Below are 144,179 nucleotides of genomic sequence, written 5' to 3' on the forward strand. Positions count from 1 at the left end.
TTTGGGGTGAATAACCACACACTGATTGGCGCTGATAGGCCAACTCTTGGGTATCACAGAAGGCTGTGGACGTTGCACTACCCTGGTCCAAAATGATGGGCTGATCGTGTGAAGTCACTTCATATCCAGAGAGACTATCATCACGGAAGCCCACCACCTGCTGCTGAGAATTGACATCTTCATACTGACTATACACCACCAGTGATTCTGACCCTTCTACATGGTCACCAGAGGAATTGCTAAGTGAAGGGATACCACCTTCCTGATGAAAAATAAGTGGTTGACAATTAACTGAACTAGGGCTAGTTGCTGACTTGCTCATAGGATTTGTGTTCTGCTGAAAACCTAATTCTCTTGAATTGACTTCCTCAGCGTCCTTCTTGCCACCCTTATCCTGGTACATTTTAAGAAATTTTCGGATTGTGCGCTCACGCACAGGGAACAAGAGTAACTCTGAATAATGCTGCATTGCAGCACAAACTCCATTTTCGGCCGCATACTTTCCTATTTCTTCACGCAACAACGCTCCATAACGTCTTTTTCTCTGACTGCTTACCTCCCCCTTCTTATCTTTCTTACAGACTGCATCCGAAGAGTTGTGCTTCTCTATGTAAGTACGACGAAGTTGACTAACTGTGCCCCGCTTCAACTCAACACCCAATCTTGAGGAATAGTATCGTATAGCTGCCTCAGTCCCAGCGCATGCTGAGAATCTCCCTATCTCTTCACCGAGGGCCTTGCTCCGCAGACAGCTAGCCAAGTGGTTCTTGGCTGGAGAGCAATATGACCTCACAAAGTTACGGACAGTAGATTCTGAGATTGGCTTTCCACCCAATGTGCTTGAGAAGTGCTTCATGGTTTGGCTCACGCCGTGGCATAGGGCATACTTTGCAATTTCCTCTCGAAGCTCTGGGGAGTACCGCTGGTAATTTCCACGGAGGATGCGCTTGCTCCTCTTAGCTTCGAGAGATTCCCTGACAGAAGCCACGGTCCGTGCGGTAAAGTTTGCACGCTGACCATCCCTGGGAATTCCTTCGCAAGACACTTTTGCAGATGTGCCTGCCTGAGCCATTGTCAACAATCTGCTGATACCTAAGAGACGAAAAAACCATCAGATTAGTACTAGGCAGTGGAATTTTTTCCACTGACTCTCATTACACCAAATTTTAAATGGTCCCGTCTAATTAAAATAGTATATGAAAATAGAATCACTTTTCAAGTTAAATGTGGAGGTAAATTATATGAACAACAACATTAACAAAATACATATAACAACATTAAAAATAATAAAAATCAAGCTGAAAATGTTCTACAATCCTGCATTGACTGATAGTCTTTAGCAAGCAATTAAAGAGCCTAAATCACATTCTTAGAAATTGCAATACAGTAAAACTTTGATTTTACGCAGTTGGAGGGACCGAAATATGGGCACTGTAAAATCAAAGTGTGTAAAATCATGGGTTGGTATTGAGGTGAAGTATAGTTATCAGGATAACTCTTGCTTATTATTTTTAGAACGCTTAGTCATACACTATTGTATAGTTCTGATTTGAGCCAGAACCGGATCCAGAAAAAGTCTCATATGTGAGGCTTTACAGTACGAGTATGAAATCCATTTCAATCGCATCAGAAATATGTTTCCCGGATTCAATTACTCATTTGGAGGCAAGAAAATGAAGCCTAATAATCTTATTTACTCACAAGCAACACCACAGATGAAGTGTTACCTTAAGGGAAACAAGGTTGCATTCCTGAATAATGTCTAACATGGTTGAACTGCTAGCATTTCTGGCACTAAGATTACTTCTGTTACCCAGGAGAAATTTCGGAATGGTGATACTAAATGCTCGTAGAGAAGCTAATTTTCGAAAATATCATCATTAAAAGCAGTTTTCAGGAAATCCGTTTAACCACCTGCGAACAAACAAAGATTGGGGATTGAAGAAATGAGATATCTGAGGATAGTCATCCAAATTAATCCCATTAACAGGGAGCAAAATTTTGCTAATACATCACAAAGGCTTTACACCCTGTGGGCCTGGGTTCAAGTCCTGGCAGTAGCAGAAACTTATCAGAGATGGCTCTATCCCTACCTGAGAGTAATGTGGAGGGCACTTCCAGTGCACCACTCTATCCAGCAGATGGGACGTCAAGTCCTCGTCCCTTAAAGGCCTATCATTACAACCTGGCTAATGCCAACATAGGGTTCTTATCCCCCCAGCCCTTACTTCATGGCACTAATGACCCCAGCTGTCAGTTACCTCCTTCCAAATAGCATACCATACGGAGCACACAGGACCCGGGATATTCGGAAATTCAGATATTCCCGGTGTTTAGATCACTTTTTTAAAGTGAGCTATTTAAATAACCGCTCAACTACCGTCATGCCGCCAGTGATGAATAAAAAAAATCATTAATAGTCCGGAACAATTTTCCTTCTTTATAATTTTTACGCATTAAAAAAGCATTTTCCCATGAAATTTTAGCATTAGTAGATAGAATCTACCGGGTATAGCTTCTCTGTCGGCATTCTTCCGCGAATTCAGCGCCGGGACCTTCGACTCACAAGCCGTGTGACTCATCTTAACGTAATATTTTGCTTCTCCATATCTGATAACAACACCGGACACTTTTTGTATTTCGATTTAATGGTACTAAGCCATTCATGAGTTTAAAGGGACTGCCTTATCACTCACGTCTTGAATTTGACTTCAATGACGACGCGAGTTATTCTCTGAGGGCATTAGCTCCCGTTCCGTTAAAAATAAATGCTTGTCACCTAGCGGAGTTAAGCTAATAACTATTCAAGTTCCAACCATGTTTCATTTAAACCTATTGACAATGAGATACAAGTTGAATCAGCTCTAATAAGCACGCCGCGCAATCAACTTTCCCTCGCCTCCATTCATCCCGCAGATGTGGGGTTGGCCCGTGGAATGAGACAACGTATGCTGCTTTTACCATCGTGTTGAATCACCATCGACTTTCGTCCATATTAGAAGTACGACTGTCTCTTTTGGATCACCTTGGAAGCCAAAATTTTGTCACGGGAGGATTTTTAACGGCTCATTTCGCCGTTATATTTCGCTGGGGCGAAGGAAAACATAGCGCTGGCAAAATTCTAGAAAACCTTACGTTAAGGATAGATATTCCGTGGTTCATAATTCCGGATTAACAACCATCTACTGTAACAACAATAAATATGTTATAAAAGCGTGGATCAATAAGTCAAATAATAAACGGAAGGTGATAATGTTAATATCTCCGGCGATCATCTGTCTCAATCACGCGTACCGTATCACGATTGCCGTATATTTTAGGTTTCGATATCCTTCTACGGCAAATTTTAACTAAGAGCGATATTTGCGTTCGTAAAGGAGCCTGAAATATTACTGAGAGGGTGTAGGGGGAAGCAATAATTAGATTCGCGATGTTTTTAGGTTCACTCTCAACAGCGCGACGTCATTTCAACCGTTCTTGTATTCATTTTTGCAACTCATTTAGATGAATAAATAACCTAACTTCATATTGCTCCAGTCGGGATTTTCAAAACAAGTCGAAAGACAACTGCGTAAAATCAAGATTAGCGGCCTCTGTGGGACTGGGGATATGCTGTGCAAAATCGAAAAACTGTGTAAAATCAGGAAAAGATGTAAAATCGAAGTTTCACCATTGGAATTCCCTATGCTTTCCGGCCGGACTTGAGTCGCTGCGTAAGAAAAAGACTTGATGTAAAATCAAAGTGCGTAAAATCGAAGTTTTACTATACAAACAAAGGTCATTTATACTGATATCAAACTTAAGATAGAGCTCACATTACAACAGCAATCCATCACAAATAAAATTCATTTCAACATAGTATCATTTAAGAGTTGATAACACATCTATTATATTTTTAAAAGTGCATTAAGGAGAAAAAACAATCATACATTTTCCTATTTTGTATTAAAAATTAAATTTCAGAACCCTTGGCTTGGTATAAAAAATATATCAGGGCAAAAAAAATTCACTCCTGTTCAAAAAGGTAAACATCCTGGAGACAAAAATTTAGTCCAGAGAAAAAAAGGCCAAGGTTGACACAAAGGCAAAGATGGCAACACTGCCAGACCATGTGCCATAAACGTTCACATGCCCAGCGATCTCTCCGGCAAAACTCTCGCTATGGCGAGTGCCAACACCAAAAGGGCCACGTAAAAATGATTTTTTTACATGCTTATTATAGGGTCAATTGACGGTGCATCGGCTATCTCTTGTAATGGCGGGGGTCTTGCAATAGCCCGTACTCCCTTTAACGAGGTTCCACTGTATATAAAAAAAGGTCACTTAAGGAAATAAACTTTCACATAGGTGCGATAAAAGAACTGGCATCATTCTTTTTATTTTATTATATATATTTAAAAAATATTTTTAATCAACTAAATGTATTGCCACATTGAGTCTTAGCAACCAAAAATTAAATAAATCAACATTCTGCCCTGATGATGAGTACCGAGATGGAGCTTGCAATGCTGGCCGTTATGAAATAATTAACTGGTGGGAATCCCGAGAACAGTTTACTCACAAGAAATGTCACTATAAAAAGGTTAGCGGATAGGAGAGAGAAATGAATAGCTGCATCAAACCAATCTTAGGATTGTTGATTAATGATGATGATGAACTCGAATGAAAATTAGACAATAGCTTATGAATGAAGAGCCCCTGAAATAGTCACTTTCCAGAGGATACTTTCAACATCATTAAATTACACACATTTCACTGGCTATAAGGTGACACAATCAATTTGACTACTACACTAGAAGAGTGACAGCAGAGTTAATTATTGAAGACAAAATATTGTTTTCTATTCTAGACAAACCTCTCTGGCACTGCCTCCTCATTCTGTCATGAGATAGAAAATGTGATGCTCTCCAACTAGATGACTTTGACTTAGAACAGTTTACACTCGTAGCTTTCTCCTCAGAACTCGTACCCATCCCTTCAATTTCTGACACATGGAAACCGTTAGCTTGTTTTTTCACACGAGAAGCCAACACTCTTGATGCAGTGGAAGACTTAGAGTGAAGAGGAGGAGTAGAGACTACGGGAGCTGGTTCATTAGATGAGTCATCCTCACTCTCCTCCCTTGGTGATAGTCGAGTCTCTTCTAATTGATCAACCATCTCACGGCACTTCATCTGCTATAGTAGAAAAGAAAATGGAATGAATAACAAATTGAAGAATGATGTTAAATCCTATAATTAAATCAATTTTAAAACAGTGATCATACATATTATGCATTCGGTATTGACATATTGGGATGACTAGGTACAATCTGAAACATATAAGTGCAGTATGAAATATAATAAATAACCAAGCATTGTTCACACTTATCGTTGAAGGTCTAATTGGTTTGGCATATTATGCAACAAGTTTTCTATAGCATGACCCACTGGTGGGCCACTTCTAACATCCTACACAAGCACACCCTTTATATCACATGTTCCTTGGAAAATGATACAGTTTACATTGGGTTGAGGGAGGGATCAAGCTTGGTGTTTTCAGAAAATGTGTAAAGAAACATTTGAACTGTATAATTATACTGATTTTAGATTTATAAATACTGGGTATTACACAAACAGTTTAAAATATGGAAGATTTAAAAAAAAACCATCATTTGAAATATGTGGGTTGCAAGTTGCCTACACCCTATGCAAGCTGCTGAGCTATGGACATGCATTTAAAATATCAGCGTAACTTTCAGTATTGCATGCAGATTTGGGATATTTCTTTAGATATACCTTGAAAACACTTAAAACTAAACCATGTAAAGTTACCAAAACCCAGTGGCGGCACGTGCGTAAACGCATGCTAGCAAGTGCACACCCAAAGATGAATGAATTATAAAACTATTCCTATGCAACGAGAAGGATAAAAATCCTGTCTGCATATCCAAGAAACATGAAGCACCGAACGCTACAGCTATCTCCTTTTCGAATTCACCGCTCTACAAGTGTGCAATCCTGTGGCATCGTGCTGGTCGCATTTTCGGTCTATGCGATCACTTGAGGGTGCTCTGGCGGGATGAAGTAAGTGGGTATGTACAGTTCAAATGGGTGATGGGAGCAGACTCAAAACGATGCGAGTGCGCACGGGCATATTTTTGGTGAGTGACTCGCAGGTAGTGAGTGTAGTGGTGTAGCCGTCACCTACACTACCTGCGCCCAGGGTCCTAGTCCATCTACAGAGTCATCTGTATGGCCGTTTTCTACACTACTTCCTCATAGGGTGTAAGGAAAGGAGAATGAATTTCACCTACCATCACTTGTAAAGGTGTGTTTAGAATAATTATTTTCATGCTTGCTAATATTATTTCTGTACATGCAATTTTAAGGGTAGAATATACCAGTGATATGTTTTGCTTGCTATGCATTCTATTACGACGAAATATGATGCTCATAGACCAGTATTAACATAATATAATTAAATCATCCTATATCTGCTCTAATGCACATAAGATAAATTACCACCAGCCCCCACTGCCGAAACCCAAGTCACCGAACGATATACTTTAAAAATATCCTGCATAACTGACAGAGTCACCCCACAGTGAATACAAACTCCTGACCTTTTCCGGAAGAACTGGAGAGCTGAAATTTGGCACAGTGGTGGGGAACCAAAAACAACTTGAAGGAAAATTCTGAACACCCCCACTTTCCACACCCTTCTCCTGAAAATATTCAAAATACTAGAGCAAATTCCAGGGTTTTCCCATGCATGCCTCTAGTCAATGACGTAACTGGGAATATGCTATGAGGAGGGGGGGGGAGGCCTGGGTTGGTGGCCACCCGCAAGCACTGGGTCGGGGAAAATTTTTGAAAAATGAAATGCCTGGAAATACTTTATACACCATTGTGACACTAAAAATTTAACTTTCAGTAGATGCAGTTATTAAATATCAAAACGAGACCATAGTTTTAAACAACTTTTATTTCTCCGAGGCTCAGGGGGGAGGGGGGGGGATCTATCCCCTCATCCTCCTCATAGGTACGCCACTGCCTTCAGGCAATGCTCTCCAACACCTCAGGAATGAGGAGGACCATTGAAAATATACCCAACCAGATGTGCTACCTGTAAAAATATTGACCACCCAGAGAATCGCCCTCCTTCCTCTCATGAGTATTCAAAGTGCATTTATTGCAGTGCACACCTCTGCCTGATAGCCGCCTCTAACACCGAAAATATGCACATTACTGGGCATAGGATATTCCTTCAGATTCAGTTGTCTTCAAGCAAAAATACTTCTTCACATTTTGGCATCTTCCCATTAAGCATTATCAGCTATTAAATTATGAATTTTGAAGGAGAAAGAATGAATAAATGCCTGATAACACAGTCAGCCCCATGCCAGATTCACTGATATGGCAAAAATGCCTAAAAAGTGGACAGATGATGAATTAGAAAGGATTGTTGGCCATGGTGGCATTCCTGCTACATACTGATCAGCTAAACAGCTTGAAATTAGGCCAACTCAGACATGTGACAACTGCAGTGCAGGTTAGAAGAGAGGGAAATGCTGATGATGAGGGGTTTTTAATTGAAATCGCACATACAGACATGTTAATAATTTCTAAATAAAAAGTTTTAAGATATAGAGGCACCATTTTTGTATCTGGAGCCCACATTTAGGCTCCATTACAGGGAGGTTTCATAATTATAGAGGTTCCTTATGGGAGGTTTTTCTGAAAGCATTATACATAAAAAGGGTCGTAGAATGGGACTTTGACTTCATTATTAGGAGTTTTTCATAAAATTTCTTTGCATGGAGATTCACTATAGGTGGGGTGGGTTTTACTGTAGTTTCAAAAAAGTAGGATAATACTAACCTCAGGTAAATCAGTCTGAGATGTTGATCTGCCAAATCTGACACCACTCTTCCCATTGACCTTCACATTGTGGAAAGGAGATCTACGAAACATCAATGAAAATGCACATCTTGGAGACACAAGTGATATCCTTTTCCTCCTCTCCTCAAAAAGGTACGCATCCAGTCCAGCAGGCCATGAATCCACATCCCTGAGCATGTAACTCTTAGCACTCTCCCAAGCCCATTTGCATGATGAGAAAGCACATGGAGATAAGTGCAGAGAGAAAACTGGCAACGATGATGGAGTCTCACTTTGCCAATTGACTGAGATTCCTGAAATAAATGTAAACATCCAACTTCATGAGTCCAATATTCAACTTGACTATAATTATGGACTGATTGAACTCATTGCATATAGATATTTTATTTTATTCCTAACTGTACACATTAAGGATTTTCAATTCAAATGGAACCAAAATGAGTCATATTAACATTTCAGATCATAGAACTTCTCCCATCAATCTTCAAGCAAATCATCTTAAAATGAAAAGATTCATTCCCTCATTAACGATGGAGCTAAAAAATATGCCACTAATTTAGACTATGTAGTAAAAAGTGAGCTGCTGTTAATGCAACTACTTATCATGGAATAAAAGTTTTCCACAAAGGATTTTTGCCCAAATTGATTATTAAGTATAGGTGTGTAAATATGGCTGTAAGTAAATATAGGATTGAATGGTTAAAATGAGATGTTGGGCTTCAAAAATAGATGCTGTATATTTCATTACTTAAGATTTTTCAATATTGCAGCATTTAATTTTTTCTTGAGAAGAGAAAGAATTACACCACATTCCCGATTGTGAAATAAACACAAAAACAGTCATTTCTGTTCATTCAAATATAGCCATAATGTTTCCATATCTATATATATTATATATATTCCTTCCTAGTTAGAGGTTTTCAAAAACTAACATACATACATATTATAAAGTAGTGTACTTCAAATAGGGTATCATAAAATTTACACACAATTAAATTGGTTACAACGTCGTAAGTACTACATGTATTCTAAATGCTCTCAAACTTTTTATACATAACCTCCACCATACTTTAAAAAAATGCATTGCAAGTCCAAATTAAAAATGTAAATACAAAGGAAAAACTGGTAAACTAACAATACCTGGATTCATTTTGCGGCCAGGAATATTTTTTAAATTCCCCTATCCACTTCATCGTCAAGTATAATGCAACATGAGAAATTCTAATTTTCACTCGTAAACAAAGTTCTTTTTAATAATGCTGAATAGGGCCTGGGATTTTCACCTTCATTAGCCTCCTGCAACATCATTTTAGCTTGAAACATGAAAAACAACTCCCAGGTTCTGATATCCATCATATTTTCACATTATTTTTGTAAAGGAAACTTCATTCAAAGAGTCACTACGGAATGCATACCACTAATTTCAACTAAATAGAATTTGAATGCCAACTCTAGCACAAAACTGGAAGAGCAAGTAAGAAACTATTAAGTCTTGCAGCTAATATTAAAAATATAATAATAATTACTAAACCTAGTTATTTTAATTCGTGCAACAAATACTATTACACACCAGAATCAGCAGAGGGAATGATATTGATATGAATTGATTTATCCTTCTGTTTCCTCAATAATCTGGTAGCCTGCTTTTTTCCTGTTTCGGCCATTTTTTGCATCAAAGGTTTCATCAAGTCATCAAATTTTTCCTGCATAACACCTATCTTGATGCCAGATTCACTAATCACAGTACAATTGCTGGGGAATCCAAAAGTGCAGAAGGTTCTGAAAGCAAATGCAGCTGCTGCCACAGAAACATCCACGGAGTCAGTATGGACAGCTTGTGCTGACATCCAATGGGACACAGGATCCACCAAAACAAGCATAGAGGGTTCACCCCCCAAAGGTCCATGTAATACATTCACTTCAACCTGGAACAGGTAAGAATATAAATCACCTATGTCTCCAACTCTCACTACGTACTCGGTAGTGAATAGACCAATACATTCTTATATCATTCCACAGCTTTCTTTTTTTCACCGAAGTTAGGTGACTATCAATTAGTAGTTAATGAGGTAATGGTAGATTTATTCTACCATACAACTCCAACTATGAATTTCATAAGCTTTAGGTCTTCTGAAAGTGCTTTTCACAAGACCGGGGGTGGGTCAGTTTCACTATTTTGTCCAACCTGAATCATTTCCAGGCATTTGTTCTCAGTCCTGGTTCATGGTTCCCAATGATTTGTTGCATCATTTTCATTGCTTTAAATTCAAATTCTTACAATGATTTTCATTAGGGTATAATGAAAATTGACAAAAATAATCTACAATATATCTAAAAATAACCTAGGGAAAAATAGTACGATTATTCTTCCTCATAGGATAATCTTTCATTTCTGTAAGAATATCAAATCTAGTTTTCTTGGAGGTAGCTCTCATCGCTTTAGTGACGCCATCACGATTCTATCTTCCCACACCCTTCAAACCCTATCCCTACCCTAGTGGCATCATCACTCTCATTGCCGAGGTGCCTCCTTACTCTTTATCCTTCCTCTCCATTCCCCTCCTGAGGTGACAGGACATATAAGTCTTCAGAACTTGGTTCTGGCCCTGATGGATGTATCCTCAAGGGGCCCATCCTGATCTCCCAACCATTGCCAAAAATAACACCTTCAGTTTATACAGCAACACACAACATTGGATCCATGGCATATCGAAATTTAATGTATGTCATGTAAAATTCAACACAATGCTTGGTTAGGATAGGTGGGGCAGAGGTCACACCAAGCTTAGCCACAGGCATGTAAATGTCACACATTCAGGGTGGGAACCAGTTCCTTTCCCTGGGCCACCTCTGACTTGAGTACCTAATAAATGTGTGTAAGAGACCAACCCCTATTTTGAACATTGGAGCTAAAAAAAAAAAAAATTAGCGGCATTTTTCTTTCTCGTGGCCATGCAGACTTATGTCTGAACTTTCGACATTTAGCAAAATTTCCACTTTCAATACTAAAAATGTGCGTGGCATTTTACAGCTACATTTACACAGTATGCATGGTGCTCGGAGATAAGTAGGTATTCACTAGTAGTCTTAACCTTATGATGCGTACAAGGGATGGTCGTATCGGATACCTCGGATCCAAATATCCATGGATAATGCCCCTCACCTTATACTTCGCCATTGAAGAAATTGAATCTGAATCCGAAATTTTAAATCAATGCGTTCATGAATGCAACATCTCATACGAAGGAGTAGAAAGAATTCCGATCCTCTCTTCGCATACGATGTTGCACTGCAATGCTTTTCCTGCTCGTGAACAATTTTATTTAATCAGCCCATGCCTCTAACGTTTTCTTCCGCCCCGAGACCACTCAGACCATAAATCACTACCTTCGACGGAAAATATCAAGTTACATGGGAACAATGAAAACGTGTTTCATTCTTACCCTGTCTCACCGACTGACCCTTTTTGGTCTACCAGCTTCAATTCTCCCAGTTTCTGGAGGCCAACTGCTAGGTGAGTCAGCTACTAAGCCCAAAGATATCTCAATAGCTTTCAGCAATTCTATGATGCGCATGTTCAAAAATGAGTGAGACCTAATGTGATGCATATCTGACAGCATTTAAGTTTTTTAAGCTCTACTTGATTGGCACAAAGCTTTATAGTAATAACAAGGCTACTAATATTTAACATAGTCCAAACAGTTATGAGAGGGTAACCATGATTCCACAAAAATGAAGCTTATAATTGAAGTTGCGTTTACACTGAAGAAAGAACCATATCGGACACTCCCGGGCATGGTACACGAGGAGAACTTAAATGTGGCGCAATCATTAAAACCTAGCATAGTGTATATCCACCTAAATGCCATTGCTTGTGCGCGGAGCTCTGTAATAAAGTTCATTTTGTAACCCCTGGGACCAGGACTGAGGTTCGTAATTTCGAAGAAACGAAAATTTCATCATAAAGTTTCTTTTACTGTAGATTGTATAAGCCTTTTTGTCAGGACCAACAATTTGTTTTGTAGTAACGAGAACTTCGTTATAATGTTGTTCATATTAACGAGAGTCTACTGTAAGAAAGAGTTCCATGAGCACAACTGAAAGGAATTGACCTCTGCCACGGCTGATGAAAAGGTATTTGGCACCCACGTTGACTACAATAGTTTTCTATAGTGGTTGACTACTACATATACAGCAAAATGAAACCCCCAGACCAAGGTATTAGAATGACTCATCGACTTTTGAAACAATTTTATTATACGAGTTTCGTGAATAGCACTTCCTGACTGGAGATTTCAGAACTTACTGGCCTCGACTGCTCTGTAGCCAAAACTATTCGACTCGACATTCGTAATGCAACTCGAAGTACTCGAGTCAAGTACCAACAACTCGACTTGAATTTTTGAATACTCACACATTCCAACATTTCAGGTTTATTTCTTTATGCTTAGAAGATCCAGAGTTTAGGATGTGGCTTTCAAGTAAAAGTCATTGACGCATGTGTTTTTGCTGACTGGTATGCCAAAAATTCTTATCCTAATTACTTGTGTTGAGAAGTATGCTAGCGAATGGTTATACATGCTTGATGGAGAGTAACTTCTGCAACACTAGAATAGACAACTATAATTGTTGATCTCTGCCAGAGGCACCGCTCTAAATATAGTAAGCTCTCAATTATATGAAGCAGAATATTACTAAGTTTTTGATATAACGTAGTGATATTGAGGTCAGGACGAAAAGTCTAAGGTAAATACAAGGCGCTATTTGAAAATACAAAATGTTTTGAAATTACAAACATCGGGCTCAGTCCCCTGGAGCAAATGGACTTATGCAAACAATGGTGAATAACTTGTCGACATAACTAATTATGCCGACGTATGTAGCTAAAAAATCAGCGCTTCAGACTGAGGTCCACCAAAAGTTTGAAACCGTAAATGATAGTGAAACGGAAAGGGTTCCCCTAAAAGCTAATGGTGCGAATCGATGGGAAGTAGAAGTAAAATTATTGTGGCTGACACAATTTCCCTATTTACATGCCTACTCGTAATACTTCTTAGTTTAACATGTGAAGAAGGTCATGCGAGGTATTTCTCACACTCCTACTTATCCCCTACCTAACTGAATCATACCAAGAAAATGTTGCGAGTCCATCAAATTGCTCTAATTTCAATGTCCTTGTGGGTCAATATGCGACCTCGTGACAACACTTTTCAAATCAACAGTTGGAAATATGAGTAAGGAAGAGATTTAAGTCACTCAATAATAGTGGACATATTTTTCAATGTAAAGTTTCATTTTATAGACAGACTTACATTTCGGAGGAGAAATGTTGAGGAAAATACTGCAGTTGACAATGACAAGAGGTGGGGAGAGGAATTATGGATATCACAAATGATATCATAGTTTATACACAAGCCATATTGAGGGTGAAATGGCTCCTCTATTATCAATTTGAACGGAGATTTGATGACTCTGTGCATTAAGTTTTCGCGTAAGCAACTTGCTATCTATCCACAAGAGAGGCTGCATCAGTCTGTCTTTCGTTCTGGAAGTGCTGAATCGTAGTTTGGGATTAAATAATTAAATTCGTGAGAGAGTGCGCGAAGGCCTTCAGTCGGTGACTGGTGAGTGTCTAAGCAACAAACAGTTGAGAAGAAGCAGGAGCCGAGACTATAGTGATGATAGCAGTGATGACGAAGATGAAAGTGAGGAAATAATTCTACCACATGAAAATGAAGTTTATGCAGCCCTCCAAACATTAAGAATTTTAGATTTAGATTCCCAATTTAGTTCTCATTCATGCAAGTTGTAAGCCATGGTGGAAACAGCGATGGAGGAGATAACAGATTTTTTGGCTAATATCTTTTAATGTTGATCATTGTTTACCAGAATAAACAGGTTAAATATCTTAAATACTGGGCTCTATCTACCACCAATATATTTTTCAGGCTACTCATAATGAAGAGGCACTTCCAACTCTAACCATGAACTTTCTTCAAGCACTCCTCCCCATTCCCCCATTCTGAGACATCTTTCTTTCCAAAACCTTTGTTTAATCTCTCCGACCACCTTTTGCTGATCTTCCTGACACCTAACTTACGCATCCCAAACCCTTCTCCGTGAGCATTTTCCCCCATCTCTACGGTGACAACGTAGCTTTAGAGCGTCATAAAAAAACACCCCCCAAACGTAGTCTCAGGCAAGACTGGAGGTCCTTCACCCACCCCTCTTCTCCCACCCTCTGCAACTCTCTTTACCCTGCCCCCACTTCCTCAATGAGGCAATACCCATCCCACTCTTACTTACCCCACCCCCTTTTAACGTTTTACGGCTGTGGAGAAGGACATGGTTCATCTCACCCAGGAACAGGGACAAGTTACCAACTGGAGAGAGGCAGGAGAATTATTTTCCATTATCGGGGAAATGAATAGGAAAAGATTGTTATCCACATTTTATCGGCTATGACACGGGTTTTGTCATTTCTCTAGACATTTTTAGCCTGTCCTGGCTCCCGTGATACTTGGCAGATTAGCATCTCTTCCCACTCTGTTCACCCAAAAATACGGCTGGGCTATCTGCCTTGCAAATCCTGTAGTTGACCCTAATCATTAGGCCAAATGTAGCCAAGTTAGAAAGCCTGTCACATATGGGATTAACTAAACGAAACAACAACTTTTTGAAATTAATTATTTTATCTCTATGAGATTAAAAAATTAGCAATCTGCTTAACATTTGAAAAAGGCTAAGCCAAAACATGATATTAGTCTGAAATTAAGAGCTTATTATTTGGTTTTATGAAACTATAATTAACATCATAAAAAACTTAAATAATGCCAGAAATACATCACGTTTGGGCTCATTATTTTCTACATATTGTGCTGATTAATAATTTTGAATTGTTGGTTTACTTTCCCGAACTCTTGAAAATTATACCTCAATACATTGGCCCTTTTTGGTTTCCAGTTCAATTCTTCACCATATTTAAAATGATGCCAAGAAATGCTGATATGGAAAACAGATTTTTTAGTTTTATCACTAGGAATAGGTGCGCCATAAATGGAAATCAAATATTAAAGCAGAAGGGGGAGAGAAAATACTAATTAATGATGAAATTAAATTATTCACTGATTTCTGTCTGGCCAAGGCACTCCATCTATCTCTCTGATGACGTTTCAATTGAAGACTTTTCCATCGTCATCAAGGCCATTGATGCCCACCATGCGTGATTTGCCATGTTTATAAAATTATCTCTCTTCTTCCTTGCAGACTTTTAAAGTGAAATAAATTATTTACCTTGCCCTTTCCACGCTACTATTTATTTAGGATCACAGCGCGACTAATTTTTAGCGATAAAAATAGGAAAATATTTTCTCTACATCAATGATGCTTAGCATTATTTTCAATATGCAGGAGAAAGAAACATGAAAACTAAATATATCTTGAGAGATGATAAAACGTGTGTTGTAAGAAGAAAATGAATGTGGATAATGAAGATTCTCTCTTTATTTCTCTAATATCGGAAGATGCTTCTCCAGCCTTTCTCTGGTAGAAACCTTGCTCCTGTCAACATAGAATAAGAGAGACATACTATATAACCATGGTACCTCACATCCGGCATCAATGGCTCTGTAGAAAATAATATCCTATGTAACTAATGATCGTAACTGAATCATAGTGAAAATTAACTAATTAAAAAGATCACACATTCACCTGACATTACATAAGAAACTACAAATAATTACCTATAAAGGTTATTTTGGAATTGGGCTAGGACCCTAGTTCTTCTTTTTTTTCTAGTTACTGAGCCAATGAGGGCAATATAAATGGCGGTAAAGCCCGCTGCCGTGATAGTTCTGTAGGTGTTGGAAACAAATATCTATCTTATACGTAGATAATAGTTGCTATTCGCTACTGACCGCTAATTTCCAAGATTCAATTCTTATAAAAGATTCTTAATTCAACATTTGAATATATTTTTCTGAAGTGGTCGGGAAATTCTATAGCACTACGATCATTGATACAGTGGAACCTCGTTAAAGCGAGTACGGGCTATAGCGACACCCCCGATATTACGAGAGATAGCCGATGCACCATCCATTGACCCTATAATAAGCGTGTTAAAAAATTCGTTTTGACGAGACCCTTTCGGCGTTGGCTCTCGCCATAGCGAGGGATTCACCGCCGGAAGACTTTCATCAAGACTCCTTAACCTCTGTAACTGCTGACGATCTGTTAGAAATGAAGTTAATGGAGTGCTCAGTCTCAAATTTATGTGGTAAACTGTCGTTCGATAAATATAATGATTGACAAAACAATGCTTTCCATAATTTTCATTCAGTGCGGCGCTTATAAATTGTTTGAATAGTTAGTCGTAATTTGAGTAAGGAAATTTAGTGATGCAAAAAAACATCGCCTTTCGTCCGGATTTATGCTTACGTTTATCGGATAGATGTTTATCTGTTGCCGCACATTTCCTGTTCCTGTATATCTGTTCGCAACAGCTATATTGGCTATTATATGCTCCACCTCCGAAAAAGCGACAATTCGCTATAGCGAGTGTTTATTAGTGCACCGTGGGGTGTCGTTATATCGAGGTTGCACTGTATTTAATTATAAAGAATCGGAAGTTTAGGGTGGTTTAACTATATAACGATATTTCACAGCATAAAACTAATGACAAAAAGCAATTTCTAAGAATTCTAGCACAAATGACCACCAAAAGCGTTTAAAAAGGTCACTAAAGAAAAAAGAACGGTGGAAACAAAGAAAACTTTTTTGGCAAACCATTAAAAAGGTTTGAAATTATTAAATATGATATTACGAAGAGCCAAATTTCCACTGACTTTGTATAATTGAGTTTACCGTACAACAATGAGAAAAATGTCAGAGGACAATGTACCATCCACACAACAGATTTCACTCCTCTTTACAAATTAAAAAAAAATCAAAGAGAGCAGATGCACTACAGTATAAAAGAGGCATTTATATGACCAGTATATGGTCACTCTTGGTGCATTAATTTCCAGCAGCCAGCTCTGGTCTTCACAGAAGTTGTTCTCCCACAAATTTACTGTTTTGGTGTCGAGATTTTTCCTTACATCCCATTGGTAGATTCGGATCACATGATGCTGACCTTGCAAAATGCTTTGAAATTCACTCCTTTCCATCTCTTTTCTAGGAACAGTAGCCCTACCGACTTATAAGTAATAGTTTGCCACACAGAATCTCATGCTTGTTCATGTGAGGTGGTTGTCAATACGAAAGGCTGCCAATTGGTTAGTAAAAAAACCCGTGCCCAGATCAGTGTGAACCGACAAGACACAGAATATGGCCCCAGGTCAGCTCTGAAACTTGTGGGCAAAAGAAAAGAGCTGGTATTTTTTTCCACACCATTTCCAGATTTTTTCAATGGAAATAATGGGCTACATTGTCCAATTTCAAATTTGAAATTTCTTTTTGATTGGGTGCAAACCACTACATTCTATAATTAATTACCTGATTTTAATGTTTTACTGGCAAAAACTCAATATACATTTGACACTCTTATGCAGAGTATTCACTAAACACTAGTTCATGAAATCATGCATCATACTTGCACCGGAGTTACCGCACAAAGTTAAATGGCCGTGAAGATGGCATAAAATGAATAGAAGTTGTAACTGATGAAAATTGGTATAATAACAGAATGTTACACAAGGACTCACCATGTTACCACCTAATTAAACAATTAACTTCATAACAAGTAAAACTTGAAGAAATTAAGTCAAAAAGTAAGAGACACTATTTTTGCACATATTCTACGGACATTTTTGCTCACCTCAGCCCAAATGTGTGCCCCCAACTGCTTGCTTGCTTCCTGCAACCCACCCACACGTTCACATAGTGAGTCATGCTGAGCTCGACGACCAGAATCACAAGCCTGGAGAACTGTAGCTTTGGCACTGTTCCTTAGGAAGGTATTGGTTACTGCAATTCCACTAACAGGAATCTCCATACAATTACCACAGTTCATCACATGCTCCTTAACATCCCTGTAGAGCCCCTGCCAGAAATAGGTGGTGCAAAGCTCAGCATACATTTTGCTGACACCAACATGGACTCCTAGAAATAGATTTGAAGATTACCTGATTCACAATTTATTTTATGGCTAATATTTGCATCAATAATTCACAGCAGTACTGCAGATGCCTAAACCAGCATTAGCGACTACAAGGAAACATATCATAAATATATCATCCAATTGACCCCAACCATTTCATATTCCAGGTTTAACTCAGCCCAGAACATACAATACCACATGCATTCCTCAAAGAAGTACAGTAAGTACGTACCAGTGTCCTGGTGGATATGCGCCCTCTCCAGAATTGCATGACGCTCCTTCAGTCCAACCACTACTTGACGTCTTATGCCATTTACACGGCGCCCATGGCATAGTTGATCTCCATCAAGGTAGTAGTTGCGCACTCTCCTCTTCATCAGCCTAAGCCACTTGGCTGGATCCCCAGATTTTCTCGCAGCCCACTCCTCCAGCTGCAGGGCTAGTAAATGATGAATGCATGTTATAATTAGTATACAACTGAAGAATTACAAAATGGAAAGAAACAAATAGTTACATCCTTAAGTACACAAATGAATTCAAGGTAATCGAAAATGTTACCATGGTCGCTCCTTAAATTTCCTCAGTGCTACATTTCCTGGAAATAACTTTATTTAAGCATTCGAGTAACATTTTCAGACAAAGAATTAACTATCTGTCAATCGCCAACTACAGAATTTTGCTAAAGAAGCACTGAATATTACATTGGCGACGAGCATAACATTTTTGGTGAGAACAAAACAAATTATATAAACGTAAATGAATATAAAATTGGTATTGCGTATTTTTCGTAAAATTAAAATCTTGTAATTTTGGGGCATTTTCGATTCCAGCAGTTTATCAACAACACAGTCCTTAACTCTTGGTTCGTTATCACAGAGAGCTGATAAAATACTGCGTATAGAGAAATCATGAACATACATTTCAGCAAAAGTTGATAGCGAAGCATTTTCAAGCTGAAGTCCAAATACCTTCAAGGAAACTTAACACGTGGGTTCTCACCATTTCCCGCCGATTCCTGACGAAGATACTCCACAATTTCTGAATAAAAACAGCTGCCATCACTATCCTTCGCCTCAATACTTCTTGTGCCTTAAATGAAACATTCGAATATTAAATTATTCATACAATGAATCAAAAATATCAACACTATGTATTGAATAGCATAGGACATTATACCATTATCACATTCTGCAGATTTCGACATACTGGCCACTGAACCATGGAGGAATTCACGTAAAACTTTCGTAAGTCCACGAATTCAGGAAGCATTCATTAAGTTTCCAAAATCACCCACAAATTCGAACTGATCTTGGTTTGCAGGAGGAACCATTATTTGAAAAAACATTTCACGACACTTCTCGCCTGCTCTTTCGATCGTGTTGGCATAACTAAGGCCTTCTCTACGAGATAGCTTTCACTCTCCACATCCTATTGGATTATGAGACCACGAACTTATGATCAAACAGCAAATACAAAACAAAATTAAATTTACACTCATAAGGCGGGCTAATGTAAAATCGCAAGATAATCATGACATAAAAGCTGGCCTAATACAATTAATAAACTTGAAAAAATTTTCGGCTATAGCTGGCCAAATCTTCATGGTTTACTCTCACGATAAAATACTTTTTGAGGTATAATGCTCCTTACTATCAATCGTAAAATCGTATCTGGTGGTATCACACGCTTCTATTGGTAAACATGCTTGTGAACTCGCATCGCGCATGATTGCATGCGCATGACGCGCATGACCAACGGCATGACAGGTGCGCATGATGATCGTCAATCGGTCAACGGCGGGAAAACAGTCGGAATTTATTTTTCATGATTCTTCTGTGGCAAGGAGGATGTGAATATTTTTCATGTATATAATATATTTACAACCTCCTTGTTTTGTGGTTACAATGGTGCAGGCTTTAAAACAAAAATGCTTCTCGCCATACGAGGAAATTTTTGATGCTGAATTAGCTGCTCTTCTTGAAATTCAGTATGAAGAAGTGAAGTCTATTTTTTCAGCTTCTAAGTTGAATAATTGAGGGCAGGCCCTCCAATGGGCCCCGCCCCTCACTCCAATGGGTGTACAAATGCTTATTCCTCATTGACAACGAAGGGGGCTTATGGTTTCTTGTAGGCTATATTTGACTTCACGAAGGCGAAAGCTAAAGGGTTGCCCTCTTCATAACGTAGAGGCAAGTGCTGTAATGACAATTCCTGTAATTTTTTCAATGAGTTCGCATTGAGTACTCTGCTGATAAAGACATTTATTTCTTGCCGGGTACTTTGCTCTTGGATGAAATTCGGCTCTCAGAGGTTGGCTTTTGGTAAGCACCAGTTGAAATTTGAAGGGTTTACTGATTTGGGGGATTACACTCCATCCCAAACGAATGAGATGGGGACCATACCTTGGTATTCACCTTCTAGCCTTTCCGAGGGAAATGTGCACAGGTTTTGGCATATTTTCTGTGCAAGAGATGTGGTGGTAGTACGGTTCTGCACCACCTCATTTTGCTGGAGAGGGCTTGCTCCTTTGTGAATTCAGAATTTCATAGTTTTTTTAAAGGAATGGAAGGCAAAGGTTAACTCCTATCAATCCTTCATGTCTAAAAATTTCTGAGTCCTTGGGTGGAATAACATATGTGTGACATATAACATACAATTGTGAAGAGCACTGTCATAAATTGACAGCTTTTGGTTAATTTCTTTGTTACAGCAAGAATGTTCATCTCCTGCAAGGTGGCAAAAGAAAGAGACAATACCTCACATGAGGTATTACGTTTAAATGGGAAGCGAGAAAAACCAAATATTCCTCCAATTGTGCCCTCCCAAGGGGTGTCTTACCATCCCTTTCTTTGGACACTAAATTAAAATTAATTAAGTGAAGTGTTTATTGCGAGTAGTGCTTTTTATTTCAAGATGCCTTTATGCTTGCCAAGCAGGGGAGGATTTACCGTAAGGCAAAATAGGCACGTGCCTAGGGACATCACAGCCCAAGGGGTAGTGGTGCAGCGAGGGGGGTTTTGGGTGATAAAACCCCCCCAGAGCTCAGAGAAATTTATAAGTTTAATAATTTTACTTAATTGGATTGGTATTACTAATAGAATAGCTTAATAAGGATTAATAAAATATCACTCAGAAAGCCGTAAAACTCACCATTTTGAACCATTAATCTTAAAATTCCGCAATTTATTAATCTTGCACCTATCGCTTATCCTGGTGGGTATTCCATACCCCCACATACCCCGGTATTAGTTGCACCTAAACCCTTCCCCCCCCCCCCCGGCCTTAATTCCTAGTTGTGCCCCTGCCAAGGGGCACATTCTGTTACCTTGTGCTCCCCAAGCAGGGCCAGATTTACCGTAAGGCAAAATAGGCACGTGCCTCGGGGCAACGCAGTCCAAGGGGCACCTTCTGTTACCTCATACGAGTGGCTATGCTTTATCAAAAAAATCGGGGAGGGGGTGGGACTCAAGTGAGGAGGGGTGCTCAATGGAGTGGTGCCTATAGTGTAACTTTGGGTAAATCCGGCCCTGTTCCCAAGGGGTGTCTCATTACTAATTATTCTCTCAACTTCAGTTGGGACTGATGCAAGATGTAACTTGAAGAAATTTGGAATAAGTTCTTTCAAATCAATGCGAAGAAAGTGAATAATAATAATATTCCCAGGCATGACAGAAACAAAAGAATAAGGTGAATTATCTCACACAGAGGTGTAAAAATTAATTATTTTTGTAATGGGATATAAATGACCTAAGAAATATTGAGGTGTATTTTAATGCTACCAATGTACCTCATCATTTTTTTAACTTCATTTACAAAACAGGCATCCACAAAACCACTTCCTTTTCTAATTAGTTGGATACCTAGCTGTGTAGATGTGCATTTGCCTTTTGCCCATGATATTTATGACTATGTAATTCACTAACTATTTTTAGCTTTCAGACTTCCACAGTGGATTGGAAAAATTCAAGAACATGTTCCATCATTTGGGTAATTAAATCAACCTCAAGTGATCATTTCAAGGGGGAAAATGTGATCCTAATCCTAAAGGCCTCATAGATTAATACATATGAGTTTATGAGTAGTAATGCAAGGTTGAACATGAAAATTCCCATTGTAGGTAACAAAAACTTGCTCAAATGCACAAACAGAAAATTTAACTATGGTGCCACTTTGGGTCATGAATTTGAACATGTTCTGTTCTGTATTAGACTTCCACATTATAGTCTAATGCTAATGAAAATGTAGATGAACTGTTACAAGTTAATGCAAAATGTAACCAGGCCTTCAGGAGTGTGATGTATGCTTTAAAAATAACTATGACAAATATCTGCTGGAATTGAAGAGAAAAAGTACTTACTAGCTTAATGGGACACGTCAATATTTTCACATGATTCTGCAGGACAAAAAGTAAATCCTATGGTTATATCACAATGTCTCAGTTAACTAATATTAAGAACTACCGCCATATCATGCAACATATGATACAAAAAGTACTTGCTAGACTTTTCGTCATTTTAATTTGACCATTTATTATTTTTATGGCTTTTTCATTCATACTCAGAAATGAAAATAATTCATTTATTGCCTTTATAAAATATTACTGTACAAAAATATACAAAAATTGTACAAAAATGTTTTTACAAAATACGTTGCAGCAGCTGAAAGATCTGGGCTGATGAAACATTCAGAATACTTTATCAGGATTTAAGTACCGAGTGTTGATGTAAGACCTCAGCAATCAAGGCATGCCCTTCATTGTTCAAGGTCAAAAAATCCAAAACAATCAAATAGAAATGGCAGTGGCGATAGATCTGGAATATTATGTATATAGTGGGGCCATCTGAAGGCCACCACTTTTGGCAAGCCTCATCTTGCAAGGCATGCACAAGCATACACACTTGAGCTCAGAGCCTTAATCACTTCACACTCCCATGATTACAAATTTGAAGCACTTTTTACAAACCACAAACGATTTCTCATGAGGACTTCACAGAAGTATTGGAAAGAAAATATGGCACACACTATCATGACCACATGCTGCATACTCAATAATTGGAAGACGATTTATTAAATGAATATGAATTGACATATAAACTTTGCAATATATAACAACAAATGGCTCAGTAAATGCACTATGAAGTTATAAAAATAAAATTGATAGAGGCCTAAAACAAAGGGGTAGATTGCTTATCCAAAATATAATTATTCAGCGATTAAGAATTTTTTACATCCACTATAGGCTCATCCTTAAAAGAAAGAAGGGCTGTCACCTTATTGAAGGCTAGTTAACATTTTTCTCTGGTTGATTTCCACCATATATAGTTTGAATACCAGAGTGATTAACAGGGTATTGAAGTACGTATCTGTTAAAAATATTATGTCTACAAGTCACTTATTAGCAGACAAAAAAAATAATACACTTATCCAAAGGGAGCCATACACCAAATACAGCCCAAATATTAAGATTCCATGAAGATAACTGATTAAATGGGCAATTTCCAGAAATTATTTTTTCAAATCCATAAAAAAATAATTGAGATGTATAATTCAGCTCCAATTATGCCAAGAGGCATTGAACCGAAGAAGAAAAACATGAACATTTAATACCGCACTTAGCAAAAATAGGCATGAGATAGAAAGAAATAGACTGAAAATATGGGCAAAGATTACCGAAATATTTACCTGTAAAGCAGAGGAACAATAATCACTCACTGTATGATTTAATCATAACATAGTACACAAATTCAGGTAAGCCTGAACTAATGCAAAAGTATTATGTCGAAAGCTTAAAAAGAATCTATTAAGATAAATAAAAATGGAATGAAAATACCAAAGATACAATCCACACCAAATGGAAAAAAAGAAAATACAAGATATTAATTTGTTCAGGATAAACAATCACCCATGTAATCACAAAATATCTATGCAATAATTTGACACAACTTGCATAGTTTTGTATCAATTCTGAAAATGCATCTTTCATTGGCCAAAGAGTAGTGAATTCGTACAAGAAATAGAAGCCCTTCAGTGGAGACTAGAATTGATCAAACCTTTCTGATAGGAAGGCTCGATTGCGGTTACATTCCTCCATAAATTGCAAGAAAAAGAAAGATTACTGAAAGCTAATTGCATGGATCAATAAATAATTAAAGAAGTTCTCTCCTTTGTAAGTCATTAAAATTGACCAATGTTACTCGCAAGCTAGAAAAAAGACACGATTAAAATGTATTCAGTTTGGAATAGACTAAAAAATAAATAAATAGTGACATGTCACACTCTTAAATTAAAAGGCTCATACATGGACCAAACACAAAATTTACACCAAAAAGAATATTTGTTGGTCAATATATATCTATACATAAAGCACCTCCAATGTCATGCAGCAAAATATTATGGCAACAGAATATTAACAGAAACATATACACTGGTATGAATAAAAACTCCTAGCCTTGCAACAAATATAAGGTGATTCATCGATTTTTAATACACGATTATAAACTTCCACAACTTTTAACTTACACTGCAACATTCAATCACTTCTCCCATAGCTATCATATAGTAAGAGGATATGGAATAAGTCAAAGATATACCCACCCACCTTTGGATTATAAGTCTTTTTTTCGATTACCCTTCCAAAGTTTCCAAGATCACCCAATGGTATACCATTTCAGCATTGCCCAATGAAGTATTATAATGGGGAAGTCGAGAATTGACCAAAAACTAGTCCATTGATAAATCAGTACAAAGTCTATTGAATACGATGCATAGGAAAAGTGACTGTAAACCCTGTAATCATGAAATTTCTTCATAATAAGATAGGAGTATTCTGAGCATAATAATAATTATAAATTAACTTCTTGTCACATACACAATACACCGCTAATACCTCCAGTCATTTTTCCACTACATACACTGCATGAAATGTGCATTCCCTGGATTCAAAATTACACACATATGTATATTTATTAAGGCCCCACAACCTAATGAAGATGCAAATTTTTGACAGCAATCAAATTTGTGCATCAATCAGTCTTGAATTGTTTTCCCTACATCCTATCTTCATTGGAAATCAAGTTATTTATTACTTTAAATACTTATTACAATATGAGTAGTAAAAATGATTATTCATATAAACGCTAAAAATTATCATTAGCACCACAAAATGAATTTCATATCACTCCTGGAAAAATCAACTATTGCAGTAATTCTCTCAGATGGTGGTGAGCAGACTAGTTATATTGGGCAGCAGAGCTGAGCAAGTAAAAACTTTAGAGCAAATACAGAACATACACCCAGCAATCCGTACTTCTTGAGAAATAAGGGATAGGGGTTAAAAAGTTGCTAGATAGATAGAGGAAAATAATTCTCCCCGAAAGACTGAAAATCCACTTTCTCCATAATATGATGCTATCTGTAAGTATTTCCTACAAGGAAGAAGGTTGGAATTATAAAAAAATGAAAAAAATCTCATGAAAGTCTGTCCGTCGATCCGGGGGAGAAAAAATTGAACTAGGTATGTACATATTTCCCATTATAAGTAGTATCTCAAGAGAAGGAAATGAAAAAAATGCACCAGCTGTAGTTTCATTTGTAACACACCTCAATGGGGCAGATGTTAAGAATGTATGAATTTCAACCAAATTTGGAAACAGAATCTGCTCCTAAGTAGATAAGACTGTCTACTATGCCAATGTCAACAATTAAACTTGTGATTTTCATTTGAAGTCAACAAAAATACGATAATAAGACACTGGGGAAAAAGGAATGCCGAGATAATGCATCCATATGAGGAATGCAATGAGGTTCAAAAGTTCCTGAGGAATAAATAATTAGCACTATAGCTACCAAGCTCTTACATTAAGGGATAAATGAGCCATCTCCTGAGAAGCAATCAATTTCCCAAGCGTCAAAAAATGACAATGCAGGAAAGATGTATATAACCCAGGCCTTTGCAGACATACTTAAAATATTCTTTGTGCTGAAATAGATTGAAGAGCAACATAAATTCTTAACTATGTTCAATGTATTTTGTTTGGTTTTTACAGCAAGTTTATACGATTATTCCTGTATTTTTAAGAGCTTAAAAATATTTCAATCTTATGATAATTGTACATTTTTGTAATTGGGTAATTTTCCCGTCAATAAACTATTATTATTATTATTATTATTAATATTAAGGTAAAATCCTGGTTTCCGATTAAGGAGTAAAAAAGAAGTTTTGATTTTTACGCCCAAAATTAAAGCACAATAGTTATATGCTAATTTTTCCTGGATAATAAATTCCTGCTTAATAAGTTTTCATGGCTAAGAAGTCTTAATTGGAGATACCGGAACAACATATTTCTATTACATTTCATCTGCATATTAAGTTTTTGAAGATTTTAAGACATGATTTTAAGTTTCATGAAGTCGATGAGCAACTAAAAAATTAAGAGCAAATATAGATATTCACATAAAATGTCCATACTTCTCAAGATATAAGGGATAGAGATAAAAAAAATTCTAGATGGGTAGTGGAAAATGATTTTTTCCAAAATACCGAAGACTTCTATTAAGTAGTTGGAGAAAGTAATTGGCCATGTAACATGGTGCTATTTAGTTAAAGAATACTTAATCGCAGAATATAATTGATACTCCTAAATATTTTGAAAAATGAAAATACCAGGAATTGTTTCCCAAATTTTTGAGGAGGGCTGAATTGAGTAACTTTTCAACACCTTTTCATTGATGAATTCTTCTCAGGTTCTTAGCCAGGTTAATTCCATCGTATAAGCTGACATTTCGAGAGACGACTTGTCTCTCATCCTCAAGACCATGTTACTCTTTGAAAGTCTTTGAACGTCGGCTTACACGACAGAATTAACCTGGCTGAGAACCCGAGAATAATTCATCAATAGTATTCACCAGGAGAAATTAAAATCGTTTATTTTCAACACCTAGTTTTGTAGAATTTTGAAGTAATTTTTGGTGTTTTTTTTTCAAAATTCAATAGGAAGAAAATAGATAAAATTTCTTGTTGAGATCATATGATATGATATGCGACCCACTTACATCAGCAGATCCCTTAAGATTATTTTGGTTTTTTTGATTTTAGTTTCTCAGTAAGTTAACAGTTTAAAAAAAATGTAAAATGGCAAAAGCTTGAGGCCCATAAAAGTTTACATACTTTGCCTCTTAAGAAGTTTTCATGTCAAAGAGGTTCTCAAACCTCAGTCTATTGAAAAAATTTTCATCAAGGTTCCACTGTTAATGAAAGTGGGCCACTCTCAAATTAAATGTGGATGTATTTACACCATTGAAATGCAAAGGCCTCATAATGATGTACATACATGGGAATTTTATGAATTCTGATGAAGTGATTGAGCCACTTTTGAAAGTTGATGCCATCACAGAACACCAACTGTTATAGCATTCCACCTTTTACTCAATTGAAAATTTAGTAAATCATTGTACTTTGAAAGTCTAGCTAATTATCCTCAATATGCATACCTATGAGATGACCTTTGGGATTAACAAGACTACTTATACTATAGACCACTGGAAAAATATTGCTTTCCAGACATGCACTGCAAGCAATGCATTCATAGAATTCATAAACAATCCCTAGCTTGCAAATTCTGATGACTTTCAGCAGGAAATAGATGACTACAGCAAAATATAGTCAGAAATGTTTGAGCAATTTTGTTAAAACATGAATTATTTCTACCTTCATGAAAAAACAAGCAACAATACTAAAATATGAGGAAAATTAAGAATAGCTATGATTATGAGTTATTATGTACTTGTACACTTACAACAACAATTTTGCATACTAACCCCATAGTGGCTGTATGTAAATAAATAATGAAAATTACGACGAAGGAGAGAATCTAGTTTAAGTGATGGATTTTAAAAGAGTCCAATACAAAAGGCAAAGAGTGTTACCTATTGAGTATTATCAAAGAAAATAATGAATATGCAATAGAAGGAATATCAAATCTTGAATATTTTATAAACCTGATTGAATCTTCACTCGAAGGATACTTAAATAATGGCTAATGGCAGCTATATCAAATGATTTACAAATCCTCAAAGCAAATAACAGAGATTTTTGCAGTTTTGACGACTGTTCATGTTTTCTGCATATCCTGAAATTCCTGCATGCCTAAGGTTTTCCGTTTATCTTGCTCTGCGTACCTTTTAAATTCCCTGCTCAATATTTTTTCTCAACGCATTACTTTTACGTTGAAATGGAAACTTTCTTTCATAGATCATTGACAGTTGCATTTACCAGTCAAGCTAAAAAATTACATCACTGATCCTGCAAACAAAACACTATTAAAATTAAAAAAACATTATTTCCGACAGGCTGATTTCATGATTTGCATCAGTACTTCAAGACGCTGGTATTCTATACTATGAAATGAAAGCTTAGCAGTAGATGGAAACAGTATTTTAAGAGTGATTATATAGCTACTTAAAATGGCTATTTATCACAGTGATACTCAGTTTTAGTCAGAGAATACTTGGCTGCAGAATTAATACTCCTAAATACTTTGAAAAATAAAAAAAATACCAGGATTTGCTCTCCACATTTTTGAGAAAAGCTTAATTGAGAAACTTTTAAACAAAACAGCATCTAAATTTCCTAAAGACAATAATGGATAAGAGAACATAGAACGATGCCGAGATATTAGACAAATAAACAGTCATGGTTTAAGTACATTACAACAGAAATTGGATAATAATTACCCTGTTTTAAGAATGACTAAAATCTCATTAAGATACCAAATTCGAAGGTCGGACTTCCAACACTGCACCTCAGCACAATCGTGATCAAAATATGGCTCATAAATAAATGATGCATAGAGCAATACTGAGGAACAAACAATATCAGACCCAGTAGCAGTTCTTCAGTCGGACAAATGGACGACAACATTTAACAAGAGATTAAATAAAAACAAGCACCTAATGTAATCTTTGTCACACTTCCCTGGGAGTGGGAGTAGCAAAACATCAATACAAGGCGGAGAGTCATTGGTGAAGCCAATGCCATGAATCATGGATCTTTATAACCAAATGGCACCATTAAGGAGGGAACAACCAAATGATAGATGGGAATGAGTGGCAAGATTTCCTCTGCGATTATTTAGGGAAAGGAACATGGTGCACCATCACAATTTAGTCTCATGAAGGTTCCTAGCACCACCCCTGGCACTTTGGTGTGGCCTTGGCCTCACTGCCCGGCTAACCTGCTGCACGTTCGAACTTGGTTGCTGCGTTGTGGGATGGTGATGGTGGTGGTGCATGTGGTGTCCGTGAGGCAGCACCACTTCACTGCTCGCAGCACCCAGGGTGCCTAGGCCGTTGGTACCATCAGCACCTGCACTGCTGCCTGAAGTGCAGAGGACAGTGCTGGGTGTGGACGGGTGGTGGTGGTGATGGTGGTGATGATGGTGGTGATGGTGGTGCTGGTGCCCTTGGTGCTGCATTTGGTGGTGCTGGTGCAGATGATGCATCATTGTCTGCCCACCACCTCCACCACTAGACTCCTGCTCATCACCAGAATCAACATCACCTGCAAGAGGCACAAGCATTACACTAATTAGCACATTTGACCAGCCTAAATGGGAGCAGGGTAAAGCCCTCACCTGCTAATCTAGGTGTTGTGGGTTTCAATCTCACCTGGATGGATTTTCCCCATCCATGGTTTGATTCTATGAGAATAATGAAAAGTGTAAGGGAGACTTTTTAGACCTAAATGCTCTTGACTAATAAAGACCAGACTATTATCATTATTTTGAGCATTAAACAGTTCGAAACAACAACATCATTTCAAAATTTCAACATCTGTCATTTTCATGAGCATGGAAAAAGATTTTTTCCTCAAATTAAATAAATGACCCACACTTTCATCCAAACCGATTTTTGATAAGTCCTACAACAACAAAACAATTAAAAAATCGTTATTTTCACAATACTAGAATGGCAGTAATGAGCAGGAATGCAATCTAGAATGAAAAGTTTTTCAAAGAATGAAATGCAATTGTTTCCAATAGCATTTATAAAACTGTATCAGCCAGCAAAATTGGAGGGAAAAAGAACACTAAGAAAAGGTAGATAACTAAATACAAGACAACTGCAAATCAGAAAATGGTACCATGCTCTTGGACCTTCTTCTACTTCTCTTATGCTGACAAGCCATTTTATTTTAGCTGGTACTAAAACCAAACAATATTAAGGTTGGCTGGATAGAAATTTAGTTCCCAAAGTTTTCACTTTAAAAACATCCTCTCTGTATGCACTCCTTGATGTGGTATGTGGATCAGTGTCATTTTCATTTCCTCAAGCATGACCCACTGAAATAATGGCCTTAGTATTTATTTGTAAGAAGAACCTATTCCATTTTTTTCAATTACTCCAATAGATAAACCCTAAGCTTTCTAGTTGGAACAAGGCAAGACCAATATTCAATTCTGTCCAAATATTACTATCTTCAAAGAAAAAAGCATTCTATGAGTATACTCAATTAAGACACGATAGTCTGGTAATCCAAATTGAATAAGCCACATTGCTAGGCCGACTTTGCCTTAAAAGCAAAGATATCACAAAAATAACACCACCCCCCGCACTTTCGCTATCCACACCTTCCATAAATAGGTCCACGATCCACAGGTGTTAGCAAAAGTTTCACGCCAATAGTTTTAACCACATTGCTACAGGTTATGAAACCGTACACGGGGCAAACACCTTTTGCCTTTCATAGTGGAAGTAATCAAACATTTGAATTTAAATTACATTCCTACATTTTAATACATGGGCCAAGTGACAATTGAATGAGAAAAACTCCTTTAAGACTCAAGGTAAATAAATTGTACCAGTGTTATATAAAGTTCAAAAGGACCATAATTGTTTGATGGGTGAAATAGAAGTCGAGCAGGCCCATATATGAAATGAAAATTACTGGTATCATATGGAGTCAATCATGAAATCAATTTTTCCATGGGAAGTGAAAAACGGGGTTTGTGAAACTGAACTTATAAGTTATGGAAATAACTAAAATAAACTCATTAAGAATTGAAAATGAAAGTTGGATATAAGAAAGAACAATTAGGGTAGATAGTATGCTAAATGCAGGGAAAATCAGTAGGTCAATGGGTAGGTTCGGTGGACAAAGAAGCAAATTTCATTAGATAAAGATTTGCTTGAAGGTATCCTTTGGATGTTAAGGACTGGGCTAAATATGCATGAGTACTCCTAATTGCGTTGGCTGTTTCTATAGAATGAGTAATGGACCTACATCTACATACTATCCCACAAGCTGCCTCAATGGGCGTGTGGCTGTGGACACCAGCCGTAAAGAAATAAAAAGGAAATGCTCTAAATTCCAACTAGTTTTTACTTAAGTCCTTTATTGTTTAGGGAAAAAAGAATTCCCTTATCTAACTGTTCAACAAAATATTTCTCTTATTTTATTGCTTCAGTTAGACGTGGAAATATAGTGCAGTTCTAATATGATGAACTCTGTGGCACTCTTAAAGATTCTCAATTACTCAAGCAATCTATGCCAAGCATGCAGCTTGCAAATCCCTAGTGGCTCCCAGCCTAATTCGCTTAACACCTAGGTAACGCTTTCAGTATGCCCATAGCAATTTTTGGTGAATCTCGCAGCTTTTCTTTGTATTTTATTAAGCTCACGTATTAAGTCTTTCTACATCGGAAACCACATGCTCACCACATATTCAAGGTGAGGCAGCACAAGAGTGAAATAGTACCTTTTTTTACTTTTACATCCAAAAATCTTGCTCAACGGACTTGCATGCCTTCCCTGGTTCAACAACATTGCTTCACACAAACTGGCAGCTGCCAGGCATAGCCCCATTTGGCAACATGGCATTTATAGAATTTATTTACATTCACAAATAACAATATTTTTTATACATTATGGATCATAAGAAAATGAATTAAAATGTGTTTCTGTCAGTAAAATTTTTTCTTTTGGGGTAAACTGAGGGACTAGATAAAGTTTAACCATTTCCTTTAATTAACAAAAACTAGTATGCATTATAAAAATATGATAAAACCATTTTATGTATCTCCATTAAGGTTTGCAACTTATTGTGGAAGATAAATGCTGTAGACACTGTAGTTTTCCCGTGGTTGAGCTGTGAAGTTCATGAAGTTGACAAAACAGCTAATTTTTTGGTGCACTGAGTCATTTATTACACTAACACGCCAATATTAGTGATTTTGCCATAAAACAAAAAAAAATAAGAATTTAAAATGATGTGTTATTCATTATTTTAGAAAAAACACAAGCCCAGATATACATTTTCAAAGTACAGCGGAACATCATGTTGATGCCAGCGTATTCGCGATGCGACGGACGCCATCTATGAATTAAGTAATGCTTTTCCTTTCCTTTCATCAAAATGAGTCTTATATCAAAGAAAAGATTTCTGAAGAGTGAGTTCTAGCAGTTATCACTAGCAAGCTACTTTTTGCAGACAACAAAACTTTCATAGCACTAAAAACAAGGTAAATGGGTCATTCCACGTCAAATCACCCAGAAATTTTCAAAATGACACCCACCGACTCGGATTTTTATGAAATTTTTATCACTAGCTACTATCACCTATCTAATGACCCATGTAAAATATTTCCTCTCTCACTTTCATAGTTTGCTAGATATGAGGAGTCAAAGTTTGAGATGTTTGCTCAGAAGTGGCGCTAGTGGGAGTCAAATTCCAGAGTGCAGGGCACAGGGTAAAAATTCATAACTCAGAAACCACATAATATATTTGAATGAAATTTTGACCCCTTGTCTATCCAAGTGCATAGCTTCCATAGTAATGTCTTTTATTCCCCTTGCATTGTTATGTTAGCCAAAATGATGTCAACAGTTGTTAATTAACCGATTTTTTTAGCTCAAAAACATTACTTCATATTTTCAGAATTATCACCATAAGGCAGAGCAGTTAACTCATCCAATTTTTTTTTAAATTGAAGGTTAATATGTGCTCCAATATACTGTGAAATAAAAATGGTGGTGTTTTGACTGCCACTATGAGTATTTCAGGTTTTACTTTTTTTTCTGCCCCCGTGAGAGGGATTTTGGACACGTACTGTAAGACAATAAGTATAAGTGTATCCATACCTTCATGAGGATATATTTGGAATATTGGTCAGTAAATCTAAGACCAAACATGTGGTCTAGTGAATGTGGCTCTTGTTCATACAATTTTTTTATAACAATACTTGGCTTGTGGCAGCTGAGGGGAAAAGAGTCCAAATGGCTCAGAAATGTGAAATGATGCTTTTTCCTGGAATTTACCCATTTTTCAAGTGTTTAGCATAGGGACAAATTGGTATCAACATACATTAGACTCTTACTGTGCATTAAGAGGATAAATGGAAATACTAATTTAAATAAAATTATTTAAATAATACACTTCAATGTGTTTAAGGCATCTCCCTAACATCTCTGGAGGCTCTCTTGGGCAACTAAATGCTTTACAATACCACCAATTCCATCACATGGGGATTTTACATGGCTTGTAGCAAAGAATGTCCATGATGCCATTAATGAGAAATACTGGTAATGCTTGCAAAGATTGAGAAATTTTTTGCAGTTCTTGTACCGTCCTGCACAACCATCACTAAAGTAACTCAATTTTTTTACTAAAGTAAAATTTTCCTTCACAAAGCAAAATATTATTCTTTGGGTTTCATAAACAAAAGCTACATCATGCTCCAAATCATCTGACAAGATGCATAAACTGGAAATAATAAGCTGTTTAGTCAGGTGATCTCGAGTTTAAATCACAACAGGGTGTACCGTACAACTATCACTTGTCCAGTGATACCCTTGTGCCTCATCTTCGATAACATATGAGTAGTTCTCATTAAGTCAAGGAGAACAACTGCTTCATGGGGTCCAAGATTTTCTTTCATTTGCTTAAGGTAGTTTGCCTGTACCTTCGTAATAAATGAATGGGGCACCAGTTTTTCCACTCTTTCAATTAAAGTTAATCGGTACTCATCAAATGTCGCAGTGAAGTTCACCAGTTGAGATCTGTCACGGGAAACCCACTGACTGTATGAAACTTCATCTCCGGGGTCACATTCTTCAAACTTTTTCAGCAGTAAGCTTTTCAATTTTTCACGTGAAGGACACTGAGAGCAATGTCGCAGTATACAGTCACTATTTTTTCTAGAGCACACTAAATAACCAATTAGGCCCTGGCTTGTTTCCTCTATATTACAGGCATTACACTGTAAGTTGACATTTTAATGAATTGTGCAAACACACACTGAATGCGTTCCAGGAGATCCTGCTACCACAAACCATTTTGGACCTAGGTTGCAGAATTTAGAAAAGCCAATTTTAATTCTGGGGAAGTCAAATTTAAAAGTGGAATACAATTCCTTCAAGTTAGCAAGTAATAATCTCTTCTGAACATGTACATTTTTGGAGATACTAATGGAATCTTTCTTTCCAGGCATCATTCTGGAGTACTCATCACTTTTATAGAAAGTCCTCACAAATTGTAATGTTTTATATTTTCCTTCCCTTTTCTCAATTCAGGTGCAGCCAATTTTCCATTGTCTCTGAAAAGTTCTCTTGCTTGGCGGGCAGTGTACTCACTCACATGAAACTCTTCCATTACTTTCTTCCTGCTCCATGAAGTTGGTACCAATGATAACAGATGTACCTTTCCTTGATGAGTGCTTGATGTGTCAACTTTTTGTTTCATTAAGTCTACGAGCACATCCATATCAAGAACTCTTTTAACTTTCCTTTTAAAATTACTGCATGCTGCCTCTACTTTCCTTTTAGCGTAGGTTGACCTTCTGTGAGATGATATGCCATGAAATTTTAAAGGTGACTCCTCTCTATCTTGCAGCGTTCTGTTAAGTAGCTCAGTTGATTTTTCTTGGGATACTGTTGTTTCAAAATTCAAAATACTATCATTGCTGTCACTATCTACTTCTTCAATATCAGAAAGCTCATTTCCAAACCTGGAAAGTTTCTGTACTTCCTCCCTACATGGCTGGCATATTTTCATTCCTGGCACTAATTTCCGTAGAGTTGGGATTTTACAGGCATTTTCTGCAAATTCAAGACTTACATTTCTCAGTGATTTTGATATTTTCTTCTTGTGGCTCTTAAAAGGATCAAGACAATATATTTGGTAGGTTTCATACTTTTTCAAATAGTATATTCTGTGATGTTCGCAAACATTGGATAGGACTTCCCCAGGTACACCACTTCTGAGAGATAACAGCTGTTTTTCAAGTATACTCATGATCTCAATTTCGTTCAGTTGCACCACTGGTGTGTAGGTTTTTTTGAGGCAATCAGATGCAGTTACTTTTCCAATGCTGCACAGTTAAAAAATTTGCTCATTTTGAAGCATAGTGGAGACACTAACCTTTTTTAATGTTGAAGTTCACAATGAGCAGCTTCGCCTAACTCATAGCACACACAATTAATGTACAGGTAAAAATACACGGATCGTACACACAGAATAAACTTGGACACCCATGGAGCATCTTCACACAAGAAGATTTGGTAGAAGACTAAAAGTGGTACCCTAGAATCTATTTTGATTTATCATGCCCTCACTGTGATATATTGTAACATTTTATTCTTCCGAATGTAGAGGTTGCACTTAATACTCTTTTTCCTTGGGGAGATGGAATAACACTGAAAAGTGAGGCTGAATAGGTGGGATTGTATTACCTTCTCAAGTTTGTCATGTAATACAATCATATGTGAGGCAGGGGAGAAAACAATGTGGCACATAATGTCAGCATTATCTCTCCCAGTGAAATAGAAATTTAATACTCCAGTTGCCATCAAGGAATGTGGATATTGGTGACAACCTGCTGCATATCTATAAGTAATACCATTAGCTCTGCCAGCTCTTCCATCACCAAGGGTTTGGAAGACCGTACTTCTTCTGTGAAAGTGAGGCTAACTTTGTACAACTCCAGTTCAGCGGGACTATTTTAATCACTTTTTCACAGATCTTAACAAACTTGAACATTGCATGTGCTTATGATGACCACTGGTTTTTTTGACTAGTTATTTCTAAACACGAGGAAGAACATGATGTGAAAGTGAAATTTATGCACCCATATGGAAAATCCCCATGTGATAGAATTGGTGGTATTGTAAAGCGTTTAGTTGCCCAAGAGAGCCTCCAGAGATGTTAGGGAGATGCCTTAAACACATTGAAGTGTATTATTTAAATAATTTTATTTAAATTAGTATTTCCATTTATCCTCTTAATGCACAGTAAGAGTCTAATGTATGTTGATACCAATTTGTCCCTATGCTAAACACTTGAAAATGGGTTAATTCCAGGAAAAAGCATCATTTCACATTTCTGAGCCATTTGGACTCTTTTCCCCTCAGCTGCCACAAGCCAAGTATTGTTATAAAAAAATTGTATGAACAAGAGCCACATTCACTAGACCACATGTTTGGTCTTAGATTTACTGACCAATATTCCAAATATATCCTCATGAAGGTATGGATACACTTATACTTATTGTCTTACAGTACGTGTCCAAAATCCCTCTCACGGGGGCAGAAAAAAAAGTAAAACCTGAAATACTCATAGTGGCAGTCAAAACACCACCATTTTTATTCCACAGTATATTGGAGCACATATTAACCTTCAATTTAAAAAAAAATTGGATGAGTTAACTGCTCTGCCTTTTGGTGATAATTCTGAAAATATGAAGTAATGTTTTTGAGCTAAAAAAATCGGTTAATTAACAACTGTTGACATCATTTTGGCTAGCATAACAATGCAAGGGGAATAAAAGACATTACTATGGAAGCTATGCACTTGGATAGACAAGGGGTCAAAATTTCATTCAAATATATTATGTGGTTTCTGAGTTATGAATTTTTACCCTGTGCCCTGCACTCTGGAATTTGACTCCCACTAGTGCCACTTCTGAGCAAACATCTCAAACTTTGACTCCTCATATCTTGCAAACTATGAGAGTGAGAGTGGAAATATTTTACATGGGTTATTAGATAGGTGATAGTAGCTGGTGACAAAAATTTCATTAAAATCCGAGTTGGTGGGTGTCATTTTGAAAATTTCTGGGTGATTTGACGTGGAATTACCCATTGGCGGAGAATTTTTTTTCACTGCATTCACTTTGTTTTTCGAAAATATGAAAACAATTTCAATAAAAAAGGGATTTATATATTAAAAATAATAAAAATATAATAAAAAAGGGATAGTAGCTAGTGATAAAAATTTCATTAAAATCCGAGTCGGTGGGTGCCATGCCTGGGTGAACTGACATGGAATGACCCAAATAGGAGATGCTTAACAACCAAGAAAGGATCATTAAGATGTTAATGTATGAGAACAAAAGCAAGAGTTCTTGGAAAGGAACATGCAGCTTACATAACAACACAAAGTGGACATCTCATTCAGTGAATGCTGAAGAGTGGACTGGTCAAACAAGGCATACAGAATGATTGCGGTACACATGGGGGCCTAGTGAAATCAAGTTGAGAGAGGACTAAAGGCAACCACAAATTGGGTCAATAGGAGAATATGGAATACGGATAGAAAGAGAAAAAAATGTATACATGAAGAAGCACTTCAAATGGTTTGCAAGGAGAGAATAATCTTCGAAGAAAGAATGACCAAATACAGAAATTGGTGGAAGCAATATTTAAGGGTGAGAGATTGTCTCATTCCATACCAAAGCATGAAAACTGGTTACAAGACAAGAAAAAGAACACTCTTGAGTAATGAATGGGGAGAAGTTTTATCATCAATAGAAAGAGTGGTAGGATATTTTCCGTAACAAAGAAATAATGTATGGGCATAGTTATGTAGGAAGCAAAAAATTTAGTGAAAAAAATTAACAATTGATTTAATAAAAAAATGGCAGTTAAATTAACCCATTAGTGCATAGCGTTCGATGTATCGGATGTGTGTATTTTATATTGTTATGGGCTCCAGTTGACTTGCGCTACATTTTAATACTGTATCAAGTTCAAATGGATGTCTGTCTTCACCCCCCCACTAATATTTTAGTTGACTCATTGAATTTATCAACTAGAGAAGTATTTATGTGAGACTGGCACACGTCCGATATATTAGATGCTATGCACTAATGGATTAATAATATAATTGCCCACTTAAGGGAGAGGGACTGAATGGGAATTTTGAGAGAGACTCATATCAGATTTTATCAGAAAATACGGAACTTACCATCACTTGAGTTAGTTGATGCAACAAAATGCTCTGACCGGATTGCCTTCCGTGACTTTGGTCTCCGGTAGTACTTAAACTCCCTAGGCAGTGTATAAGATCTTGGCAATGATATTTGGCTGTCAATGTCTGAGGGGATGCGGTACGACTTGTACATTGCCTTGTCCCTGCACTCCTCTCCCTGGCCCCGACCCCTCCTCTTGCCCTCCTTGCCCCCCATACCTCCCTCCCCACTCACTCCGCCACTGCTCGCCCTCACGGCCACAGCACCAGAGTGGTTGCTTCCACTGAATTCATCCGAGTGTGCACACACCCAGCCCAGGGGGGCGCCACCACCCTCGTCTTCATCCTCTTCCTCTTCATCATCTTCCTCATCATCCTCCTCTCCTCCACCTTCATCCTCATCGTCATGCAACCCCTGCGAATATAAAAAAACAAAGTACAAAATTAGAAAGACTTGCCAGTTCAGAGGCTAAGAAGATAATTTTTATTTTATTTATTTACTTATCTCAGTTACCCCCGAAAACAGCACAGAGAGGCCTTTATATCGGGAGTTTAAACAATAAGAAATAGACGATCACATACACCCATGTCCTGGTACGGGCAACCTATCTAGGACGGACTCGACCCTGTGACCTTTGGTGTGGTAGGCGAGGACTAATCCTGGCCACCACCGAAGCCGACAATTAGGCAGTACAAGACACAGAGGTGTAAAAAATCTGGTCATCAAAACTAACAATGACCCAGCTCTGTGACAAACGAACAATAACTGTGTTCCCACCATTTGAAACTTTGAATATTTCTGTCGCCACGATAGATGGTTTCTCATGTGATATTGATTCATGTGCCTTCTGAATAAACTATGTTACCATAAAATTTGATTTCACCTTTACGTACGACAAAAACAGGTGGCTTGGATCAATTTTACAAAAAAAATTAAGAACTACATGAAGAGAAAGTGATTTGGAAGTGAAGACACCAGCCTTGATAGCAGAGGGGTGAAGTCCTAGCCTGCCAGAAAAGAGGTCACGGGTTCAAGTCTCGCCTGCATAGGTTGCTCCAACCCAGGGCAAGGCTGTTCATGCACATAAAATTTTTAAATTTACAGAAAATATTACTGTAAATGGCCAATAAGTGCTGTTTTCTGTGGTGTAGGAATAAATAAAAAAATAGAAATAAATAATTTCTCTTCATGCACATGGACCAGCTCCATCATTCTCCTATTCAGCACTTGCAGATGTCTTATGGATGTAATAACTAAAGCAAATTAGTTTACTTTGACTGACAGAACTTCACTCTTGTTGAAAGTGATGTAAGCCAAACCCAACTCGTGTTTTCAAAATTTTATCGATAAAAATCAGAGGATCGTGGGATACCGAGTTCAAATCAGAACTTAATTATTCTTTAAATTGGTTGCTATTCATTAATGTTTAGTAAATAGTGGCTGAAAAACGATTACTAGTACCTTTTGTTCTACAATTAACTGTATTTGAATAGCTAGTATTAAAAAACATGCATTGTTTTTTTTATTTGATAGTTCAGGTCCAAGTATCGCCTTTTTGTACCTTCTTTTTTTTGTAGTTCGAGGCCCCATGCTAAATATTATTAATTAAATTTGATAATTATACATTTCTGTTTATCTATTACCTGCCAGATTTTAAATTCTTATTTGTAAAACTTAGATGTGATCAAAACAGGTCAGCATATTAGTTAAAAACATCGTGGGTTAGACAGAACTTAATTAAACAATTAAGCCACCATCCTATATTTATATTTTACCATACGATTAACAACAATACCAATTTAAAATGTCTAAAAATGTGAAGTTCTGTCAGCCAAAGTAAACTAAATTTCTTTAGTTATTACATCCAATTTCACGGAAAAAATTAAAACTTTAAATTATGTAATTTTTGCAAAAATATAATATCCAATTTTCAATTTGCATTTTGGAAAACACTTTTAGTTAGAACCTATATTGGGTTGCACACCTATGGAGAGAGTGCACAAAACAAAGCAAATATATACCTTTTTCAACTGCCTAGTTCAATTAGGACAGCTCCTAAAACGCTTTGATAAGTTCCACCTACTTTTTCCAGTTTTTGACAATTTTACATAGCTATGATTCAGAAATATAAATACAAATTGAAATTAATGGTCTGAATAATATTGTTGAATACCAATGACGAGAGCTAAAAAAACGATGCAAAAACATATCTTTTTCAGCTCACTAAGGATAGCACCTAGAGTGATCTGAAAAAATGCCATTCACCCATTTCTGCCTGCTTTTGACAACTTTATAAAGCCATATTTCAGAAACGGTTAGATATAATAATTGAAGTTTGCCTTATTTCTTCGCCCAAGCACCCATTATCACTATGCCTAATTTTAGAAAAATCTAAAATGGTGAGGTCTTATTTGTATTGATAGTGTGTTGAATTGATGTGGAATGACCCCTTAAGTCCTACAAATGGACACAGGCTATTCCTAATGACTATCAATGAGTCACAGGTTGAAATGTTGAAAGTAATGTAGGGATTCACAAAGTGGAAAACCCAGAAGCATATCGTTCGACTAATGTGCCGAGAAAGCACAAGACATTGTTATAATGCAATTACTTAATGCTGTGATAAATGTTTCTTTAAAGCCTCACCATTTCCTCCTCTTCGTCATCATCCTCACTGCGGCAGTGGTAGTAGATCCTAGATGAGGGTGGCGGTTGCTGCAGAGGGGCCCCACCACTGTCCAGGTACCGTGGTGCCAATAGGATCTCGGGTGTGTTGGAGCGTCTCTGCTTGCGGGGTGGTGGGACAACGTATGGGAGATGTGGGGGACAAGGAGGGCGTGGAGGCCAAGGCTGCCGCTTCGCACGAGGTATTGGCTGCCTCGGGGGCACCGGCCCCTCGCCAGGAGGACAGCCCCCAGCTGGAGGACGGCGCTGCAGCTTGCCCTGCTCCATCTCTTCTTCGATAAGCCGAAGCTCAGCCAGCTGTTGCTCTCGCTTCTCCCGCAGCTTCTGGCGGATATCCACTCGCGACCCCACACTTCCCTCGTTCTCGCTCGAGCCCCCTGCCACGCTGGAGCAGTTTCCAGCCGGCGCCGCCGTCACGAGCGGCAAGGGCGTCTTCCAGAAGGGCGGAGGCAGCGGGGCCGCAGCCGCGCTACCCGAGGACGGCTGGGCCGACGCCACCGCGGGGGCTGGCGGCGGGACGAACGTCGTGGGCTTCTTCTTCTTCCGCTTGGTGGCCGGGTTGAAGCGGCAGTTGAACACGCCCGGGGCCGCGTGGGGCAGAACCCCGTTGGAGCAGCCCCCGGTTACGCCCCCGCAGTGGCCGTTCATGTGCCCTCCCTCCCCCTGCTTACCGAAGGCTCTGATGCCGTTGGGCCGGAGACCACCCCGATTGCCTGCAGCAGGGGATGACCCGTCCCCCGCGACCTCGCCGCCGGCAGCGAAGCCGTCTTGCCTCTGGTGGTGGTCGTAGGCGTAGTGGAGGCGCCTCACATGGAAGAACCGGTAGTAGAGGAACAGGAAGAGCATGCCCGAAGCAAATAGGGCTAGAGATATGACAGGCACCGTGGTGCGGATGGAGGAGTCTTCAGCCGCGTCGTCGCCTTCGGAGGCCGTCGACCGAGAGCCGACGAGCCACGCCGTGACCAGCAGGGCGTTCTCCAGGAACATAATAACGTAGAAGGCGGCCATTCGACGTCGGGGACTCTCCTCCCGTAAGTTGACGTAGCACAGCACGTGAACAAGGGCTAAAAGAGCAGAGAGGGCGGCCCTCCGCGGGCGAGAGAAGCCCTCGCCATGGAAGGCGCTCCTAGGCGACACAAGCCACAGGAACATGGACACCCAATGCAGGCCGAGGACGAGAAGGACCCATCGGCCGTAGGCGGCGGCGTAAGCCGCCAGGCACACCGCTCTACTCCCCACGGTTCCTAGGCGCCAGAGGAATTGAGATACTACCCCTGGCCACGTAAGAACCAAACGACCGATGTAGCGGGGACGAGCCGCATTCTTGCCGAAGGACGCCAGCGCCCAGCAGACACTGAAGAGGGAGAGGGCAGTAGATACCAGGGTCAGGTCGCTCAGTTCCTTGGGAGCAACCTCAGTCCATATGAGGTGTAGCTGCAACAGAAGCATAGGAGCAGCTTCGGCGAAGGCGTGGACAAGTCGCAGTACGCAGAGTTCTCGAACCTCGTGCTTTACCCGCCTCGGGTCGACGGGCATGAATAATTTAAAGTAGCGCCAAAGAACCCCACAGAGGATTGCATGAGTGGCAAGGATAGGAAGGCTCTGTTTCCTGCACTTCATCTGCCAGGAATATTCGCTTTTGTGGCTCGACTCCTCTTTACTTTTCTCAGAGTCGGCTTGGGTGTCGTCAACACCCTCGCCTTCCGGTGGACAAGGAGTCTTGCCTAAATACCACCTCAACGACACCACCTGGCATATGATCAGTGATGAAATTATGAACACAAGACATACAACCACCCAAGAAAACTGCTGCTGCTCGAATAAGGCATACACCATCACCACATCGAAAACAACGTCACAAAAGTAAGATGCAAGGGAGATGATATTAAACAAGACATCACATAACGGCAGGAATTCATGTGCCATTTTTCCCTTTGAATTGGCGATGTATTCACTCCAGTGCGCCTTCGGATGGCTCCAAATTTGTCAGGGTGCATAACAGCGAATTGGTCATATTTCTGCGTGCTAGGGGATACATGCCTTCAACCTCAAGACCAGCTTGCCTGTGAACAACAAGGTAGAATGTAATTTAAAGGGCATTTCTGAGGGAAAAGATACCTAAATATCAGCTGCATATGCACACAACACACCTCACTTTCATAAATTATTCGGTGTTTTTCAGATGAATATCATAAACAATTCTGACATTCCATAAACACGAAGTAAACCAAATAGAACAAATGTTTTTGTTGAACACACAAGTTGATGCCATGAGCTACAACGCCAACAAATACGCTAAATTACCACATTAAACAGAACCACATAGTAAATAAATGAAGGAAGGTGATTTTGAGAGTGACAGTTTGATGGTAATAACTCACAATTCTAATAAAAATATATTTATCCAACGTTGACGCCATAGACCTTAAAAATTATCCTGTCACTTGTACACTGGTGCCATCTCATGGTGTTATTTGTGTTAGTGAAATATAAGAAAAGCGTTATTTATGTTTGAATGGTTTACAGTTGAATGATTCGGTCAGTTATTGGACCATTCACGGGAATAACCGGCTATGATTTTTGTGAGAAGAAAATTAGTTTTTTCGGCCAAGTTTGATGCAAAAATTCTGGATCTTCTTAATGAAACATAAACGTCCCATAGACTGTTCTTGTAGCAATGCAAATTTCAAGTGAATTGTCGTTTTTTCGATACCACTGCCGGTACTTGAGGCGGTAAGTACCTTCTTTCATGCGTTCTTCGGTATCTAATTTAACCGTTACCCCTGCCAGAAAAATTGGTCAAAGAATTTTAAGTTGCCATTATTAGTGAACGAGCCAATCTTCAAACTTTTGGAGTTTTACTTGTTCCCGATAAGTCCAACAATTTCGAGCGTACATTTGAGACGGATCACGTGCGCATGGGGATTTTAGTTATTTGTAAGTTTAAGGAATAATGGTATTTGTTTGGAATATGCAATGTAAAATTACTCTTTGTTCTTATATTTATCTCCACGACTCTGTAAATCAAGGGCTCTAAAACCTAAAAAAATGAATGTTCATGTATAGGGTATGAAAAGAGTAGCGTAAGAAATGAACGACGTTTCTTGTTTCTTGCAGAAACATTTGCCTGTTGAACATGGCGTTCGATCGTAGTGGTCGCAGGATCTTATGACTTGTGGTTGTAGGCGTGGTATTCAGTGCTCTTTGTGGCTGCGGTCTGGGCTCAATGTATGCCGAAAAGAAAGGAACAGGAAGTATGTGTCGCAATCACTCGGTGGGACGGTGTGATTCTTGTCATATCGTTGATATCATATGTGTAATTTTCATGATTCGCAGCTTTATGCTGCTGTTTAATATTCTAATTAGATGTATCTGTATTTCTTTGCTCTAGCTGTGACTAGTGAAAACATTTGGCAGTTGCTTATGGCGATGCGTAAAACGTGATGGCGAGGTCTCTCAGCATGGGTCAGTATTCATCCAAGTATTCTGCTGTAAGATGTCTCATCTTGTATGTTTAATATTAACAAAGATCTGCTGTCTACTAAATCGCTAACAGTGGAACCGAAATGGGTCGGGTGCATAGCCGGTAGGTATAGTTTTTTCGTGCGGTATTGTGCATCTTGAAATAATCAGAAACACCCTTCAAACTATTATTACTGGAATTACTACTATAATTTGTGACGATAGTGGACTAACGTAAAATACACATCAGACAGGCATCAACTTCTATAATAATAATAATAGTTAATAGTTCTCAGTAGGGGGATCGCCATCTTTAATGTAGATGCTTACTAACACAGGTTCCGGTATCTCCTGTTTTCTAAAAATTCGTATTTTGTGTGAATTTATCAAATTTTATTCCTTGATTGCGTTTTCTATTCACTTGTCCTTCCACTCTTGAACTTAAGGGGCAGTCATAGCTCATGACATTCCCCAACCAGTTTGCTTTACTCCCTCTTATGGCAAACATTATTGATCAATACTTTCTAAAATTGTTCATTCGTCACCTTGTCTGTCCACCTCATTCTCACCATCCATCTCCATAACCACATTTCGAAACTTCCCAGGTAATTCACTTCCTTTTTCCTACAGATCCTAGTCTCCAATTCATGGAGGGTTATGCTTCTCACTAAGCATTTAGAAAATCTCTTCCTTAGGGTGAGAGGTATTTAATTGACACTTGGTCGAGCTTTTATTTTTTCTTTGGCTTTATTTCCCATGAATTTTCTACTATCGATTTCCTGAGTTGAATTTCCACCTATATACATCTATTTATCAGGCTACCAAGATTCATAAAAGATTCTTCTTATTCTTGTCTCTGACTCACATGGAAAATGTGGAAAAATTCCCCTGGATCAGGAGTCAAACCACTGACTGGGCCCTGGATAGGGCCTGGAAAGCCAAATGGTCATGGTTTCATTCCAGGTCCGGTGGAATTTTTTCATGCAGCAATTCATGTGAATTTATATGCTGTTCATGTGGCAGGGTTGAAATATAACACGCTAGTCTCTGACCTTTCACTATGATATTTATGTTGCCTTCTTTCTAAACCTTCTGTCTTGTCAACACTTATTTTCATTTAATACAATTATCCAAACATCTTTTCTGTAGCTCTTTTTCTATCTCCGGTACATTTGGTTGATTGTAAGCATATTTAATAATTTTTATTTTTACTATTCCAACCTTCACCCCTCTTGGCTTCTTCAGAGCTATTTCCATTTACTTATCTGCTTAGAGGGTGAGCAAGACTGGTGACAAGCTACAGCTTTGCCTAACTCCCTTTTCAATACTCTTATGTATCTTGTTTCCGCCTCCTCTAATTTCATTGTAACTTCAGTTCCATTTTTTTTAAGTGTACCGGGACTAGCCACGGTGATAACTTTACGGGAGTCACCCGCAATGCACAATTGTGCGCAAAATCCACAGAGAAAAAATCATTCGCCTTGACCGGGATTCGAACCCGGATCCCTCGATTTCCGGCCGAGTGCTTTAGCCAGTTAAGCTACCGAGGCGTCATTCTTCCCTGTGGAAATTTGTGGACTATACCGGACATGGTGGTATGGACTGCCGAGCATATTATGCGACGAGCAGTCCAAATCGTGCGCATGGCGCCACAGCCGGAGAGTAAAGCCCGAACTTTGAACACAAGGGGTGTTCTCTCTTGACGAATTTAAGTGTACCGGGACTAGCCACGGTGATAACTTTACGGGAGTCACCCGCAATGCACAATTGTGCGCAAAATCCACAGAGATAAAATCATTCGCCTTGACCGGGATTCGAACCCGGATCCCTCGATTTCCGGCCGAGTGCTTTAGCCAGTTAAGCTACCGAGGCGTCATTCTTCCCTGTGGAAATTTGTGGACTATACCGGACATGGTGGTATGGACTGCCGAGCATATTATGCGACGAGCAGTCCAAATCGTGCGCATGGCGCCACAGCCGGAGAGTAAAGCCCGAACTTTGAACACAAGGGGTGTTCTCTCTTGACGAATTTAAGTGTACCGGGACTAGCCACGGTGATAACTTTACGGGAGTCACCCGCAATGCACAATTGTGCGCAAAATCCACAGAGATAAAATCATTCGCCTTGACCGGGATTCGAACCCGGATCCCTCGATTTCCGGCCGAGTGCTTTAGCCAGTTAAGCTACCGAGGCGTCATTCTTCCCTGTGGAAATTTGTGGACTATACCGGACATGGTGGTATGGACTGCCGAGCATATTATGCGACGAGCAGTCCAAAGTTCGACGCGTCGCGTCAAAATGCGACGAGTGTTCAAAGTTCGGGCTTTACTCTCCGGCTGTGGCGCCATGCGCACGATTTGGACTGCTCGTCGCATAATATGCTCGGCAGTCCATACCACCATGTCCGGTATAGTCCACAAATTTCCACAGGGAAGAATGACGCCTCGGTAGCTTAACTGGCTAAAGCACTCGGCCGGAAATCGAGGGATCCGGGTTCGAATCCCGGTCAAGGCGAATGATTTTATCTCTGTGGATTTTGCGCACAATTGTGCATTGCGGGTGACTCCCGTAAAGTTATCACCGTGGCTAGTCCCGGTACACTTAAATTCGTCAAGAGAGAACACCCCTTGTGTTCAAAGTTCGGGCTTTACTCTCCGGCTGTGGCGCCATGCGCACGATTTGGACTGCTCGTCGCATAATATGCTCGGCAGTCCATACCACCATGTCCGGTATAGTCCACAAATTTCCACAGGGAAGAATGACGCCTCGGTAGCTTAACTGGCTAAAGCACTCGGCCGGAAATCGAGGGATCCGGGTTCGAATCCCGGTCAAGGCGAATGATTTTTTCTCTGTGGATTTTGCGCACTTCAGTTCCAATTCAGATGTCTTTTATGAACGGTCTATCTTCCAAATAAATTTTTATGTTTTTCAATATTTTCGTCAACTTGCTCCATTGATCATAGTCAAGACCTCTATTACAATCTGTAAAACAAAAGTACAATGATCTGTTCACTTCCATAGATTTTTCTGCTAAAATTGTAAGTCATGTATTGAATCTCTGATTCCCTTCCTTCATCTAAAACCAAACTGTTCATTTCCTAAATTCTCTTTAATCTTCTTCTCATCCCTTCTTTATGCAATTAGTGAAATTGTTTTGGTAGTATGGTATAGCAAACTAATAGTTAAAATCTTTACATTGTTTTCATTTAGTACATATTGGGATTAGTAGTTCTTTGGGCTAATTCACTGTTTCGTAACTGTTATTTATTAAATTAGGCAGAGGGATAGCAGCTTTTACAACAGAATAATTTTTGAACATTGCAGTTTGCCTTTCTTTTGATCATGACAGTGTGTGGGAAATCTTGTTTTCAGGTTCTTTTACTATAAGAAGATTTATTGACGGTACTCAATGGAAATGCTTATTTTGAAAATAATTTGTGTGTTGATACTTGAAGTGATATCAACTATGTGCCTGTGGAAATGTACTTGAAATTTAGGACTTATAACACTTAAGTTTCACAAGTTAGTTTTAGTAGAGTGAGGCTGGAGTCTAGGTGATTGCAGCCCCTTTGGTATTGGGGTTGTTAACACATTCAATGCGGGTCCGATTTTCGTTAAAGCCGTCAAAATCTGCCGTTAAAATAAGAAAGAAAAATAGAGGAAGGTTTCTGCATCATAACTTTCATTCAAATACTGCTTTTTACAAATGGTGCACACGGTTCAAAAGAGGGAAGCTTGCTGAAGGCCATGCACTTGATCAGAAGACTCGGAAGTGGATATTAATCACATTCGGAGGCAGAGGAAGACTGGCAGAGCACGTCAATTGACATGCTCCGTATCTCAACTTGGATGGGACCACGTCAATTGACGTGCTCCGCAGTGAATGTGTTGATTTTCAGTAGTTCTAGATGTATCTAGTTACCGATATTTGTGTCGTGGTATTAATGGTATATTAGAAATTAAATTTGTTATTTATACTCGTCCTGAAACATCCTTCATCAAATTATAAACAATACAATAAAGGCCAATAACATCAGTCACACACAAAAGAAATGTAAACAACAGCAAAAGGTCTCTTAATAACGTCTGCCATAGAGTGTACGTTAAGTCACTCTCTTGCATCCACATTTAGAACAAGAGAGTTCATCCAATCTCAAGACAATTTTGATGCAGATCCTTTACCGGGTTGTCACTGTTTTGGAAAAAAAGCCCTGTGAAGTGGGTTCCGTAGAGAGTACAGGCGCACTTGAGCTGGGCTGAGGGCAAAATCGAATGTCACAGTACCAAATAAGGGCCAAGTGACATGACTGCTCATTAGTGCCATAGGCCATGGTCAGCTGCCAATTAAGAACGTATTTGGCATCTGTTAGTTACCTGGAGCTGAGTGACTTAGCTTCATACAGTTTCTTTTGTTTTACTATAGTGAAATTTTCTAAGATTAAATATTATTATGAATATTGCAAAGTGAGAGTATATATATTCAGTGTGGCATCTTAGTCTTTTGTCATGTAATTATTTGGATGTCTAGAAATTTTGCATTTTCTTCCTCTTTGATCTCTTTGAAACTTTTTGAATAAGGATACCCGTGTACCATTACAATGGACCCTGAATGACTCGGGGACTGGGTTTTTGTGGTGGCTAGAGTGTTGGTTTCCCACCCGGCGGGCCCGGGTTCATAATGCCGGCAGCCATAGAGAATTTTCAGAGACTGGCGGATCCCAGCTTGACTGTTGTGTGGAGGACATTTCGAGCGTCCTTCGGATGGGACGTAAAGCCATTTATTCCCTTGGCGCCTTTTGTTAAGAGCAAGCTAATGCTGACGTAGGGTTTCTCTCCACCCTTCCTTACCCTCCCTTCCCTCATGGCAAAAATGACCTCAGCTGTCGGTAGCCTCCTCCAAATACCATACCTTGAATGAGTCTTAGAAAATTTGATTGTTTCATTCGAAGGATAATGATAGCTATGCCGTTTATAGCAAACATTTATCTATTGAGATGTGGAAGAACTAACCTCCCCCCACCACATGAATGTTCAGTGATGTACTGTTAATTAAATCATATTACAGTAGATTCCAGTTAATTGGGACATATCGGGACTTGTGCACTTTGCCCCAATTAAGCAGCTGCCCCGATTAGGCGAACTCTCTTGTATATGGGCATAAAAAACTTTGAAATGGTAGAAAGAAGACTAAAGACTGTTTATAATGCAGCATAAGTTTTTTAAACTATTAATTTGATTAATAAATCAGCGAGTTTAGTTAATTTATTATAATTTTTAAGAATTATAACATTTTTATTAAAAATATTTTTCACAGCCACGGGCGACGCTGAATGAATGTCTTTTACTAAGTCCTATTAAAGAAAAGTCTGATCCTCTTGCGGATAGTATAACAACAAGAGCTTTCAAAATAGGGCAAGAATAGGGGCATTTGTGAAAAATAAGATTAAATCAAAGGAGGAAAACATAAAAAAATAGTAGTCTGAAAAAAAAATTAATTTCGTCGCGAGTATAGAGTCTATGTCGCCGACTCATGGCCCAATAAAGCGGCATGCTGTCCCAATTAAGCGGAGAATACTCTGGGATATTCCTCTATTGGGTTCTGTTCTTCAAGATCTGCCCCAGTTAAGCGGCTGCCCCAAGTAACCGGTGGACCCATTAAACGGAATCTACTGTACAACCTTCCTGTTTCGAATTTTTTACTTAGTATTACTACCACGCTAAAATGACAAAATGCCGTCGCATCGATCCAAGTTACAGGAACTGCTATCCATAGTATTTTCACACCGCGATGCTGTAACTCTACGAAAGTATGAGTGGATTGTAATTGCCATTACTCAGTTATGCATCCATTTGTATGGCTCAATTTTGCATATACAGCAGAATAAACATTAGTAATTGGAACTACGTTTACCTATTCCGCGAATTGTTCCGTATATCTGCAATTCGTAGTATTTTCATACCACGACGTTGTCACTCTACGGAAGGTATGAGTGGATTGTAATTGCCATCACTCAGGTATGCATCCATTCATATCACAGATTCTTGCATATATAACAGATTAAACATTAGTAATTTGAACTGCGTTAATATATTCCATGAATTGTACCTAATATCCGAGCTACAGAAGCTGCAATCCTTAGTAAATTCACACCGCCACGCTGTCACTATACAGAAGGTATGAGTGGACATTAATATACCATTACTCAGTTATGCGTCCATTCGTATCGCTGATTCTTGCATCTATAACAGATTAAACATTAGCATGTCACAGGCTCAGTGCTCGACGCTCATAAAATTCTTCCTTCTTGAGCCGACTATGTGACATCCGTACGTGTCTCGGAAGAGGGAGGTGGGTGGCAGTGCTCGTTCCACTCTTCCATTCTCGTCTTCAAAGCCGGAGAAATTCACCTTCGCCCCGACTACATTAAACTGTCGACGTTGATGACTAATAACACAGTAGTATGCCTTTTGGAAGTGGACGGCACGGAACCAGTATTGACAATCTTCAATAGATCGTGGGGAATAATTATGCTTTATGTAGTATCCCCGTCTGGCTGACTTTCTACCCGGAGGTATTTATTCCCTAATCAAGCCGTGGGGACTCTTTGCTATTCAAAAGCTTTGGAATTCATATTGTGCTCCTATGGGCTCATTTTAAGATGAAGATTTCTTATGAGGAGGGGAGGTTGGAAATAATTGGTGCACTGGTGGGAGGGGGTGGGGCTCTGCGAAAGTTCGACTGGCGATATCGTAATTATTGATTCCTTTAATGGTTAATTGATCTAAATTGTGCTGATCCCCCTTTTCTTCCCCTACTACTACTTGGTAGTCTCCCTAGGAACAGGATGATAAAATATTAAAGCTACATGTATTTATATGGAAGAAGAAAAATCAGCCTAAGCTTATAGCAAAGATAATTTTCGTAACTAAACCAGTTTAACGTAGTCGGGGCGAAGGTGTATTTCTCCGGCTTTGAAGACAAGAATGGAAGAGTGGAATGACCACCATGGCCCACCTCCCTCTCTCGCCTTTCCTTACCTCCCACCCACATCCCTCTTCCGAGACACGTATGGATGTCACAGAGTCAGCTCATTAAGTTTCTCACATGTGTACATGTAAAACCTACAAATAATCAGAAATATCTTCACTTTAGCAATTGTCATCCTCCCCATTCTAAATGCTCCCTTCCCTATTCCCTTTCCATTTGAGGCCACCACATTTGTAATAACTCTGGTTCCCTGAACAGCCTTCTCCTTAGTCTTCATCGTTCCCTCCCTCAGAGAGGCTACCCAGAGTCCCTCCTGTATGAAAAAATTATCAAGCACAGATGCCCCCTAAAACCTTTCAATAGAAACAAAATACATGACCTCTCCCTTTGCACGACTTACCTGTTAGGAATAAAATTCCTGCAATCTATTCTTAAAGACATATTCCCAATCTTAAGAAATAATAAGCCTACAGCCAATCTTTATTTCAAACCCCCTAGTATTACCTTCAGATGACCAGCAACTCTTTCAGATTTATTCTGCTCGACAAACCTCTTACATAGGTCACCTACCATTTCCAGCAGTACACTTGCACCCTGTGGTCCTCCCAGATGTAAGACCTGACCAATTTTCACCCCACCTTCTATCCCCAGTCATCTTCTCTCCTGTCTAACGCTGGTGGCCTCATGTATATCCAGGAATGTAATCTACCTTATTCAATGCAAATACTGTCATTCCTTCTATTTAGGTAACTCTTCAACCCCCTTTCAACCTTATTAACAACCATAGAGCACCATGCACTTCTTACTTTGCATCCCTCCCCTTGGTAAAACATCTCAGCAGCATCAATTTAATGCTTACTATGTTACTGTTTTGGCCTCCCTTCTCCCCACAGACCACCCACTTCAACTATTCAATTGAATCAACTTACATTTGGCTGTTCAAAGCATTTCATCCTCCCAGAATAAACATCAACAGATAACCACTTTAATTGCCTCAGCTCACTCTTTCTCCCCCCCCTCCTTTCGACCCCACCACCTCCCTCCCTCAGCTCTCCTTCATCCTTTTCCAACACTCTTAATTCCTAACTCCAGGGAAGGTGGACGTGCCTCCGAAAATTTACTTGTTCGAGTCTTTTGTCTTTAATTGTGCTCCGTACTTTGTGTACCCTTCTGGGTTATATTTGTATTAAATGTCTCTTGAAGGAACATCTTGAAAAACAAGTTATGTGGGGTGGAGTTTGCTTTCCCCTAGCGTAATACAAAGACAACTTCCTGCTGTTCCCTGCTTAAAAGGCACAGCATTTTCTTCCTTTCATGGCTTCAGGATGCCTAGGGATGGAATCGTGACTCCCCCCTTTTTTGGCTTCTGCATGACATGTCATTTGAAGTGCAGGGATATATGCTTTGGTTAGCCTTTCGATGTGGGTGTCTGATATAGCTGAATTCCACATATTTGTTTAAAATATTTGAGGTATGTGTAGCAGTGATGAGAGAGGGGGGGGGGGGGTCCGGACCCTCTCCAAAATATTTTAATGCAATTACTTTACTTCATAAAAGAAAAAAATATTGAAATATCATGAATAAAAAGATTTCTTTATAAACGGAATTTTTTCCACTATGAAAAGTGTTCAAATTAGTTTAAAACCCTCTTTTTGTACCATGTTTTTTTTTTTAATTTCCACCCCAGGTTTTGGGCCCCCCCAAGCCCCCGAACGAAATCCCTGGTTACGCTACTGGTGTGTAGTTTGAAACGACCTTAACAGGATAAAAATAAAACAAAGCTACATCGTTTTTGAAAAGGTATTATTGGGTAGGTATGAGGAGAACTCTAATTTTTATCCTTCAAATGGAGGAGATTGCACATTGCTGCCCTCATTACTTCAAGATAGATAAACAGCGATCGGATTTTTAATTAGTTGGTCCCGTGTAACGTAACTTACTACTCATATTTGGTACGTGTTCCATTCATTGAAAGGTTTTATTTCTCGTCATAATCAAGTATCTATCCTTGTTTGGCTTCGATTAAGATTTACTTGTCTGTGAACAAGGTGCCCGATTTAAAGTAAGGTACTCCTAAAAAAAAGTTTGAGCCTAGTGGCGTTTTCGTGTGCTATGATGTTGGTACGGTCATATGATTTCTAGGAATGAATGTGTGTCGTCAGAGAGATTAAAAAAGCGTTCGATATGGCGGAAAATGAAATTTGGCTCGTTAGATGTCATATGTAGAATATGTACATCTGGACTTTAAAGAGCTGCAGTTAATAATTAAAGTAAGATTTGATAGCGACTCGATTACTTACCGAAGGATGGGACGGCGTAGGCGGGGTCCGCGCACCTTTTCAGCGGCGTCCTTCTCTTCTCTTCCAACGACCTCTTCTCCTCGTCACCTTTTTTCTTCCAGGACTTCTTTCGTCTTGCAGCATGGTGCAATCCATCGCAAAGGTCGGTGACATATTTGCGGGTCAAATCTTTTTCGTGCTGATTTGGAGGATGTGTTCCGCCCTGTCCGATCGCTGGTGCTTGTTGTCGACAATTGTGCGCGCCGCGTCCGCCGTGAGATGCACGGCGCCACTGGCGGATCGTTACGAGCCCACCCCTACACATATATTTCTCCTCCCCCACCGAGCAGCATCACCGGAATTTGTTTAGTATCGATCGCACTTCGCCCCCTATTTTATTTTCTCACGCGTAATAACGAGGAAATCTCGGATCAGTCGTCTCCTCCACCCACGCAAGTCCCTATCCGACATTTCTCGACCTTTTTCGCCTCCTAAGCGCCACACCGCTGCGACCCTTAACGCGACCATTCCATCGAATTTTCTCCCCTCCCACCCTCGGCATTCGCCCACCCCGCTTCCCCATTTTCCCCTGCCCGCAGCGCCGGCGGTTCAGTCGGGTACGTGCTCTTATCCCCGACGGCTGCGCTTCCACGCTCCTCCATCGGCGCCGTCCCCCGCCACAACAAACGGCATTTCCCATCTGCATCGAGAGGATTTCACCTCTCGCCATGGGGAGGGACGATTCCCGGCAGGCTCTCGCCAACTGAGCGACCCGAGGTCGACTCCCGTCGCCGTTCCCGCGTGCTCCACCGTCATGGCGTTCATGAAGTGCTGTTTCGAGTCCGAGCTGCCCGACTTCCTCGAGTCGGTGGTGCAGAAGTGCACGGATCCTGGTTGTGAGTAGTTTCTCTCTCTCTCTCTGAGCCGCGACCGCCGGCGGTGTTTTTGCCTTTGCCGCCTTGAGGCGACCTCTTTTCGCGCTGCCGCTCACCGCTCCGCTCCTTGACCGTGGCGAAATCGATCCACACGTGCTGCTCCCCTCCCCTTTCCTTTCCTCGGCTCCACTACTCTCTTGTGCCTCAGCTCCCCTCTGGACTGTTGTTCAAGGGTCAGGGGGAGTGCTGCCTCCTCCCCTTTTTCATTCATGCCCTAACACACTCGTCTCCACTGTGTGGAAGGGAGGGTTACGTCTCGCTTGACTTTTATTTCATCCCGCATAGTGCGATTCTTTGGTCCCATTTCCCTTAAATTGCACCTTAATATTTCAAATTTAACGAGGATGCGAAATGATGTATTACACAGATTCCAATTGAGCATTCAGATTAATTCACATAGCTATTTGGGATTGGATGTTTTTCTCGATTTTTTTGCCCTGCGGACCCATTTACTACGAAAGATCAGCATACCTGATTTAATAATGATGTCTTTGCTTTACATTCCTTATAACTTGGTTGCAACTGTTATTAGTGTTATCTATGGAACATCCATGGAAAATATTTCCACTAGAAATAATCTTATAATCAACTTATATATTTCAAGTTTTGGCCAATGTTTCCCATTTTAGGAATATGGGAAAAGGGTTTGATTCTGAAGATATCATCTTTATATGCTCTCTGTTTCATTCATTCTCTATTTTTTGTTTTATCGTTGAAGTCTTATTTGTCAATTTTGTTTAGATTGATGACCAGTTTAGGTTTCCTTGGAAAAAGTCATTGCTATCTTGAAATAAGTGCTGGAATTCTGTTGGTGGAGCTCCTTTTTGAAATGTTGTAATGAAGCTCGTCTATTCATTTTATGTATCAAGTTGGAGGACAGTGATTATTCTTCAAAACCTATTTCATGAATCCTGCATTGAGGTGTGATTTTTTTAAAAACATCGCTATACATAATGGATGTTTTTGGGAATTTATGTATTCAAATGTATTGTGAGGTGTAACATTCATCTGTAGTTAAAATAAAACTTCAAGTCTAAAAAGTTAAAGTGAAGACAGACATTCAATCCTGGGTTCCCAGGCCAGGGTGCTATCTTACATTCTCATGCTATCTGTTTGTGTGTTAATTCATGATGTACAGGATTATGTGGCCTTCTTTTCAAAGGTTTTTATGTTGTAGAAGGTTGTTCTACTATGAGTAGTCTATCAAAATTAAATTACTCTCATGCTATTGTTTTCATAGACACCCCTGAAAAATCCAATAGCCAAAGACAATGAAAATGAATGCCCAAGTGATGAGAATTCTACAAAAAGAGGAGTTCCCTTACTGATGAAAATGTAAATGTTGAAGTCAGAAAGTAATCACTTACATTTGGAGCATGCCTCTTTATAGTATTGAGCGATGGATAATGACAACAGAAGTGATATCAAAGTTGGAGGATTTTAAAATTTGGTGTTATAAAAATAGTAGAGTGATGACAATCAAATACATTTTGTGAGTAATGAGAAAACTGTAAGGAGTGAAGGTGAGATGAGAAGGCTTTTTGAAAACCTTGGGTGGAAGACAGGACAATTTAATTGGACACATGGTGAGATACAGGGGTCTGATAAAAACTGTCGTTGAAGTACAGGTGGAAAGAAATAATGGCAGAGGTGGGCCACGGATAAGGTACATGAAGCAGTTGATGAAGTATGGAAAGCGGAAGAATTATGTAGGTGTCCCCCGGATTGAATGCATATATATAAATGCAGGAAGGAGGAACCGCCATTCATTACTGCTCCTAGGACAATGGAAGGGGTGTGCCATTGAATTGTCGGACAAAGATTTTCTCACTCGGCTAGAACCCCGAGAATTATTTATCTTAGTGATGGATTTAGTTACTTTGATTATGATCAGAAAATATGGGTAGGTCTCAAAATTCCACTGAGAGGACTTGTACTCTTGGAATACACAGCTTCTTTACTGCATCATTAGAGTGAATTAATGTATTCTGAAGGTGAAATTTAAGTGTCTACTCATGTGTTTTGTAAGTATCATTAGTTACCACAGATGAGGGATACCTTCCATAATTGGGTTGTTGCACTTTTTGCATTTTATGTCATCATTATCATCATCACTGGCCAAAAATCCTAAGATTGATTTTACGCAGCTCTCAACTCAATTCTCCTATCAGCTAATCTTTTCACGCTTACGCTTCTCTTCTCTTTTACATCCTTCTTTATCTGTTCCATATATTTTTTTCGAGGCCTTCCTTTTCCATTCTTGCCATCCACTTGCCCCTTGACGATTGTCTCTATCAGGCCATCATGTCTCAAAATGTGGCCTTTAAGGTTTTCCTACCTTCTTATTAAGGTTTTCATGAGGCTTCTCTTCTCTCCTACTCTTCTTAGGACTACCTCGTTACTTACACAGTCAATCCATTTAATCTTCATTATTCTTTGGTAGCACCACATGTAAAATGCTTCTACTCATGAATTCTCTGCTAATGTCAACGTCCAAGCCTCACTTCCATAGAGAAATATGTTTGACAGATTATGCTCCAATGCTTATAGATTTGTCCACTCATAGTTGAATATTTATTAAATGAGTATATTTTTAGCAGCCGTCTTTCTAATCCATTTTATCTTACATGATTGATATAATTTTCTTTTCACTCCTCATTCATCCAAGTTAGGGTTATTTAGGGTAAATGGCATTATTATTTTCTCTACTTAATGGGGCAATCTCAAATTATTTGTGCATTAAGCGTGGTTATATGACAAATTTGGTGTATCAGTATGTTAGGTATTGGTGGACTCAATTTCTTTTTCCCTCGATTTTACTTCGTTCTATTTTATATGAAGGTTAAGTGAAGACGAGATCTGAAGGAGCGACTGACGATATGGGCCTAAATGTGTTTGACTGTAAGAGAAAAATACTTTGTCAGAGTCAACTGCAAATAAGTTCGCCTGATTTGGAGAGAATTGGTAGTAAATTTTTCCGTACTATCCTGGGTGATTATATTCAATAATTGGCCTTAGTGATGCACCAATAAAACTTAATTCCCATGCTTCAAAGGATTCTGGAGTAATCGCGTAGCCAATCCAAAGATGATGGCATTAATTTGACCTCGACTTTCTTTGAATTGTTGGCTTGAAATGTTTTGGATGAGTCCTCTTTTCCTCTGGTATTGCTTTTTATTTTTTATCAAAATCATAACTCTTTATCCTACGCAGATTAATCTTTTCATTTTCCGCATCGATGTATCTCCAAGGTTTCTCTATTTCGCTTCTAGACTATTACTTCCCTTTTCTTTGTATTTATATTTTGCCTAGAGGAATGGGAGTTGACCTACCAGATTTCATCACAGAGCAACATCAACATCTATTATTCGATTCAATCAAATTAAAGAATTTATCTTTGCGAATTTTCCGAATCTAAACGATTCAAGGAAATTAAAAACCTTTTAGTTCCTACTTCAGTTTTGATTTTCACCATTATTGCTTTGGTATATCAGCGTCCTTCTATAAATTTTTTGCGATTTTTATATTGATTCCAATTCTTCAACCCTCAATCTCTGAACCCCTTTGTGGCATGTCTCAATCGCATGCATCGTGGCTACCCTTGGGTTTCCCCTCGACCATGCCTGCTTTTTCGATCCTCGCGTATATCGTACAGCGACCCTCACGTATGCGAAACGATTTATCAGGGGAAGAACCCGAATCATTTCACTGGAAAAGCCGTCTATCCATCGACCCGAAGGTTGACTCTTTAGATATGGGTGGAGTTCACCCCATAATTTTAAATGTACTCAGTTGGGGTCCATTTAACAGTCAGGATGGGACGTCAGTTCCTTTCCATGAAGCACCTGCTGTCTCTCACGAAGTAATGACGATCAGAAAACCACATGGGTTCGGATTAGCGCAGTGGCTAGAATATTGGTTTACCACGCGGGGCCTCCTAGTGCAATCCTTGTAGTTGCAGTTTTTTTTTAAATCTCTGCTTGGTTTATCTGGAAGGAGCACTTCAGAACGGTGCTCCGTCCGTCGGATGAAGCCCTTTGCGGCGAATTTAGCATCGTGTTTCGTTTCGATGGGGCGCAAAAAATTTTATTATAAAACCGCTCTACGTATATTTCGGGGTCCAACGTGAACGATAAATTGAGAGAGATGCATAGCCGGAGATAAATTTGCATAGTAAGTAATTTTTCCCTATGCGATAAACAACCATACTTAGCAAAAAAACTGAGTTGCACTAAAGACGACTTTTCGACTCACGACGAGCATTTACGACTTTTCAACTCCCTTATCCCTCTAAAATAGTTGGCTTCTCAAGAATCCTTTCAGCAGCTCATTCAGCGTCTTGTAGGGTATCTTGTAGACTCATCACTTACATATCCATCAGCTAAGCGGCCAAATGCAATCGCGAAGAGTTGTATTAGGATTGGAATCTCAGCTTCTTTTTCCTTTCCAGAGTCGTTTGTTTAGTCTTCACGAGGTTGTGGCGAAAACGGAGCCGTATATCTTCGGGATGCAGTTTCTTCCACCTGCGTTGCCATCAGATATACAACGAGTAAAGAATTACTATGTCATCCAGCTAAGCGTAGCACGCTTGACTGTCTCCACAGGAACGTCTCTTTCCTCTTTTGTTTCAATTCCATCCTTCTCTCACATATGAGTCGTCCTAGGTGCAGCCGTATTTCATCAGCGCAATCCATTCATCTTACGTATTCGACTGCACTTCATTGCTCGGTCACTGAGTGACTCTACAGTCTTTTGGCCGACATGTTTAATGCACTAGTACGCTATGTAAAATAACTTCTCAAAGTAAATGAAGAAATTATTACGAACAAAATGTGTAAATGCGGGCTTGTCCTTATGTTTTCATCGGGGGTATTTTCACATCTGAGATATGGGGATTAATATTTTCCATGTCTCATTTACAATCGTCCAGTCGGTCCATTCCAAGTTAATCGTTGAAGTTAGTGGTCGTTGCCCGCGCATGAAGTTAGTTATTTATTCAACTAGATTGGCGGAAGGGGACGCATACCCACCTTCCTCTCGACTGGTCATAGTATGTCATTTTTTGGTGACGGGTTATTCATTTAACAATTACGATATCATACTGAAAATTTCAGGGGAATTAAAATTTTGCTAACGTACGCTTGAATCTTAATTATAAAAAATGTGCATCGGAGAAAATGTAATGGAAACATTTTAAAAGTTGAGATACAGGCAGTTGTTACCCAGCGTCTACTAAATCCGGCCTATAAATTTCAAGATGATAGCTTAAGTTTTTAAGCAAGTAATTTATAATAAATAATCACTAATCTGCTATGAATTTATTCGTTCCAGTACGATCCGTTATAAATCACCTTTCAAAGTATTTTTATCACCATTACTCTATATTAATATGGGGTTAGATGGAAGATGGGACTTAAAATACGCCCAACGACCAAATCTCGCCCAATAAAGACGTTTATTATTATAACCGAAAATAACACTCAGACATTCAACCCGAAGGTTGATTTGAATAGTTACGGTAGTGTCCTAAAAACGTGTGGTAAAAAGTAAATGATTTTGTCATATTTGTAAAATAATATTGATTTTAATGTGAACGAAAAGGGGACTAAGCGATCAGAACTCAGTCTCTTTCCTCTATCTTGGACGTATTATTATCAAGCTGTGATGCGTTAACTTTTTCCTGCCGGGTTTCCTATTGTGGTATTGCCTTCTTCACACTAATGATCTGCATCCCGTTTTTCCAGATGGACGGACATTTCCACCTGCTATCGCGCTTCGTTTCGCCTATTTTCAGTCCACTATTTCATCAACGTCGTCCTCATTATCAAATGCGGGCGTATTTACTTGCAACTCGCCTTTGTCCCGTCTCTACCATAATGACTTTGTGCCTGTGCCTGGTTGCCCTTCCGTCGCAGTTACCATTTTTTTCTTTGGAAGCGTGGGACTCCGTGGGAGTTCGACCCAGAGATCCATTCGGACCCTTTCACTCCTTAATTTGAAGCCCCACTCTCTTAAAGGACATAGAAAACCGCTATTAAATGGGACCTAATGATTCCATTTTGAGCAAATATGTACCCTTTCAAGATGATTCATCAAGTTGTATACATGCATGTTAAAATGAATGCGTATGTTTCGTATAGCGAACGAGAATAACCCATGTGTATTCTATGAATAAAATTCTGCAAATACTGTTTGTGCGTTTACGAAATCTTGGAAGGATCATTAATTGATGAATATAGGTATGTTTGTGGCTACCTGACCTGGCCTGCGCTTTTGACGTTGCATAATGTTTTATTACCGGCTGCAGATTGACCGCATGCATTATGTAAGTAGTGGGTACTAAAGAGTGGAACAGCGATTCCAGCGTTGAGACATCCACTGTGGATAAAATAATCTATGCAGCGTGATGCTGTGGTGGATAGACAACATATCAGGATAGAAAGGTCGCGCTGTTTTGATGCAGTTGAGGGCAACGGCAGCGCCCAAAGGCAGTGGCCGCGCATAGCAAATGTATGATGGCCCGGGGACCACCATTTCATGCATTGAATGCCCTCTGGGAGGCATGAAGAAAGTCCTTACCCATGACAGTCAGTGGCTGTCTCTATGTGACTCATTTGTTCTAATTAATCAGTCATTGTGCCTTAGGATGGGCTAGTCGCCTTATGAATTCACCAACTCATGGTCCTGATAACTGTTGCTTCAAGTGGAATCGTTGTTCCGTGTTAATGATAAAATACATAATACTATTTGAAGAAATATCTGCTGCTTTCCCGGCGAATAGAATGAATTAGGTTTTCTTCGGCTTTCCCGCCGGGCGAATGTGTCCATTTTCTTCAATGTTTCGAGGTTCGACGTAATTCCCTGATGACTCACCCGGAAACCCGAGAAAACCTTATTCGTAATGCCTTTTATCTACGACTGATTATTCTTCCGAATTCAATCGCCGACTCTACCGGTTTCTTTTTATCGCATGTCCAGCTACGTTTTCACTGTCATTTTCAGCTACTATACCCGTAAACAACTCCATGAATTGCAATTATGAGTAGCTATTTGATTATTCTAAGGCGTAATCTATCCGTTGAAACAAATTCAAATGTAAAATATTATACTCTTACGATTTGCCACTTCACCCGTACATACACCTATGACATACGCTCATCTCTTTCGTATCCCTTCTGAAAGGATTTTTTTAATCGTTCTCTACGTACCCAACACCTCTATAACACATTCCTTAGCTGTTCCTCGTTCTTACTTGTATGCTACAGCCCCATTCCCTGGCCTCTCCTTGTGACCTTGTTTACTCGTATATTCTCGTTACTCGGTGCTTCTGATTTGAAGCTGTTCGTAATGCGTTATCGATTATAGGATCAGTGACGTCATGGAAAGTAGCAGTGCCGGAACGCACTTTTCTTAACTTTTTTTGTGAAGAAGTGTGTGCGTGTGTTTTTAATTACTAGTTATTATTTGCGTTTTATTACATTTATTATTTTGGTCTCTCATAACTAATCGAATTTGGTCTCTAATAAAACTAATCGAATAAATGATAAATGCAGTTCTTTAATTACGAAATTTGGGAAACCCAAGCGTTTCTAAATTTTCGGGGCCGTATATCCGCCTTTCGTTATATATTGAACTTGCCGTTATTTTTTCTACATTCCTACTCAAGATCCAAGTCAGGACTTACATTTACATCATTTTCTACCCGAATTCTATTCTAACATCACTTTCTGCCAGTACTGTGTAGGAGTATAGTGTTCAAGTTAGTTCTATGCTTTCCAGTTTACTCTTAACGTTCATGCTTGACGTGGTGAATTTTTTCCAGTCGGCACACAAATATTTTTGGGATCGGCGGTAAAGCTTTACCGTACTATTTATTAATGGACTTATGTTTAATATTTTACCAGCACAACATTCACATCCTTAAGAGTATTTCTGTTTATAAGTATTTTTTGTCTTCTCCTAAAGTGTACTTCCTCTCTCTCGTCACGCTGAGCAAACTTGAGGTATCCATTTCTCCACGTTTGGTATAAATTAAAGTCTTTCTTCAGTCTTCATAATCCGACTCCCTTCCGCCTCTTAATTTGTTAATGTAGTATCTACGTAATTACTTGCCTCTCCTTCGTCATCGCTCGTTTAGTTTTAAGTTTTCGACCCTTTCATTCCACCAAATTTCTTGAAGTAATTTGATCTGTCGTGCACATTTGAAGTGAATTTCGTCTTTTGACATAACCGTATAATTATTGCATTTTGTTTCCGAACTTGCATAGACGTTGGCAAAAGTTAGCAATTCTTTTTGGCATCAGAGATTCAAAATCCTTTAGAAATGTCGATTTATTATATCTTTATCGAGTTATTAAAGTCATATCAGACGATAAGGAAGTAACTTGTGAGCAAGGTATACTATTGTAATCTGAGTTTTAATGTCGATTTGAGAAGCCACTTTCCAATCATTCACATGATACCCTGCGAATCCCTTGCAGGGTGTTTTGCTGAGGTTGGTTGGTCGAGGGTATTGTAAATAATTTATCTGATCCACAGATTTTAGGGTTGTTTCCGTTTAAATGTAATCATGCAGGTCTGTTTAGCATTGCTTGCCATATGAGGGGGGATATAAGTCACAAGAAGAATTCAAGTAGGAGTATTTCATCCACAGGTTTCGTGAATTTTCAACTTAGCTTCGATTTATTATTTAGTAACCGATTGTGATAAGTGTGGGTTTTGTTGACTGAACTGTGGCTCAGTTGCTCTTTTCCGCTATCGAGCCATCTCACCGCTTGCCTCATGAGATGCAGGCGCGCGTCCGCCCCTGCTCTGCACCTCCCTCCTCTGGCCCTCGCACGAAAGGGGGAAGACGGGCAGAAAGGAGGCTTCCTCCTCATCTCAGCTGTCGCCCGTGTGGGGAAGCGTTATATGTATATGAGAGGAGGGGATGGATGATGTCGGCGACGGAAGAACTGACACCTATCCATCCTCACGATTCAAATCGATATTTAAAGGGCACTCCACCCGCGGCATTTCGATCAAGGACCCCTTTATGGGGCTGTGGGACGCGAATACCACTTCCTCTCATGGGCCTGCTATCGCCCGGAGTGCCTTATTTTTTTTCTCTTTTCCGTCGTTAAGCCCCAGGCTTTCCGGCGCATCCCTGACATTCAAAACTCCGCTGCATTTGACCGCGGTGCCGTCGTACCCCCATTTGACGCATTTACCTGTTTCTGGTGATTTATGACGCGGTCCTCGCCCGCTAAGTAAATTATCCTTCCGGCGCCTTCTTATTTACACGCGACATTACGCCATGGCTTTCTATACGGCAACTCTTTATGCTCGAGTTAATTAAATACCGAATGCTACATAACATAATAAAGCAACGGCTAACGCGAACGACGGTTAAGGCTATGGAGATGGTCTGTAAATAGTATAGTACATATTTTATTCTAATTAAATTTTTTAAATGTATTTCTTGATAATAAAAAAATAGTAAATAGGTACGTAGTTTTTGTAGTATTAATGAATTTAATCTGAAATTTATTTTTCTTGGCAGGTAAATCAGATAAAACTTTCGTCAATGTATATTCTTATTTAATTTTTTTCAAAAAAAAAAAAATGATTAAACGAGTAAAAAAATTTCAGGAATAATGATACGAATAATGATTTACAAGAATTATGATAAGGTATGAAAAGCTTACTTAATAATATTTCCTGTATTTTTATAACTTATCATCAATATTACATATTTTTGTTCCTATTTCAATGCCGACTCTCAAGTACTAACAATAAGTCCCTATAAATTTACAACTATGGCATTTTATAGGTTTTCTCTGCACATTTAAACTGTAAGTTTTGTGAAAACTTACTTGCGTATGATGTGTGTTGCTCATTAATGAACTATAAGAAACCATTTTTATAAATGATAATAAGTAGTCGTATAAAAATTGTCGCCCTCTTTTTGCTGTCCATCGAGAGGTTGCTAAAGCAATTTTGCGAAAGGAAAGTTTTTCTTTAAATCGAAGTGTCTTGAAATTGGAAATTCGCTTTCATTTTTTAACGAATCTTCTTCTTCATCCTTGCGTTTGTCCCATGCTATTGCAGGGTCAGCTGTTCTGCTAAGTCTTCTCCACTTGGCTCGATCCAGGGCGTGTACTAGCGTTGCGTTGTCGTTTTCATGAATGACCCCCTAAATATTTGACTGCGACTACTCTATGGGGCCGGTCTCCTGAGAGAGCTCTTGTTTATATGACTTGTGGTTACTCTGGATATTGTTAATGGGGTTTTAAATGGTCATTTTCATAAATAAGCATTGTTTCTCTTGAAATTGAATTGTCTGTGGATGTTCGTGTGCATTTTTTTATAAATTGCCCACTGAAAATTTGACAGAAATTTTTATTTAGGATCAAATTTTTTGCATTATAAATATTATTTTTATCTTGCTCTTTGATGTATGGTATAATGCGATCTAATGCTAAGTTTGATTGTGATATTCGCTGTAACAACTAAAATGAAGGAGATAAGCTTAGGCGTCAATTTTAGAAAGGATTGGGGTAACCTATCTTTGGCTAACTTGGTGATGCTGACTCATATACAGTGCAACCTCGATATAACGACACCCCACGGTGCACTAATAAACACTCGCTATAGCGAATTGTTGCTTTACCGGAGGTGGAGCAAATAATAGCCAATATACCTGTTGCGAACAGATATACAGGAACAGGAGTGGTGCGGCGACAGATAAACATCTATCCGATAAACGTAAGCATAAATCCAGACGAAAGGCGATGTTTTTTTGCATCACTAAATTTCCTTACTCAAACAACGACTAACTATTCAAACAATTTATAAGCGCCGCACTGAATAAAAATCATGAAAAGCATTGTTTCGTCAATCATTATGCCAATGCACAACCGACGAAGCCATTTTTCTATGCACTTAATTAGTTCATTTACGTGATCATTCTATTATTTTGGTATTTTCCACTGAAATTCAAAAATTAACTGATAAAACAGTATCGCGGTTTTTTAATGCCTCAAATGTTTCTACAGGTGAAAACGGTGGAAGGTTATATAACGTCCCCGCCTTGGAAGACTTTTTCTATCAGATAATGTAATATCTTCAACATCTACGGTAAAAAGTTTGCTAAGCTTGAAAAATGATGTGATTAAAATTGCCGTTGTTGAAAAAAAGTTTATTTTTGTGTGTTACGCTCGCGAAGTATTTGAAATAATACACAGAGTTTACCACGGCACTGCAAACGAGAGTTAGTTGTTCTGTGAGTTCTTCCAGCGGCCACCAGGGGATGCTCAGCTACCCACGTGACAAAAGAGAGCGCCAGTACGACTCCGACCACTGACGCGAATAGTTCACCCTTGTAAATCCGCAGCGGAGAATAAATACGTCCATCCGGACAATTCACGCTGAGTATCATTGCTTCGTACATCCTACATCATCGCTAAGGCGCACTACCTACCTTTAGAGGCATCATTGCAAGAAATACCTCATACTGCAAGGGTTTTGTCGGGGAGTTGTATGTAAAAAAAGTTCCGTTTCGTCTATGTTATATGACGCGGGGAATACTTCTAAAGATACTTATGATTGGAGTCCTTTCTTCCACGACTTCGGGTTTACACCGCAGGCATCACCAGCAATTATGAGGGGAGATAACGCTTTGGTGCTTCGCATTAGTATAATCTACCTTCCGCACTCTTAAAATTCTCGATTCGCAATCTATCCCTGAAATACTCCGCTTCAGGCTTAGATGTAGCCCCTTTCTCAGAAATTCCCGCAGATTTGAGTGGGCAAACCACCCGAACAAAGCTCCTTCTAACTCTTCATGGCCTGCATGCTTTGGGCGCTTTTGTTTTTTTATTTATTGAGATGAGCCAATAGAAAGATAGATTATTTACGCCACTCTCATATTAAACTATTATTTTTATATTCTTGCTTAGACGGATTTGGTGTTTTTTTGGACATGGTAACTACTATCAAATGCTTTCTATTCACGCAACTCACGGGCGTGCGGGTATGCTGCCGACTGCTTTCTGCCGCCCGAGGAACAAAAGAAGATGAAGCATTCGCGAATGCTAATGCCACAATATTTTCACCAAAATTAACTGCTTATTTATCGAACGACAGTTTACCACATAAATTTGAGACTGAGCACTCCATTAACTTCATTTATAACAAATCGCTAGCAATTACAGAGTTTAAGGAGTCTTGATGAAATTGCCTTCCGGCGGTGAAACCCTCGCTATGGCGAGAGCCAACACCAAAAGGGTCTCGTAAAATCGAATTTTTAACACGCTTATTATAGGGTCAATTGAGGGTGCATCAGCTATCTCTCGTTATAGCGGGGGTGTCGCTATATCCCGTACTCGCTTTAACGAGGTTCCACTGTAACAGTTTGCCTCCAGAAACATAGAAAATTAGTGAAGGTTGGCCGAAAAAGGACAGTTGGTGATATGGGGGAGGGTTGATTCACGTTTCCATTCTTCTCTTGCAACTTGATATTATCCTCTGAAGCTAATTTATGGTCTTCGTGGTTTTTTAGAGGAAGTAAACATCAAAGAGGCATGGAGTGTGGGTAGGGGTTAGTGGTTTTGTGAAATTTGCTACGTATTAACTGTTGACAGCTGTTGTTGGTTACTATCCTATGGCGCTGAGCCTCCCCCGATGGTTATTCAATCTCTTGGGAAGATGTACGTACATGCGCCTGTTGTATTTTACCTGAAAAATTTCCTTGACTGAAATTGTTTTGTAACCGTAGCAAGAGCTTTTAAACCAAATGGTTCATGAGTAAGACAAGCATCTCATTGCATCAGCGGATTCGAAGAGAGAAGCGGAACCTCTCCACTCCATCTAATGGGACGCTGGGTCCACGGAAGCGTTAATTTAAAAACTCTGATCTAGATTTTATTTCTTGAGCAAATTTGGATCCAATTTCATTATCTGGTGAAGTGCGTTATTCGTGGATATTTGGACCCTAGGTGTCCGACCCGACTATCCCTAATTTTGAGACTTCTCAGATTTGAAATTGATTTATGCCATTAAAAATCGTAATTGAATTAATAGAATTAATTTTCTCAATTTCTCCACCACCTAACAGCAAGTTAGTGTCATTGACGTCACAAACCTCCTCTTGTGCTGTCGGCAAAGGAGGTAGAGTCTATTGCGCTTCTAGGTGGGAGAAATGTTACTTTCATCAAATCATTCATGAAGGATTTTGAATCCCTTCTGAAACTTATGCCCCAAAAGTATTTATATTTTATTGAAGATTGTTTTGTTCGAACACAAGGGCTGGCTAATGGCTCATTCCCTTCCCCAATCCTGGCAGAGGTATTATTAGATAGCCTAGAAGACAAGCTTTTTTACTTTCAATGGCCCTATTGATAAGAAAGGGCTTGTATTATTTTTGGGATGTAGATGTTACATTACACATTTTGACTGGTATTCTTAAAACAGCTGCGACAATTCATTTGTATACTCAATTATTTGCTCCCTTTTTATAGGTTTTACAGAGGAAGTGGGTGTGGACAGTTTGGCATTTTTGGATTTGAAAGTATTATTTAAGAATAATGCCCACTTTTTTCCCATTTTTCACACAAGTGCATTTTCTGATGTTGTAATTCAGGATGAATCCTATTCGTGCATCTATTTTAAATTGGCAGATTTTCATTCCTGGATGCATCAATTGATTTTTATTTCCCTTCCCATAAATCATTTCATCAAAGATAATGGCACAGAACATTTGATAGTATTCTGCTATAATTTCAACCAGGGAATTATTTTTTGACTGCTTCAATGTAAATTCAAGAAGAACACTGTAATGCCATTGGCTAACCTTATTCAATTCATAAGATTGTATAAGTGATGGGGAATAGCGTTGAGTAAATGCTCAACTGTGATATTGTAGGTTGTAAATGTAGGGCGCAGCTAGGCTTCCGGGTTGACTTTTGTGTTGATTCATCTTAGTGACGCCAGTTTCACCAGCATTGTAGCAGGTGTCCTCAGGCTTGAAGTGTCGGATGCTAGACACCTACTGCAATGCTGGCGAAACTGTTATTGTGAAGATCAATTGATGCGGAGCACATACCAGAAGCCTAGGCGTATTGCCCCACTCTGCTAAGGCCTCCATCAACATTTGAGCAGGTTGTAAATGTTTTTAAGTTGGACAAACTATTTAATGTATGAAATTTAATGTGTGTAGAGAAAAATGTGAAAGATCAATTTTTTCCTGAAAAAAGTCCATTCTTGTGAAACATTTCTCTAAATGTGGGTATTCCGCTGATTTTACATTTTTTGTTTTGTAATCCTTTTGCAAGGTCGAGTAGTTGGATTTCTTTGAAAATGCTGTAATTGCAATGCAATATAAATGCATGGTGAAAGGGTGACAAATGTCATTGTGCCAATTAATCAATTTCTCTTTCTTGATATGTGAAACCGCCTTCCGTTACACCTATCTCAAAGAACCTGATATTGCACTGTTATCCTAAGTTTACTTTCCTTTCCCTTCCTTTTCCTTGCAGTGACCCCACCTCTCCTTTCTTCACATGTGTAAGATTTTGTAGTATGGATACTCGATAGCACCTTTTCAGAAGGACACCGTTAACCAGTGCACTGGTCAAAATGAATAGAGGTTAAGTGTGGCAATTAAAATTACCAAGTTTCTTTAATTTATTGTAATGTACATATTACAGTAGAACCTCGGTTATGCGACCCTCAGTTATACGATGACCTCACTTATACGCCGATTTTTTTTAGGTCCGGTGAATAACCCCATATGATCCCATGTATTTCCAACCTCAGTTATGAAACTTTTCACTTATACGACGACCTCGGTTACGAAACGTATTTTTCCAGTCCAATGAGATAAAATACCTCACTTATACGACTTGTCAGAGGACTGCTCTACGAGAAGATTGCGGTACGCGCGCCGATTTTAGTCACAGGAGCGGGGTAGTATGCGCTCATTACATAGATATGTCAATGAAGAATAATAAGTTTTAATAATGAGCGATGCTGTTTATTAGATATTAATTTTAACTGCAGTAGATGATCGTATAATTCCGGAATCTCTATCTCTAACGGAAGATTGTCTAGAATTTTCCAAGGTTATGCTTCCCGTCGCCCGGCGAAATAACACATAAATGAGCCGTTAAAAATCCTCGCATACCAAAATTTTGGCTTCCAAGGTCATCCAAAAAAGATTATCGTATTGGTAGTATGGACGTAAGTCGATGGTGATTCAACACGATGGCAAAAACAGCATGCGTGGTCTCATTCCGCGGGCTAATCCCTCATCCTCGGGACGAGCCGGAGGAAAGTTGCTTACGCGGAGCGCAGATCAAAACTGACCCAACTTGTATCTGTGGGTTTAAATGAAATATATTTTGACCTTGACTGCCTGTGGCAAGCGTTTATTTTTTAACTGAACGAGAGTTCGTACGAATGCCCTCGGAGAATAACTCGCGTCGTTAGTAGTAACGTAATCATTGAAGTAAAATTCAAAACGCGAGAGATAAGGCAGTTCATTTCGACTCAGGAATGACTTATAACCATTATATCGAAGTACAAAAACAGTCTTGGTGTTTTTTTCAGATATGGGGAAGCAAAATATTACGTGAAGATGAGTCACACGGCTTGTGAGTCGAAGTTCCCGGCGCTGAATTCGCGGAAGAATGCAGGCAGAGAAGCTATACCCGTTAGATTCAATCTATTATTGCTGAAATGTCATGGGAAAATTATTTTTTAGTGCGTAAACATTATTGAGAGGGGAGATTTTTCCGGGCTCTTAATCTATTTTTGTCCATTCATCACTGACAGCAGTTGCGCGATTATTTCAAATGCTCACTTAAAAGTTTTCTAAGCACCGGAAAAGTGAATTTAGTCACGGAATATCCTGGGTACCAGTGGCGTAACTAGGAATATGCTTTGGGGGTGAAGGTTGTACCTGGGAGGCGGCTTCACCCCTCCCCCCCTCCGAGGCAATGGGGATTCCCATAAAATTTAAAAATATGGCATGCCTGTAAATATGTTCTACATCATTTTGGCGCATAAAATATAACTTTAAGTAGATGCAGTTGCTGTTTATCAAAGTTAGACTTGTGTTTTAAATTTTTTAAAATTTCTCTGAGGGTTTGGAGAGGAATCTATCCCCTCATCCCCTAACCATAATTACGCCACTGCCAGGAGCTCCATATTATCTATGGCATGGTATTTAGAGGGAGAAAACCGACAGCTGGGGTCATTTGCGCCATGAGGTAAGAGAGGGAGTATAGAGACCCTGTGTAGGAATTAGCCAGGTTGTAACGATAGGCTTAATGTCCAATCTGCCAGACAGTGTGTTGCACTGGAAATTCCTTCCACACTACTCTCAAGCAGGGATAGAGCCCTCTCTGAAAACTTTCTGTCTCTGCCATTAACCCGGGTCCATAGGGTGTGAAGCCTAGTGATGCATTAGTGAAATTTTGCTCCCTAATGACGGGGTTAATTTGGATGTCTTTCCTCTGGTATTTCATTTCTTCAATCTCCAATCTGGGGTTTGCCTATAGGTGGTAAAATGAATTTCCTGAAAACTGCTTTTGATGAGTAAACTTTTTTAACACGTTGACCGCCATGCCGGTCATAATGACCGGAGTCGAGTGGCTCCTGTCACGCCACGCTGGTCATACTGACCGGCCTCCGAGCGACTGTTTCAAGTGGATTTCTGATGCCTGAGCAACCAGAATCTGTTGTTAATGTATGGGCCATAATCGTTGTTGCATCAGAATATAAATATTTATTTAAAAGTAAAGTACAAAATCACATTTAATGTTTTATGATCCGGGAATAGTTAGCGGAATGAAAAACACTAATGGCGTCAGAGGACATATCTACTAAAAACATGGCGGTCAACGTGTTAAAAAATTGGCTTCTCTGTGAACATACAGTGTCATCATTCCGAAATCTCTCCAGTATGATAGCCTTGCAGCTTAGTACCAGAAATGCTAGACGTTCAACGGTGGGTAATGTTGTTCAGGAATGTAAAATTATGTTTCTCTTAAAGTAACACATCATCTGGGGTGTTACATTTGAGAAAATAAGATCATTAGGCTTCAATTTCTTGCCTCCAAATGAGTAATTGCATCCTGGAAACAAACCAGCCCCTATAGGAAAGGATTTCATGCTAAATACCGAAAAACCTCACATATGAAACTTCCTCACTTATGAAACTTTTTTTGGTTTTCCGCTGAAAGTTTCATAAGCGAGGTTCTACTGTATATCGTGTGAGGTTGTGAAGTCTGGTGGAAATCAATGCTTTGATTAAAATAAATATCTTGTAATCATTGAATAGAAAATTCTGAATGAAAGAGGTAGCAGATCACTGTGCCGTAGTCATCAGTATTTCATAAATTTTCTCTCTTTGTATTGCATAATAATTTATATAAGGGAGTTGTCAACTTGAATTGATCTAATAAATGAGCTTAATGAGCATGTGGAAGGATTATATGTACATATATTAATGAACTTAGTGCATAGTGTGTGAGATTACCAATCTAAAGGCTGTGGGTTTGAATTATATCTGTTTTGGAATGGGATATGAATGCAATATTGCAATTTTTTGCTACCTTTTACGCATATACTGGATGAATAAGGCCCTGAGAGGCCCTGCTGTGGTGTTGTACGAACAATGGAAATGAAAAGTAAATACCATCTTTCATTAATTTGACCTCTTACTTTTCAGGCTGTTGTGGCTGCTGTTCTGCCCTAAGGCCAAGGTACAAAAGACTCGTGGATAACATCTTCCCAGTAAATCCTCAGGTATGTTTCAATGATACCATCTGAAATATTATTCAGGTTTTCACGAAGTTGTATTTAATTCTCGTATAAATACTTATCACAGCAATTTGGTTGCAGTATAATTTCATTATAAAAAGCTAAATTACACATTGTTTCTGTGAAGAGTCCGCTAATATTAGGTAAACAGCTTTGTTGCATTAATTTTGTGGTCTCTATGCCACCATTCAATTGCAAAATGAAAATCCTTGAGGGATACTCGGCTAACACAAGGAAAATGTGACGAAGTCCTTGGTGAAAGCTTCTTGATGAAGGGTTTTTCATTAATGTATATTTCGGCTACCATAAGTTACAGAATGGTATTAGAGTCTGCTTATCCATCCTAATTGAATTAGTCTTGAATTCTTGTAAGCACCTTCCTATCAATGAAAAAGTATACTTCTTCAAGTTTCAGTCTACATTTTATTATTACTATCTTTCTTCTGGCTCAGGATGGATTGGTCAAGAACAATATGGAGAAGCTCACTTTCTATGCCCTGTCTTCCCCGGAAAAACTGGATAGAATTGGGGAATACCTCTTCCAGCGAGCAAGCCGAGATATTTACCGGAGGAGGAATGGGTGTGTACTTTAAAATAAAACAATTCGATTGGTGCACTTGATTTTTTTATAATAATCATCACTCATTTCAAATGAATGATCTATGTTGAATCTAGTTGTGTAAGGCATATGGCAGGTATAATTTATTTAGCATGCGTTATTATAGATATATTGAAGGCAAATTTTCATTTTGATATGTTTTAGCTTATTAGAAAACTATTTAACCTCTAGTTTGCCTAAATATTTGTTTTGCAATTATTTTAGCTTTGTCATCATTGCTATGGAAGCTATGGACCAACTGCTAGTAGCCTGCCATGCACAGAACCTCAATCTCTTTGTGGAAAGCTTTCTAAGAATGGTGCAGAAATTATTAGAATCAACAGAGCCCAAGCTTCAAGTTCTTGCGACCCAGTCAGTAAGTAATGAGTAGTTATGCTTTTTAGTGTTTCTAATGATAGAAAGTCATCTTTACCTAGGCTATTGGAACTCAATTTCAGTTTTCTGTCTTGAAACAGGATTTATGTAATTTAAATTCCCAATACTTCATGTTTGAAAAATCATCTATCGTTTCATTGGAAATCATTTTATGAAGACAACTTTCTTTTTTTATGGAGACAACTTTTTGGAAAGAATATAATCAACCCAACAAGAATTAGTGAATGATTCAAATAACAACTGTTATTATTTGAGTCATTCAATGACAACAATAACAATTAACATTTGCTTTTTTTCTGGCAGATGATTTAATTGTTGAATAAGGAAGTGAGGTAGAGCTAACCTGACTTTATTGTTGGTGCTATAGTCTCATTAATATTCTCTCCTAGGCTCTCTTTTAAGTTTTAATCCTTCCTATTACTTTTTTATGTGAAGTTTGAGTCATCTCATTTCCAAAGTCCGACTTTGTATCAAGTTGAAACTGGATAGAAATCATTTTGCATCACAACTTCAGTGACATCCTATTTTGTGGATTCTAAAGTTTCTGTCTTTGCTACCTGCTTTGGTGTACAGTCTGGCTACCCAAATACCAGTCTTATTGTCATATTCACTGTTAGGTCTGTGTGAAGGCCCCATTATATTTGTCATTCAGACAAATTTTGTGTGAAAAAAATTGCCATCATTCATCTGAGTTGCTGATTTTTCTATTCGATTCTGCAGTAAAGATATGCTGTTAAATAAATATTGAAGTTCAGTGGTTCGAACATAACCATTGCATTTCATATTTCCTTGCTAGTTAATGAGTACTGTTTACTATTTTAAGTTTTTTGGCTTCTAATATTTTTTCCTATCAGTTTGTTAGGTTTGCTAACATTGAAGAAGATACTCCATCATATCACAGGCGTTATGATTTCTTCATTTCAAAATTCTCGTCAATGTGTCACAGTAACCATAATGAACCAGAGCTTCGAGATAAGATCCGACTTGCTGGAATCAAAGGATTACAGGTAAAGGGCAACTTTTAATATTTTTAAGGGCAAATTTTAATGTTTCAAGGCTGGTCAATATGTAACTTTAGAGTAGTATTCCTGGGCCAGGTGCAGTTAATTCAAAACTTAACTTTGTGTAACTTATGGAAGCTTCTAGAAATATTAACTTCATTAGTATTGAAATTATTATGTACCTTGTTAAAATTTTGTCACAAATGAAAGCTATCCATCGAAGATAAAAATGAAAGGAGATGGTATATAACATAAAAAAATATCTCCTAATCTATTGTTGATAATTTTTAGTTTTATATGTTACATGAAATAAATTGTTTATATTAAGGAGTGCAATGCAGATTTAATGGTCAAAATTACTCATTAAGTAGCATAGCTGAGGTAATGTAGAATTTTATATCTTAGATAATGAGCTTCAAAGTAATATTCCATTTTCACATGCACAGTTAGAATTTATGCTGTTTATATTTCATTCAGGACATTCTGGCTAAGCACGCAAAACGTATCAGAGATTATGTTTGGAATGCTAGTTACATTCGTGTTTTTATTACCTACAATTGTATTTTGTAGGTGGATTGAACTGAAATTTTGTGGAAGAAGTTTCTAATTGAAAATAATCGGTCTCTTATCAATTCATACACTACATGAAACATTACTAACCTTCTGGAACGCAGACTGCTTACTTGTTATTCTCTAACGTCTGTCAGGGGGGCATTCTCATCTCTATTCAATCAAGGGTGTAGTAGCAAAGTCTAATAGACTTGGGGCCCCTGAAGTGTATCTAACAAGAGTCAAATCTCATTAGAAATGATGACTCTTTTAGATTTCATTGGGTGCTTTCCATTCAGCGGCTCATGGGTCAACTTGTGTTAACTCACGAAAACTCACTATGTAGTCACTGTGTGCTGACTATCACCTTGACCCCCTTCCCCCCCACCCCCACAGAGAAACACATTAGAGGAACTAGAAAACTGTGGCAGTAGTCATGCGCTAACTTGTCTCAATGAATGGGTAGCACCCATTCTCGACAGTACTCCCTCACCAAGTTATTGCATGGCATTTGAGAAGGCTCCATACGAAATCAATGGACTTGAATTAAAGGAAGTAAATTCAACAGAAGTGAATAAAATTAATAGTTCTTGGATTTAACTTACTAGTGACATTGCTAAGCAAAATGTTATCTTTGTTGATTAACTATAAATGGATGTACAAGCTTTTCTGCTTAGCGCTGATAATTCATGAAGCTATGTGAACACAAGGATGCTCCATATTTGGGAAAAATAATTTTTGATCTCACCTCCACCTTATTTATTTTTGTTCATATCAGCTCAGAAATAATCATGCCCATCTTAATAGCTTGTTGTTAACCCTGTTGTTAGCTGCCAGCCATTGCAGAGGAGACCCCCTTTGCAGGGGGCACCTATTGCCACGAGGGCTGGTCTGGTAGAGTCAAGCCCCTTAGCAATCTTTATGGTGAGGGAAAGTGTCCAAATGCAAGATATCTAGGTAGCAATAAAAATTTTGGGTAAATGCCGCAGGCAGTGTGCAAAATTGTATAAAAACGTTCCCGCACTCTTTTAGGGTTAAACAATGCTGCACTGAACACGTATGTACTTAGAATAGGACTTGAATTGAAAATTGGGAGGGATATGATTTTACTGGATTAACTAGATGTAAAAATAGCCGATATACAACTTTTATATTCTTAAGACTGGATGTTTTACAAAGTTAACAACAGTAATCAGATTAGTAGTGTGTATTTTATTTTAAATGTTTCCATTCAAAAAAAGGGTACATAACTATTTACATTACATTACTATAACAAGAAATATTTAGTAAGGTATTCTTCCATTTTGTATTCATTGTTTGTTAAACAAGATAAAGTTACTTGAACCTGTTTTAAAGGTTTAATTGATGCATTTTTTTGTAGCTCAGACAGGCTTCATACCAACTTATCATTTTGAATTACCAGGACCTATCTCTGAAATCCTGATCTGATTCAAATAGCCAATAATTCAACCAATTTATTTTTGTTTATGCTGTTGGACTGCAATCAATTATCCTCCCCTCTAGGTTCTTCAAATGTAATCGTTGCTTTTATTCAGAAATTGTGATCATATATGCAATTCTAAAATTTCAAAATAGAGTTGCTGGTGACTTAAAGTTTGAAATGTTTGGTTATTTTTCCTACCTTTTCCAGGGTGTTGTGAGGAAAACTGTCTCTGATGACCTTATTGAGAACATTTGGGAAGCAGTACACATGGACAAAATTGTGCCATCCCTTCTTTTCAACATGCAAAATCTACGGTATGTCATGTACCTATACCTTTTTGCTCCACATTTTTTCATATTATATAGCCATTGTTGTCCTTCCTGTCAACTTTTCCAGTCTAAATATATGTTGGCAATGGAAAATTAATGAGTGTAATGGTTAACCTTGGGTTGCTCATTTACATTTTTTTTTAAATTAAGGGATATTTAAATGTGTGCATGCCTGAGAGCCAAATCAGCTAACATAAAAGCTTAAACTTGATTGGAAATATATGCTGGAAAAAAATATGCCAGTAAAAAAAACAGTTGTACTGCAGGATTAGGTCATTATCACTTTTAAAACTTTTCGTCATAAGAAAGATCTTTTTTGCATGGTTTGATAAAATATATTCAGGTTTCCTGGTTACTTGTTTGGATTTAATTATCTGGGTTCTCTAGGCTAGGTGCTTTATGGGAAAATTATCGATTAATTTGGTTCTGACTGGGTTTGAAAGGTACATAGTGTAAATTGGTTATTCAAGTGTAGTCATTTCCTGGAGGGATTTTTTTTGTAAGTTTCTCATCAAAATCTTTGCGATAAATAGCCTACAGTTGTGCAAAACCTTTTTCTCATCATGTGTGAAACTGTTCATTTTATCTTTGTGGGTGAGCTGGTGTGGCTAAAGCAAGTAAGGATGAGGAAAGGGTAAATTTCTGGACACGTGAATTTCCCTTAACCAATCAGCAGACTGCAGGCATGGGGTAGCACTTCGTAAATTCGGTCACACTTAGTCGTGTTAACATTGTGAATCTGCTCGTGGAGCAGTGTTTCCAAATTTCATACATTCTCCTTGTATGTCTCTAAGTATGCCTTTCACCAACGGTGCCACATTAAGTGTGGTAGCTGACAATGTCATGGGCTTCCGTGAAGGGATTATCCTCAATGCCTTCCAAATGAGTTGGTATATTATTTCAGTGCTGGACCCAAAATACCTGTGGCCACGCGTGACTCACATGTTTTCAGTGACAAACTGGGGTGGCTATTTGGCAGTGTTAAGTTTGCATCTATTCTCTCTCTCTCTCTCTCTTGGTGAGAGTTATTCCCTTGAGCCCTTATTATTTAATTTTATATGTATAATATACTTTATTTTAATAAGCACTCATACAAAATTACTTAGCCCTGGATTCTTTTCTATGCACCCCGGCAGGGCCTCAAAATCTCCTGTAAACCCCTCCCATTTCAAAATCTTGGCTACACCACTGCCTCCCCCAACAGCGAAGCCCTCCGAGTGTGTCTGGGCTCTCACGAAAGCTCATCCGCAAACATAGAGAAACAGATTATAAGGGGCCAGCATGTGATGGTTATTTTACTTGTTGATGCTATTACGGAGGCTATTGTTTTCAGGAGCATGAGAGGACAGAAAGGGGTGGCAGCTAAGGGGGAGGGTGGGAGAGGCATTGGGGGGACAAGGGGGAAAGGAATGAGGATGGATGAGGAGGATGCCGATGACGAAGTGGATGAGGAGGAGGAAGAGGAGGTGGAGGAGAGGTCAGACCCTCCAACGCTGGCGGAGACGTGCTTGAGGGAGTTGGTGAAACGTGCATCGTTTGGACACATTAGGTCTGTCCTCCGTCCTGTGTTAAGGTAAGTTCTATCAACATGGTAGCCTTTCAGATCAGATTTCAGAAAGCTCTGCTGGAAATATTTATTCTACATCAAAGTTTTTCTCCCATGTTTTTGAATTCATTCCCTTGATTGTTTTCTCCCAGATTATCATGGCTTTCGACAGGATTGAGCTAAGCTAGTAATGATCGATAGAATCAATTGATAGATTAAGGTTCAGATTTAATTGATTGAAATTATAGAATATTAAGGGATGGAATTTGCAAATGAGAAAAGCCATCTGGCAAAGTGAACTACAAACTTATGTAACAGGCGAACTTATATACATCACTGAATGTTTTGTGGATTCTTTTCTAGGTAAAAATATTATTGTTTAAATACTGTGTTGCACCCAGCTTGGGAACTTAACTTTTGTCATTAAAAGCCTTTTTTTTTTCAATTTTTCCATTATTTTTAGCAAGAAATTAAATCGAAAATTAAGAAAGTATGAGATTAGCTATTTTCTTTGGATATATTTCATTCATTCCAGTTGATACAGAAACCGTGTCTCATGATGGGGTGAATTGTGGCTTATGAATAGCAGCTACGGCTATTCCTAATCATTATTACCGTAATTGGGCTTCATTTCAACCTCATAGTTAGCACATAGTTCTTTTGGCACATATGTAGAAATAATGGTCATGTAAATACATGGACTACCCACAAGCCAAACAAAGGCCACGGTTTCTGTTGGCTTAGATGTCATGTAATCTTATTTAGTTGCAATTTTGCTTTGGTGCTGTGTGTTGTGATGAAAATTGTTGTAATACTGTGGTACTAATATTACATTAATTGTTTTCTTTTCAGACACCTTGACCATCATGAGCTGTGGGTGCCAAATTTATTTGCTGTACATACCTTTAAGATCATTATGATTTCCATTCAGGTAAGTCAATCAAAAATTTTCCAGATATGCATATCCTGATTTGGAATCTGAAATTAGAGTGAAAGAAAGAGATAAGGTAAAATTTGAAGCAATGTATGAGTTGTAGCCAATGCATTTGTTTTTAGGCACAGTATTCATACACCGTCATAGAAACCTTGATGGCCCATCTTGATGACAACTCAAAATCAAGCCCCAAGATCCGAACAAGTATTGCTGATGTTCTGTCAAAGATTATTTCCATTGCAGCTGGGGAAAGTGTTGGTAAGTCTTCTTCTTTGTGAAGGGTACCAATTTAAGTTTCCTTTTATTTTTCGTGTTGATTTATCATTCTGGTTGAGAAAATGTATATCTTGAGTACAGTGCAACCTAGATAAAACAGACCCCATGGTGCACAAATAAACTCTTGCTATAGCGAATTGTCACTTTACCGGAGGTGGAGCAAATGAGAGCCAATAAACCCATTGTAAACACTTATGTATATTGGAACAGGGTTGGTGTGGCAAGGGAGAAATTTCTATCTGATAAACTTTAGCATAAATCCAGACGAAAGGTGATTGTTTTTGCATCACTAAATGTACTTACCTTGATAACAAACTAGCCATTCAATTTATAATCACCGTACTAAATAAAAATCATGCAAAGCATTGCTTTGTCAACATTATCCCAATGCACAACCGACGAAGCCATTTTCCTATGTAAGGTGTGCATTTATGTGATCAATATATTAATTTGATATTTTCCGCTAAAAAATTCAAACTATTGCTGGTAGAGCTGTAGCGCATTGGTATTTATTGCCTCAAATGCTTCCATTGGTGTATGTTTATTGTTGCTGTACATTTTGCGGAAGTTAAGTGAGATAACACCTGTGCTTCAAGGGTTTTGTCAGGGAGTAGGTTGTAAAAGAGTTCCGTTTCGTCTGCGTTATATCATGCGGGGAATACTTTTTAAGGTATTACGTCAGGATCGAAGTCCCTTCTTCCACGGCTTCGGGTTTACACCTCAGGCAACACTAGCAATTATGAAGGGAGATAATGCTTATGTGCTTTAAATTAGTATAACCAACCCTCCGAACACTTGAAGGTCTTGATTCTAAATCTATCACTGAAATACTTTGCCATTGCCCCTTTCTCATCATACATAGTTCCCGCTGACTGAAGTTGGCAAAACCACCCGGACAAAGCTACGCTAATTGTAAGCTTCTAACTCTTCATGTTCTGCATTCCTCGGTCACTTTTGCTGTGATGGTTTGCCCACTCAATCTATTATGGAAATACTCCACCTTAGCCTTAAGCATAGCCCCTTTCTCAGTAGATTGAAGATTGAAATGGGCAAAACCACCTGAATGAAGCTCCCTCGAACTCTTCTTGTTCTGTATTCCTTGGGTACTTAAGTTTTTTTTTATTTTTGTAGAGAAAATACAAAGATAAATTAAATGCGATGGTGGTTGGCGTAACATGGTGAAACTCCTTCATGATGCACAAAGGTTAAGAAAACACTTAGCTGTTTCACAAAATAAAATATATTGCGACCGGTTTCGATACAGCGTATCATCATCTGGCAATTACAAGTATCAGTACACAGAATTTATACCCTTGAAGGCGTTAGAGGGGTGGTAGAGTGGAGGTGGAGAAAGGGGGGAACTTCGGAGTATCCATTATTGGATGCAATTAGTTTGATTGTGTTTAGCTCCTTCATCCTGTTGTAATTCGACAATGGAATCAATCATAATCTGTGAAGCATACAATGTATTGCTGATAGTTTGTGAGAGAAGTGGTGTCTTGAATTGCGGTGTATTATTTGGTGGAGGGGGTAAGGGAAGGGAAGGTAGGTTTGGGAAGTACGTCGCTGATGGGTCACTGCACGGTGTAGCCGAGGGTTGGTGTATGATGACGAAATACCGGGAGGGGTGTTATGGAGTGGTGAGTGTCATCCGTAATGGTTTCTCAGAAAAAACATTGAAAAGTGGTGAATGGTGAGAATACAACTGCTCGTTAACTAATGTTATGTTGGGTGAGGTTTGGCCCACTAAAATTTCCAACTGCTCGAGTGCGTCAAGCCTTGGGCCGTTGTTTTCTTTATGTAGGATTATCGGTTCGAAATCGCTTGTGTGGTCGGAATCCAAGAGGTGTTTGGCAAAGTGTGAGGTTTCTGTTACGCCACTCTCGTATTGCTCCTTTATTTTCGTTTTCTTGCTTAGGCTTGTTTGGCAATTTTTGGCCATGGTGTCTAACTTCAAATGCTCTCTATTAATGCGGGTATGCTGTTGACTGCTTTCTGCCACCCGAGGATCAAAAGAAGATCGAAAATTTGCAAATGTTAATGCCATAGTATTTTCATTGAAATGAACTACTGATTTATCGAACAACTGTTTACCACATGATTTTCAGACTGAGCACTCCATATTAACTTTATTTCTGACAGATCGCCAGCAATCACAGAGATTAGAGACTCGTGTTACTCTTGGTGAAGATATTCCGTCAATGGAAACTTTCGCTATGGCGAGTGCCAACACCATAAGGGCCTTGTGAAAACGGATATTTTTTACATGCTAATCATAAGGTCAATAGACGGTGCTCTTGCTATCTCTCGTAATGGTCGGAGTCTCGCAATAGCCAGTACTAGCTTTTACTTTATGTAATTTGCTAAAATTTTGAAATATTGTCACCGAATAATTTTGTGCAATATTTGTATATAATTTATTGGAAAGTATTGAAGTGTAATTGAGGCTTGCATTGCTTTGACTTGAGCGATTCTGCTGTTACACAGTCGTAACATATATGCATATTGTCACCTGTTGAAATGCTAGTTGAAACCTGTGAAACAAAAGTCCTTAACTCAAGCCATCATTTTTGGTCCCTAAATTCAGTAGAACCTTATTTATGAAACTTTCAGCAGACCACCAAAAAAGTTTCATAACTAAGGTTTTATGGCAAGGGAGAGTAAAACCGTTTTTAATTAGGTCTGCTTTGTTTGTATGTTGGAATCACTCACTTTGATACAGGAAAGTGAAGCCTAATCTTATAATAATATCTAAATAAGCAATAATGAAGTCTGCAACTCAACAAATGTTCATGTTACCAAAAGAGAAACTTTAATTGGCATGTCTGAACAATTTTTCCTTTGAATTTCTAGATCTCATTGTTAGCATTTTTGGCATTATAAGTTAGCCTGAAGTTTCAATTTATGCGTGGGAAATTTCATAGTGGTGATGCTAAATGATTTCTGGGAAGGAAATTTTTAAAAGCAGTCGCTCATTAACAGCTGCTTTCAGGCAATTCATGTTATTACCTGGAGATGAACCAAGATTGGGGATTATAGAAATGATATACACGTGGAAATTCTTGCAAATTATCCACATAATTAGGGAGAAAAATTTCACTAATTATCAAAATCACCTGGATTGTTAATTGTCTTCTATAAGTAAAATTAACATTAGTGAAAAGTATCACTAATTATTGATAGCTTATTATTCTTAATTTGCATCTCAGTCTACTGTGTTCACGACGTGCCTGCTCATGTGACCACAATCTGTGTTCCTGCCGCTAGGTTAAAACATGCCATCTTTCCTGAGGACAGTTCTCTTACAAGTTGTATAAGTGAATTACCTCGTGTCATGGGATGGGAGAAATATGTATCAAACTGTTGTCATTGTATAAACGAAAAGTTTCTTAAGGGAGGTTGGAAATACCTATATGGGTTCTGATGAGGTTATTTATGGGAAAAAATGGGGTCACCATCGTTATAAAAGTGAGGTCATCTGAGGGTTGTATATCCGAGATTCTACTGTATTTTGCAATGAAAGTGATCCCTAGTCACCAATAATGAAATGATTATGGATTTGAGTGAGAGAAATTGGAAGACTAGTTAATAAGTCTCTTGTGATTAAATGTTAAGAATCAATTATAGAACTTTCAACAATGTCTGCCTGTCCGATAGGCCCCTCTGTGCTGGAAATTATCAACTCACTGCTCACACATCTACGTCAGTCGGTGATGCGGGAAGTTCCTTCCCGAGTTGCAGAGGAGAGCAATGCTGGGGAGGATGAATCACCAGAGGAAGGGGAGGAGGTGGGCGTGGATGAAAGGCTTTACCAAGAAGCTCTCATCAATGCCCTCGGAGAGTTCGCCAATCATCTCCCTGACTATCAGAAGATCGAGATCATGATGTTCATAATGAGCAAGGTATGTTAAATATGCATTTATCAGTCCTGATAATGACTTAACGCTCCGACCTCTTGCCACAAAACCTGCTTATTTTATGTTCTTTTATGAGTGTAGTGATATTTTAGAGTAAATGTCCTTAAGGATAGCTGTGTAATCTTTGGGAAAAAATGCTAAGAATTTTATCTCACTTCACAGCCTTTATAGTCTCCACTTTCCTTGCTAATTGATCAATGTGGGTGGCGTTATCTCAGTGGTTGAAAATTGCCACATTTAGCTTTGTGCTAAATCAGTTTGCTTCATCCTGTGTTACTTAACCTATTTTTTTCCTTGAGGAAAGCTTTTATCATTTGGGGCCGTGATGAATTTTATCAGGTTTTTGGTATTAAGATACTTATCACCTTTCTGATGTTCACTCTTAGAGTTTTCCGTCCCTACTCTGCATAAAAGAGGGCCTACAATTGTCTTACAAAAAGATCTTACAAATGTCTTACAATCAGGTGCAAAATCCTTGTCTTAAAATGCTGGTTGCATAACCTGTTGCAGGGTGTATAATCTAAATTATGGATACCGTAGTTACCTACCTTATAGTTTTGCAGCTAAAAGTGGAATTAAAAGTAGCAGCTCCATAATTTAAATAGTTTTATTTCATATTTTAAAACAAAACATTTTTGGCAGCAGACAAAGATACGGCCAGGTTTGGTCTGACCATGGGTGCACTTCTGTAAATCTGTGAGTTCACCTGCATTACCCTGTTTTTGCCTTAGAAAAGCACCCATTTGTTAATTGCCACCTTGTCTCTTGTGGGTATATGGTAATTTCATAAATATAATTTTGAAAACTTAATTCCATAACTTCAATTGATACCGAGATGGATACGTATCTTTTGTAACTTTTCTTGGCGACAAAAGATTTTAGTGAAGTGTGCGTCATCTTAGTCAAGGAGTGTTCTTGAGGCTAGAAACTCGCATTCCAAATGAGATGCTTTTTATTGATTATAAATTAGCATCAGTTTTACTGTGTGTTAATGTCTATCCATCGTTACGCTGCTGTTAAACAAATTTGAACACTCAAAAAAGCCTACGTCGTGCAATGAATTAAGAACCGTCAAGTTTAACTGCACTGAATCCATTAAATGATGAAAGCTCTGCATGAAATCTGCGCCTTTTCTTCTCATAAATAATTTTGCTTCAGAAGGAAAGCACCATCATTTTGGGAATAATAGCGAAAGGAAACCAAAAACTTCATAAATTTTTTATATCATCTGCTTATGCATGCAGCAGGAAATATGATGAAACTAGGGATTAATGTAAGTTATGAAAAGAAATCGTGCTTTAAACGCAACTGTTGGTATTGATTTCAGTATTCAGGTGTGACCTAGTGTATTTAAAAGTGTGTTAAGTTCCCAGCAAGTAGAAATTATTATTATATACTGAAACAAAAGAATCCCCATGATTGCAATGCTTGCACTTTTAATTCGTGCTAGTATTCCTTCGAAATCTGGTCTCTGGTTTCCACTAAACAATCTTAATCTTAATTATTCTTCAATTCTTTCATGGCAGAACAGCAACTTAAAATATCAACTACGGTGTAATTTATACCTTTACTGTTACGTTTAGGCTTCTTAATTAGTCACTCAAGTACTTACGCTCGAATATAGGCATCAGCCTTCTTTAGAACAAAATAATTAAAGGAGGCTATAATATAGGCTACCCTATTTTATGGAGGCTAAGGGAAATAATGAGGGGACTATATTCTTAGGTAAATGGTAATTATTTTTCAAAATTAAATTTTTCCCATAGCAGCGATCTAAAAAAATGGACGTCGTCTTAGAATTGAGTTCATCTTAGAATCGTGTTTGCTTGGATTTGTGCTAATATGGGATATATGATGGGCTGACTCTTCATGCAGCTGCCACATCCTCATACACAATTCTTCAAACTAATTTAGACACTATTTTAGCCTTTATTTTCCTCGGAATATGAGGAGGGGGTTAGCTCCCCTGCTCCTCCTTCCCCTTTAATATATGCCTCTGGTCTCCTTCTGTATCAATGACCACTTTTTTGTGTACTTTCATGTGCTAACCACCTTTCTTCCTCTAGGTGCCTCATACTGGGGCAGAGCAGGCACGGCCACACCATCACCACCGCCACCACCATCGCAGGGGCTATTCTGGTCCAGGAGATGCTCTCCTCCAAAACATCCTCCTCAAGTCCCTCCTCAAGGTGGGTTTATCCCATTCCAATTTTCATGCACTCTAAGGGGCCATTTTACGCTACTTACTTGATTAAAGCCTCAATCTATGCCCATTTTGATAATGTGAGACGAGAAAACTTTGTGATTGTGGAACTCAGTGAAATTAAATAGTTTTTTTTTTTTAAGTTAAGGGAAATATAGACTTATAGACATAGAATTGGTGATTTCAGAATAAGAGTTAACAAATTTATAATATAGACCATTGAGGTAACTTTTTTTTTGTTGCCAGTAGAATCAAAAGGCCATTCTTTCTTATTTTTTTGCTATTGTTTGTATTGCTAACGGTAAATTGTGTGTCATACTTATTGCTTGAGGGTTCTTATTACCATTAAGTTTTGTCAATTGCTCATTTTGATTCAATTACGATTGTCATTGCCATAGGTTAATCTTACTATGTATGTCACATGTAAATAGATTTTTTAATAATTTGTAAAAGAGCATTTTGCTCATTTAAGGGGGTATAATTAATATTAATAAATGTAGCTGCTAACAATTTTTGTGCTGTGCATGCTTTTCTTTGTTAGGCATTGCCCTGAATCAGTAACTCATAACTGTATAATTATCTTTCAATTTTCAGGTGGGCACCAAGTATTGCACAGTTCACTTCAACACAACATTCCCTCTTTCATTCCTGGAGCCATTGCTGCGCATGTCACTCGCTCCAGACCCAACTGTACGCCTCCTTGTGCAACAGATTTTGCATACACTAGTTGATAGGCATCACAACTTAGATAAACTTCTTAAGCCAACGTAAGTAATGCTACCTATCACCTGTCTGAAGTGCATTAGGTATGTGCATATATCATGTCACAGGTATTATAAAATGAATTGCATACTTGTATTAAAGATTTGAGAGTCTGTGATAAAGACGATAGTTATGGAGACCAATTGACTTGAGTAAAAAAGTGGAATCATGGGACTAAAAAAAGTTACCTTTTTTTACACTTTGTAAAAATAATTACAGCTAAGCTTTGATATTATGGTTCTAAACTATGAGCTTTGCTAATTCAGCAGCTCTAAAGTAAAATTTTATATGCTTAATTTGTTTTTGTAAGTGCCTATTGATTTGTACTTGCTGGACTTGTCAGAATTAAGTACTAGAGAAAGAGCTTGAACGAAACTGCTTTTTGATGGGTTAAATTTCAATAGGTTTCTCTCAATTTTAATAAATATGTAATGTCAAGGCAATTTTAAAGAATGGCAAATCATTAAGGAGACCTGTGGTGAAACAGGCATTTTTATCTAATTTCCCAAGTCAAGACCACTAACCAATCAACACTAATATTATTATTGATAAAGCATTTAGCTGTCAAGTGTTAGTGAGATTTATTATAGGACTTGTATCTCTTGCTGCTCATGAAAGAGAGCCACTTTAGATGGGTATTATGTATAATACTATGATTGATTATAGCTAATTGCTCCATCTGTGTTTTTGTCTTTGCAGCATCAATGTGGCTGATCTTGACTTGACCCTTGAGAAGTGCTCTAGACCTGACATAATCTTTGCACGTAAACATGGCCCAGCAATGCACTCTAGTCTCCATGAAAGTCTTGAACAGCCTGGTAATACAGCGGAGAATGTTGAAGCAGTGTACACCACTGTTGCTCTACTTTGCACTGAACTGGCTTGTGAAGACACTGTTGCAGATTTCCTGCGACTCCTCATAAGTATACAGGTAAGGAGAATGGCTAACTGAATATTAAATTGCAACTCCCATTGCAACCTGAATGGAATAAATGGTTCCTATTGTGTAAATTGAATGGTAATCAATACTAGGAATACCATTTTCGAAGTAAATAGTTGTGTTTGATTTTTTTTAGACTGCATATTATTATGTCTTCTGAATCACAAGAGATATATTCTCGGCATCAACAAAATTTGCATAAATTATACAGTCGAAGATAGGTATGTTATGTAAGTCACTTGAAAATAAAATTGAAAGTTTCCCTTTATCGAGATATCTGTACTTCGTTACCCCACTCATTGTGGACCACATTCAGCGTAGACTCATCATTTGGTCATTCCAAGATGGTCTCTGCAGATAACAGTATGAGGGTCATTCAATAAGTCTTAAGTACAAGGTATAAAACAAATCATTTGGGGTCAATTTTTAAAAATTTTTCATTGCAAGTCTTCTTTCCGCCATATTAAAATTTTAAATCATTTTTCCAAGCATTTTAAGCCATCCAAAAAGTAGAATTTTGGGATCTCCTCAAAATAGGCATTTGTTTGGAGGATGACCTCTTCCATAGACTTAAACCTTTGTCTGCAAAGCCATTTATTCAGCTTTCGAAATTATAAATAGTCACCGGAGGCCAAATCAGTAGAATATGGTGAATTTTCTAATAATTGAAACTTTAATTCTGTAATTTTGGCTATTGACTCTGAACAGGTGTGCAGCTGTGTATTGTCTTGCTGAAGGAAAAAATTTTTCTGCTTTAAACGAGGGTGCTTTTCTTGATTTCTAACATCACTTTCCTCGATGCCTTATATAGGTTTATCAACTAACTAGCTAGGTCTCGGAACGAATCTTCTTCGTATAATGCGGACTTGCGTATAATTTAATCACTCATAATATACACTTGACTCAGAAGATTATAAGTGCGTGAGATGGAGATACAAAAATTTTGACCAAATGTGTTTTTTTTCTTTTCTATGATTCCTAAAAGAAACATTCAGATGAACTTCGTTATTACAAACCTCTGGTTTTTTGGTCCCGTGAACTTCATAATAACGAGAGACTACTGTATGTATGTAAAGTAAATAAGGGAAAAGTCAGGGAAATTGCCTGTTGGTAGTAGGTATGAACCCTTCTTAAGTTAATATAAAATTTTCATTCTTGCCATTGTATGCCACACAATGTAAGTATGAAAATTCAGCTGTTCATTAGTTAATCAGGTAAAATTTTGCTAGTAATGGAAACCAGTTTTCACTTCACAATGTATGTGGGAACGTTAATGTATTTAATTAATTATGCTAGTTTTTGGCCAAGAATTGTGGAATCAAAGGAGCACGTCCTCTCCATCACTAATAATCATCTTTACTTCTTTTCGGTGTATCTAGGATACTGCACTGACCAATGCATCACTGAGTACTGTGCACAAGTACTACTTGCATTCTATCGTCATGAGCCTCTTTGTTCTCGTGGCACATGCTGTTCCTATTCCACCCATCATGGAATATGCCCACAAAGTGAGTATCTTAATTTGTGCTTCTAAGAATTTTCTTTTTAAGTTGCTCTTGATTTATTAAAAAATATGGTTTCTTCTTAAGGTGCGTCTACACTGTGTAACATATTATATTAAACAAGTTACATATTACATGTTTTACGAATAAGTTACAAATCTGTGTAACATATTTCATGTTACATAGTGTTATAAAACAAAGTTTTGTGCTATACAACAAGGTTTTGGTTTCCAGAATATTCGGGAACTTGTTGTATAAATGATATTTTGCTTAATAACACAATGATGCATGTAAAATGTTATATGGATTTGTAACTTTTTTGTAAATGATGTAATATGTAACTTGTTTTATATACCTCATGCTACTCAGAGTATCAGCACCTTTAGATAAACATGGTTTCACATGTTGCAATCATGTGTACAGGGTTGGCATTTTTTTGGGTCATTCATTATGCATTATTCCCTAATTTTGATGATGATTCCCTAATTTTGTTCTGGATTATTTGCCAGGCTTCGTGTTTATTTACACTCAACAAAACTTATTACCTCTCCCCATAAATATGCCAATTTTCATGAACAGGGGTGCCGACTTACAAAAAATTTTGGGGGGGCCCGAATCGGGGACCTTACCCCGGTAATTTTTATGAGTAGTGAATTTTAAGTTTTTGTTGAAAAAGGTGTTAGAGGGTAGAATGTTAGGGAAACGAGGGAGGGGAAGGAAAAGAGTAGGATTTTTGGATAGATTGAAGGGGAGTAGGCCTTATAGTGAATTGAAGAAGGTAGCGCTGGAAGGAAAGGAAGGCTCCCAGATCACTTCTATAGTACTCCATGCAAACCTACCTTAATCGGTAGAATACTTTAATAATAATAAGTATTTTGGAAGAGTTATATGATCAACATTAGAACCCTGATCACTTGAATCTTGATATCTGGACACTCCGGGGAAAATCGACAAGCCTGACACATTTTTTCCTCACATCTGTAACGAATTTTTGGGGGGGCTCAGGCCCCCTCTGGCCCCATGGAGTCGGTGCCACTGTTCATGAATACTGCTTGAGGCAAAGTTACTAAAATTAGAGGTCAAAAATGGCACACGACATGTGGGACAGTCTGTATATGGGGGTATTTCTTTCTATTGATGATAGCCAAATTGAATTTTTATGGGTATCATTTTAATCTCATGTCTAATCTGCTACATATTATGAACTGGGGTAGTGTAGCAAAAATTATACCACAACCTTATAATTTGAATGATATTCACGAGAGACAGTTCAGATAATTGAGGGTAAAAAGGAAAAATTAAAAGAGCATTACCAAAAGATAATTTTCTTGTGATTCTGCCATTATCCTTGGAAATGTATATATGTATTGGAAATGAGTTGGTGGGAGAATAGGAAAATTACAGATGGAGAATGGACAGGTTGGGAAGGTAGGGTCAGTAGTATGGAGAAAGAGATCAAGTAGGTTATAGTAATAAATGTGGATGTTATTTTGGTAGCTCGTTGTTTGAGGAAGTTACAGGTTGAGCCAGATTGTTGGATTTTTTATTTTTTCAATATTCTATTTTATTGCCGAACCACTGAAAACGGGGACACTTGGCCTTTGGGGTTTTCACTAGACTTGGGGGTGGCATTCTTGAATTTTCTACCAACATCTCACATTGACATGCCCATGGGGAAAAGTCTTGGTGGGAAATGTTGCTGTTGAGTCAGGGAAGAGTGAGAGTCGTTATAGCATGAATGGCTCATTAGTCAATGAATTTCACATTTTTGTGGCGGAAGAAAGTAATTGGCATCGGAATGAGAGCAATGTCCTCCTGTCATTTGATGGAAGTGGAGACGGAAGTAAATTTTAGCATACAGAGATTTCCAAGTGTGAAGATTTCTATTTGTTGATTTTTTTCTTGGTAGGCTTTTCAGTGGAAAATTAATTAGAGTTTATCCTAGAAATATGTTTTGTTTGCAATGCTTTTGGAAAAAAATTTTCCTTAAAACAGATGTTTTTTTACTTTCCCTTCTGGTGTGGAGCATGTAAGCGGTGGTCCGTCAGCTGGACTAACCTCTAGGAATTAGGCAAGGTCGCTTGATTTGCAAGGATCTAGGATATATTAATGAAATTGATCAGTATTATTAGTTATCTGGTTTAACTTATTTTGGAAAATGCAGGATCGTCTATTTTATTTTGTTTTGTTTCTGCACTTAAGAAGATATTAGATTATTGATTGCGATAAGTGGTCCATTACAAATAATCAAAGTTGCTGAAAGTAAATATTCTTCTCCATTACTGCATAGTTTTTATTATAATTCATATGAACAACTTCTTTCAAAGTGTTAAAATTAAGCATTAAATTAATAAAAAAAAATAAAAACTTCAAGGTTTAAAGTATACCGGGACTAGCCGCTGTGATTACTTTTACGGGAGTCACCCGCAGGTGAGGCGTCACCTGCGGGTGACTCCTGTAAGAGTAGTAAGTAATGGGTCCACAGGGGAGAATGACGCCTCGGTAGCTTAACTGGCTAAAGCACTCGACCGGAAATCGGGGAATCCGGGTTCAAATCCCAGTCAAGGCGAATGATTTTTTTCTCTGTGGATCTTTCGAAAAACTTCAAGTTCAAATGTTACTAATAAGTGATTTTCAGATAGTTAATGCTGGAAGGATTTGTCTATTTTTGCAATGGTAATTATGATTTCTAAAATTTTTGAACATGTTAAATGATAGTATTGATCAAATAACTCAATAGTAATGGAAGATTATGCATCAAAATGCATTCATACTTGCCCCATCCTAGGGTATTTCAGTACCTTGGCATTTCCATGTATTCTGGTTGTATTTGATAGGTGGCAACATCTCGAGAAGAAAAGGCACCTCAGTTGCTTCCCCCTCTCTTGGATTCCTACAGTGTGGTCATGGTAGATGAGGTGGAGTCTTCATCTTCCTCCGACACAAAAAGTGGCCCCCTCACTATTTCACCCGACCTCCTTCTGGATCAGACACAGCTGGCTGAGCACCTTCTAGGTGCTGGGTTTGACCCTGCCCGGCTCCATCAGGCACCCTCATATTCTGGGCTTCCACGCCATTCATGGGTGGATTCAAGTGCTGCAATGGCAGCAGCTGCCGCCACTGGAATCCGATCCTCATCTTCCATGGGTGCTGACCTCAACTCGCTCTCGGCAGATGCAGACAGCACCGCTTCATCCCCTGGCATTCTCAGGGTGAGTGATGTAACTGTAGTCATTGTGGGCATTTCTCATCAAAACTTGCCTCATATTTTCTGGAAAACTTGCATACAAACACCCGACTGCATTAAAAACCATAGAAAATAATATTGACCAGAATAGAAACTTTTATTGAAGGTAGTATGGTGGTATTATTGTACAGTGAAACCTCGATTTTATGTTCCTGCCATTAATATTGATCCCTATTTATGTACAACTATGTATTTTCCTTTGGGCCCAAAAAGATTTGAATTCTTTTCATGCATTCAAATCCAGCTATTTGCACTTTCAAATCCTACCATTTACAGCTGTGGAAGCTGAAAATGATGGCAACTGGCTCACTTTATCCTATTAACTGACGACCCCAAAGAGATAAGTAATTTTTATGATCCTTGGGCGACCCTGTTGGTGTGAGTAAACATTGAATATCAACAAATTACATTCTAAAACCTTATGTATGAATGCTGATTTTATTTTACTTGCTTTTGCTCATTGCGGGGGCTTGACCCCTCCCCCTCCCCCTGAATAGGCTTGCATCCTTTTATGTTCACTCTGCCAGTTCTTGCAATTTTTGTTTGGGGTTTGTTCCCGACTGTTGCCATTGTTCCCAATTGTTGTTTGGGGATTGTTTTTTTTTAAGTAGCTAGATTTGAATTAAGTAATAGTTCCACTTTCACTGATAAAATGAGCATATTAGTACAGTAGGCCCAGTTTAGCGAGTATGGCATTTTACTAGAATCATGTTTTAGCAAGTGATAGTCTTTGTACTGCCAAACAGCCTATGTTTTACATTTAAAATAAATTGGATATAGCGAGGTCAAAAAGTTTCTTCCACTTCTACGCTCGGTATTACGACAGATATTTCTCAAGGGTGATGCACCGCTGCGCAAGCATTAACAGTAAAACCCCTAAATTACACTTTTCTAGGGACCCAAGAAAAAAAGTGTAAATTGCGGGAAAATGTAAATACAGTGGAACTTGTTTAGTACGTTTCTGAAGGGACCACAAAAAATGAACGTACTAACCAGGAAAACGTGCTAACGAGGAAAGTAAAAAATAGCAGTCGGGGTAATTGCAATCTGTGGAAAAGTCGTCATAATTACAATCACTATCGGTAGTTCTCGTAGGATCGCCTTCCTGAAGTCTTTTCACCTTTAAAATAAAGAAAATGGGCGCTACACTGAAAAACAATACCATGTGAATAAAAATCACAATGTTTCATAGATTTCCCGAAGACATGAAAACGGCGTCTTTCTCCTGTGATTTATCCTATATGTATTTATAGAAAGGGGACAAGTAAAGCTAAGTCATTTCTTTTTTGTCACAGTATACTCGGAGAATATAACAAGAACCCTAAGTATGTCAACGGGTTGTTTTTAAACATCATAAAAATTGGACTAAATTATATTAACCTTGAATTACGGCAACAGAGGTACACATTCGCTTCTGGAATTAAGCCATATCGATTGTTATATCAATCGATATATCGAATAATAACATGCAAGATTATTAGATTCCGACGTAATTACAAGAAGATTTTATATTATACAGTTGAAATTTACTTTAAAAATTTGTTTAATGTCGTCTGCTTTGGTGCCGAGATCAAGTATTTTTAAGTTAAGACTTCACGTGGAGATCCAGAGCATTGTCTGCTCCCGCAGCAGTAGTCAAATACGCACGTTCTCTGTAGCATTGACGTCGTGCAGTACTGCTTTGGATAAAGTGGGAATTGGATAAGACTCATTTCTTCATCATGATAACTCGTGCTGTAGCAACAATTGCCCCCTCATGAAATTTATGCGCAGTGGGCACTCCAGAGGCAACAGAAGGTGAGGAGCTCGAGGTGGGGAAAATTGGGGCTTCTCATTGGCTGCAGTTTTGCATAGTCAGACATTCAAGATAAATTCATCACGTCATAAGAATTGAGAAATGCATTTGGATAAATCACGGTTGAAGAAAGATATGTAGAATGAATGCAAGAATGTTAATGGCTAGTAATAATTAATTAAATCATGAATTCGGAGCTTTATGACCCTTAAGAAGATAGTGGAGAACGAATTGCGGGTTGCGTCACGGCTAGTAATTGAGCGTACTAACCAGGAAAGCGCAATTTTTTCAAACGTACTATCCAAATACTTTTGCCTGTATTTTGTTCTGATGGTATCGGGACCGAGAGAAATTGTCGTACTAAGGGGGAAAATGTACTAAGGAGGAACGTACTAACCAAGTTCCACTGTAGTGGGAAATAGAGAATTTTCACTTTTGCTCACATACTGGCTTTGGAAATGTTAATTTTGTAATTGTTCAAAGCATTATTCCATGACATACTTCCCCTCTGAAGCACAGTGCTTTTTCTGGCAGTAAAAATTTAAAAGTAATCCTGTTTCGTCTGCATTGAAAACATCTTTTGGGCCATAACTTCCGGAAGTCTATTATATTCAGATTCTTTCCACTGAGTTGCTGTCTCTATGTTAACATCTTTGCTTTCACCACTCACCGTGTTGTATACAAGACTTTACCTATTTTTTCATCTATCCAACCAACCATTAAAGATGCCGTAGAATCTTCTATACCCAATCTTGTGGGGAAATACTTTTTCTCAAGGGCCTTTGGGCCTGTTTATACGATACATTAACACATACGAGTTAATGTCTGCTTGCATGAATGATTTTTGTGGACCGGATCGGGACATGTACGAATGCATGCAGGGGCAGATCCAGGACTTTTTCTAGGAAGGGCATAGAGGGCCTTGTCAGGCAAACAATCTTGTCTTAATTGAGATTAAAAATAAGATTCAACAATGACTGTACGAAATTCTCTTTATTTTTATACCTAAGTTATTAATATTGATTTAAATGATAGAGCCTCAGTAAAACACAAAACAAAGCGAACATAATGATGACTGTCACGGGGGGATTCGGGATTTCTTTCTGATGGGGCACAAGCAAGGCCGTATCCAGGATTTTGTTCTTTGGGGGGGGGGAGGCACAAGGATACCACGTAAAACAAAACGAACGCAATGATAACAGGACCGTATTAAAATTCTTTCATATTTTTAAGGGTCTGGGGGGGCACGTGCCCCCATGCCCCCCCCCCTAGATCCTCCTATTTTGTGCATTTTTTTAAGCATCTGGGGGGGGCACGTCCCCTTCCCCTAAATCCGACTATGAATGCATGAACCAAATTTGAACAGGTTCTATTTTCTGATCATGTATTCGCAGAATTTGGGTGAATACACGGTGCATTTTCGTGTTCATAAATTTAGACATTAACTTGTATAGGTTAATGTTCTATGTAAACAGGCCTTTAGATGACACCATTCACAGGGATATTTGATGATCTTGCACCTAAAAACCACTCTTTCAGAAATCGTTGTAATTCTTCTTACCTGGAATTCTTCACATATTTTCTCTTTTTTTGATAAATCTCCGCTCTGGTTTGCATGTTTTACAATGGCATCGTGATTTTTCAGCACAGTATTGAATGTTGAGACTGGCAGTCCAGTCAGATTGCCAGTCTCAACAGTCAAGTTGCTTCGCTAGATTGCATTGATGCGGGTTCCGGTTTGCAGATCAACGAGGTAGCTATAAAATTTTCATTTTGTCCTCAATTAAAAATGTCCGTTTTTCTTCTCGAATTTCCATTTTCAAGCAGGATAAATTCTATTTCCGGTACTAATTGAGGGTAACTTGGCAACATGCGATCTGAACTACTCCTCGCCGATTAACCAGTACAAACTGCCGTGCGACTTCATAATTTTTTAAAGTTACAATAGTTTGCGATGCACTGCAATTTGAATGGGATAAGTCAAGTTTAAATAAGTTTTTTTTAAGTGTTTAATTAACCCATACTTGATACCCAACTGTTGAATGAAGTCAGCGCAAATGATCCCAGTTGTCGGTCAAGTTCTATAGTTCCGGCAGTTATCACGTTTCATCATCTCTGGTTTCCTTTCAAAATTGCATCATATCAAATTATAGACTACATGATTATTGTCAAAATTCCATCAGGCGTTCTTACATTATAATTATTATATAGCTGGATTGTTCAAAACACCTACTTTCATACCGAGAATCTTTTTGCCTCAGAAATCAAACGAGATGACGTAGTTCAACTTTTGTACGCTAGTGACGTTTTGTGTCCTGCCACATTCAAAGTCTTCCCGAAAATAGTTCTCATTACGTCTCTCTCTCTCTCTTGTATTTTTAAATACAAATGTGCGAAAGCCAAAAGACAGTTTTTAAGGGCTGATATGCACAATTAATTGTTTTAGTAGGCAAATTATTTTTTTTAGTCAGCACGTCGTGATGCACTTGGCGGGAAAACGAAAAAAACACGACGTAAATACAGGGTTCTATTTGCGTTGGAGAGATAGGAACTTTGATGGGACCCAGAAAAAAACTTGCAATTTACGGGAAAACGTAAATTCCGATAACGCTAATACGGGGTTTTACTGTATTATGGTTTGTATTATCTGTTTATTAAACTAAAAATACAAGATGTGTGTCAGATCGACTTCAGTCAGTTCTACTCTCTTCATTGATTTTGTGGAAGAAAAATGTTTTCCTATTTTTTCATTGGGTGGCAGTGCTGATTTTTTTCCAATTCCATAGTGCAGTGTGTGAGCATAATTGTTGCATTTTTTTGTCCTCCCTACAGAAGCATCCTGGAGAAGAGATGACCTTTGAGGCCATCAAGAAGGTTCTCTCTGACTCTTGGGAAAAGGAAAGAGAGGGAGAGGAAGAGGAGCGGTGTCGGCAGCTTTGCCACACTTTCCGAAATGCTGACTTTGATGAGCTGGTATCTAGAACACAGACCAAAGTGAGTAATTTCATTCTCTCATCCATTTTGTTGTCATTCCTTTTTTAACTACCTTACTGGGAAATGGATTTTGTATAACATGAAGCTCTTAGGTTTAAAATTTTTATTGTCATATGGACACTATATTGAGACTGATGAGATATCTCTTGATCCCCCAGTCAAGTGTTTAATTTGAGATTCATCAAATTTATAGTACAGTTGGATGTTTGTTGATGTTTGATAATACAGTAGAACTTCTTTTGTACGTTTTTGAAGGGACCACAATAAATGAACGTGCTGTTGAATGAAAACTTTTGGGCTATGTCGCCACGTCAATTTTTGGGTGGCCCCAACGTTTCCCGGCCGATACTGGTTGCTTTCTCAAGAAACCCTTGTCCGTTCTTGGGTATCAAGTTCTAATTAAAATAGCAATGTTTGAAACATAAAACTAGGTACAGAATGTTACGATATGTAATTTGTTTGAAGTGAGTTGAAACTGTACAAGTCCTTCTTCATTAGAGTTCAAATTTCATATCAGTCGCTCCCAAACACCCTCCACTCCTATTTCTTACCAGTCATCCTAGATTGATTGCATTTGCAGATGGTGGCTGTTCAATGTGTTTTACCTGCAGTAGGTTTTCCTGCTACCAGCAATGGGGAATTCCTCTCAAAATCGATGATTATGCGAGAAAAAAATATCTGTGTTACAGAGCCTTCAAAATTGTGTCTTTCAGCAAAATGATGCCCTTCATAACAAACTGAACGAGATATTTGGTCGCCTGTCCTCGGCAGTTGGCCACCCGGACAACTACATGGGTCGCTCTCCTGCACCACAACTGATAACAGCCTCATCATCTCCATTCCTGGGTCGACTGCACCAAAGGAGGAGCTCAGGTGGGCAAATGGCATTGCATAACAATTCAAACAGCCCGCCACCAGCGTATGAGATCCTCTTTCCAGAACTTTTTGTTTACTGAAGTTATTAGCGACCACTATAACGATACATCCCTGGAATTCAGTTTACAGAATCATTTGAGTTTTTCAAGTATATTTATGCTGCTACAGAGTGGTAAAATCTGAACTGTCCTGGTCAATGTTTTTTATGTTAACTTTCGTTTTTCAAGGCATGGGATGATTTTTTTCCTGTTTTTGGTAATAATATTTAGGAGTAATGGAAGAGAACAATTAGGTGTATATTGGGAGCTTGAATAATGTATTTATCATGGTTATTTGAAATGTTTCTATTAAACCAACCAACAATGGGTTTACAAAAGGTTGTAAATTAATTCAGAATGAATTATTTATGAACAATTTGATCAAATTTTGATCATATTGGTTGTAGAAATTGTATATATATTCTTTATTATGGTTGTTGTGAATAAAGTACAGTGTGTCTGTAAAATTATATTTTTAAATCATTTACAAGTTAAAATTGAAATGTTGGACAGTATGCTGTTGGTTATGGAATTTTTATTGTAATTAAAAAGTAAGTTGGCATGGAATGTGCATTTGTTGCATCACAAGTTTGTTACAGCTTATGAAGGTCAATTTCAAAATAAGAATTGATTATCGTCAAGACTAATCTTCTATGTGATTACCGTTATTGTCTGATTATTGAAGGTACATGATGATCCAATGTTTTCACGCCAAAGAATTCTTCAGTATTTATTTCATTGGGATTTGTTGATGCGATGATGATTGACATGTATAATCATGGTGAAATATTTCAGCTATTGTCAGCTTGTCTGGAGCTTTGGACTTTGGAAATGTTTTTCTTGTGATAGAGAATTATATTCTCCATAATCTTGGTCTCTGTAACATAAACATTATTACCTGAAGCCACATATGCATTACGTCATTAGATCTGACTATTCTGCAGACACCATTTTCTTGGTCTTGTGCATGTCTATGGTGGGAATGAAATAACTTTCTACCCTATTGATTTTTAGTGTATATTACTAAGCAAATAACAAAGATACTTATAATGTATCTGCATAGTTTTCGAAAGCCAGTGGAAGAATCCACTGAGTAATTTTGGTGCATTGGATTCCATATGTGATATTTAGGACAGTGTGGGGTTTAGGGATGCTGTAATTTTACAGAGATGAATTATAAGTTTGTTGGCATTATGCTGAACTCAGGTTTTCTTTCATTCAGCTTCCATGTTACTTATATCAGTTTAAAAAAGTGCAGTTTTCACTATCAATTCATGACCTAAAATATAAATTGAAAAAATCCTCTTTCATGATAATTTATTCATTCATCTAGCTGTTTACTCTTCTCGCAGAAATGGAAATGTCTGTGTGGGTGGTGCAAGGTACCAATTTTTGCTCTTGTGTCATAGTGAAGTGCAACAGGTTTGTAATGCAGTGGAACATTTGAACTGCTTAGGTTTATATTTGTTTATCAGTTAAGAATATTTAATTTTTCCTGCAAGCAATAATAGAAGTTATGTATTTACATGGCTGCATGAATTGAATGATCTAGGCTAGGCTGGATCCATAAAAAATATTTGGTAGGGTTCCTTTATTTAAGGAGATACTTTCGGTTTCTTTTTTTTAACAAATGAGATTATCTCCTTCAAATTTTGAGTGGTCATTGATCCCCTTGAATGTCCCTTGACTATGGCATTTGGCATTAGCGTAGTAAGGAAATTCATCCCCAACACTTATTTCAAGAGATGGAACATATGGCATGGTTATAGAAATCAGTAATCTATCCAAGGCTATTGAACTTAATATTTTATTTTAATAAGATCATTTAGAAAGCCTATTTTTATTAACTGATACGTATGTGCGCCCTCAAAACATATGGAAATTGCTATGTGATGTACAACTTTTATCAAGATATGTGATCTCATGAGTATCATTATGGCGTTGTCACCAGTCAAGTTTGAAGTTTATCATTGCTATACTGCTCATTTTGAATTTATAACAGTGACAATAAAGAATACCATGTATTGTGAAAGGGTTGAATGCAACTGTGCAATAAATGTATAGTTAACGTGAACTATTATTTATCTTCCTCCAAAATGATTTTAGCCATGAAATAAGAAGTCACTGAAAAATTCTTGTTTTAAATATAGGTTTGTAAGTGCTGAGCACTAATTTTTATTTGTCAATTTTGTAATCAGGTCTGTAGCAAATGGAATACATGAACTCCTAATCGAAGCTTATCACTTTGCCATTTTTTTCCTCATAGTATTTTAATGTATCTCAAATGAGGCATTCAATCAAATAAGATACTCGTTTTGTAAATTTTTGCCTCAAAGTTTTATTCTGGATTTTAATGTATCCAATGCTCTACCTACCCAGGTACCATGCCTTGGGTAAGATATAGTTAAATTTACAAATGTGCATTATTATCCGGGGAAAGCTTAGCAATGTTTTATCGAGTGAATTGTTATTGTCATTATCCTCCGAAAATTTTTTTTTTTTAATAACAACTTTATTTATTTGCAATATACAGCAAAAAGAAAATATGATACAAGTCTTGCATGAAAATCATTACATGATCCTAACTTTTGTTTTTTACAATTAAATCATAAATACACAAGTGGAGAAATAATCCGAACAATAATACAATCTTGTATACATATTCATATAGCAAGTGAATAATTACATTTTAAGTCCTCCTTTTAAGTCCTTACATATTTACAAAATTTGTAAGTAGAAAATAATGATTTTACATTAGTTTTTTGTATTATTTTTCAAGTAACATTTTCTTACAATTTCGTTTTAATTGGGAATAGGTTGTTATATTTTGTATTTTGTGGTTTACATTATTGATCAGTGTTGGTACTTTTACTTTTAACATTCTCATTCCATAGTTGGTGTAGGATTTAGGAATTTCATACAGCTCTTTACCTCTCAGAATCATTTCAAATTTGTTTACTTTCTTAATTTTATATTTATTACTAAAGTAATTTGCTGTAATTAGTTGTAAATAAAGTTGATTTAAGGGTAGAACACCTATGTCCTTATACACCATTTTAATATCAGGTACCTCTGTATAGTTTTCTAAATTATGTTTACATTTGTAGATTGTTTTGACTATTCTATTTTGGGAATTAATAAGAGGGATTAAATGAACATTTGCAGTATTACCCCAGACTGTCAGACCATATCTTATTAGTGATTCTACCAGAGCATAATAAATATTTAATAGAATATTAGAATTAACATATGGTTTGATATGGTTTGATATCCCATATATTAAAATAAAAATGTGGGTTTGTCTTTAGCATCAACCCTGGTGAATTTACAAACACATCATATCAGTCAAGTATCATCTCTTAAAAAGTGGAAGATGCATAAGGTAAAAATTACTATTCATGTGTGAAATATTTACCCTGCATTGTATATATGAGGCTTAAATTTCTATTTAGGTGGCAGCTAAAATTTCTGTGATTGTGGGCAGTTCCTCTGACAGGATTTACCAATGTGAAAGGAGTAACCACTTTGAGGTAATGCAAATTAGTGATGGTTTTCCCTGCGGATAGGGGAATAGAGAATACTTCCGCAGTATCCCTGCTTGTCGTAAAAGGCGACTAAAAGGGTGAGGAGGGCATCACATATTACAAACATTTTTCCGTCCCTCATACTTCTGTGTTGTCATGTGTCTGTGTATGCTGAGGATGGAATAGAATAGAATATACATTTCATCCAGGAGACACAGTACACAGAGTTTAGACTGACAAGTGCATAGGACCTCTCATAAGTTTACTTGTAGCATTTAAAAGCTCCCAGAATATTTGAGAGAGTGTAGGATAAATCATTAACCTAGGTTAGAAACAAAATAGGCCCCAAAATGGAACCCTGTGGGACACCCTGAGTAACCTGTTTTTTATGTGAGGTGTAACAACCACCATTTACTTTGATAACTACTTGCTGGGATCTATTGCTCAGATAGGATTCAATCCAATTATTAGTAATACCACGAGTGCCAAGACCATAAAGTTTTCTTAAGAGTAGTGGGTGATTCACACTGTCAAAAGCCTTGCTGAGGTCAAAGAACATAGCAACAATTTATAACTTACTGTCCAATGCGAACAGAATATGATTAATAACATCACAGACAGCAGAGATTGTGGATTTTCCTCGGCGGAAACCATGCTGATCAGAAGACAAAAGCCTATTGCTATTAATGATATGAGTCTATCAAAATATACCTTCTCAAATATTTTAGAAAATACAGATTGGAGTGAAATTGGTCGATAAGAATTTAGATCAAAGGTATTACCTTTTGACTTATAGAGAGGAATTACATTTGATGTTTTTAAACGTTCAGGAAATGAACCTAGTCTAAATGACTCATTAATTAGGAATAGAAGTATATCTTTAATTACATTGAAACAGTACGTAACCAAGAAATTAGGAATATCATCAATTCCTGAACTCATCTTAGAGCCTAGTTGATTTACAATGGACATAAGTTCTTTTTCTGTACATGGGGAGAGAAAAAGGGAATCACGCGAAGAAGCAAAGGGGTAAGTAGTACTGGTGGAAGTATTTTTACTGCTTAGATCATTGGCAAAGTGATCACTGAATTTAGATGCTAACGTGGCCATGTCTGTAATTACTTTACCAGACCCTTCCACAGATGTAAAAGATGAGTTGAAATAGGTATTACTTTTGTAGCTATTAATAATCCTCCAAATTTCACGTGACTTATTGTTGCTATTAAGAACTATAGTCATTGTAGGTGCGTTTAGCTGAATTGATAGTCTGACGATAATAAGCCTTCAAAGCATTGTATCTAAGCTTCAGTTCAGGGTTTTGGTTGTACTTGCAAGATACAGCTAAGTCTGTAAGTCTAATTGAAAGTTCACGAATTTCATTAGTAATCCAAGTATTGCCAATCTTCTTAGGAGACAGTTTCTTAGACATTGCAGGAAAAGAAATATCAAAATAATACACAAATTTATCATGAAAAATATTGAATTTTTCATTAAAATCAGATGCACAAAGAACATCCGTCCACAACTCAACACTGAGAGAACTGAGAAAATTAGCTTTATTGGATTCAGTAAAATAACGCCTGGTGCAAACTTTAACAGAGGTATTTTTAATTATAGGAAATTTTGACCGGACTGGATAGTGATCAGATATATCAGAGGAGATAACTGAAGTGGTAATTAAGTTTGGATCCACATTAGAAATAATATCATCTAAAAGGGTATTGGTGTGATTAGTACACCGTGTTGGTGAGGATACATTATTAGAAAGATTAAAAGATCTCAAAAGGTTAACAAAGTCCTCTCCATTGCGGGAATTAGATAGCATATCACAATTGAAGTCACCTGTAAGAATAATCTGTGAAGATTCACAAGAGCCAACAAGTATGTCTACATACTACCCAATTTGTTTAGGAACAGCTGAAAATTACCTATGGGAGAACGATAAACAGTAACAAGAAAGAGAGACACATCACCAATAATAACCTTAGCAACTGCTGACTCAAATTCACACTCTGTGTTGACATGGTCAAGAGACACATGAGAGCTGTGATCAGCCAGTATGTAAGCAACTTCATCTCGAGCCAAAATTAATACACCACCATTCTTACTTCGAATGTTCACAAAGACAAGCAATGTCTGGGTTATGACTATTTAAAAACCCTTCTAGTTCCAGAAATTTGTTACGTAAACATTGAATGTTTAGGTGCAACACTACCAAATCAGGAAGAACATTAGACCTAATTTATGAGCCGGATGTTGGCTGCCGTATACACTTTGCACTATCTTTCATAACGTCATCAATATCTACATTGGGGTCGACAACACTCAATTGGTCAGGTTTCACCACTAAATCACCGGCCAACACACTATCTAGTTTCCCTGTTTCAACACTTTGGTTAGCATATCACCAAGTAAAAAAGAGCCTTCACGGTTAAGATCCCTACCAAGGCACTTATCATTCAGAGCATCGTTTGCGTTACAGTAAGAAACACCCAGAGTTTCACATGTCCATTTAATATTTTCATTTATATCACAAATGTAGTTGAAATGCACATTTCTTCTATTTAACACTGAATGGAATCAATATTTTTCTTCCTCATGTATTAGTGTAATTTCGGAAACAAACGGCCAAGTCTTATTAAATATTGGCAGTTTTGGCCTTCACACACTACACGTAACTTTGAAAATGGGTATGCAGGACACAAAATGGGATATGGTTGGATTTCTGAGGGCTTTATACAACCTTTTTAAAAATTCACCGGCACGTAGAGCAGACTTTATTCACTACACTTCATCAAATAAGTTTGCGTTAAAATTTTATGTTGTCAGATGGGTGCAACGGTCATGTGGCTCAAAGGGCACTGGCTATATTTTCTTCCGTCAGGAAGTACGTTGATTGTGTGGTGAGAGACAAGAAAGAAGCAGCCCGTTACAGTTTATAAATAGTTGAAGGAGGAATTGGAGAAGTTGAGTGACAAATTTTTGTCAACCAAATATGCATTCTTTCTGTCCATGTGCGGATTATTCGAACCATTTCTTAAATAGTTTCAGCGTGATGCGCCTATGGCTCCTATTATTTATGATAAAATAAAGTCAATGATTTTGTTCCTTCTCCAAAAATGTGTTAAAAATGACCATTTAGACAGCACCAGATATCGAATCAATAAGATCAATTTATCTGCTGGAAATCTACTCTCAGTGAAGCATTTGGGGTTTGCTACTACAGACTCGTTAAAAGTATGTGAGGCATCATCGGCCTTGAAAAAGTTGGCCTTAAAAAAAGAAATAATGGAAGCAGTTCTCATCATGGCGAAGAAAATCATACAGAAGTCACCGATCAAATGCTCATTTGTCATGATGATTTCACGCTTATATTCGAGCGTCATAAAGAATAATGGTGGTGAAGCACGTCCTACGAGATGCTTAGAGCAACTGCCCTTACAAAAAAGGAGTAGGTACTGGAAGTATTAAAAAAATGGTATTGGGAAGTATACATGTACATCATGAATACCTACTAGGACTAGTTTTGGTGGTAGAAGTGGGAGCATTCAAAACCAAGTTCTGGAAGTACAAATGCACTACTTTCATGAGTACTGGAACAAGTATTGGGATTACATCTAACCACACGTCCACTAACACTCCCTGACTATCTTTAACTGCCATAAGGATATCATCTCTAGGGAACATTTCAAAATTCCCTCCACTGCTACCTTTGAGAAAGGATGTCCACTGGTTGTAGTAAGGGAAAATATTTCCCGGGATATGATGACATCCTGACACGAATCACACCTATGTAAGGATAGAAATTTCCTGCAAATACATTCAAACGTGACGTATAAAGCATGCCTTACTGGAGAATCAAAGTCAACGTCACCTTTATCTTTCTTCTTAAGTTGATAGGTCTGACCAGGCCTCGCTCACTCCCATAAAACCATATTGTATTGCTTTTGGCCCCCTCTCTATCTCTTTCGACGGTGGAGACATCTGGCTCCGGTTTGTTCGGACCAGAGATCCTGTTCGATAGTTATCAATTCAGTAACGCAAAAACAACACAAAACCAAAATCGATGCAATCACGAAGACGACAAAAATCCAGAAATACAGCCATCCTGGAAAGGACATGTATCCATCCTTAGGCCAGGGATCCGTGAACATTTCTTCCTTGTTTTTCACCATTTCACTGCTGTTATCAGCGGGGAGATAATCGGAAAGGCCAAAGGTCCGTCGGATCAGCCCTGTTATGATGATCGTAATGGTAGTCCTTGAGAGGAGGGAGCTTATGAAAATATATTGATATCTAGCCATTGTGTGATCCAAGTTACGACGATTTCCAAGTAGACGTCTGGAACTACACGTCCACTAACACTCCCTGCCTAACTTTAACTGCCATAAGGATATCATCTCTAGGGAACATTTCAAAATTCCCTCCACTGCTGCCTTTGAGAAAGGATGTCCACTGGTTGTAGTCAGGGAAAGTATTTCCCGGGATATGATGACATCCTGACACGAATCACACCTATGTAAGGATAGAAATGTCCTTCAAATACATTCTAACGTGACGTATAAAGCATGCCTTACTGGAGAATCAAAGTCAACGTCACCTTCATCTTTCTACTAAAGTTGATAGGTCTGACCAGGCCTCGCTCGCTCCCATAAGGCCATATAGTATTGCTTTTGGCCCTCTCTCTATCTCTCTTTCGACGGTGGAGACATCTGGCTCCGATTTGTTCGGACCAGAGATCCTGTTCGACAGTTATCAATTCATTAACGCAAAAACAACACCAAACCAAAATCGATGCAATCACGAAGACGACAAAAATCCAGAAATACAGCCATCCTGGAGAGAACATGTATCCATCCTTAGGCCAGGGATCCGTGAACATTTCTTCCATGTTTTTCACCATTGCACTGCTGTTATCAGCGGGGAGATAATCGGAAAGGCCAAAGGTCTGTCGGATCAGCCCTGTTATGATGATCGAAATGGTAGTGATTGAGAGGAGGGAGCTTATGAAAATATATTGATGTCTGGCCATTGTGTGATCCAAGTTACGACGATTTCCAAGTAGACGTCTGGAACCACACGTCCACTAACAATCCCTATCTATCTTTTACTGCCATTAGGATATCATCTCTAGGGAACATTTCAAAATTCCCTCCACTGCTGCCTTTGAGAAAGGATGTCCACTGGTTGTGGTCAGGGAAAATATTTCCCGGGATATGATGACATCCTGACACGAATCACACCTATGTAAGGATAGAAATTTCCCACATTTATTCAAACGTCACGTATAAAGCATGCCTTACTAGAGAATCAAATTCAACGTCACCTTCATCTTTCTAATTAAGTTGATAGGTCTGACCAGGCCTCGCTCACTACCATAAGGCCATATAGTATTGCTTTTGGCCCTCTCTCAATCTCTCTTTCGACGGTGGAGACATCTGGCTCCGGTTTGTTCGGACCAGAGATCCTGTTCGATAGTTGTCAATTCAGTAACGCAAAAACAACACCAAACCAAAATCGATGCAATCACGAAGACAACAAAAATCCAGAAATACAGCCATCCTGGAGAAGACATGTATCCATCCTTAGGCCAGGGATCCGTGAACATTTCTTCCATGTTTTTCACCATTGCACTGCTGTTATCAGCGGGGAGATAATCGGAAAGCCATATGTCTGTCGGATCAGCCCTGTTATGATGATCGAAATGGTAGTCCTGGAGAGGAGGGAATTTATGAAAACATATTGATGTCTGGCCATTGTGTGATATAAGTTATGACGATTTCCAAGTAGACGTCTGGAACCACACGTCCACTAACACTCCCTGCCTATCTTTAACTGGCATAAGGATATCATCTCTAGGGAACATTTCAAAATTCCCTCCACTGCTGCCTTTGAGAAAGGTTGTCCACTGGTTGTGGTCAGGGAAAATATTTCCCGGGATATGATGACATCCTGACACGAATCACACCTATGTAAGGATAGTAATTTATTGCAAATACATTCAATGGTGACATATAAAGCAAGCCTTCCTGGAGAATAAAAGTCAACGTCACCTTTCTCTTTCTACTGAAGTTGATAGGTCTGACCAGGCCTCGCTCGCTCCCGTAAGGCCATATAGTATTGCTTTTGGCCCTCTCTCTATCTCTCTTTCGACGGTGGAGACATCTGGCTCCGGTTTGTTCGGACCAGAGATCCTGTTCGATAGTTATCAATTCAGTAACAAAAAAACAACACCAAACCAAAATCGATGCAATCACGAAGACGACAAAAATCCAGAAATACAGCCATCCTGGAGAGGACATGTATCCATCCTTAGGCCAGGGATCCGTGAACATTTCTTCCATGTTTTTCACCATTTCACTGCTGTTATCAGCGGGGAGATAATCGGAAAGGCCATAAGTCCGTCGGATCAGCCCTGTTATGATGATCGAAATGGTAGTCCTTGAGAGGAGGGAGCTTATGAAAATATATTTTAATGCTGGCCATTGTGTGATCCAAGTTACGACGATTTCCAAGTAGACGTCTGGAACCACACGTCCACTACCACTCCCTGCCTATCTTTAACTGCCATAAGGATATCATCTCTAGGGAACATTTCAAAATTCCCTCCACTGCTGTCTTTGAGAAAGGATGTCCACTGGTTGTGGTCAGGGAAAATATTTCCCGGGACATGATGACATGCTGACACGAATCACACCTATGTAAGGATAGAAATTTCCTGCAAATTCATTCAAACGTCACGTATAAAGCATGCCTTACTGGAGAATCAAAGTCAACGTCACCTCCATCTTTCTACTGAAGTTGATAGGTCTGACCAGGCCTCGGTCACTCCCATAAGGCCATATAGTATTGCTTTTGGCCCTTTCCCTATCTCTCTTTCGACTGTGGAGACATCTGGCTCCGGTTTGTTCGGACCAGAGATCCTGTTCGATAGTTATCACTTCAGCAACGCAAAAACAACACCAAACCAAAATCGATGCAATCACGAAGACGACAAAAATCCAGAGATACAGCCATCCTGGAGAGGACATGTATCCATCCTTAGGCCAGGGATCCGTGAACATTTCTTCCATGTTTTTCACCATTGCACTGCTGTTATCAGCGGGGAGATAATCGGAAAGCCATAGGTCTGACGGATCAGCCCTGTTATGATGATCGAAATGGTAGTCCTTGAGAGGAGGCAGCTTATGAAAATATATTGATGTCTGGCCATTGTGTGATCCAAGTTACGACGATTTCCAAGTAGACGTCTGGAACCACACGTCCACTAACACTCCCTGCCTATCTTTAACTGGCATAAGAATATCATCTCTAGGGAACATTTCAAAATTCCCTCCACTGCTGTCTTTGAGAAAGGATGTCCACTGGTTGTGGTCAGGGAAAATATTTCCCGGGATATGATGACATCCTGACACGAATCACACCTATGTAAGGATAGAAATTTCCTGCAAATTCATTCAAACGTCACGTATAAAGCATGCCTTACTGGAGAATCAAAGTCAACGTCACCTTCATCTTTCTACTGAAGTTGATAGGTCTTACCAGGCTCGCTCGCTCCCATAAGGCCATATAGTATTGCTTTTGGCCCTCTCTCTATCTCTCTTTCGACGGTGGAGACATCTGGCTCCGGTTTGTTCGGACCAGAGATCCTATTCGATAGTTATCAATTCAGTAACGCAAAAACAACACCAAACCAAAATCGATGCAATCACGAAGACGACAAAAATCCAGAAATACAGCCATCCTGGAGAGGACATGTATCCATCCTTAGGCCAGGGATCCGTGAACATTTCTTCCATGTTTTTCACCATTTCACTGCTGTTATCAGCGGGGAGATAATCGGAAAGGCCAAAGGTCCGTCGGATCAGCCCTGTTATGATGATCGAAATGGTAGTCCTTGAGAGGAGGGAGCTTATGAAAATATATTGATATCTGGCCATTGTGTGATCCAAGTTACGACGATTTCCAATTAAACGTCTGGAACCACACGTCCACTAACACTCCCTGCCTATCTTTAACTGGCATAAGGATATCATCTCAAGGGAACATTTCAAAATTCCCTCCAGTGCTGCCTTTGAGAAAGGTTGTCCACTGGTTGTGGTCAGGGAAAATATTTCCCGGGATATGATGACATCCTGACACGAATCACACCTATGTAAGGATAGAAATTTCTTGCAAATACATTCAATCGTGACGTATAAAGCATGCCTTCCTGGAGAATAAAAGTCAACGTCACCTTCATCTTTCTACTGAAGTTGATAGGTCTGACCAGGCCTCGCTCGCTCCCATAAGGCCATATAGTACTGCTTTTGGCCCTCTCTTTATCTCTCTTTCGACGGTGGAGACATCTGGCTCCTGTTTTTTCGGACCAGAGATCCTGTTCGATAGTTATCAATTCAGTAACGCAAAAACAAAACCAAACCAAAATCGATGCAATCACGAAGACGACAAATATCCAGAGATACAGCCATCCTGGAGAGGACATGTATCCATCCTTACGCCAGGGATCCGTGAACATTTCTTCCATGTTTTACACCATTGCACTGCTGTTATCAGGGGGGAGATAATCGGTAAGGCCATAGGTCCGTCGGATCAGCCCTGTTATGATGATCGAAATGGTAGTCCTGGAGAGGAGGGAATTTATGAAAATATATTGATGTCTGGCTATTGTGTGATCCAAGTTACGACGATTTCCAAGTAGATGTCTGGAACCACACGTCCACTAACACTCCCTGCCTATCTTTAAGTGGCATAAGGATATCATCTCTAGGGAACATTTCAAAATTCCCTCCACTGCTGCCTTTGAGAAAGGATGTCCACTGGTTGTGGTCAGGGAAAATATTTCCCGGGACATGATGACATGCTGACACGAATCACACCTATGTAAGGATAGAAATTTCCTGCAAATTCATTCAAACGTCACGTATAAAGCATGCCTTACTGGAGAATCAAAGTCAACGTCACCTCCATCTTTCTACTGAAGTTGATAGGTCTGACCAGGCCTCGGTACCTCCCATAAGGCCATATGGTATTGCTTTTGGCCCTCTCTCTATCTCTCTTTCGACGGTGGAGACATCTGGCTCCGGTTTGTTCGGACCAGAGATCCTGTTCGATAGTTGTCAATTCAGTAACGCAAAAACAAAACCAAACCAAAATCGATGCAATCACGAAGACGACAAATATACAGAGATACAGCCATCCTGGAGAGGACATGTATCCATCCTTAGGCCAGGGATCCGTGAACATTTCTTCCATGTTTTTCACCATTGCACTGCTGTTTTCAGCGGGGAGATAATCGGAAATGCCAAAGGTCTGTCGGATCAGCCCTGTTATGATGATCGAAATGGTAGTCCTTGAGAGGAGGGAGCTTATGAAAATATATTTTAATGCTGGCCATTGTGTGATCCAAGTTACGACGATTTCCAAGTAGACGTCTGGAACCACACGTCCACTACCACTCCCTGCCTATCTTTAACTGCCATAAGGATATCATCTCTAGGGAACATTTCAAAATTCCCTCCACTGCTGTCTTTGAGAAAGGATGTCCACTGGTTGTGGTCAGGGAAAATATTTCCCGGGACATGATGACATGCTGACACGAATCACACCTATGTAAGGATAGAAATTTCCTGCAAATTCATTCAAACGTCACGTATAAAGCATGCCTTACTGGAGAATCAAAGTCAACGTCACCTCCATCTTTCTACTGAAGTTGATAGGTCTGACCAGGCCTCGGTCACTCCCATAAGGCCATATAGTATTGCTTTTGGCCCTCTCCCTATCTCTCTTTCGACTGTGGAGACATCTGGCTCCGGTTTGTTCGGACCAGAGATCCTGTTCGATAGTTATCTTTTCAGCAACGCAAAAACAACACCAAACCAAAATCGATGCAATCACGAAGACGACAAAAATCCAGAGATACAGCCATCCTGGAGAGGACATGTATCCATCCTTAGGCCAGGGATCCGTGAACATTTCTTCCATGTTTTTCACCATTGCACTGCTGTTATCAGCGGGGAGATAATCGGAAAGCCATAGGTCTGACGGATCAGCCCTGTTATGATGATCGAAATGGTAGTCCTTGAGAGGAGGCAGCTTATGAAAATATATTGATGTCTGGCCATTGTGTGATCCAAGTTACGACGATTTCCAAGTAGACGTCTGGAACCACACGTCCACTAACACTCCCTGCCTATCTTTAACTGGCATAAGAATATCATCTCTAGGGAACATTTCAAAATTCCCTCCACTGCTGTCTTTGAGAAAGGATGTCCACTGGTTGTGGTCAGGGAAAATATTTCCCGGGATATGATGACATCCTGACACGAATCACACCTATGTAAGGATAGAAATTTCCTGCAAATTCATTCAAACGTCACGTATAAAGCATGCCTTACTGGAGAATCAAAGTCAACGTCACCTCCATCTTTCTACTGAAGTTGATAGGTCTGACCAGGCCTCGGTCACTCCCATAAGGCCATATAGTATTGCTTTTGGCCCTCTCCCTATCTCTCTTTCGACTGTGGAGACATCTGGCTCCGGTTTGTTCGGACCAGAGATCCTATTCGATAGTTATCAATTCAGTAACGCAAAAACAACACCAAACCAAAATCGATGCAATCACGAAGACGACAAAAATCCAGAGATACAGCCATCCTGGAGAGGAATGTGTCCATCCTTAGGCCAGGGATCCGTGAACATTTCTTCCATGTTTTTCACCATTGCACTGCTGTTATCAGCGGGGAGATAATCGGAAAGCCATAGGTCTGACGGATCAGCCCTGTTATGATGATCGAAATGGTAGTGATTGAGAGGAGGGAGCTTATGAAAATATATTGATGTCTGGCCATTGTGTGATCCAAGTTACGACGATTTCCAAGTAGACGTCTGGAACCACACGTCCACTAACAGTCCCTGCCTATCTTTAAGTGGCATAAGGATATCATCTCTAGGGAACATTTCCAAATTCCCTCCACTGCTGCCTTTGAGAAAGGATGTCCACTGGTTGTGGTCAGGGAAAATATTTCCCGGGATATGATGACATCCTGACACGAATCACACCAATGTAAGGATAGAAATTTGCTGCAAATTCATTCAAACGTCACGTATAAAGCATGCCTTACTGGAGAATCAAAGTCAACGTCACCTTCATCTTTCTACTGAAGTTGATAGGTCTGACCAGGCTCGCTCGCTCCCATAAGGCCATATAGTATTGCTTTTGGCCCTCTCTCTTTCGACGGTGGAGACATCTGGCTCCGGTTTGTTCGGACCAGAGATCCTATTCGATAGTTATCACTTCAGCAACGCAAAAACAACACCAAACCAAAATCGATGCAATCACGAAGACGACAAAAATCCAGAAATACAGCCATCCTGGAGAGGACATGTATCCATCCTTAGGCCAGGGATCCGTGAACATTTCTTCCATGTTTTTCACCATTTCACTGCTGTTATCAGCGGGGAGATAATCGGAAAGGCCAAAGGTCCGTCGGATCAGCCCTGTTATGATGATCGAAATGGTAGTCCTTGAGAGGAGGGAGCTTATGAAAATATATTGATATCTGGCCATTGTGTGATCCAAGTTACGACGATTTCCAATTAGACGTCTGGAACCACACGTCCACTAACACTCCCTGCCTATCTTTAACTGGCATAAGGATATCATCTCAAGGGAACATTTCAAAATTCCCTCCACTGCTGCCTTTGAGAAAGGTTGTCCACTGGTTGTGGTCAGGGAAAATATTTCCCGGGATATGATGACATCCTGACACGAATCACACCTATGTAAGGATAGAAATTTCTTGCAAATACATTCAATCGTGACGCATAAAGCATGCCTTCCTGGAGAATAAAAGTCAACGTCACCTTCATCTTTCTACTGAAGTTGATAGGTCTGACCAGGCCTCGCTCGCTCCCATAAGGCCATATAGTACTGCTTTTGGCCCTCTCTTTATCTCTCTTTCGACGGTGGAGACATCTGGCTCCTGTTTTTTCGGACCAGAGATCCTGTTCGATAGTTATCATTTCAGTAACGCAAAAACAAAACCAAACCAAAATCGATGCAATCACGAAGACGACAAATATCCAGAGATACAGCCATCCTGGAGAGGACATGTATCCATCCTTAGGCCAGGGATCCGTGAACATTTCTTCCATGTTTTACACCATTGCACTGCTGTAATCAGGGGGGAGATAATCGGTAAGGCCATAGGTCCGTCGGATCAGCCCTGTTATGATGATCGAAATGGTAGTCCTGGAGAGGAGGGAATTTATGAAAATATATTGATGTCTGGCTATTGTGTGATCCAAGTTACGACGATTTCCAAGTAGATGTCTGGAACCACACGTCCACTAACACTCCCTGCCTATCTTTAACTGGCATAAGGATATCATCTCTAGGGAACATTTCAAAATTCCCTCCACTGCTGCCTTTGAGAAAGGATGTCCACTGGTTGTGGTCAGGGAAAATATTTCCCGGGACATGATGACATGCTGACACGAATCACACCTATGTAAGGATAGAAATTTCCTGCAAATTCATTCAAACGTTGTAACATGCCATCTGGATCAGCTGATTGTGAGTGGCTTATCCACTGGGGCCTGACTCAATTGCCTTGACCAGCCGTTGACCCATTCCACCGCCCCAGGACTACTGAGGCCACAGTAGTCCTACTTGACAACGATTCCTCCCCCTCCCTTTCTCTTATGTAAGAGAGCGAACTGAGTACGTGCAGGAAGGAGGTCCGCCGGCCAGCCGTAAGTTCTGGGTAGGAGCTCCACCCAGGCCAGAGGCGAGTATACAGGGAACAGCTGTTCCCTGCGTGTAGGTAGGCGTGGAGGACTTCGGCACCGGCAATGAACGAGGCAGGTTGGGTACTGTGAGGTCCAACCACGCTTCCGCCGGTAATCGCACTGCAGGAAGTTCACCCGTATAGGCAGCAAGCCGATCTCAATTACGGTAAGAGAACATACCCTCGCCTCCCTCTATCTACTGATTTTCACATTCCCGGGTTGAGCACTGGACTGAGACGGGTTTCTCTGATTTGATTCCAGGGTTTTTGTTCTGGGGTTTTAGTTTAAATTCCCTGATTTCCCGGATCTTGCATAAGTGGCACACGAATCCTCTCCTGTGCCTGTTGGACGAGCATGCTTATGCTCACCAAAGCCACGCTCCGCTGGAGTGTCCTATTGGGACCAGACTGCGTTCTGCAGACGAACGCTAAAGAAAGCGGTACTGCCATTCAGTGGTTTAAATGTGCGAGGCATGCGTATGTGTTACTCTAAGTTTTCAAGATTTACTTATGAGTTCTTCTAATGTGTGGTGACTTTCAGATTGAACATTCATATGTTCATTAAGGTTATGCTCAATCGGAGCATACTGTGGAGATTTGCAAGCGTTCATTTGCTTGAACGTTACCAAGGCCATGTTGGCACAGTTGTCTATTGTTTTACATGTGTGTGTAGATCACATAAGTGACCTTATTTGTTAAGTATAATTAGAGAGTACGAATTATTAGTACGCCAAGTTTTGCTACGCTGTTAATGATATATATGTTACGTAACTATTCTTTTGCTGAATATTTGTTAATGATTACTTTCACTGATTCATTTATTTTGATCTTCATTTGTTCAAGAATTGTAATAAACTTGTCGTATATTGTATGGAGCTTATTTTTCTTCTCACGCAACCCGGCTACTTCGGTGCGAGTTCATGGGATGACAATCGCGAGGTTGTCTGGCGCCCTATAAAAATTCCCCGTGAATGAGCACCCACCCCCTGAGTCTGCCGTGCAGCCGTGGAAATGGTAGGTAATCCCGAAGGGATTACGTCGTGGCATTTTTTTTTTTTTTTTTTTTTTGAAATTTTTTTTTTTTTTTTTTTTTTTTTTTTTTTTTAAAGAAAATGTTTAGAGAACAGTCTGATTTATAGAACTATTATATGGTCGGACTTCGAGTTTTAGTAGCACTCAGCGGATGGATATATGCGCGGTACAGCTACCGGAGAGATTGTATCACCAGGGGCTGTTGGTTGCTCAACATCTGTCACAGGCAATAATCCCGCAATATCCTTTTCTCCTCTCTGCTCTTTGCCAAATGATGGATACCTTAAGAGACATAACGTGATAGCATCCCATAGTGCTCCGACCAGATACAAACTACAACCGTAGATCGGGTATAGTGTTATCCCATGCAAGATAGTATCTATCAAAAACTTGATTACTCGCACAAACATATAGATCCCCAACACACCTGAGACCACCTCCCCGAAGAGTGTAAATCCTCCCCAAAGATTACTTAGGTATGATTTTACTGCCTCTTTCATACGATCACTAGTCATGAGTTTATCAATTCTCATCCTCGACATATCCAAGTCATCTCCTGACAGCACGCTGGCTACATTACTGATTACTGCGTCTCGCTTAGTTGGGTTCATTAGGAATCGACTAAACGCATCGAGATCCGATTGACTATAAATCCCTCCATGAATAAGTTCACCTGCAGGGTGGTACCTCCAGTTATTCATTGTGTCAGCGGGGAGGACGTTAGGAGTAGATGTTGACACTAATGTGGGGGTTTGTGCATACCACTTTCCTTGCAATCTAAAATTTGGATGCATAATCCCAGAGCAGGCGATCTCTGTCCCTGTATCTGAAAGTAAGTGATGCCGTGGAGTCATGAATCTACTCTCGTTCCGATATGTTACAGGCAGCTCCTGGTAGCACCGTGATGTTTCTCTCACAGTAACATCAACTGCCTTACACTCTATCAAATACAGGACTTCTCCCATAGCTATCGCTGTAAACCCGGGTTTCCGTCGCAATGCGTATGCAAACTCTACAGGAGACAATCGGGACAAGGCTAGTGTGGTGTGCAAAAGCTGTTTAGCTGTTTGACACCTCTGCTCTAAGATATTTCTATATAAGGACTCGAGCTGGCCTTGCAAATGACGCTCTAGGTATACGAATTTGGCGTTCATATATGCGAACAGGTTGACAGCTTCGGCAGAGAGTGTGCCTGCAGGGAACTTGGGCTTGTCTTCTCCTATGGGGACAATAAACAACTTGGGATGTTCAGTTGTAAATCCATCATGTCCGCACAGTTCAGTAGGTTCGAGAGCCATCAATGCAAAGATATTGTCCTTGGTTCTGACGGAATATATCGTCTTCTGCACACCTTCTACAAGGCTTGTCTGCATGATGGCCTTACCTGTGTACAAGGTTTCATATTTACTTGCCTTACAAGATTTTTCTTCTGACTCCGCCCAGTAGCAAAAGCCCAAGTCAGCATCGGTACAGGAGAAATCCTTGTAGGGACATTCGACCCCTGATCTTAGTTTGATCTTATTGTCTAGTCGGAAGACCTTCCCTGCATACCGGTAAATTCTGATCGAAATCGAGCCTTGGACGACAACATCCTCCCATTGAGTGCCTGCATGGTTATAGCTCACTCCTTGACACTTACTGTCGAGGTTCACTTCACCTGCAAGTACAGTGCTTACTACCGTCTCACCATCTCTCTTGAGGTGCCCGTACGTTTTGCCTCCAAGACGTAATTGTTTTTCGAGGTAGGCAGTTTTGCATTCAGCGTAGGACAATGGTTCTAGGTATTCAAGGACCCCTCCTCTCACTTGTGATGCATGAGAGTGCATCCCACAGTGGAAGACAAGTGCCTTCACTTTCACCAGGCACTGGTAGACTATTGCCTCGTCGATGTCCTTAGCTTGCAATAGCTGGATATGTTGTGTGGTCTCCTGATACCTGGTCACATTAGTGGAACACTCGCCAATGCTTGTTGTGTCTACAACCTCAAATTTATTTGATGGTGCGGTACAATCAAACGCAATGATGGCTTGGGAGGTCTTGTACCACATGCAGAGTAATACGCAGGTCAGCCCTTTCCTCATCAACCCCATTGCCTCCGAATCCTTCAAGATTACTAAAAATGGAAAGTGGTTAACTGTGAATATGATGAGAAGGTTTTACTGACGTATGTATTGGTGGTACTTTATTGGTAATATTTTTAAGAATCTGGTAATCTTCCAGCTTAAAATTAGGATAACCCTCAGGATTATCTGATATTGCTTTTGATAGTTTTTCGTACCAACTATCTTCACTCTTACCCAATACATCAATTAAATCCAAGTTAATCCCATCGAAAGGTAACGGATTCCTTGATAGCGCATCAGGGGCTGCATGTTCCTTCCCTTTTCTGTGCACTAACTTAAATCTATATTGTTGCATCCGTACTGCCCATCTACCTAACCTTCCTCTTGGATCCTTCAAATTGTTTAGCCAAATTAAACTGGCGTGATCAGTTATCACGGTAAATTCGTAACCCTCGAGATAACCTCGCAGTTTTTCAATTGCCCATAATACCGATAAACACTCTAATTCTGTGGCACTATAGTTCTTTTCAGCCCTAGTCGTAGATCTACTGATGAAAGTGATTACTTTCCCTTCTTGAGATAAAATTGCGCCAAGACCTTGGCTGCTTGCGTCACAATGCAAAACAAATTCCTTCGAAAAATCAGGACAAGATAGCACAGGAGCTGAGATTAATTTATCTTTTATAGTATTGAAGGCTTGAGTACAATCGTCCGTCCACTCGAATTTATTCCTCTTTGAAGTGAGGTTGTGGAGCGGTTGCATGATGCTGGAAAATTTATCAATAAATTTCCGGTACCAAGAAGCTAACCCAATGAATCTCTTAAGTTCAGTAATGCTAGTCGGACGGGGAAATTCCGTTATAGCCTTAACCTTATCTGGGTTCACTTGAAGACCTTTCTCATTAACTACATATCCTAAATACTTTAATTCCCTCCGGCAAAAACAACACTTTTCTAAGTTCAGGGTTAAATTAGCCTTTACTAATCGATCTAACACAGTATACAAAAGTTCAATATGATGCTCAAATGTAGATGTCACTATTATTACATCGTCCAAATAACAAAATACATTGGGCTTTAAATCTTCTCCCATTACAGTATCCATTAGTCGCTGCCAAGTAGCAGGAGACGTATTTAAACCCTGTGGCATTCTCTTAAAATGAAACAATCCCTTGCCTGGGATTACAAAAGCTGTTTTCTCTCTACTTTTCCTTTCTAATGGTATCTGAAAGAATGCCGATTTAATATCCAGTGAGCTCAAATACTTAGCTTCCCGTAATTGACATAGGATATCATCAACCTTTGGTAAAGGATAAGCGTCTGATTTCGAAACCTTATTTATCTCTCTCAGATCCACAACCCATCTATAGGAATTGTCTGGTTTTCTGATTAATAAAACGGGTGAAGACCAGGGACTAGTTGACCTCTCAACTATGTCTTGTTTCGCTAGTTCATCAACTCCTTCATGTAAAATCTCGAGCATTTTGGGAGAATATGAGTAGTAACGTTGTTTAATTGGTTTCGCATCACCGGTGTCTATCTTATGTTCCACCAAAGTGGTGCATCCAATCTTCTTCTTTCCTAAAGTTCTGCGAAATTGATTAATTAACTTTTCTAATTGTTGTTCCTGTTTTGGATCTAAATTTCTCCTAGGGGTTATCGCTTCTAGTGTGCTCAAAGATAAAGGGTTGATCAATTCACATGTACCCCGTACCATATTTGGTATAAGACCCATCAACTGCCAAAAATCTACTCCTAATATAAGTTCATGCTCTATCTCAGGAACTACTAAAAATTCACATATTCGGGTGACTCCATCTACTTCAACAGGCAATTTCACAATTCCCTTAACACGACATTCTTCACCATTTGCCACTCGAATCAACTTATTCTTAGGACGTTCCAACAAAACCTTTAATCTGATCAAGGAATTCCAACCCGAACGTCCTACTATAGAATGCGTAGCCCCAGAATCTAATAATCCATAGAATTTTATGCCATAAATCTTTATAGGCAAGTAGGCTCTAGTATCTTTCTGAAATTTCAACTTTAATGAATCTGAATTCACGGAAAAGGGGACTGTATGACTTTCGGAGGCAGTCTGTCCCTTTACTGACTCCCTTCTTAGTTTCCCGGAACTGACGTCCCTGAACGTACGTTATTCTTATTGCCTGATCGAGAACACCTTGGACAATCTCTAGTTAATTTATTTTTAAACCCACATCGATGACAAAATAACTGAGGAGAGAGCCTACACTCAGTGAATCTATGTCCTAATTTGTTGCAATTCCAACACTGCATACTGGTACCCTCTGTATGAACCGAATGCACAAAAGGTCTCGATGGGATATTAGAAAGAGCGGTATGCTTATATGCTAAGTCTGGTTCCAAAGACTTCATTCTAATATTCCTTGTCGCCTCATACTGTTCTATCCTAGACTTATATAATTCCACCTCCTTTCCAATGGCTTTCAACTGTCTAATGGATAATATTGGTTGTAGAGATAATCTTTCCATATAATAAGGAGACAAATTTCTCTTAATTTGACTTAATTTCTCCTCCTCTCCTATTTCTTTACCTAGTCTCTCATAAAGACCAAGCATACAGGCCACAAATGTTCCCACTGATTCCCTAGTTCCCTGTTTCCTATTCTTAATTTCCTGTAACAAATTCTCTTCAAAATCTAAAGGGAGAAATTCCGAGCGAAGCATTATCTTAAGTTCTTTCCAACTAGTAACTTCCCTTCTAATCGATCTAAACCAATGAAGTGCTTTATCCTCAAATAATTCCACAGCTCCAAGAAGTAATTGATAATCAGATACTCCACGAGCCATCGCCAATTCTTCTACTCTAATTATAAATGCATTGACACTCTCCGTACCATCACCTCTGAATATAACTTTCCACTTATGCATCTGTGATCCCTTATAAGATCTAGTTTGATCTGAACAATCTCTTCCTTCACCTGGAATGACATTATCACATAAATTATCGACTTCCGAAGAGGAAGACAAATCAAGAATTTCCGGAGTTTGAAATTCTATTCCCTCACCTAATGACCGAAATAATGCACTTAATTCCTTTAGATCACGACAAATCTCTTTCCCTTTCTTTTTAAACTCACCTTGACACATGGCAAAAATATTATTGAACCTATTATTCAAGTGAAACAATAAAGTTTTTACCCTTTTGGATGCAGTATCTCCACCTCCCTTAATATCTTGTATTGCTTTTCTAACTATGTCAAGTTTTGCACCGATAATTGAAAATTCTGATTCTATATCAAACTTTTTACTAACTCTGGATAATTCTTCCTGTTTCACATCTCTTAATAGTTCCCTTAAAACAGTTCTCAAAGTATCTATTCCACTATCATGATCAGCAGATCCTCCTCGGGATTCTATCTCGTAAATCACTTCGTCTTTAGTCAAGCGATTAACTTCCATTTTGGCTGAGCACCGAAAAGAAACCAGATCCCACAAAAAAGATTCCAGGACTTACCAATCAGGACGAATTTCCAATCCCCTTGATAAAATCTGCCATTCAGAGGTCATCCATGTGCCATGTGAAAAACCCTCTATATCACCACTGGAACACATCAAGTTGCTCTCCTTATTTTTCAAACAACACTTAAATGAAACAAATAAATAATTAATAACACTAATTATGATAAGAAAGAATTCACACACAAATATAATGAACACTATTAACCAACAACAGCATAAAGATATAAAAAATGGAGCTCATTAATCTCTGACGCAGTGACTCAACTTTCAAACTAGCAAAAGAAATATTAAGAACGTTAATCTGCACAGCCCCACGTTGGGCGCCAAATGCCACGACGTAATCCCTTCGGGATTACCTACCATTTCCACGGCTGCACGGCAGACTCAGGGGGTGGGTGCTCATTCACGGGGAATTTTTATAGGGCGCCAGACAACCTCGCGATTGTCATCCCATGAACTCGCACCGAAGTAGCCGGGTTGCGTGAGAAGAAAAATAAGCTCCATACAATATACGACAAGTTTATTACAATTCTTGAACAAATGAAGATCAAAATAAATGAATCAGTGAAAGTAATCATTAACAAATATTCAGCAAAAGAATAGTTACGTAACATATATATCATTAACAGCGTAGCAAAACTTGGCGTACTAATAATTCGTACTCTCTAATTATACTTAACAAATAAGGTCACTTATGTGATCTACACACACATGTAAAACAATAGACAACTGTGCCAACATGGCCTTGGTAACGTTCAAGCAAATGAACGCTTGCAAATCTCCACAGTATGCTCCGATTGAGCATAACCTTAATGAACATATGAATGTTCAATCTGAAAGTCACCACACATTAGAAGAACTCATAAGTAAATCTTGAAAACTTAGAGTAACACATACGCATGCCTCGCACATTTAAACCACTGAATGGCAGTACCGCTTTCTTTAGCGTTCGTCTGCAGAACGCAGTCTGGTCCCAATAGGACACTCCAGCGGAGCGTGGCTTTGGTGAGCATAAGCATGCTCGTCCAACAGGCACAGGAGAGGATTCGTGTGCCACTTATGCAAGATCCGGGAAATCAGGGAATTTAAACTAAAACCCCAGAACAAAAACCCTGGAATCAAATCAGAGAAACCCGTCTCAGTCCAGTGCTCAACCCGGGAATGTGAAAATCAGTAGATAGAGGGAGGCGAGGGTATGTTCTCTTACCGTAATTGAGATCGGCTTGCTGCCTATACGGGTGAACTTCCTGCAGTGCGATTACCGGCGGAAGCGTGGTTGGACCTCACAGTACCCAACCTGCCTCGTTCATTGCCGGTGCCGAAGTCCTCCACGCCTACCTACACGCAGGGAACAGCTGTTCCCTGTATACTCGCCTCTGGCCTGGGTGGAGCTCCTACCCAGCACTTACGGCTGGCCGGCGGACCTCCTTCCTGCACGTACTCAGTTCGCTCTCTTACATAAGAGAAAGGGAGGGGGAGGAATCGTTGTCAAGTAGGACTACTGTGGCCTCAGTAGTCCTGGGGCGGTGGAATGGGTCAACGGCTGGTCAAGGCAATTGAGTCAGGCCCCAGTGGATAAGCCACTCACAATCAGCTGATCCAGATGGCATGTTACAACGTCACGTATAAAGCATGCCTTACTGGAGAATCAAAGTCAACGTCACCTCCATCTTTCTACTGAAGTTGATAGGTCTGACCAGGCCTCGGTACCTCCCATAAGGCCATATGGTATTGCTTTTGGCCCTCTCTCTATCTCTCTTTCGACGGTGGAGACATCTGGCTCCGGTTTGTTCGGACCAGAGATCCTGTTCGATAGTTGTCAATTCAGTAACGCAAAAACAAAATCAAACCAAAATCGACGCAATCACGAAGACGACAAATATACAGAGATACAGCCATCCTGGAGAGGACATGTATCCATCCTTAGGCCAGGGATCCGTGAACATTTCTTCCATGTTTTTCACCATTGCACTGCTGTTATCAGCGGGGAGATAATCGGAAAGCCATAGGTCTGACGGATCAGCCCTGTTATGATGATCGAAATGGTAGTCCTTGAGAGGAGGCAGCTTATGAAAATATATTGATGTCTGGCCATTGTGTGATCCAAGTTACGACGATTTCCAAGTAGACGTCTGGAACCACACGTCCACTAACAGTCCCTGCCTATCTTTAAGTGGCATAAGGATATCATCTCTAGGGAACATTTCAAAATTCCCTCCACTGCTGCCTTTGAGAAAGGATGTCCACTGGTTGTGGTCAGGGAAAATATTTCCCGGGATATGATGACATCCTGACACGAATCACACCAATGTAAGGATAGAAATTTCCTGCAAATTCATTCAAACGTCACGTATAAAGCATGCCTTACTGGAGAATCAAAGTCAACGTCACCTTCATCTTTCTACTGAAGTTGATAGGTCTGACCAGGCTCGCTCGCTCCCATAAGGCCATATAGTATTGCTTTTGGCCCTCTCTCTTTCGACGGTGGAGACATCTGGCTCCGGTTTGTTCGGACCAGAGATCCTGTTCGATAGTTATCACTTCAGCAACGCAAAAACAACACCAAACCAAAATCGATGCAATCACGAAGACGACAAAAATCCAGAGATACAGCCATCCTGGAGAGGAATGTGTCCATCCTTAGGCCAGGGATCCGTGAACATTTCTTCCATGTTTTTCACCATTGCACTGCTGTTGACAGCGGGGAGATAATCGGAAAGCCATAGGTCTGACGGATCAGCCCTGTTATGATGATCGAAATGGTAGTGATTGAGAGGAGGGAGCTTATGAAAATATATTGATGTCTGGCCATTGTGTGATCCAAGTTACGACGATTTCCAAGTAGACGTCTGGAACCACACGTCCACTAACAGTCCCTGCCTATCTTTAAGTGGCATAAGGATATCATCTCTAGGGAACATTTCAAAATTCCCTCCACTGCTGCCTTTGAGAAAGGATGTCCACTGGTTGTGGTCAGGGAAAATATTTCCCGGGATATGATGACGTCCTGACACGAATCACACCAATGTAAGGATAGAAATTTCCTGCAAATTCATTCAAACGTCACGTATAAAGCATGCCTTACTGGAGAATCAAAGTCAACGTCACCTTCATCTTTCTACTGAAGTTGATAGGTCTGACCAGGCTCGCTCGCTCCCATAAGGCCATATAGTATTGCTTTTGGCCCTCTCTCTTTCGACGGTGGAGACATCTGGCTCCGGTTTGTTCGGACCAGAGATCCTATTCGATAGTTATCACTTCAGCAACGCAAAAACAACACCAAACCAAAATCGATGCAATCACGAAGACGACAAAAATCCAGAAATACAGCCATCCTGGAGAGGACATGTATCCATCCTTAGGCCAGGGATCCGTGAACATTTCTTCCATGTTTTTCACCATTTCACTGCTGTTATCAGCGGGGAGATAATCGGAAAGGCCAAAGGTCCATCGGATCAGCCCTGTTATGATGATCGAAATGGTAGTCCTTGAGAGGAGGGAGCTTATGAAAATATATTGATATCTGGCCATTGTGTGATCCAAGTTACGACGATTTCCAATTAGACGTCTGGAACCACACGTCCACTAACACTCCCTGCCTATCTTTAACTGGCATAAGGATATCATCTCAAGGGAACATTTCAAAATTCCCTCCACTGCTGCCTTTGAGAAAGGTTGTCCACTGGTTGTGGTCAGGGAAAATATTTCCCGGGATATGATGACATCCTGACACGAATCACACCTATGTAAGGATAGAAATTTCTTGCAAATACATTCAATCGTGACGCATAAAGCATGCCTTCCTGGAAAATAAAAGTCAACGTCACCTTCATCTTTCTACTGAAGTTGATAGGTCTGACCAGGCCTCGCTCGCTCCCATAAGGCCATATAGTACTGCTTTTGGCCCTCTCTTTATCTCTCTTTCGACGGTGGAGACATCTGGCTCCTGTTTTTTCGGACCAGAGATCCTGTTCGATAGTTATCATTTCAGTAACGCAAAAACAAAACCAAACCAAAATCGATGCAATCACGAAGACGACAAATATCCAGAGATACAGCCATCCTGGAGAGGACATGTATCCATCCTTAGGCCAGGGATCCGTGAACATTTCTTCCATGTTTTACACCATTGCACTGCTGTAATCAGGGGGGAGATAATCGGTAAGGCCATAGGTCCGTCGGATCAGCCCTGTTATGATGATCGAAATGGTAGTCCTGGAGAGGAGGGAATTTATGAAAATATATTGATGTCTGGCTATTGTGTGATCCAAGTTACGACGATTTCCAAGTAGATGTCTGGAACCACACGTCCACTAACACTCCCTGCCTATCTTTAACTGGCATAAGGATATCATCTCTAGGGAACATTTCAAAATTCCCTCCACTGCTGCCTTTGAGAAAGGATGTCCACTGGTTGTGGTCAGGGAAAATATTTCCCGGGACATGATGACATGCTGACACGAATCACACCTATGTAAGGATAGAAATTTCCTGCAAATTCATTCAAACGTCACGTATAAAGCATGCCTTACTGGAGAATCAAAGTCAACGTCACCTCCATCTTTCTACTGAAGTTGATAGGTCTGACCAGGCCTCGGTACCTCCCATAAGGCCATATGGTATTGCTTTTGGCCCTCTCTCTATCTCTCTTTCGACGGTGGAGACATCTGGCTCCGGTTTGTTCGGACCAGAGATCCTGTTCGATAGTTGTCAATTCAGTAACGCAAAAACAAAACCAAACCAAAATCGATGCAATCACGAAGACGACAAATATACAGAGATACAGCCATCCTGGAGAGGACATGTATCCATCCTTAGGCCAGGGATCCGTGAACATTTCTTCCATGTTTTTCACCATTGCACTGCTGTTTTCAGCGGGGAGATAATCGGAAATGCCAAAGGTCTGTCGGATCAGCCCTGTTATGATGATCGAAATGGTAGTCCTTGAGAGGAGGGAGCTTATGAAAATATATTTTAATGCTGTCCATTGTGTGATCCAAGTTACGACGATTTCCAAGTAGACGTCTGGAACCACACGTCCACTAACAGTCCCTGCCTATCTTTAAGTGGCATAAGGATATCATCTCTAGGGAACATTTCAAAATTCCCTCCACTGCTGCCTTTGAGAAAGGATGTCCACTGGTTGTGGTCAGGGAAAATATTTCCCGGGATATGATGACATCCTGACACGAATCACACCAATGTAAGGATAGAAATTTCCTGCAAATTCATTCAAACGTCACGTATAAAGCATGCCTTACTGGAGAATCAAAGTCAACGTCACCTTCATCTTTCTACTGAAGTTGATAGGTCTGACCAGGCTCGCTCGCTCCCATAAGGCCATATAGTATTGCTTTTGGCCCTCTCTCTTTCGACGGTGGAGACATCTGGCTCCGGTTTGTTCGGACCAGAGATCCTGTTCGATAGTTATCACTTCAGCAACGCAAAAACAACACCAAACCAAAATCGATGCAATCACGAAGACGACAAAAATCCAGAGATACAGCCATCCTGGAGAGGACATGTATCCATCCTTAGGCCAGGGATCCGTGAACATTTCTTCCATGTTTTTCACCATTGCACTGCTGTTATCAGCGGGGAGATAATCGGAAAGCCATAGGTCTGACGGATCAGCCCTGTTATGATGATCGAAATGGTAGTCCTTGAGAGGAGGCAGCTTATGAAAATATATTGATGTCTGGCCATTGTGTGATCCAAGTTACGACGATTTCCAAGTAGACGTCTGGAACCACACGTCCACTAACACTCCCTGCCTATCTTTAACTGGCATAAGAATATCATCTCTAGGGAACATTTCAAAATTCCCTTCACTGCTGTCTTTGAGAAAGGATGTCCACTGGTTGTGGTCAGGGAGAATATTTCCCGGGATATGATGACATCCTGACACGAATCACACCTATGTAAGGATAGAAATTTCCTGCAAATTCATTCAAACGTCACGCATAAAGCATGCCTTACTGGAGAATCAAAGTCAACGTCACCTTCATCTTTCTACTGAAGTTGATAGGTCTGACCAGGCTCGCTCGCTCCCATAAGGCCATATAGTATTGCTTTTGGCCCTCTCTCTTTCGACGGTGGAGACATCTGGCTCCGGTTTGTTCGGACCAGAGATCCTGTTCGATAGTTATCAATTTAGTAACGTAAAAACAACACCAAACCAAAATCGATGCAATCACGAAGACGACAAAAATCCAGAAATACAGCCATCCTGGAGAGGACATGTATCCATCCTTAGGCCAGGGATCCGTGAACATTTCTTCCATGTTTTTCACCATTGCACTGCTGTTATCAGCGGGGAGATAATCGGAAAGCCATAGGTCTGTCGGATCAGACCTGTTATGATGATCGAAATGGTAGTCCTTGAGAGGAGGCAGCTTATGAAAACATATTGATGTCTGGCCATTGTGTGATCCAAGTTACGACGATTTCCAAGTAGACGTCTGGAACCACACGTCCACTAACACTCCCTGCCTATCTTTAACTGGTATAAGGATATCATATCTAGGGAACATTTCAAAATTCCCTCCACTGCTGTCTTTGAGAAAGGATGTCCACTGGTTGTGGTCAGGGAAAATATTTCCCGGGATATGATGACATCCTGACACGAATCACACCAATGTAAGGATAGAAATTTTCTGCAAATTCATTCAAACGTCACGTATAAAGCATGCCTTACTGGAGAATCAAAGTCAACGTCACCTTCATCTTTCTACTGAAGTTGATAGGTCTGACCAGGCTCGCTCGCTCCCATAAGGCCATATAGTATTGCTTTTGGCCCTCTCTCTTTCGACGGTGGAGACATCTGGCTCCGGTTTGTTCGGACCAGAGATCCTATTCGATAGTTATCAATTCAGTAACGCAAAAACAACACCAAACCAAAATCGATGCAATCACGAAGACGACAAAAATCCAGAAATACAGCCATCCTGGAGAGTACATGTATCCATCCTTAGGCCAGGGATCCGTGAACATTTCTTCCATGTTTTTCACCATTTCACTGCTGTTATCAGCGGGGAGATAATCGGAAAGGCCAAAGGTCCGTCGGATCAGCCCTGTTATGATGATCGAAATGGTAGTCCTTGAGAGGAGGGAGCTTATGAAAATATATTGATATCTGGCCATTGTGTGATCCAAGTTACGACGATTTCCAATTAGACGTCTGGAACCACACGTCCACTAACACTCCCTGCCTATCTTAAACTGGCATAAGCATATCATCTCAAGGGAACATTTCAAAATTCCCTCCACTGCTGCCTTTGAGAAAGGATGTCCACTGGTTGTTGTCAGGGAAAATATTTCCCGGGACATGATGACATGCTGACACGAATCACACCTATGTAAGGATAGAAATTTCCTGCAAATTCATTCAAACGTCACGTATAAAGCATGCCTTACTGGAGAATCAAAGTCAACGTCACCTCCATCTTTCTACTGAAGTTGATGGGTCTGACCAGGCCTCGGTCACTCCCATAAGGCCATATAGTATTGCTTTTGGCCCTTTCCCTATCTCTCTTTCGACTGTGGAGACATCTGGCTCCGGTTTGTTCGAACCAGAGATCATGTTCGATAGTTATCACTTCAGCAACGCAAAAACAACACCAAACCAAAATCGATGCAATCACGAAGACGACAAAAATCCAGAGATATAGCCATCCTGGAGAGGACATGTGTCCATCCTTAGGCCAGGGATCCGTGAACATTTCTTCCATGTTTTTCACCATTGCACTGCTGTTATCAGCGGGGAGATAATTGGAAAGCCATAGGTTTGTCGGATCAGCCCTGTTATGATGATCGAAATGGTAGTGATTGAGAGGAGGGAGCTTATGAAAATATATTGATGTCTGGCCATTGTGTGATCCAAGTTACGACGATTTCCAAGTAGACGTCTGGAACCACACGTCCACTAACAATCCCTGCCTATCTTTTACTGCCATTAGGATATCATCTCTAGGGAAAATTTCAAAATTCCCTCCACTGCTGCCTTTGAGAAAGGATGTCCACTGGTTGTGGTCAGGGAAAATATTTCCCGGGATATGATGACATCCTGACACGAATCACACCCATGTAAGGATAGAAATTTCCTGCAAATTCATTCAAACGTCACGTATAAAGCATGCCTTACTGGAGAATCAAAGTCAACGTCACCTTCATCTTTCTACTGAAGTTGATAGGTCTGACCAGGCTCGCTCGCTCCCATAAGGCCATATAGTATTGCTTTTGGCCCTCTCTCTTTCGACGGTGGAGACATCTGGCTCCGGTTTGTTCGGACCAGAGATCCTGTTCGATAGTTATCAATTCAGTAACGCAAAAACAACACCAAACCAAAATCGATGCAATCACGAAGACGACAAAAATCCAGAAATACAGCCATCCTGGAGAGGACATGTATCCATCCTTAGGCCAGGGATCCGTGAACATTTCTTCCATGTTTTTCACCATTTCACTGCTGTTATCAGCGGGGAGATAATCGGAAAGGCCAAAGGTCCGTCGGATCAGCCCTGTTATGATGATCGAAATGGTAGTCCTTGAGAGGAGGGAGCTTATGAAAATATATTGATATCTGGCCATTGTGTGATCCAAGTTACGACGATTTCCAAGTAGATGTCTGGAACCACACGTCCACTAACACTCCCTGCCTATCTTTAACTGGCATAAGGATATCATCTCATGGGAACATTTCAAAATTCCCTCCACTGCTGCCTTTGAGAAAGGATGTCCACTGGTTGTGGTCAGGGAAAATATTTCCCGGGACATGATGACATGCTGACACGAATCACACCTATGTAAGGATAGAAATTTCCTGCAAATTCATTCAAACGTCACGTATAAAGCATGCCTTACTGGAGAATCAAAGTCAACGTCACCTCCATCTTTCTACTGAAGTTGATAGGTCTGACCAGGCCTCGGTCACTCCCATAAGGCCATATAGTATTGCTTTTGGCCCTTTCCCTATCTCTCTTTCGACTGTGGAGACATCTGGCTCCGGTTTGTTCGGACCAGAGATCCTGTTCGATAGTTATCACTTCAGCAACGCAAAAACAACACCAAACCAAAATCGATACAATCACGAAGACGACAAAAATCCAGAGATACAGCCATCCTGGAGAGGACATGTATCCATCCTTAGGCCAGGGATCCGTGAACATTTCTTCCATGTTTTTCACCATTGCACTGCTGTTTTCAGCGGGGAGATAATCGGAAATGCCAAAGGTCTGTCGGATCAGCCCTGTTATGATGATCGAAATGGTAGTCCTTGAGAGGAGGGAGCTTATGAAAATATATTTTAATGCTGGCCATTGTGTGATCCAAGTTACGACGATTTCCAAGTAGACGTCTGGAACCACACGTCCACTACCACTCCCTGCCTATCTTTAACTGCCATAAGGATATCATCTCTAGGGAACATTTCAAAATTCCCTCCACTGCTGTCTTTGAGAAAGGATGTCCACTGTTTGTGGTCAGGGAAAATATTTCCCGGGACATGATGACATGCTGACACGAATCACACCTATGTAAGGGTGGAAATTTCCTGCAAATTCATTCAAACGTCACGTATAAAGCATGCCTTACTGGAGAATCAAAGACAACGTCACCTTCATCTTTCTACTGAAGTTGATAGGTCTGACCAGGCTCGCTCGCTCCCATAAGGCCATATAGTATTGCTTTTCGCCCTTTCCCTATCTCTCTTTCGACTGTGGAGACATCTGGCTCCGGTTTGTTCGGACCAGAGATCCTGTTCGATAGTTATCACTTCAGCAACGCAAAAACAACACCAAACCAAAATCGATGCAATCACGAAGACGACAAAAATCCAGAGATACAGCCATCCTGGAGAGGACATGTATCCATCCTTAGGCCAGGGATCCGTGAACATTTCTTCCATGTTTTTCACCATTGCACTGCTGTTATCAGCGGGGAGATAATCGGAAAGCCATAGGTCTGACGGATCAGCCCTGTTATGATGATCGAAATGGTAGTCCTTGAGAGGAGGCAGCTTATGAAAATATATTGATGTCTGGCCATTGTGTGATCCAAGTTACGACGATTTCCAAGTAGACGTCTGGAACCACACGTCCACTAACACTCCCTGCCTATCTTTAACTGGCATAAGAATATCATCTCTAGGGAACATTTCAAAATTCCCTTCACTGCTGTCTTTGAGAAAGGATGTCCACTGGTTGTGGTCAGGGAAAATATTTCCCGGGATATGATGACATCCTGACACGAATCACACCTATGTAAGGATAGAAATTTCCTGCAAATTCATTCAAACGTCACGCATAAAGCATGCCTTACTGGAGAATCAAAGTCAACGTCACCTTCATCTTTCTACTGAAGTTGATAGGTCTGACCAGGCTCGCTCGCTCCCATAAGGCCATATAGTATTGCTTTTGGCCCTCTCTCTATCTCTCTTTCGACGGTGGAGACATCTGGCTCCGGTTTGTTCGGACCAGAGATCCTGTTCGATAGTTATCAATTTAGTAACGTAAAAACAACACCAAACCAAAATCGATGCAATCACGAAGACGACAAAAATCCAGAAATACAGCCATCCTGGAGAGGACATGTATCCATCCTTAGGCCAGGGATCCGTGAACATTTCTTCCTTGTTTTTCACCATTGCACTGCTGTCATCAGCGGGGAGATAATCGGAAAGGCCAAAGGTCCGTCGGATCAGCCCTGTTATGATGATCGAAATGGTAGTCCTTAAGAGGAGGGAGCTTATGAAAATATATTGATGTCTGGCCATTGTGTGATGCAAGTTACGACGATTTCCAAGTAGACGTCTGGAACCACACGTCCACTAACACTCCCTGCCTATCTTTAACTGCCATAAGGATATCATCTCAAGGGAACATTTCAAAATTCCCTCCACTGCTGCCTTTCAGAAAGGATGTCCACTGGTTGTGGTCAGGGAAAATATTTCCCGGGATATGATGACATCCTGACACGAATCACACCTATGTAAGGATAGAAATTTCCTGCAAATTCATTCAAACGTCTCGTATAAAGCATGCCTTACTTGAGAATCAAAGTCAACGTCACCTTCATCTTTCTACTGAAGTTGATAGGTCTGACCAGGCCTCGGTCACTCCCAAAAGGCCATATAGTATTGCTTTTGGCCCTTTCCCTATCTCTCTTTCGACTGTGGAGACATCTGGCTCCGGTTTGTTCGGACCAGAGATCCTGATCTATAGTTATCACTTCAGCAACGCAAAAACAACACCAAACCAAAATCGATGCAATCACGAAGACGACAAAAATCCAGAAATACAGCCATCCTGGAGAGGACATGTATCCATCCTTAGGCCAGGGATCCGTGAACATTTCTTCCTTGTTTTTCACCATTGCACTGCTGTCATCAGCGGGGAGATAATCGGAAAGGCCATAGGTCCGTCGGATCAGCCCTGTTATGATGATCGAAATGGTAGTCCTTGAGAGGAGGCAGCTTATGAAAATATATTGATGTCTGGCCATTGTGTGATCCAAGTTACGACGATTTCCAACTAGACGTCTGGAACCACACGTCCACTAACACTCCCAGCCTATCTTTAACTGGCATAAGGATATCATCTCTAGGGAACATTTCAAAATTCCCTCCACTGCTGTCTTTGAGAAAGGATGTCCACTGGTTGTGGTCAGGGAAAATATTTCCCGGGATATGATGACATCCTGACACGAATCACACCTATGTAAGGATAGAAATTTACTGCAAATTCATTCAAACGTCACGTATAAAGCATGCCTTACTGGAGAATCAAAGTCAACGTCACCTTCATCTTTCTACTGAAGTTGATAGGTCTGACCAGGCTCGCTCGCTCCCATAAGGCCATATAGTATTGCTTTTGGCCCTCTCTCTATCTCTCTTTCGACGGTGGAGACATCTGGCTCCGGTTTGTTCGGACCAGAGATCCTGTTCGGACCAGAGATCCTGTTCGTTAGTTATCAATTCAGTAACGCAAAAACAACACCAAACCAAAATCGATGCAATCACGAAGACGACAAAAATCCAGAAATACAGCCATCCTGGAGAGGACATGTATCCATCCTTAGGCCAGGGATCCGTGAACATTTCTTCCATGTTTTACACCATTGCACTGCTGTAATCAGGGGGGAGATAATCGGTAAGGCCATAGGTCCGTCGGATCAGCCCTGTTATGATGATCGAAATGGTAGTCCTGGAGAGGAGGGAATTTATGAAAATATATTGATGTCTGGCTATTGTGTGATCCAAGCTACGACGATTTCCAAGTAGACGTCTGGAACCACACGTCCACTTACACTCCCTGCCTATCTTTAACTGGCATAAGGATATCATCTCTAGGGAACATTTCAAAATTCCCTCCACTGCTGCCTTTGAGAAAGGATTTCCACTGGTTGTGGTCAGGGAAAATATTTCCCGGGATATGATGACATCCTGGCACGAATCACACCTATGTAAGGATAGAAATTTCCTGCAAATTCATTCAAACGTCACGTATAAAGCATGCCTTCCTGGAGAAGAAAAGTCAACGTCACCTTCATCTTTCTACTGAAGTTGATAGGTCTGACCAGGCCTCGCTCGCTCCCATAAGGCCATATGGTATTGCTTTTGGCCCTCTCTCTATCTCTCTTTCGACGGTGGAGACATCTGGCTCCGGTTTGTTCGGACCAGAGATCCTGTTCGATAGTTGTCAATTCAGTAACGCAAAAACAAAACCAAACCAAAATCGATGCAATCACGAAGACGACAAATATCCAGAGATACAGCCATCCTGGAGAGGACATGTATCCATCCTTAGACCAGGGATCCGTGAACATTTCTTCCATGTTTTTCACCATTGCACTGCTGTTTTCATCGGGGAGATAATCGGAAATGCCAAAGGTCTGTCGGATCAGCCCTGTTATGATGATCGAAATGGTAGTCCTTGAGAGGAGGGAGCTTATGAAAATATATTTTAATGCTGGCCATTGTGTGATCCAAGTTACGACGATTTCCAAGTAGACGTCTGGAACCACACGTCCACTAACACTCCCTGCCTATCTTTAACTGGCATAAGGATATCATCTCTAGGGAACATTTCAAAATTCCCTCCACTGCTGCCTTTGAGAAAGGATGTCCACTGGTTGTGGTCAGGGAAAATATTTCCCGGGATATGATGACATATTGACACGAATCACACCTATGTAAGGATAGAAATTTCCTGCAAATTCATTCAAACGTCACGTATAAAGCATGCCTTACTGGAGAATCAAAGTCAACGTCACCTTTATCTTTCTTCTTAAGTTGATAGGTCTGACCAGGCCTCGCTCACTCCCATAAAACCATATTGTATTGCTTTTGGCCCCCTCTCTATCTCTTTCGACGGTGGAGACATCTGGCTCCGGTTTGTTCGGACCAGAGATCCTGTTCGATAGTTATCAATTCAGTAACGCAAAAACAACACAAAACCAAAATCGATGCAATCACGAAGACGACAAAAATCCAGAAATACAGCCATCCTGGAAAGGACATGTATCCATCCTTAGGCCAGGGATCCGTGAACATTTCTTCCTTGTTTTTCACCATTTCACTGCTGTTATCAGCGGGGAGATAATCGGAAAGGCCAAAGGTCCGTCGGATCAGCCCTGTTATGATGACCGAAATGGTTTTCCTTGAGAGGAGGGAGCTTATGAAAATATATTGATGTCTGGCCATTGTGTGATCCAAGTTACGACGATATCCAAGTAGACGTCTGGAACCACACGTCCACTAACACTCCCTGCCTATCTTTAACTGGCATAAGGATATCATAAGGACACCTATGTTCAAAATACTAAGTGCACCACCTACTCTGTTTTTCATGACAGTACCACAGAGGTTAAAATTATTTGCCACTAGGTAATCACCTAGTTTTTCACTAGTGAAGAAGCGGTCGCAGTAGATGATGGAATGGCTGATCGTCCTCGTTAGCAACTTCACAATTCCTGCGCCCAGACCAAGCTCCCTCATGTCCTTATCAGGAATGGTTCCTTTTCCAACATAGATATGAAAATCAAGAACAAGACCATCTCTTTCTGCAAGAACAAAATTTTTTAGTCCTACTGGATGTGGCTTATTCGGTACATACTGTCGATTAGGACATCTACCAGTGAAAGAAATCATTTGTTCATCTACAGATTGTTCATTCGATCTAGGTAGCATGTGACATTTTTTCAAAAAGGCATCAAGTATCGGTCTTACTTTTTGTAACTTGTCATCGCTATCGCTAGTAACAAATTTGTCAACGAAATGTAAATGATTCCTTAACTCGAAAAATCTGTCCCGTGACATGACTTTTTGAATGAGAGGAACGGCCAAATCCCTACTCCAATACAGCCTTGTTTGCGGATAATTTAGTGAACCCATCAAAATGGACACGCCAACAAATCTGATGATTTCATCGTAGGTCATATTAATGGAGCGATGATCTCTTACTTGTACTGAATACAGGTTGCTTTGTTCTACCACACTTTTCCAAAAGCTGGGAGGAAAATACTCGAAAAACATATCGAGGAAATTTTGACTCCCTTCCTCATTTTCACAAAAGAGATCTTCTACGTCGTGTACATATGGTGGCATCCTGTAAGTTGTACAATTTTTTGCAGATTACTTATTTATTATTATCACCAATGTATTCATAAGTGCATGCAGTATCATTCAATGCACTTTAACTCACTTGTCACGTGTCCATTTTTTATTCTTCGGAGTGCCTTTTTCTGAATTCGGTGAACGGAGTGATGCTAGTGGAACATCATCTTCACTTGAATATTCTTCTAAATATTCATTAAAATCATGTTCTTCATCTTCACCACTAGATATTTCCCCTGGAATATCCACATCACTATCTCCTAACATTTCCAAAATGTCATCAGCAGAGAGGCCTATAGCATGTTAAACAGCAAAGTTAAACCCGATGTCCACATATGTGTACATTTGTTAATTGAAGGATAGAAAAATAATTGGTGGTCGCACGAAAAACAACAGACTACCATCATAAGTATAAATAATGATTACATCAAAAGAAAAAAATTCAACATGAACCAGTGAAAATTAGCGGAAATATAGTTTACTTACTTCCCATGTGCTTATTTGTGGCCGCCATTTTGATTTCTGGAAAACAAATGCTGAAATAAATAGCTTCTAGTATGTAGAATTGGCGCTGTCAAGGCGGAAAATTCAAAAAAAGGTATGTCCACAGATGCGTACAAGAGTAAAATATTCTACTGGAAGAAACTAGCCTGTGAATTAATAATAAACCGGCTGTCCACATATGTGGACAAGGGGACCGAAGAGGTTATGAAAATATATTGATATCTGGCCATTGTGTGATCCAAGTTAAGACGATTTCCAAGTAGACGTCTGGAACCACACGTCCACTAACACTCCCTGCCTATCTTTAACTGCCATAAGGATATCATCTCTAGGGAACATTTCAAAATTCCCTCCACTGCTGCCTTTGAGAAAGGATGTCCACTGGTTGTGGTCAGGGAAAATATTTCCCGGGATATGATGACATATTGACACGAATCACACCTATGTAAGGATAGAAATTTCCTGCAAATTCATTCAAACGTCACGTATAAAGCATGCCTTACTGGAGAATCAAAGTCAACGTCACCTTTATCTTTCTTCTTAAGTTGATAGGTCTGACTAGGCCTCGCTCACTCCCATAAGGCCATATAGTATTGCTTTTGGCCCTCTCTCTATCTCTCTTTCGACGGTGGAGACATCTGGCTCCGATTTGTTCGGACCAGAGATCCTGTTCGATAGTTATCAATTCAGTAACGCAAAAACAACACCAAACCAAAATCGATGCAATCACGAAGACGACAAAAATCCAGAAATACAGCCATCCTGGAGAGGACATGTATCCATCCTTAGGCCGGGGATCCGTGAACATTTCTTCCATGTTTTTCACCATTGCACTGCTGTTATCAGCGGGGAGATAATCGGAAAGGCCAAAGGTCCATCGGATCAGCCCTGTTATGATGATCGAAATGGTAGTCCTTGAGAGGAAGGAGCTTATGAAAATATATTTATATCTGGCCATTGTGTGATCCAAGTTACGACGATTTCCAAGTAGACGTTTGGATCGCTCGAGACGATGGAGGCTCGAATCATATGACCGTGTGACTCGTAATATGTCATGATGACATTTAAGTATTGCCTGAGATTGGGATTTTTATCCATACGCCTTTCGAGTTGAATAAACCGACGCAATGTAGCATTTCGACTATTTCCTAAGAGCGGTGCATCATTTCGAAAATAAAGTTCCACAACGTAACGACCAGATTCTTCCCTACATACCGTCGCCTGAAAGTTAGATTCACTATTTTTGTCGTCCTCACTCAGGTAACGACCCACAGTGTCTCGATGGCACTCGGAGTACCCTTTGGACCTGCTATTGTATTTCCAATCATTACAGTGCCCAACCATTCGGCACCTAACAAAATATCAAAGCCTCTGGCCGATAGTACTGAGGATCCGCTAAGACGAGATTGCGTACGTGTGGCCATTGCTTATTTTGTACCTCCATCTTAGGGCACCGCGCAATAATCTCAATAATCAAGGCTTCAACTTCTAAAGGTCCGCCCTTCTAGGTCGGTTCTAATACGACGGTCATTTTACCTCGCGCGACACCCACTGCGGTTCGGGCTAAACCGAAGATGTGGTTGTCCTTTCAATAGGCAACCCCAAACGTTCAGGACATGCTCTACTTATGAATGAACCTTGACTCGCACTATCGAGCAAAATTTTCACCCGCTGAAAATTGCCTGCTTGGTCTCGCTCTCGACCAACTACTAGAAAAGGTGGCATGGCTCCCATTATATACCTACAAAGAAGATTCACATGTAATGGGCGTGGAAGGAAAAAGAGCCAACCATGACCTACCATTTTCAGCATTGGTTAAATGCTTAGTTGGGACAGTTGCTCACGTCCTGATACATAAGTATGCTGTATTCACAAGTTTCACTCATTCCTCAGTACAAAACTTACCCCATAGAACAAAGTAATCGGCACCATCTTGCATTTTCCCCGCCCGTTCTTCTGCAACTCAATAACGTCCATCTGGTGAAACTAACAAAGATTATGCCGCCCTCCGCTCTGAATGCACTCCAAACTGTTTGTGATAGACAGGAAATGTGTTCGTAACTTTCAAACATGCTGTCCTTGTGTCCCACAGAAATGTATGTCAGTTATCACCCTCGTTTTCCCATCAGTCACCACAGGCCTCTACTGACCAATAGCGTATTGTGTGTCATTCACACCCTTAAGATATTAGATTTCCTATCTACAATATGATTGTTTACTATTTTTACGGCATAACTCCTTGATGTTATTTAGTTTTTCACCTACTCACTCATGTAGTTCTCATTCAGGCCCTCATTTGCGCCACCTACCTGTTGAAAAGGTGATATTGTACAATAGCCGAAAATCACTTGATATGGAGAAAACCCGATACTGGAATGCTCACTGGAATTAAACATGGAAACTGCATATGCATATGGGAGCCACTCATTCCAATGGGTGTGACGGCAATTAATATGACTAAGAATTTTGGCTGATGTTCGCACTCGATTCGACCGTTTATCTCTTGGTGCCACGACGATGTTCCTAAACGCTGTACTTTTAAAAGTGAACACATCTCTGAAAATAACCGTGACATGAAGTTAGTCCCTTGATTGAACAATGCTACCTCCGGGACCCCAAATTTTGAAGCTCACCGGCGCACAAGGGCAGCGGCCACAATTTCAGGAGTCCGATCGGGTATCGCCACGATCTGCAAATATCGGGAGAAAGGGTCCATTATTGACATTAGGTCATTTAGGGACATCTCGACACTTAAAGAGAAAACATTAATTTTAAAGTAAAAAATTGAATTGATAAAAAAATTTTTGTCTGTTATAAGATCTTTTGTATTGTTTATTTAATACAAGAATAAACTGTAGTTAAACGAATACATAAAAATTTACATCAAAACCAAAAGAATACAAAATGTCCGTTTCTCCCTGAACTCCCTGGGAGATCTCGCGGGTAGTATAAAATTAAACCTTCATCTTCAAAAATAGCGTACAAACTAAAATTGAAGGCAAAAGAAAATATTACTAGCAAAATACGGAAAGCTATTTCTGTGTTACCCTGGAACTTGAAATATCTTGTATATTACTTGTGTTGTCTAACTTTTTCGAACATTTTTTTCAAGCCAATCAAATGCAAATATTACTGGCCACACTTTTTACTGAAAGGTCAAGCTCATTGCTGAAAATAAATACATAGTGCATTTCATCTAGGAATAGAAAAAATGCATGTAGATACAAATATTCTTAGAAAAGTTACAAATACAAGTGAAATTATCATCTATATCAGAATACTCATCATAGGAATACTGCATTCGTGTTACAGTCAATTTTCGGAGGTGAATTTTTGATCCTGTCCATTATCCACACAGTTTACAGGAAACCATTTACCTCAGGCACCAAGATATTTAACCCAAGGTTCACCACATTTATCGTCATAAAAATAGCCTCCACATGTACCACAATATTTTTCACTTTGCCTAAAACTATTTGAGGAGCTTGAACTGTCTGTGGTTATACGTCGATTTGAGTGATGGTCGGCCATATCCTTTACTTTCACAGATCTTCTTGTCCCTGTGGCTTTCAGTGCACACAATCGCAGTTTTTCTCTGTATGCTGGTGAAGTTACAACGGCAGACTCTTGCTTTCTCTGCCCTTTTCTATTAGAGTGGTATAGACCAGAACATAGCCCTGGAATTGGCTATAATTCTGCCAAAGCTGAAGAGGAAGATGGAACATTATCATTTGAAGCGCTTACTTCCCCACTGGGCGGTGTTGTGATTTCGTATTCAAATACACTGCCCTCCAGGACAAAAACAGGATTGTACCGATAAATTCCTAACTTCTGAAATCCATTTGTGAAATTACCGGTAGTTGCTGATTTATCCCATGCCTTTAAGTAAGTCGCCAAAGTCTTCTTTGGTAATTCCCTTTCCTGGGTGCTGATGCAAAAAGTTTCTGCAGGACTCATTATAAAAGTGCTTTAAACTCTTGAAGTAAGAAATGTCAAGTGGCTGGAGTTAGCGAGTGCTGTATGGAGGTAGGCAAAGCATTTCAACTTCAGTGATAGCTTGGGATGGGCATGTATTCGATAAAGGACGGATAAAATTACACACATTTCTAATAAACTCAGAATGAACCATTTACGAAAATTATCTGATTTGTAACTCTAAGTTCGGTTCCCATACAAAATGAGGGTACATGCCACATGCATCAGAATATGAGTTTGCCATAGGAATTTTACTTAAGGAAAGATTTCTGTGGCGAATAGGCTTCCAATTTTATGGCAATAGCTCTCAGTGATAGAGTTTATGATTTCGATGAAGTGGCATATATGTCGATCCCCTTGTGGGAAAAATTTCTGGTCCAGTACTGGATTTATACTGGGCTAGTAATAATCCAGTACTGGACCAGAACCGGCCGGTATTATACCAGTATTGGACCAGACCGGCCGGTACTGGGCCAGTACCGGTCAGTACTGGGCCAGAACCGGCCGGTACTGGGCCAGAAACGGCCAGTACTGGGCCGGAACCTCCAGTCCAGATTGGGAAATTAATGCACGCACGGAAATTAAACCTTCAATTTTTTCAATATAATTTTTAAAACATGCTTCTATAAAAAATCATAAATATACATTTTTAACACATTGGAGTCTGACTCGGTATTTGCTGTTTTAATAGCCTAGTCTGCATAAATTAACGAGTTTTCAGATTTTTATTTTTAGAAAATTGTTAAAAGTTATGTATATGATGTTATATTTTCTTGAAAGTTCAATATTTCTTCTTTAAATTGATATGTAAAACCTTTTACCTCTAAAATCTATATAATTTTACACTAATGTCTAAACTTACCTGTTTTGAAGAAAAATAAAAAACTCCCGCATGTGTTGTATTACTTGAAAACTATTTTTCAATAAATAGAATAAAACATTTCAATATTTTTTCAAATGTACATTTACTATATACACATTTACAAATAATTTCAACTGATAAAATTTTTTTACAAAAAATCACACAAAATCCTTTTTAGTATGGTACTCTTGAAAGCAGTCAGGTACGCAGAGTGCCACATCACAGTCCTTGCAGTAGAACCTACTCTCTTTCCTCTTCCCAGTGGTGGCTTTCCCCTTGTCTGAGCAGACCTTACAATATCTTGTAGGGTTTTCTTTCTTCTCTGTTGGAGGAATTTTCATCGGGAAGTGGCGTGCAGTGAGTCTTGAAGCTGAAGTCGACGGCTGGACTGTGGAAGAAGACTCTTCACTTGCCCCTTCTACTGCTAGTCGGTTGCCAATAGCCTTCAAAAACTTGTCAAATGGCATCTTCTTTTCATGCATCTTGTTGAAAATTATGAAGCTGTTAGCTGTAGCCATCATAAGTAAGTGAAAGAAGACCTTCTTCCACCACTTCATAGATTTCCTACCAAAAGGGTAGTAGGACAGAAGCTGGTCCATGTGGTCAACACCAGTCTTCCCCTTGTTATAATCCAATATAACATCTGGCTTTACCTTTTGCACCATACCTTTTCTGCTTCTTACTTGTACTGCTGACGATTTGAACTGGTGCCTAGTAGATAAAGCCAGAACGTCCCTAGTGTCTCGCCATTTCACCGCCAGAAGTTCATTTTGTCTTAGAAATAATGTTTCACCACTTTTCAGTTTCTTTGTTTTGAAAACTGGTGGCAAACCTTTCCTATTTTTCATGACAGTTCCAACTGCTAAAGTTTTTTTTTGAAAAAGGTATTTGAATAGTGAGGGGCTAGAATAGAATCTATCCATAAAAATGGTGTGTCCTTTTCCATAGTAGTTAGTTGAAAGTCTGTCCACGATATCCTGAATGGTACTTTTCCCTCCAGATGAACCAACATACATTTCAATATTCAAAACATATACAGTTTCAGCAACGGTAATAATGTAAAATTTTATTCCGTACTTATTAAGTTTGTTTTTCATATATACTCGAAAATTGATTCGACCTCGGAATGGACACATACCTTCATCAATTGTAAGCCATTCTCCTGGTTTGAGAAAACTATTGCACTTTGTGACAAAGAAATCAAAAAATGGTCTTATTTTGAAAACAGGGTCATAATTTGGATGTCCCTTTTGCACATACAAAGAATTATTATTTAGGTGCAACATGAATAATATTGCTTTGAAGCGGTCACGACTAAATAAGCCAGAAGCAAATGTGCTATGCACCACGGGGTCAGTTGACCAATAATCATTTATCTGTGGTTTTTGAACCACACACATGTGCATAATAATGGCAAAGAATTTGTACATTTCAAAAAGTTTGACTGGCTTCCACTTATGCCACAGTGAATTTGGTTTGAGTTTATTAGATCGCCTCAGTTTCTCAATACACTGGCCGGCATAACGATTAGTTTCAGTCTTGACTAATTTGATCATTTCTTTTGGGAAGAAAAGAGAAAAACAGTCAAACTCATCTGACTGGGCATCAACAGTAGCGCTGACTCCAACGTCCTCTTCAAAGACTGGTAGTTCTACAGCCATGTCCTGGTCTGACCAGCCAACATCACCATCAGCATGACTGTGTCGCCTCACTCGCACAGGATCAGGATCTGGACAAAAAATATATATTACAAATCTATAAAGTAGGCTCTATGTCCATAGCAGATTTAGAAATAAACAAACCTAACACATCCATGTAAAAATAAATGCAGGCATGAGTATTATTTATAATAAAAAATATTTTAGTATTGGTAGAAATTTTATTTACCAATATCTAGGGGGGCTTCATGTTGTGCTGTGTCTTCTACAGGGATGTCTTCCTCATTCTCCTCTGCACTACTGTTATCTGGAAAGCACAATATGGTTATTATTGGATTTAGGCCCCTACTATAATTATTGAGAAATGTAAAAGTAACTGATGACATAGTAGGCCTACTGTGCAATAGAATCATCAATCAATTTCTTGTGAGCTACTGGCACATCTTTTTTTCAAGTGAAGTAGAGGGCCATAGGCAAATTTATACCTGCCAAGTATAAAGAAATGGTAGAGCAAACCAATGAAACCAAGGAAAAATTTGAATAAAATAACTGTATAAAAGACTAGGCCTCTAGACCTAGTTTGACATTTTTGTGTACTAATACTTCTAATAACACCAAATAACAAAATATTTCTATAAAATGCTCAAATTAGGAATGTTTTGTCAATATAAAAGCCAAATTACATAAACAGGAAGTAAATATAAATTATATTATGTTATGTGTGAATTGAAGAACCACGTGTAAATTCATACCCTAGTAATAACAATACCTAACCTCTCAAAATAAGTTTTCAAAACAAATATTGAATTACAAAATACTATTTTCCAGTTTGCTAAGTACAAACAATATCATTTATGAACACTAAGTTCTTATTATGGCCACCAATACTCGGTTTAGAAAAATTCTAACACAATTGTAGTAAACAATTCCAAACAACATTATACTCAATATAAAGTTTGAAAACATAAATATATTATTTACCTATGTCGTCAATGGTGAAATCCGGATCTTCATCAGAGTCATCAACAATATCAGAGTCCGTATCTAACGCTAATTCAGCTAAAATATCGTCCTCTTCCATTGTTTCTTGAAACGCGTTCCTCTCCATGCTTGATGTAAACAGACTGACGACGCCAGCTGACAGCAGTCGATAAACAAAAGCCTCAAGCGATCGTGTGACGTAGTAGCTCCAAGCGGATTTTTTCCGAACTAACCAACAAAACTGGTTTTGTAATGCAGCAGTCGGCACTCGAATATCACTCGGGCAACGCCATTTATAGACTGTTAAAGCTGTGCTCGAGTCACGCTCGAGCGCCGGCCGCGGGACTAAACAATGGCGCTCGAGCGTAGACTCGAATGTGTTAAGTACATTTATTGTGTATTCACAGAATAAAAATTATCAACAATTTTAACTAAGATGTTACAGTAAATACTACTAGTTTACATTTTTCTTTCAAAGAAGTTTGGTCTAACACATCTTTGACCGGAAGTTGATTACTTGAAATGAAATATTCTTAACCTTCACAAGGACATTTGCCCATTGTAAATTCTGAGATAGTATTGCACCTCCCCATACTTCTCAGTACTGTCTTCTGTCTTGAAGCAGACTGTACAAGAATTTCTCTTGGTTTCACGCTTGTAACTTTTAGAGGAAAAAATTTCTTCCCCAGCCAGTTTTATTCTGTTGTACACTTGGACAGCAGTGTTCTGATCACAGATGTCATCAACTATCAGGACCTGATTAATCTCATCAACTGGTACTTTAAAATTTACTCCTGCACCAACTTCTTTGAATTCCTCCTCCACAAAATGTTGTGATGTTTCATGAGGAACTCTTGTTTTGCATTGTAAAACTTGATTCAAGTTAACCATCTTTAAACTGTTGACAAGTTCGGCTCTCTGGTTGTGGGTTCCATGAAGAAGCTTC

The 144,179-nt window shown here is 39.3% G+C and overlaps 5 protein-coding genes across 8 annotated transcripts in view; 1 reads left to right on the forward strand and 4 right to left on the reverse strand.

Annotated features, from left to right (window-relative positions):
* Window positions 1-19,699, reverse strand: part of LOC124156440 — a 21,501-nt gene extending 1,802 nt beyond the window's left edge. The window contains exons 1-8 of one of the 2 annotated variants that reach the window (XM_046530995.1): window positions 19,159-19,699; window positions 18,982-19,071; window positions 18,215-18,421; window positions 17,701-17,984; window positions 9,454-9,808; window positions 7,863-8,176; window positions 4,856-5,174; window positions 1-1,092 (exon numbers count right to left, since the gene is read on the reverse strand). The exon at window positions 1-1,092 is cut by the window's left edge and continues 1,802 nt beyond it. In XM_046530995.1, the coding sequence (XP_046386951.1) occupies window positions 1-1,092; window positions 4,856-5,174; window positions 7,863-8,176; window positions 9,454-9,808; window positions 17,701-17,984; window positions 18,215-18,421; window positions 18,982-19,071; window positions 19,159-19,186 (2,689 nt within the window). In that variant the 5' untranslated portion in view covers window positions 19,187-19,699. Of the gene's footprint in view, window positions 1,093-4,855; window positions 5,178-7,862; window positions 8,177-9,453; window positions 9,809-17,700; window positions 17,985-18,214; window positions 18,422-18,981; window positions 19,072-19,158 lie in introns of both variants that reach the window. The other variant, XM_046530994.1, reaches the window with a different exon arrangement.
* Window positions 19,700-26,836: 7,137 nt separating this feature from the next.
* LOC124156443 lies at window positions 26,837-43,359 on the reverse strand. The gene is made up of 4 exons (XM_046530999.1): window positions 43,059-43,359; window positions 40,870-42,971; window positions 38,220-38,637; window positions 26,837-29,539 (listed from the first exon to the last, which is right to left on the reverse strand). The coding sequence occupies exons 2-4, from the start codon at window positions 42,832-42,834 to the stop codon at window positions 29,136-29,138; spliced, it is 2,787 nt and encodes a 928-aa protein (XP_046386955.1). The 5' UTR covers window positions 42,835-42,971; window positions 43,059-43,359; the 3' UTR covers window positions 26,837-29,135.
* Window positions 43,360-43,446: 87 nt separating this feature from the next.
* On the forward strand, window positions 43,447-99,965 carry LOC124156441 (protein EFR3 homolog cmp44E). 3 transcript variants are annotated; one of them, XM_046530997.1, is made up of 19 exons: window positions 43,447-43,641; window positions 44,026-44,162; window positions 44,300-44,373; window positions 72,287-72,363; window positions 72,831-72,958; window positions 73,202-73,352; window positions 74,227-74,379; window positions 76,574-76,680; window positions 78,029-78,268; window positions 79,094-79,172; window positions 79,298-79,433; window positions 83,109-83,353; window positions 85,435-85,557; window positions 86,166-86,338; window positions 87,033-87,264; window positions 88,653-88,781; window positions 91,613-91,987; window positions 96,650-96,811; window positions 97,525-99,965. In XM_046530997.1, the coding sequence occupies exons 3-19, from the start codon at window positions 44,352-44,354 to the stop codon at window positions 97,765-97,767; spliced, it is 2,775 nt and encodes a 924-aa protein (XP_046386953.1). In that variant the 5' UTR covers window positions 43,447-43,641; window positions 44,026-44,162; window positions 44,300-44,351; the 3' UTR covers window positions 97,768-99,965. The 3 variants fall into 3 exon arrangements, with proteins under 3 accessions (XP_046386953.1, XP_046386954.1, XP_046386952.1); XM_046530998.1 differs by lacking the exon at window positions 43,447-43,641 and adding an exon at window positions 43,829-43,845; XM_046530996.1 differs by lacking the exons at window positions 43,447-43,641; window positions 44,026-44,162; window positions 44,300-44,373 and adding an exon at window positions 54,246-54,534.
* A 34,430-nt stretch (window positions 99,966-134,395) lies between these two features.
* LOC124155261 (piggyBac transposable element-derived protein 2-like) lies at window positions 134,396-135,965 on the reverse strand. The gene is made up of 3 exons (XM_046528980.1): window positions 135,740-135,965; window positions 135,342-135,546; window positions 134,396-135,245 (listed from the first exon to the last, which is right to left on the reverse strand). Exons 1-3 carry the CDS (start codon window positions 135,765-135,767, stop codon window positions 134,396-134,398), a joined length of 1,083 nt encoding a protein of 360 aa, XP_046384936.1. The 5' UTR covers window positions 135,768-135,965.
* Window positions 135,966-140,716: 4,751 nt separating this feature from the next.
* Window positions 140,717-143,594, reverse strand: LOC124155108 (piggyBac transposable element-derived protein 4-like). The gene is made up of 2 exons (XM_046528846.1): window positions 142,482-143,594; window positions 140,717-142,323 (listed from the first exon to the last, which is right to left on the reverse strand). The coding sequence occupies exons 1-2, from the start codon at window positions 142,663-142,665 to the stop codon at window positions 140,753-140,755; spliced, it is 1,755 nt and encodes a 584-aa protein (XP_046384802.1). The 5' UTR covers window positions 142,666-143,594; the 3' UTR covers window positions 140,717-140,752.
* Window positions 143,595-144,179: the final 585 nt, after the last annotated feature.

The sequence above is a fragment of the Ischnura elegans genome, chromosome 3 (genome assembly GCF_921293095.1).
Source record: "Ischnura elegans chromosome 3, ioIscEleg1.1, whole genome shotgun sequence".
Taxonomy (NCBI): Eukaryota; Metazoa; Arthropoda; class Insecta; order Odonata; family Coenagrionidae; genus Ischnura; species Ischnura elegans.

Coding starts and splice junctions, on each gene's coding strand:
- LOC124155261 (XM_046528980.1), bottom strand. CDS start 135,767: ATGGCGGCCACAAATAAGCACATGGGAA. Junction 135,547..135,739: donor CACAAATAAGCACATGGGAA/GTAAGTAAACTA, acceptor AACATGCTATAG/GCCTCTCTGCTGATGACATT. Junction 135,246..135,341: donor AAAAAATGGACACGTGACAA/GTGAGTTAAAGT, acceptor TACAACTTACAG/GATGCCACCATATGTACACG.
- LOC124156441 (XM_046530996.1), top strand. CDS start 54,453: ATGGCGTTCATGAAGTGCTGTTTCGAGTCCGAGCTGCCCGACTTCCTC. Junction 72,364..72,830: donor TCTTCCCAGTAAATCCTCAG/GTATGTTTCAAT, acceptor CTTCTGGCTCAG/GATGGATTGGTCAAGAACAA. Junction 87,265..88,652: donor GACTCCTCATAAGTATACAG/GTAAGGAGAATG, acceptor CGGTGTATCTAG/GATACTGCACTGACCAATGC.
- LOC124155108 (XM_046528846.1), bottom strand. CDS start 142,665: ATGATTCTATTGCACAGTAGGCCTACTATGTCATCAGTTACTTTTACA. Junction 142,324..142,481: donor TGAAGCCCCCCTAGATATTG/GTAAATAAAATT, acceptor TTTTTTGTCCAG/ATCCTGATCCTGTGCGAGTG.
- LOC124156443 (XM_046530999.1), bottom strand. CDS start 42,834: ATGGCACATGAATTCCTGCCGTTATGTGATGTCTTGTTTAATATCATC. Junction 38,638..40,869: donor ATGACGAAGAGGAGGAAATG/GTGAGGCTTTAA, acceptor TTATATTCGCAG/GGGTTGCATGACGATGAGGA. Junction 29,540..38,219: donor ATCAACTAACTCAAGTGATG/GTAAGTTCCGTA, acceptor TGCCTCTTGCAG/GTGATGTTGATTCTGGTGAT.